The following is a 144179-nucleotide window of genomic DNA, read 5'->3' as shown; positions in this document are numbered from 1 at the left end:
ATAATTAGTACTACTGTATTATATAGTAGCCTACAGAACATATTATATTCTGTACTAAAGGAACAATAAGATATATAGATCTGAACTGCTGGAGGAAGATAAACTCTGTGGATTTATCTTATATGAATCATTTAGTGGATTGAACCCGAGTCAGAGGTTTGTCCGAGGGATGTGAGGGACAGGATGTATGATCCCAACAAGTGTGATACTTTGTACAGTGTCAACCAGAAAAGCCTTGGTAAATATGAGAAATAAAGGATATGAAGTATGTCATTGTTGTTTGTCAGTTAGATCATACACTAAAAAATTATTCTACCAATCTAGCTGGATGTAAAAGTCATAGCATCTAGCCGGTCTCTTTACAATCCACTCCCTCTCCTCCATGTTATGTGTCCATGTAAGAGTGGCAAGAAATGCAATGTAGACTAGAGTGTTTCCTAAAATACATATCAACATTCCAATCCAAGTGCCAATGCCATTCAGCAGACTCCAGGCAATTATATTTGTTTGATCAATTTCAGACACATTAACTTGAAAAGAAAATAAAGCCAACTGCAGTATTAATCAAATGTATTTAATCAAAGCAAGCTAGTATTACTTTTTGTATCAAGTATTTTTCATTTCTCTTCATCAATGGAGACAACAATTTTGGAGGTGATGGAATGTCTGTGGCAGACTGTTTTACAGTATAGTGTGGGCATGTCTGACTGTATTACTGTTAGACTGTTAGTTACATTTGCATTTTTTGGTTTAAATATTAAACACACACTTTAAACACACACAGTAAATATCAGCTGACCAGCTACCACTTGTATTTATCTGTAAGATTACAAGTAGGTAAATAGCTCTTGCATCTAGCAAGCTCGTCTAACATAACATAGCATCACATAAACACATCACCTTGGCTCTAGGCTCTTACCCAGCCAGTTGGGCTGTACCTCCCTAGTAATCATTTTCTTCCATTTACAATGAGTATTTTGAAGCCAGTGAATGTCAGCTTGCTCTAACTTTACCAATTATGATTGATAAAAAAAGGCATCAGTAGAGACTTCTTTGCACATAAAAAAAAGGTTTCCAGACTGTTAGCTACATTAGCATTTTTTGGTTTAAATATTAAACACACACTTTCATGTTTTGTACAGATACCTTCAACATCTTGTCCAGACAACAAACTCAGGATGACGTACATCACAGAACTTGCTGTTTCAATCAATGTCGATCAGGAGCAAGCCCTACGCAATCAAGGTTTCAAGTCAGATTATGTTGATCTGAACCAAGGTGCAGGAGGAAACAAGGTTTACCTCTGGTACAAGAAAGGCACATGTGATCCCATCACCAGATTGCAGGTTGCATTCATGGATGACATGAACAAGGGTTTGAGAAATGCAGGTTATATTCAGGTAGATGGAAACCTCAACGCAGGGAATTGTGGAGTTGGCATCTTTCTGTGGTACTACAAAGGTACAACTGAGTATGACAACCCTATATTGGAACTCAAGGTCACCACAGATGTGGAAGATGAAGCCCCATTTTTCAAAAATGGCTGGGAACGACTGGCGTCTGATCTGAATCGCAACTGTTGTGGGAACCAAATCCATCTCTGGGCGCTGAAAGAGAAGAAAATGTACATCTCTGACATCACTGTCACCACTAGTTTTGGAACGGATGGGGTTCTTTTTAACGATGGCTACACCCGTGTGGATGAAGATGTGAATCGAAAGGGAGAAAAAAATAAAGATAACTCCGGCTTCATCTGGTATCGTTGTTCCGAATCGGCCGAAGAAGGTTTTAGTGACCTGGATGTCTCTACTAACAACAAAGAGGAGGAAAACCTTCAGCAAAGGGGCTATACCAGTCTTAGTGCTAACCTCAATGAAGGAGCAGGAGGCAACCAGATCTACCTCTGGTACAAGAAGGGTTCAGATCATCCCATCTCAACCCTCACTATGATCACGGTTGGAGCAAAGGGTCCTTATGAGAAGGCCGGCATCAGTGTCATTGGAAAAAGTCTGAATACAGGCAACAATGGCACTCCGTTGTACCTGGCATTCCCATGAAAGCATGAGCGGGAGGGGTTTCATTTGATGTATGACAGATGATTAGTATTCCTGTCAAAATAGCTTTGGATTACATAATTAGCCTAGCATTACAGAGCTTAGCATTACATAGCCAAGACATCACAACACCAATACCATGTAACTTCAAAGGCAGTTAAACTCACTTGATGCAGTAATGATTTTAGTCACTAAACATAACCTACAATTGTATCTGAATCAAATTGTAATTGAAATATCTATGTTGTTAATGCTTCTGCTTTTTGTGATATGGGACAACGTGCATTGCCAGCAAATAAACCCTCATCCATATCAGTAATCAGCTTGCTCTTTTCTGACCAGGTCTAATACCAATATTAAGTGAACAGATGGAGACCTCAAGATCATTTTTGAATATTATGCCATTGACATTAGATGTTTATTACTTAACTCTCCCATTTTAATCAGGGACAAACATTCTCAATATATTTATGTTCCAAGTCAAAATAAGAATTATTTTAGGACCAATCAAATGAATAATGTCGGTGTAACTGACACCCAGTTCAGATTGATCCCTGGGAAACAGATAGAATCCACTTCATTTATAGAAGGGATAATCACAGTATACATTCACAGCATTAGGTTCTGGTAGCCCAACACATTAAACAGTAACCCCTTTTTGGATGACTCCAGTGCCACTGGGATTAGGGCGAGCAAGAGAAAAGGCACAGGTAAAAAAAAAAAAAATATTAATAACTGTCACACCGCATAAACCCCAGGCATTTGGCCCTGAACGCAGCACACCACAGGCAAGTAATAGTTTACACAACAAAATGCCCAGTAAACACACTGCATGTTACATCAGCCAAAGCACATGGAAGCTAACTCATGGAATACAATACACAGACCAGACAAACACACATAAGCGTTATACGTCTCTGGTCGCGTTATGGCGTCCAGAGAATAAAAGCTTTCTCTGTCTACTCGCCCAAACTTGTCCCCAAGTAGCTCACCCACTCCGCTACCTCTTAGCTCCCCAGATTGGTCGGGGTCGTCGCTCTGTTGCTGGTGTTGACAGGGGCGTGGCTCTCGGGCGCAGGGTCTTTACTCCTCTTGTATACGGGCGACACCAATGAACACCTGCCTCCAAGGGCTTGCAATTCAATGCTAGCAAGTGCTATTCGCGCCCGGTTTGCAGACAGGAACGGACCATTTCTTGTTAAGGGGGGGGGGGGGGTGCGCAATGCACAATACATAACTCCAGAGAGCCTTTCTTTCCACCAAAAACAAGAAAATAGGATAGGTAGACGGGTTAGTAATTTTATCTTGTAATTAATAATTGAAGGTTTTAATAATTGAAAGATTTGTTTGACCTAATGTTCTAATATTTTTTAGGGATCCTGTCACTGAGTAGTTCCTTTGGCTGAGTTAAAAAGTGATAGTGAATGATTTGAAAGGAAGAACGCCTGCTAAAATGATTTGCCCTATCTCTGGCTTCGTCTTCACCATAGAGTTTTCAAGTAGCTTGCTAGGTAATGGATGAGCCACCACCAGTCAAGAATGGAGTGTTAAGTAGCTAAGGTTCTTGGTAACAATCTCCACACAACAGCTGGCAGTGTTTTTCTTCAGTTTAGATGTTTTGAATCATCTAGATATAGCTCAAGTGTTTATGCTATGTATGATCATAGCAGCAAAGTGATAGACATGAACATACAGGCAAGGAGGGAGAGAAAGAGGTCGCAAGCCAACAGGTAAATCATTGATAAGAGCCATGCCAAGATAGACTGTTGATCTGTCATCATGTAAATCAGAGTCATTGAATAGGATCTCTGAAAAAAGGACAGCAGCTGCATTTAGGATTGTACTGTGTGTTTACTTCATTCAGAAGAGAGAGTCATAACAATAACACTGGTCAGAAAGGTAGGCAGAGTGAGGGAGAAAGAGGCCACAAACCAGCAGGTAAGATAGTGACAAGTATTAATACAAGGCGGTCTATAGGAGCAGATTGGAAAACTTAAAGCAGAACTAACATGCCTGACTGAGATGTCACCAACATCATTATAGTATTAGTCATTCTAAAAGATGCACTCTGGTTACATTATCATCTATCTGAAATGCCTTTCCAACTGAAAAGTCCCACCATGCCAAGAATTCACACACAGTATACTTTACCAATGCTAGTTAGGACTGCATGTTCAGAAATTACTACTTAAAGTCAAACTGGAATTTTCACACTGAACACTTGAGTCCTGTCAACTCCCGTAAGGCATTAGTACAGAAAGACAACATTGTTTGGGGTAACTTTCTATTCTCTACCACCTTTCTAGACATAATGAGCATTGCAAGCCAGCGTTGTGGAAACAATTATCGCCCCTAGTATTTTCAACCAGATTACCTCTGAACGAAACTGTCGGTCACCCTGGTCCTACTCGCACTTCATTGGTCAGTAATGCCAACGCCTTTTTTACCCACAGCATGTCTATATCTAACGTAGTCATGGACAAAGAGAAACAAACTAGAAGTGGAAAAACACATTGTAGACATTTTGGTGAATACATTAATATTCACACTGTAGTGAAATGTGTCCCCACCCCCAATATCAGAGTCACTCCTACGCCCATAGTCACTCGTGCATAAAGAAAACACATACAGTACACCCTTAATTCAGATGCTGTCCTTTTATCAGAGATCCTATTCAATGATTCTCATAGGTATACATGATGACAGATCAGCAGTCTATCTGGGCGTGCACTCAAAAAGTGATCAGGATCCGATCTCACACCACAACATGATGATAACTGAAAGTCGGCAAAATTACAAATGCAGTGTTGCTAGCGTTTTCAGCAAAACGATGTATGAAAAAGTAATTGCGGGGACTTGAACTGGGCTTTCTAAAATAATAGTAAGACGCAATGAAAGCACTTGTGCTGATTATAGACACTTAATAGAGGGTTTACGTTTTTTTAAACTGCGACAACCCCGCTCTTCGCCTCACAATGGTTTGATCCACTGCCCCCCAGCCCTCAGCTGTGGCGCATGGTGCAGGTACAGGTGCGTGAGTGGGAGTCTGACGGTCTGTCGTCGGTGGTTGACTTCAGAATCAGAATCAGCTTTATTCGCCAGCTATGTGTACACATACGAGCAATTTGACTGTGGATTATACAGGCTTTATGTGCTTACTCATAAAAAAAAAGTATACAAAGGACACTCAACATGACTCACCGACTGCAATATACAGTACAAATAAATACACATAATAAACCAAACAATAACATAGTAAGACTGATGAGACAATAGTGCAAAGGGTATAAAGGGAGCTGGAAATAAATATGTTTATGCAGGTATTATTATTTACATAATGACAGTGGATGTAATCTATATGTATCTAGTGTAATGGAGCAGAGTGCAAACAATGCTGGAATGAATAAATAAGTAATTGTTGTGCAGGTGTAATGTACATGAGGTAGGTGGATATGATAAATACAGTATATATACAGGGACTGTGCCTGGCACTAAGTGTCTGAAGTTGACTGTTCATCAAAGTGATGGCCTGTGGGTAGAAACGGTTCCTGTGTCCGTTCATTTTGGCGTACAGTGCTCTGTAGTGCCTACCACGAGGAAGCTTGCAATTAATAGCCTGATATGTGTCTAAAAACAGCAGCTGTGTTCCCCACTGATTGTTGTGCACTCTTTCTTAATTATTATTACTATGTATTCTGCATTCCCACGCCGTTATTGTGGTTGTTTTTTCAAGCATTTTTTTCAACCTTTTATTGCACTATATCCACAATCTGGAAATAACAAGCACAGAGAGGGACTGATCCAATAGCCAACTGATAAGTGATATAGAAATAATGTATGTTCCACAAGTCAATGTGTACATTCCAAAATGTCAGATAGGCTACTGAAATGTAAGCGATAATAAAATTGTATTACTGGCCCTCAGACTTAATAAAAAACTGTAAACCTTCCCTAAGGCTGAAATTAAACAAGTATGACACTCCCCCATTTCCCTCAGTGTCTCATCAAGTTGAATTCTGATCACTCTCATAGTACAAAAGGGAAAATGTTTCCCAGACCATTTGGACCCAGACCAAAGCTCATATTTAACACTTGGCAAATTCGATGTACGATTGTTAAAAACCCTTTCTGGTACCTTTGAGCCGCCCAGCTCAACCCTTTCACCTTTAATAGTCCTTCAGGCATCTTGTGGTTTACAAATTAATCACTGATGCAAATTATTATTTTGTTTAAGGTCTACAGAGGAGGGTCACTTGTTTTTTTTGTCATGTGGTCAGGGAGGGTCAAGTGAAAGTGTATTTGGGTGAAGGGAGGGCCATCCATTTTCATTTCAGAGAGATCCAACTTCCTCCAGGTATCCCTCATTTTAAATAACATACACTCCGTCAGGTGGAAAATCTGTTGCTCTGTCCCTGGGCAAAGTAATTAACACCAATCTCTCCGCTGGCAATAAATGTCAAAATGATGTCCAAGGAACTTGTATGCAAACCTGTCAGCTAAAAGATTTCATAAGAAATCTTAAAAACCAAGGAAAGCCAATGATTGAAGTGTTTCATCACAAAGAGGCCTGCAGCACATTATGACCATTACTCAGTGATTAAGTGCAATTCTAGAGAATTTTAGAAGATTGTTTCCCACAACGTACCTTGGTGCAGAGATGTAATTACACTGCCGTTCAAAAGTTTGGGGTCACTTAGAAATGTCTGTGTTCTCAAAAGAAAAGCATATTTTTTTGTCCATTAAGATAACATGAAATGTATCAGAAATGCAGTGTAGACACTGGTAATGTTGGAAATGCCTATTGTAGTTAGGAACGTCAGATGTATGTGGAATATCTACATAGCTAGGTGTAAAGAGGTCCATTATCAGCAACCATCACTCCTGTGTTCCAATGGCACGTTGTGTTGGCTAATCCATGTTTATCATTTAAAAAGGCTAATTGATCATTAGAAAACCCTTTTGCGATTATGTCAGCACCGTTGAAAACTGTTGTGCTGATTAAAGAAGCAATTAAACTGGCCTTCTGTTGTCTAGTTCAGTATCTTCAGCATCAGAGTTTGTGGGTTTGATTCCATGAGAGAAATTGCCAAGAAACTGAAGATCTCGTACAGCAATGTATAGTACCCCTTCATAGAACAGTGCAAACTGGCTCTAACCGGAATAGAAAGAGGGACGGGAGGCCTGGTGCACAAGTGAGCAAGAGGACAAATACATTAGAGTCTAGTTTCAGAAACCGATGCCTCACTGGGCCTCAACTGGCAGCATCATTACATATTGCCCACAAAACGCCAGTCTCAATGTCAAGAGTGAAGAGGCGACTCCACGATTCTGGTCTTCTAGGCAGAGTCCTTCGTCTGTACACTGTGTGTTCTTTCGCCCATATTAATATTTTCTTTGTATTAGTCTATAATGATTGAGTGAGTCTTCAGTCAGAGATGGTTGAGTGAGTCTTCAGTCACAGATGGTTGAGTGAGTCTTCAGTCAGAAATGCTTGACTGAGTCTTCAGTAGAGTGTCTCAACTCTAATTGTCCAAGTGAAAATCTCCACCTGTGAAATTAATTTGGCAGGATTCCCAAAAGGACTGGATGGCACAACACCATCTCAATGTCTATTACAGATCTTGTTGCCCTCCACCCTCGCCCCCCCACCCGTCCCTTACACTCCCATACATGGCTGTACATTCATTGAGATGAAATTGTCCACATTGCAGTAGAATCACTGCCTTTGATGCAGCAAGGGAATAATAGCAAATCGTTTTCATTTCTAGCAAGTAATTTCACTTGACATTGATTGGGCAATATCTGTCACGTCTAAGTGATTGAAACATGCTCTTATTTGGACAATAGGAACTAAGCCTGATTTTGTCTATGTTTTGTGTGTGTATGTGTTTGTTTGTGTTTGTGCTCAACTGACACACATTTCCATTTCCTGCCACCATATTCACTGCTGGGCTTCAGATGTTGTCCCGGAGACCCAGAGTGAACAACCCTTTGTTTCAGCTATTACAAATACAGATATTTGATGATTAGACATTAGGTTATATAATATGCGTTAGTGATGAAAATTAAGTTTACACATCAGGTCCAAGAAACTGCCAAATTCATCATGAATGCAATGTTGACTCCGCAATGAAAAGTGACATTTCCCACCGACGGCACGGGTGTAAGCCCTTTTCAACCTGGATATTCAGGTTTGTGTTAGATCTCTCTTCGTAAAATGACCAAGCAGGTAAGTTTTCACAATATACCCTGGTGGGTATAATGGTGGACAAGGCCTGGAGGGCCTTATGAAGGACAACTTATGAAGGACAACTTATGAAGGACAACTTATGAAGGACAACTTATGAAGGACAACTTATGTACACATCATCCACTGTGAGAAGTGACTAAACCCATAAAACTACTAAACATCTAAAAAGAACAACTTGAAGACACCAGTTCAAATAAACGGTATTCTGGAAATGGGTGAACTTTCATGAAACAACTGAGCATAAGTGGCCCCCTGTCGCCATCCAACAACCTCATCGAAAGGTCAAATCCATGAATCATTCTCATCAGCTAAATTGGGGGTTTGGTATATGTAAAACTCTCTCCCAAATATTTGATGTTCATCATCCCCTCCACATGTTTCGCCACACTGCTTGCTGCATCATGGTCAATGGAAAAGAAAATCTGTCTTTTTTTAGGGTTCAAGTTCAATCTGTTCATGTGATTTTGGGCCTGAACTCAGTATTCAAATCTTGAATATTCATGCCAAGAAAGACATGCACCCGAGTGTTCAGGTTTTATAATATTGATTGAATCAAAGTATACAATATCTAAAACACTACGTATAAAACTAGTGTAAGAAGGGAATATGTATATTTGTCAGTTTCAATACCATAAACCAGAAATAAAACACTGTTCCAACGTTAGTCATGGTGGTTTTTTTTTCACTGCCCCAGTTAATTGATAAGAAATTAATGAACGGTAAGAGAATGAATTTCCTGAGAAAGATGATTACTAACTGTTGGGACAATGCCAAAACCGCCTGCCACTCCCATGAGAAGAGGACCACATCTCTATACCATTTATGATAGGTTCATGAATATTCATTACGGAGCAATATAAATGCTTCAGAGAGATAGATCAGGGATATTCTGCAGAGAACGCCGAGACAGAAGCTCAACAGCCAACTTGGTAAGACAGACTTTATGATCAGATATTATGATGCTTAAAATTATAGATTTGTTTAAGGAATCCACTCAAAAAAGCCAATTCTTACTTACAGATGAATATATACGCACACACTCTATATATTTCAGTTAGTTTTACTTTACACATTGCATTACTTTACACTTCACTGTTTGAATAAGAAGGCAACATAGGTAAAAACCTAACATGCTCAATCAATTCTGACTGTCTGGAATGTTGCTACACACAATAATACCAAAGGCAATATCAGTCGGTGACTTGGTTTGCTTGTTTGAGGGATTTTATGACAAACTGCACAATCAATGTAGAATCTATCATAGGCTTAATACCTGGGGGGAAATGTTCATAGAAGGAAAATGTGGCCTCTATAAATGCAATAATAACATTTTTGTTAATATGCTGTAAGTCAAACTGTTCGTTTCTGTCTAACTTCTTGTTTCTGACTATCGTGACAGACCTAAATTCATAAAATATGGATAGTAAATATCAGCTGACCAGCTACCACTTGTCTTTATCTGTAAGATTACAAGTAGGTAAATAGCTCTTGCATCTAGCAAGCTCGTCTAACATAACACAGCATCACATAAACACATCACCTTGGCTCTAGGCTCTTACCCAGCCAGTTGGGCTGTACCTCCCTAGTAATCATTTTCTTCCATTTACAATGAGTATTTTGAAGCCAGTGAATGTCAGCTTGCTCTAACTTTACCAATTATGATTGATAAAAAAAGGCATCAGTAGAGACTTCTTTGCACATAAAGGTTTCCAGACTGTTAGTTACATTAGCATTTTTTGGTTTAAATATTAAACACACACTTTCATGTTTTGTACAGATACCTTCAACATCTTGTCCAGACAACAAACTCAGGATGACGTACATCACAGAACTTGCTGTTTCAATCAATGTCGATCAGGAGCAAGCCCTACGCAATCAAGGTTTCAAGTCAGATTATGTTGATCTGAACCAAGGTGCAGGAGGAAACAAGGTTTACCTCTGGTACAAGAAAGGCACATGTGATCCCATCACCAGATTGCAGGTTGCATTCATGGATGACATGAACAAGGGTTTGAGAAATGCAGGTTATATCCCGGTAGATGGAAACCTCAACGCGGGGAATTGTGGAGTTGGCATCTTTCTGTGGTACTACAAAGGTACAACTGAGTATGACAACCCTATATTGGAACTCCATGTCACCACAGATGTGGAAGATGAAGCCTCATTTTTCAAAAATGGCTGGGAACGACTGGCGTCTGATCTGAATCGCAACTGTTGTGGGAACCAAATCCATCTCTGGGCGCTGAAAGAGAAGAAAATGTACATCTCTGACATCACTGCCACCACTAGTTTTGGAACGGATGAGGTTCTTTTTAATGATGGCTACACCCGTGTGGATGAAGATGTGAATCGAAAGGGAGAAAAAAATAAAACTAACTCCGGCTTCATCTGGTATCGTTGTTCCGAATCGGCCGAAGAAGGTTTTAGTGACCTGGATGTCTCTACTAACAACAAAGAGGAGGAAAGCCTTCAGCAAAGGGGCTATACCAGTCTTAGTGCTAACCTCAATGAAGGAGCAGGAGGCAACCAGATCTATCTCTGGTACAAGAAGGGTTCAGATCATCCCATCTCAACCCTCACTATGATCATGGTTGGAGCAAAGGGTCCTTATGAGAAGGCCGGCATCCGTGTCATTGGAAAAAGTCTGAATACAGGCAACAATGGCACTCAGTTGTACCTGGCATTCCCATGAAAGCATGAGAGGGAGGGGTTTCATTTGATGTATGACAGATGATTAGTATTCCTGTCAAAATAGCTTTGGATTACATAGTTAGCCTAGCATTACAGAGCTTAGCATTACATAGCCAAGACATCACAACACCAATACCATGTAACTTCAAAGGCAGTTAAACTCACTTGATGCAGTAATGATTTTAGTCACTAAACATAACCTACAATTGTATCTGAATCAAATTGTAATTGAAATATCTATGTTGTTAATGCTTCTGCTTTTTGTGATATGGGACAACGTGCATTGCCAGCAAATAAACCATCATCCATATCAGTAATCAGCTTGCTCTTTTCTGACCAGGTCTAATACCAATATTAAGTGAACAGATGGAGACCTCAAGATCATTTTTGAATATTATGCCATTGACATTAGATGTTTATTACTTAACTCTCCCATTTTAATCAGGGACAAACATTCTCAATATATTTATGTTCCAAGTCAAAATAAGAACTATTTTAGGACCAATCAAATGAATAATGTCGGTGTAACTGACACCCAGTTCAGATTGATCCCTGGGAAACAGACAGAATCCACTTCCTTTTTAGAAGGGTTAATCACAGTATAAATTCACAGCATTAGGTTCTGGTAGCCCAACACATTAAACAGTAACCCCTTTTTGGATGACTCCAGTGCCACTGGGATTTGGGCGAGCCAGAGAAAAGGCACAGGTAAAAAAAATAATAATAATAATAACTGTCACACCGCATAAACCCCAGGCATTTGGCCCTGAACGCAGCACACCACAGGCAAGTAATAGTTTACACAACAAAATGCCCAGTAAACACACTGCATGTTACATCAGCCAAAGCACATGGAAGCTAACTCATGGAATACAATACACAGACCAGACAAACACACATAAGCGTTATACGTCTCTGGTCGCGTTATGGCGTCCAGAGAATAAAAGCTTTCTCTGTCTACTCGCCCAAACTTGTCCCCAAGTAGCTCACCCACTCCGCTACCTCTTAGCTCCCCAGATTGGTCGGGGTCGTCGCTCTGTTGCTGGTGTTGACAGGGGCGTGGCTCTCGGGCGCAGGGTCTTTACTCCTCTTGTATACGGGCGACACCAATGAACACCTGCCTCCAAGGGCTTGCAATTCAATGCTAGCAAGTGCTATTCGCGCCCGGTTTGCAGACAGGAACGGACCATTTCTTGTGAAGGGGGGGGGGGGGGTGCGCAATGCACAATACATAACTCCAGAGATCCTTTCTTTCCACCAAAAACAAGAAAATAGGATAGGTAGACGGGTTAATAATTTTATCTTGTAATTAATAATTGAAGGTTTTAATAATTGAAAGATTTGTTTGACCTAATGTTCTAATATTTTTTAGGGATCCTGTCACTGAGTAGTTCCTTTGGCTGAGTTAAAAAGTAATAGTGAATGATTTGAAAGGAAGAACGCCTGCTAAAATGATTTGCCCTATCACTGGCTTCGTCTTCACCATAGAGTTTTCAAGTAGCTTACTAAGTAATGGATGAGCCACCACCAGTCAAGAATGGAGTGTTAAGTAGCTAAGGTTCTTGGTAACAATCTCCACACAACAGCTGGCAGTGTTTTTCTTCAGTTTAGATGTTTTGAATCATCTAGATATAGCTCAAGTGTTTATGCTATGTATGATCATAGCAGCAAAGTGATAGACATGAACATACAGGCAAGGAGGGAGAGAAAGAGGTCGCAAACCAACAGGTAAGATTGTGACAAGTATTAATACAAGGCGGTCTATAGGAGCAGATTGGAAAACTTAAAGCAGGACTAACATGCCTGACTGAGATGTCACCAACATCATTGTAGTATTAGTCATTCTAAAAGATGCACTCTGGTTACATTATCATCTATCTGAAATGCCTTTCCAACTGAAAAGTCCCACCATGCCAAGAATTCACACACAGTATACTTTACCAATGCTAGTTAGGACTGCATGTTCAGAAATCACTACTTAAAGTCAAACTGGAATTTTCGCACTGAACACTTGAGTCCTGTCAACTCCCGTAAGGCATTAGTACAGAAAGACAACATTGTTTGGGGTAACTTTCTATTCTCTACAACCTTTCTAGACATAATGAGCATTGCAAGCCATCGTTGTGGAAACAATTATCGCCCCTAGTATTTTCAACCAGACTACCTCCGAGCGAAACTGTCGGTCACCCTGGTCCTATTCGCACTTCATTGGTCAGTAATGCCAACGCCTTTTTTACCCACAGCATGTCTATATCTAACGTAGTCATGGACAAAGAGAAACAAACTAGAAGTAGAAAAACACATTGTAGACATTTTGGTGAATACATTAATATTCACACTGTAGTGAAATGTGTCCCCACCCCCAATATCAGAGTCACTCCTACGCCCATAGCCACTCGTGCATAAAGAAAACACATACAGTACACCCTTAATTCAGATGCTGTCCTTTTATCAGAGATCCTATTCAATGATTCTCATAGATATACATGATGACAGATCAGCAGTCTATCTGGGCGTGCCCTCAAAAAGTGATCAGGATCCGATCTCACACCACAACATGATGATAACTGAAAGTTGGCAAAATTACAAATGCAGTGTTGCCAGCATTTTCAGCAAAACGATGTATGAAAAAGTAATCGCGGGGACTTGAACTGGGCTTTCTAAAACAACGGCATATGCACCCACGGTGCTATAATAGTAAGAAGACGCAATGAAAGCACTTGTGCTGATTATAGACACTTAATAGAGGGTTTACGTTTTTTTAAACTGCGACAACCCCGCTCTTCGCCTCACAATGGTTTGATCCACTGCCCCCCAGCCCTCAGCTGTGGCGCATGGTGCAGGTACAGGTGTGTGAGTGGGAGTCTGACGGTCTGTCGTCGGTGGTTGACTTCAGAATCAGCTTTATTCGCCAGCTATGTGTACACATACAAGCAATTTGACTGTGGATTATACAGGCTTTATGTGCTTACTCATAAAAAAAAAGTATACAAAGGACACTCAACATGACTCACCGACTGCAATATACGGTACAAATAAATACACATAATAAACCAAACAATAACCTAATAAGACTGATGAGACAATAGTGCAAAGGGTATAAAAGGAGCTGGAAATAAATATGTTTATGCAGGTATTATTATTTACATAATGACAGTGGATGTAATCTATATGTATCTAGTGTAATGGAACAGAGTGCAAACAATGCTGGAATGAATAAATAGAAATAATGTATGTTCCACAAGTCAATGTGTACATTCCAAAATATCAGATAGGCTACTGAAATGTAAGCGATAATAAAATTGTATTAATGGCCCTCAGACTTAATAAAAAACTGTAAACCTTCCCCAAGGCTGAAATTAAACAAGTATGACACTCCCCCATTTCCCTCAGTGTCTCATCATGTTGAATTCTGATCACTCTCTTACAAAAGGGAAAATGTTTCCCAGACCATTTGGACCCAGACCAAAGCTCATATTTAACACTTGGCAAATTCGATGTACGATTGTTAAAAACCCTTTCTGGTACCTTTGAGCCGCCCAGCTCAACCATTTCACCTTTAATAGTCCTTCAGGCATCTTGTGGTTTACAAATTAATCACTGATGCAAATTATTATTTTGTTTAAGGTCTACAGAGGAGGGTCACTTGTTTTTTTTATCATGTGGTCAGGGAGGGTCAAGTGAAAGTGTATTTGGGTGAAGGGAGGGCCATCCATTTTCATTTCAGAGAGATCCAACTTCCTCCAGGTATCCCTAATTTTAAATAACGTACACTTTGTTAGGTGGAAAATCTGTTGCTCTGTCCCTGGGCAAGGTAATTAACACAAATTTCTCCGCTGGCAATAAATGTCAAAATGATGTCCAAGGAACTTGTTTATAAACCTGCCAGCAAGAATTCCAAATTAAAAAATAAGGTGAGTCAAGGAGAAACCTCAAGAATATAGTTTCCCACAATGTACCTTCATGCAGAGATTCAGTTATGTTTTTCATCGCAATCACGCAAGCAGTTTCTCACAGTGGAGTCAGCACAGTTTATGTGAAGAAGCTTGACCAGCTAGTGATGGAATGACAGGTCTTTATCCATGGCTTCTTGTTAAATCATGATAAACAGATAGCACTCTCAACAAGGTTCAAGTAAAGATGTGACCTTTTCAATCAATATCTTCTCACATGGTTTGAAGTAGAGTACAATTCAAGAAGCCTTTGCAGGGTTTAAGTTTGAATTGCTACGTGACGAGGAGTGGGCTATGAGATGGTGTGGTATTTTTCCATGTAAGGAAATTAATACATGATGACAGGGAGCTGCCCATTGACTAAACATACAAAACCAGTGAGCTGAAATCTAATGTATTGACAGCTCAAAGTGGAGTCATACTGTGTCTGTAATTTGACTTTCCCATGCCTACTGTATGTAAAAATGAAAAAGATCTCGATAGAACTTCAGACCAATCATTTCTCAACCAATTCTCTAAACCAGTGGTTCTGAACCAGGGGTACTAGGACCCCTGGGGGTACTTGGCCTCTCCACAGGGGGTACTTGAAAACACTCATGACACCATAGACTTACTAGTGAAATTAACATGAGGGGGTACTTCAGGGGTACTGAAAGCAGTGCAAAAACATTTGGGGGTACAGTAACTGAAAAAGGTTGGGAGACACTGCTCTAAACCAATAAGCCTCTGTCAGAACTGTATTCTGTTTATTGATTATAAACCTGCTAAACCGCGATCCAGAATACATCACAGGGTCTGAATATGCTATGGTAAAACACTGGGCGTATGACAGGAACTGTCTTATGAGAGCAAGGGCTCTTCATTTCCTTGGTGCTACAGCAATATTGTCCGACAACATCCTTGCACCTCTCGTTTGGATGCAAACCATCCCTAATCGCTCCATGGGCATTCACTGTTGAAATTACAATGACAACTGACTGAGAATTCACCAGAAATTGTACTTACTAAAAATACCATTCACACCCGGGAATCAATGATTAATATGTTTCATGACAGATGCCTATCTTATGACCATAGCTATGCTCAGTGATTCAGACCAATTCTAGAAAACTCCAGAACATTTTAAAATGTATTACATTATATAAAGGCCATTATTATTGTATCTACCAATCCTGCAGATATCAGTTTCCTAGGAAATATATTGGTGCAGAGGTGCAAGTATGTTTTTCATCATGTATACCCAAGAAGTTTCTCACAATGGAGTCGACAAAGCTTATTCCATGCCAGAATGTGATAGCTCCCAATTCACACAGAGCGGTACAAGAAAGGAAAAAACTTCACAAATACAGAGGTGCAAAGCTTGTAGAGGCATAACCAAGGAAACTAGAAGCTGTGATCGCTGCCAAAGGCCCTTCTTACAAAGAACTAAATGAAGGTTCTGAATACGTATGTACATAAGAAATATCTTTATTTTAAAGTTAATGGCACACATTTCTTAAAACATGTTTTTGCTTTGTTATTATGGAGTATTGTGTGTGCATCGATGGCATGAAAAATAAAATCTAATCATCATAAATTAAAAACATATCGTGCAATGCAGAATTTCCATTGGTAAACAGAAGCTGCGCCATCTCTACGAGATAAAATAATCTCTCATCAAGCCCATCAAGGATGAACCTACAAATGTACCTACTAATGTACCTACAAATGTACCTACAAATGTACCTACAAAGTACAAATGTCATTGTTTATCCAATTAAAGCCAGAAACTTGAAATTTGTGCCCCAGGAGAAATTATGGACAGTTCATGTAATTTGTACCTGTCTGAGTTCCATTACATATTGTCTGAATGAGTAGCCAACATAAAAATTGACTGGGCATGGGAAATGTAAGGCTTTTTGTCAACACCAGACAGTCGACACAGGGCATACAATTAATACAGAGTATTAACAAGACTAATACATCTTATGGAATGAAACAAATTATCTTAGATTTTCCATTTGTCAGCGTATCCGAAAATGTTTATTATTATTCTAAAGGAAACTTAAAGCCTCCCAGCTCACCCCTTTCTCCTTTAATAGTTGTTCAGGCATCTTGTGGTTTACAAATGAATCACTGATACTAATTATTACTTTGTTTAAGGTCTACAGGGGAGGGTCACTTGTTCTTCTTCAAGTGGTCAGGGAGGGTCAAGTGAAAGTGTATATGGGTGAAGGGAGGACCATCCATGTTCATTTCAGAGAGATCCAACTTCCTCCAGGTATCCCTAATTTTAAATAACATACACTCCGTCAGGTGGAAAATCTGTTGCTCTGTCCCTGGGCAAAGTAATTAACACCAATCTCTCCGCTGGCAATAAATGTCAAAATGATGTCCAAGGAACTTGTATGCAAACCTGTCAGCTAAAAGATTTCATAAGAAATCTTAAAAACCAAAGAAAGCCAATGATTGAAGTGTTTCAAGACAAAGAGGCCTGCAGCACATTATGACCATTACTCAGTGATTAAGTGCAATTCTAGAGAATTTTAGAAGATAGTTTCCCACAACGTACCTTGGTGCAGAGATGTAATTACACTGCCGTTCAAAAGTTTGGGGTCACTTAGAAATGTCTGTGTTCTCAAAAGAAAAGCATATTTTTTTGTCCATTAAGATAACATGAAATGTATCAGAAATGCAGTGTAGACACTGGTAATGTTGGAAATGCATATTGTAGCTAGAAACGGCAGATGTGGAATATCTACATAGCTAGGTGTAAAGAGGTCCATTATCAGCAACCATCACTCCTGTGTTCCAATGGCACGTTGTGTTGGCTAATCCATGTTTATCATTTAAAAAGGCTAATTGATCATTAGAAAACCCTTTTGCGATTATGTCAGCACTGTTGAAAACTGTTGTGCTGATTAAAGAAGCAATTCAACTGGCCTTCTGTTGTCTAGTTCAGTATCTTCAGCATCAGAGTTTGTGGGTTTGATTACAGGATCAAAATGGCCAGAAACAAAAAACTATTCTGAGACTCGTCTATTCTTGTTCTGAGAAATGAAATTTATTCCATGAGAGAAATTTCCCCTTCATAGAACAGTGCAAACTGGCTCTAACTAGAATAGAAAGAGGGGCGGGAGGCCTGGTGCACAAGTGAGCAAGAGGACAAATACATTAGAGGGTCTAGATTCAGAAACCGATGCCTCACTGGGCCTCAACTGGGTGAGTCTTCAGTCACAGATGGTTGAGTGAGTCTTCAGTCAGAGATGATTGAGTGAATCTTCAGTCACAGATGGTTAAGTGAGTCTTCAGTCACAGATGGTTGAGTGAGTCTTCAGTCAGAGATGGTTGAGTGAGTCTTCAGTCACAGATGGTTGAGTGAGTCTTCAGTCACAGATGGTTGAGTGAGTCTTCAGTCACAGATGGTTGAGTGAGTCTTCAGTCAGAAATGCTTGACTGAGTCTTCAGTAGAGTGTCTCAACTCTAATTGTCCATGTGAAAATCTCCACCTGTGAAATTAATTTGGCAGGATTCCCAAAAGGACTGGATGGCACAACACCATCTCAATGTCTATTACAGATCTTGTTGCCCTCCACCCTCGCCCCCCCACCCGTCCCTTACACTCCCATACATGGCTGTACATTCATTGAGATGAAATTGTCCACATTGCAGTAGAATCACTGCCTTTGATGCAGCGAGGGAATAATAGCAAATCGTTTTCATTTCTAGCAAGTAATTTCACTTGACATTGATTGGGCAATATCTGTCACGTCTAAGTGATTGAAACTTGCTCTTATTTGGACAATAGCAACTGAGCCTGATTTTGTCTATGTGTTTTGTGTGTATATGTGTTTGTTTGTGTTTGTGCTCAACTGACACACATTTCCATTTCCTGCCACCATATTCACTGCTGGGCTTCAGATGTTGTCCCGGAGACCCAGAGTGAACAAGCCTTTGTTTAAGCAATTACCAATACAAATATTTGATGATTAGACATTAGGTTATATCATATGCGTTAGTGATGAAAATGAAGTTTACACATCAGGTCCAAGAAACTGCCAAATTCATCATGAATGCAATGTTGACTCGGCAATGAACAGTGACATTTCCCACCGACGGCCCATGTGTAAGCCCTTTTCAACCTGGATTTTCAGGTTTGTGTTAGATCTCTCTTCGTAAAATGACCAAGCAGGTACGTTTTCAGAATATACCCCCCCTCACCACACACAAACACACACACACACACACACACACACACACAAGTTTGTACAGCTACCCTCATGGGGACCAGAAAATAGAAATTGCATGCTCAGTTGCCCTAAACTTAACCCTAAACCTATCCCTAACCCTTACCCTAACCCTTACCCTAACCTTAACCACAATAAAGTAACATTTATGCCTAAACTTTACCTAGATGTAATGCCTAACCTTAACCCTAAACCTAACCAACAACACCTGGACCTTAAAGAAACCCCAATTCTAACTATAAAATCAATTGTAAGTCTGACCCTAAACCTAAACCCTGAGCCGGAAATTGACTTTTGCCTCTCGGGGACCGGCAAAAGGTCCTAATGAGGTCAATTTTTTCTGTTTTTACTATACTCATTGGGACATTTATTCCCCATTCGTTCAGTAAGACCTAACCCACGCACACACACACACACACACACACACACAGTGTGTAGAGTGTAGAAGTAAAGGGGGATAGGGGCAACATGTCCCCCCCAAATGTTAGAAGCAGGTAAATTGATACCACCCAATAACAACATCACTGATAACCCCCCCCCCCCCCCCCCCACTCATGCCAAGAAAGACATGCACCCATGCTTTTCAGGTTTTATAATATTGTTTGAATCAAAGTATACAATACCTAAAACACTACGTATAAAACTAGTGTAAGAAGGGAATATGTATATTTGTCAGTATCAATACCATAAACCTGAAATAAAACACTGTTCCAACTTTAGACATGGTGGGGTTTTTTCACTGCCCCAGTTAATTGATAAGAAATTAATGAACGGTAAGAGAATGAATTTCCTGAGAAAGATGATTACTAACTGTTGGGACAATGCCAAAACCGCCTGCCACTCCCATGAGAAGAGGACCACATCTCTATATCATTTATGATAGGTTCATGAATATTCATTACGCAGCAATATAAATGCTTCAGAGAGATAGATCAGGGATATTCTGCAGAGAACGCCGAGACAGAAGCTCAACAGCCAACTTGGTAAGACAGACTTTATGATTAGATATTATGATGCTTAAAATTATAGATTTGTTTAAGGAATCCACTCAAAAAAGCCAATTCTTACTTACAGATGAATATATACGCACACACTCTATATATTTCAGTTAGTTTTACTTTACACATTGCATTACTTTACACTTCACTGTTTGAATAAGAAGGCAACATAGGTAAAAACCTAACATGCTCAATCAATTCTGACTGTCTGGAATGTTGCTACACACAATAATACCAAAGGCAATATCAGTCGGTGACTTGGTTTGCTTGTTTGAGGGATTTTATGACAAACTGCACAATCAATGTAGAATCTATCATAGGCTTAATACCTGGGGGGAAATGTTCATGGAAGGAAAATGTGGCCTCTATAAATGCAATAATAACATTTTTGTTAATATGCTGTAAGTCAAACTGTTCGTTTCTGTCTAACTTCTTGTTTCTGACTATCGTGACAGACCTAAATTCATAAAATATGGATAGTAAATATCAGCTGACCAGCTACCACTTGTCTTTATCTGTAAGATTACAAGTAGGTAAATAGCTCTTGCATCTAGCAAGCTCGTCTAACATAACACAGCATCACATAAACACATCACCTTGGCTCTAGGCTCTTACCCAGCCAGTTGGGCTGTACCTCCCTAGTAATCATTTTCTTGCATTTACAATGAGTATTTTGAAGCCAGTGAATGTCAGCTTGCTCTAACTTTACCATATATGATTGATAAAAAAAGGCATCAGTAGAGACATCTTTGCACAAAATAAAGGTTTCCGGAGTCATTAGGCATAATTAGTACCACTGTATTGTATAGTAGCCTACAGAACATATTATATTCTGTACTAAAGGAACAATAAGATATATAGATCTGAACTGCTGGAGGAAGATAAACTCTGTGGATTTATCTTATATGAATCATTTAGTGGATTGAACCCGAGTCAGAGGTTTGTCCGAGGGATGTGAGGGACAGGATGTATGATCCCAACAAGTGTGATACTTTGTACAGTGTCAACCAGAAAAGCCTTGGTAAATATGAGAAATAAAGGATATGAAGTATGTCATTGTTGTTTGTCAGTTAGATCATACACTAAAAAATTATTCTACCAATCTAGCTGGATGTAAATGTCATAGCATCTAGCCGGTCTCTTTACAATCCACTCCCTCTCCTCCATGTTATGTGCCCATGTAAGAGTGGCAAGAAATGCAATGTGGACTAGAGTGTTTCCTAAAATACATATCAACCTTCCAATCCAAGTGCCAATGCCATTCAGCAGACTCCAGGCAATTATATTTGTTTGATCAATTTCACACACATTAACTTGAAAAGAAAATAAAGCCAACTGCAGTATTAATCAAATGTATTTAATCAAAGCAAGCTAGTATTACTTTTTGTATCAAGTATTTTTCATTTATCTTCATCAATGGAGACAACAATTTTGGAGGTGATGGAATGTCTGTGGCAGACTGTTCTACAGTATAGTGTGGGCGTGTCTGACTGTATTACTGTTAGACTGTTAGTTACATTTGCATTTTTTGGTTTAAATATTAAACACACACTTTGATGTTTTGTACAGATACCTTCAACATCTTGTCCAGACAACAAACTCAGGATGACGTACATCACAGAACTTGCTGTTTCAATTAATGTCGATCAGGAGCAAGCCCTACGCAATCAAGGTTTCAAGTCAGATTATGTTGATCTGAACCAAGGTGCAGGAGGAAACAAGGTTTACCTCTGGTACAAGAAAGGCACATGTGATCCCATCACCAGATTGCAGGTTGCATTCATGGATGACATGAACAAGGGTTTGAGAAATGCAGGTTATATTCAGGTAGATGGAAACCTCAACGCGGGGAATTGTGGAGAAGGCATCTTTCTCTGGTACTACAAAGGTACAACTGAGTATGACAACCCTATATTGGAACTCAAGGTCACCACATATGTGGAAGATGAAACCCCATTTTTCAAAAATGGCTGGGAACGACTGGCGTATGATCTGAATCGCAACTGTTGTGGGAACCAAATCCATCTCTGGGCGCTGAAAGAGAAGAAAATGTACATCTCTGACATCACTGCCACCACTAGTTTTGGAACGGATGATGTTCTTTTTAACGATGGCTACACCCGTGTGGATGAAGATGTGAATCGAAATAGAGAAACAAATAAAGATAACTCCGGCTTCATCTGGTATCGTTGTTCCGAATCGGCCGAAGAAGGTTTTAGTGACCTGGATGTCTCTACTAACAACAAAGAGGAGGAAAGCCTTCAGCAAAGGGGCTATACCAGTCTTAGTGTTAACCTCAACGAAGGAGCAGGAGGCAACCAGATCTACCTCTGGTACAAGAAGGGTTCAGATCATCACATCTCAACCCTCACTATGATCACGGTTGGAGCAAAGGGTCCTTATGAGAAGGCCGGCATCCGTGTCATTGGAAAAAGTCTGAATACAGGCAACAATGGCACTCCGTTGTACCTGGCATTCCCATGAAAGCATGAGAGGGAGGGGTTTCATTTGATGTATGACAGATGATTAATATGCCTGTCAAAATAGCTTTGGATTACATAGTTAGCCTAGCATTACAGAGCTTAGCATTACATAGCCAAGACATCACAACACCAATACCATGTAACTTCAAAGGCAGTTAAACTCACTTGATGCAGTAATGATTTTAGTCACTAAACATAACCTACAATTGTATCTGAATCTTCTAAATCACATTGTAATTGAAATATCTATGTTGTTAATGCTTCTGCTTTTTGTGATATGGGACAACATGCATTACCAGCAAATAAACCATCATCCATATCAGTAATCAGCTTGCTCTTTTCTGACCAGGTCTAATACCAATATTAAGTGAACAGATGGAGACCTCAAGATAATCTCTGAATATTATGCCATTGACATTAGATGGTTATTACTTAATTCTCCCATTTTAATCAGGGACAGACAATATCAGTATATTTATGTTCCAAGTCAAAATGAGAATTATTTTAGGACATAAATCAAATGAGAATTATTGGTGTCACTGACACCCATGCAGATTCATCCCGAGAAAAGTTCATCACAGGATACATTCACAGCATTAGGTTCTGGTAGCCCAACACATTTTACGGTAACCCCTTTTTTGGATAAATGGTGACACCGGGATTTGTAATAGTAATAGTTTAAACGGCAAAATGCCCAACACACAAACTGAAAAAGAAAGATAAACTACTTGGCAACGTAGAGATGTCAATCCTCTGGTCCTTACGTTAAACTGGTATATGTTTTTATTCCACTTCTCGACTCCATTTTTGTGGTAATGCCGCAATTAACATTGGTAATAATTTTGTATAGAGCAAGACATTTTAGCTCAAAACCTTGTTGCCTCAGCCAGGAGATGGAGAATTGGACATGGATAGCCTCTTCATGATGGTGTGTCATGAAGGTTCATAAAAAAAAAGTTAGTTCTGTCAGCAATGACGTTATCAACATCGTACATTCCCATTTTCTGTTTGAGTTCAGAGAAGTGGCATGTCTCTGTGACCAAAATTGTGGAACATAACTTTTTTTTATCAAGGTTTTACACCTAGCATCCATTGTATTGTAGATACAATGGTTTGACATACATAACCTAAAGTAGAAGTTTCTCTAAATCAATTTGTTGGGGATAGTTGTGACAGTTCAATAAAAATGTTACAACCATTCCCTAATGACAGCCATCTACATTTGCCACAACAGAGAGAGTGATTGATGTGACACAGGCACATTCATGAATACAGCCCCCCCCCCCCCCACACACACACACACATCCAAACACACACAGCAATTGTTAATTTTATTGAAAACTGTTTATTCTTTATTCTTCAGTAAAGTTATTGCATTAATTGAATCGTTTGGATCTTATTCCAGGAGTGTGGTCCGTTTTAACGAAGGAACTCTTTGTATCTGACATTAAGTCACATCATCTGTGACTGTGTAGTAGACGTCCAAGAGAGTATTATTTGTAATAGACACCACTATGTATCAATAAGTTGTTTTAAAGGAAGTGAATACTGGGCGACTTTGAGTGATACATCTGTCAAGATGTATACATCTAGATACATCTGTCAAGACCTGCAGGTGTAAAATAGGGCCCAAAATGGGCGATAGAAAAGAGGCAGAGAATGAATCCAAGATATGCGATGCGATGCACCAAAGAAGCGTTTCCTCTTAAAATGGAGAGAAACAATGGAGTGGGTCTTCTGTATGTGTCCCTGTGTCGGGACCATTTTTATGACAGGTTCTGTACCCCCAATCTCTGCCTGAAAGACAACAACAGACCCCCAAATAAAAGTTATTATTGGTTAAGTTGGGGGGGAAATTAAAATTGAATGACACTCATATAGAAGTCTTTCAGGAAATATTCTTGCACACTAGTGATGCTTGGAAGTGTTATAATTTATAAAAAAATCTGCAAAGTTACGGTCAAAGACCTTCGTCAGGCATACTGTTTGGGTGTTTCAGACTTAACCAAGAAACGAAACCGAAGTCAGCCACTGTTGAGAAGACAGATTTATTCATGGTCTTAGAGAATACAGACACACAGCTTGTTCCGTTCTCAATCATTTTTACAAACTCTGAACTCCCCACAGAAATACAGATACACGTTAAATGCACAGAGACACAACATCGTTTGTTTAGAGAAGGGAATGACCTTCACCAAAAGTTATTCTAATCAACTCTCACAGTTTATTATTCCCTGGCCATAGCACATTATGGTTGTGCGGTCTACGTGTAATATTGATATTCCACGATACCAAAAAATGAAAACGCTACGGTATCATATTTGTTCTATTTTCGGTACATACAAGGGTGCTGTTCAGCTACGTTTGGTAAATGTCGACGGCAGTTCAGCCTGTGTGACAATTTGCACTTCACAGGTGGGATAAATGATGAGCGTTCTAAAACGAATTGACAAGCGGAGCGGTAAGAGAAAAATCTGGCACTATTTTGCATATAAGTCGAACGAAAAAGGAGAACAAATAGATCTAAATGTACCTGTCTGAAACAGATGCTTGAAGGCGTGCCGCCTCAGGGAGGAATACGCCCAACCTGGCTACACATCCGTCCCTGACTCATCCTGAGTTATACAGGGAATTTAAAGATCGACAGGTCAGAATATCGCGACCCGATACGGATAAGCGGATGAAGATGAGATGAGGTCAGAATGATAAACTTTTCAAGGAAGGTGTCAAGACTACTGCCTTGTTATATTACAGTTTTTCCCGTTTGCTATACATTGAACAATACAAAAGTTACATTACATTAACAGAACTCTTCACACAGTCAGCAAAACGGAAGTGTATTTGAACCAAACTGTGAATCATTTCTCATTGCCTTCACACAAAATGCATTCAATGAACACATTCTCCCAAATCAATGAACTATTTTCTCATTCATACTCCACCATCTACAAAACAATGTATTCACAGCACATGATTTCTTTAATGCTTACACAATGTTCTCAAAACTGTTAAAACACATTCAAAACAGAATGATGGCAACTGTTGCGCATTTCTGCAGTAACCAGATTGCAATATAAAGAAAATGTTTAATATTTGTTAGGAAATGTTAATAATGTTCGAATATTAAGTCAATCCAAACACAGTTGATTGCAGTTTCAGCTGAAGACCTACCCAAGTGTTGTACACTGAGCCCTCTGAGAGAAAAGGTGAATGTGTGAAATAACTCCAGTATCAATATGTAAGATGTCTGTTCAATAACCAAACAGGGTACACATCTACTCAAGTACTGAAAAAATATAGATTTACTGTTTTTTAGAGAGTAATGGAGATGGAAGCCAATCAAACTGAACATTAATTCATCTTTGTGAATGAAGCTGGATTCAACCTGTCAAAAACGCCGCATAGGAAGAAATGTGATTGGTCAGAGAGGATCTAACATCACAATTGGCCCTCATTTATCATTCTTGCGTAGAAACGGGCGTATATGTTGGCGTAAGATTTTGCTTACACTTCTCTCACCGCCTGATTTATGAAGCTGTGCGTACCTTTAATATCCAGGTGTACGCAATACCTGCCCTTGATAAAAGCCGCGGCCACGCCCCTATATATTCAAGTCTCAGCTTCCCCCACGCCCTCATTTTACGCCATGGACACACGGAAGACGGCAAAGAAGAGAAACTTCTCTGACGTGGAGATTGAGACGATCACCAGGGAGGTAGAAAGAAATAAAATTGTTTCATTTGGCAGTTTAAAAAGCGGAATAAAAGATGATGATGTGATGTGGAGCACCATTCATTCACATTAATAATTGCATGACCATTTGTAATATTCGTCTTATTATTTTATGATATTTATTATTAATGACGTTTATTGTTTTTTAGAAGAAGTATGTCGTTATTATTCTTATTATTTCTATTATTATTATTATTATGATTATTTAAAAGAAGAATGTCATTTTTATTATTTTGTCAGTCTGAATTATATTTTGGTCATTAAAAGCCTTTTATTACTGAACCCAGTCCGTGCACAACTGCCGGGCCTAAACCTGAAACGTCATGTAAAGCGCACAGGCTCGCATCTGAAGGAATACATATAAATCAAATGCTTTGGTAGAGTCACACAAATGAAACATTGAAGCCCATGTTGCACAAAAATAAACAATGAAGTTTGTAATTATTATGTTGTTGTTTTTTTTACAGTGGGTCATAATATATCATATCTTTTAGTTTGTCAGTGCGTTAGGACTTTTTTTCCTGCGCATTTCAGCACGAAATCAAAACGTGCGTACACCTCCTGAGCTGGCGTAGGATTTGAGAGTGCCGTACACACAAAAGTGCGTACACCAAATTTCCAGCGTACACCTGGCGTACACCCAAAACCACGGTGACTTTGAGATTTATCAATATGGACGTTGCCCTTGTTGCCTGTATTCAGATGAGATTGCGTTAGGAGCTGACGATACCAAAGAAAGACAAAGGCTCCTCCTCCACCTCGGCTCACATCTTCATCCACACGGGTGTAGCCCTGGGAAAAATACTCGTGATCAAATGCAAAAGAGGTAGTTGCCTTGATGTCAGAGATGTACATTGGCGTAGTGTATGAATCCCACCACATGCTGGGCCTGTGTGATGGTGACAGAAGGCTGGCTGCAGGTTTTGCTGAAACCAGCTGAGATTAGGTTTCCACAGTAAAATGTGAATGTTAACAGATTTAAATTAATTTAAACATACCATGAACTAATCCTTATGTTTGATTTGGGTTCATGTCCAACCTACTGCTCTCAACAAACTCACCATTTCTAACCGGGAGCACCCCACAATCCTTTCCTGGGATCTACTTCTGCTCTGTGATTTTCTCTTTGTTGTTCTGTCTGCCCCTGATTTACCCTGCCCGTTGACTATTCTAAATAAAAGCTGCAAATGGATTCTGCTGCGTCCTCCACATCACTACACAAGCAAGTTAATTTCTATAGCACAATTCATAAATAGAAGAAATTCAATGTGCTTTACAAGGAAAAAGAGAAATATATATAGAAAAATACAATAGCAGAAAAACAAATACTCAAATGAAAACATCAAATCCACATCATAATAATAAAACCTAGAATAATAAAATAGAAATAGTTAAAACCGGAGAAGACCATAGTACGCTATAAAAGCTGTAAGGCTAAACAATGTGGTTAAGTAGCCATGTGAAAAGAGAAATGTTTTCAACCTGAACTGATGCGTTTGGGGTCTAAGATCTTCTGGTAGTTTTGTTAGAGTCGCTCAGGTCTGTACTCCTGCACATCTCTCCTGCATCCCATATGTTGACTAGAAACAATGACAGTTCTCTTACCATCTAATCTACCCAGACCTTGACATGTGCCCTTGTTAGGAGATGATCAACATTATTCGCTTCACCAGTGAGCGGTCATAATGTTTTGGCTCATCAGTGTAAATTAATTAATTTACTAATCTTAATCTGCATGAAGGCTTAAATTGTCTTGAGGGGTGTTGTGATGTCTTCCACTAAGCTACTGTCAGAAACATAATGACAAAACTAATCTGAATGGTCTACTGCCACTCTGTCATACAAGTTAAACTCCTCCCAGAAATGCCAGTTGCAGGCAATCACTATTGTTGCCTCTATTTAGATTTCAATGCTACCCTTCCTCTTTGTTGCAGGGGTCACCGAGAGTAGGACTACCTGCAATGGTCTCGTTCAAACTTCCACCAGGAGGCCCCCATTAAGATGACACAGCCAACCCCTGAAAGGGGGTTCTGTGATTGGCTATTCCCTTCTCCTCTTTGTACTGTAATAAAGCACTGTCCAATGCCCCAAACACTTCTTCTGTGTCCATTCCCTCCGTCTTAACCCCACTATGCATCATAACATAATAATAATAATAAGCATGATTTGGCTCCAGATTGCAAAATTGCAGCTTTTCATGTGTCTTGAAATCCTAGGGGAAGTTGTGATACATGTGGATGTGGAAACTGATAAATGTTACGCTGCATTGAAAAACAAGATGGACACAGCCCTTCTGAAAGAGGGTTCATCCCAGAGAAGATGTTGAATGGCTACAACCTCCTTTCACCTACCAAACACTATATCAAGCACACAGATGTTATCAGACTGTTCTCTGCTAGGGGCCTGGATCTGAACATAAACCTTAGTTATTGCCCTAATAGTGGTGATAAGTATTTTCTCTGACCGTTTTGAAAGATGACCAACAGGGTTTTGCAGAGGCCATATCTTAAACCCCAACAAAACAGGAAGCCCTGGATGGACACTTAGGAAAACCCATGGGAAGAAAAACCATGGGAAGATACTTCTATTAGATTTGATTTAAACAACAATGACATTGTTTCACAGCGTTTTCTGCTCATCTCTACTTAGCGTGCAAGTCATTCTGGAATTCTGACTGCCTCCTTGCTAGCTTGCCGGTATGGGTGTTTGTAAGTGGTTTGACCACTCTGACTGGACCGTTTTTTTAAGGTCCTGAAGAATGGGGACATACTGCAAGTAATATGAGTTTGTATAGGGTTTGTGTTGACATGTTGAAGGGTGGAAATATAACATTTTTGCATTCTAATGAAAGATAATATGATTGTAATAACAATGGAATTATAGTGATTCACAAACTGCTGTGCCCATCAATTATTTTGGGTTAATACAAAAGTGAACATGACAAAAGTGAATCATAAAATGCAACATTTATTTTGGTCAAACGGAGGACAGGCAAAATACTTTTGTCAATTGGAGAAGCTACACATTCTCTTTCATCTGTATCACTAAGAGACACAATTATCGCTCCTCAAGCCTATAGACAATGGCAGATGGGAGCAAGCAATATCTCAGGGAGTTCCTGGTTTCTAAATTCTTAATAGTCACTTACTATCTGTTAGAATGATAAAACAAGTGTTCACTAGTCTAGTGTAGGAACTCATTTTGCCATCTATATGGCTTTTTATTTATTTATTTCCTAAATGGCCACCCAAAAGTGAAAATGAAAGGTAACAATGTCAGTTTCTTAGAATGGGAGAATTATGTTTGAACACTACAGTAACTGTTTTTGCAGTAATTAATCTAACTTCCACAAGGTGGTGCAACATTAGGGCTGTATAAAGTGAACTGTCCCTGTTTCCATCTGTTGAGTTGTCATTGATCAGGCTAGGAGAAAAAAGACTGACAATGATTATTGATATGGAACTTTTTTTTATTTGTTAGCAAAGTAATTCATGTTGACCCATATCACAAAAGGCATAAGCAGTAACAACAACAACAATATAGATATCTCAAATACAATCTGTTTAGAAGATTAAATGCAAGAAATGCATGAAGACTGTGTTAAACTGACTTGATCCACAGGTTTGCTTTAACATGTTACATGGTATTTGTGTTGTTGTGCTATCTTGTACTAAGCTATGTATTGCTATGCTAATTTGACAGGTATACTGATCACCTGGCATACAGAAATTAAACCCCTGATCTCATGGGTATGCCAGGTACAAGGGGGTGCCATTGTTGTCTGTATTCAGATTTTTTCCAATGACATGGATGCCAGCCTTTTCATAAGGACTCACTTCTTGTTGAATGATTACAGTGATGGTCTGGATGGCATGGTCTGAACCCTTCTTGTACCAGGCATTTATCGGGGGGCCTCCTGTTCCTTCATTGAGATTAACACCAACACAGGTATAACCCTGTATCTGAAGGATTTCCTCTTCCTCATTGTTAGTGGAGACATCCAGGAGATTGATGCTTTGGGACTGTGTTAGAGAATGACGATACCAAAGAAAGATAGAGCGTTCTCCTGCATCTCGATTCACATTTTCATCCACACGGGTGTAGCCCTGGGAAAAATACTCGTTATCAAATGCAAAAGTGGTAGTTGCCTTGATGTCAGAGATGTACATTTTCTTCTCTTTCTTCACCCAAACATGGATCCAGTTGTCGTTAGCATTGCGATTCAGGTCACACGCCAGTCGTTCCCAGCCTTTCTGGTAAATTTGGGCTTCATCTGTTGCATCTGTGGTGACCTTAAGTTCCACTATAGGGTTGTCATACTCAGTTGTACCTTTGTAGTACCAGAGAAAGATGTTATCTCCTCCAGCCCCTGCATTGAGGTCTTTATCCACCTTATGGTAACCTGCGTTCCTCAAACCAATTTGCATTTCATCTGTGAATGTAACCTGCAATCTGGTGATGGGATTGCTGCTTCCCTTCTTGTACCAGAGGTAAATATTATTTCCTTCAGCACCTTTGTTCAGATTAACATTGATTATTTTGAAACTTTGGTTTCTTAGGCCTTGCTCCTGTTCAGGATTAATGGAAACATCAATATCTGTGATGTACGGCATCCTGAGTTTGGTGTCTGAAGAGGACTGTGTAGGTACCTGAACAAAACAGAAAGCCAGTTGTTTGAAATTTAAAAACGAAATAGAAACAAATTAAACTGATGTAAATACATAAGTCAGACACACATAGAGTTAACTAAAAATAGTAGACAACTTATCAAATGTTGAAACTGAGAAATGTTATTGTTTTTGGAAAACTACATGCCGTTGAATTTGATGCCAGCAACATGTTTCAGAAAGGTTGGGGCAGGGGCATGTTTACCACTGTGTTGCATCAACTCTTCTTTTAACAATACTCTGTAAGGGTTTTGGAACAGAGGAGACCAATTGCTGTAGTTTTGAAAGTGAAATGCATTCCAATTCTTACTTGATATAGGATTTCAGCTGCTCAGCAGTTCGGGGTCTCCTTTGGGGTATTTTCTGTTTTGTAATATGCCAAATGTTTACAATGGACAGGTATCGGACTGCAGGCAAGCCAGTTTAGCTCCCAGACTCTTTTACTACGGAGCCATGCTGTTGAAATATGTGCAGAATGTGGTTTGGCATTGTCTTGCTGAAATAAGCAAGGCCTTCCCTGAAAAAGATGTTGTTTGCATGTAACGGCATAGGTTTGTTTATTTTACCTAATATCAAGGTGTGCATAATTATTAAGCAGCTTCATGACATCAGGTAAAATGGGCCAAAAAACTGATTTAACTGACACTGAAAAGTCAAAAATTGCTAAATGCTGTTCAGACGGATGCAGCACTCTTGAAATAGCTAAACGATTGAGGCGTGACCACCAGACAATCAAAGGTTTTGTTGCAAATAGTCAACTGGGGTGCAAAAAACGCATTGAGAAGAAAAGACGCAAATTAACTGCAAACGACTTGATTAAACGTGAAGCTTCCAGGAACCCATTATCCTCCAATGCCATCATATTCCAGAACTGCAACCTGCCTGGAGTGTCCAGAAGTACAAGGTGTCAAATGCTCAGAGACACATTTTTATTTGTCAGAACACAGGACAGTTTTCCACTTCGACTCAGTTCATCTAAAATCAGCTCGGGCGTTTCTGGATGTTTTTGACATAATAATGAACCCAAAATCGAATTATGTTCAAAAAACGTATCATGTTTTGTGCATTACGGGTAATGCATTACATTGTGAGCATATATTGCATTATGCATCCAAAAACTTTTATGATACTAGCAAGTGGAACATTTTAGGCATTTTTTCAGATCCTGTAGAAGCTAATAATGTAATAACCACCAATCATGTAATATCTGCTAATATTGTAACAATTTTAGCATTTTGTGTTACAAGTTACGTTAGTGAAATAACATGCCCATATATATTTGAAAATATATGCTTAGCAATCCCATATGGAAAATACATATATTTTTGCAATGCATAATGTATGTAGAATAAATGATGAATATATGTCGAATATATTAATCTTAATTCAAAATACCTTTCAGGTATCAAAATGTATTTCACCTTTTATTCTGAAATGTATTTAAAAATGTATACATACATTTAACTTTATTCAAAATACATTTTTGCTATCAAAATATATTTCAGCTTTTATTCCAAAATGTATTTAAAAATGTATACATACATTTAACTCTATTCAAATATATTTCACCATCAAAAATGCTCTCATTAAAATATGTATTTCCTATAGAAAATACATTACAAAATGTATTTTGAAGCCCATATTAAAATGAATTTTTCAGATCCTGTGAAAGTAAAAAGATGAAATGTAATTACCAACGTATTGATTATATCACATTTAGGTGTTGAAACACATTTTATAGATATACAATACCAAAATACATTTTCATCTTATGGTCACAAATATATTCGAATGTATTAGAGCAAACCCGGTAGGACCACTACTTGTCCCTCCAAATGAAATAATCCTGTTTGGAGTAGTGTTTAGTGTTAAAAGAAGAGTTGATGCAACTCAGTGGTTAATGTATTCAGGAATATATTTTCCAAATGCATTCAAAAATATTTGTAAAATACATTTATTTGACATTTGGGATTAAATGTACACAAAACTTTTTGAGCGTAATGTAAGAAAATTATTCAAAACTATATTTTCTGTGGATCGAAATGGTGGACTTTGAATAAGCGAATACAAGAGAACACAATCTTGAAAGCCATGTAGATTTTAAATGATGTCTCATAAAATTGTAATCATAATTAATTTGGAATTAAAATTGCCAAAGCTGCAAAGGACTGGACGGCAGGGATCCTGATTTGGTGGTAAGTCTAACCAAGTAATGCAACATTTGTACTGCGTAGTCCAATGTCCTAAGATTCAGGAGTCAGGTTTGGTGTATTCATCTGTACAGCTTTTTCAGAAATAAATCTACAGTGATGGTATTTGTTACAGGAAGTGTAATGGCTAATCAATAAAATATAAATACAGTGATTTGAGTGTATTATTACATTATTAGTACAAGTTATGTTCACCTACAAATTTAGTTTTTTCTTCATCCAGTTAAGCAATAGGTTTAATTACTATTAGTATAAGTTTTTGCAAAATGATGCATTAAACCTAAAAGTGATAAATTCATTATCTGTTTGTTTTAATTGCAACAGCAAGTTTTGTTTTGATAGTAAGTTGGTAGTGTCACGGTACGGTGAGCAGCAGCGCCACTGTTCCGTGCACCCTCAGTTCCAGTCACATACAAACTCATCCCGGACTTGTTTCGTGTCATGTCCTTCATCATTCACACCAGGTCCCATTTATCTCGTTAGTATGTGTTTAAATGTTTCCCCTCTGCTCATCACATTGTGGATCATTGTTGTTGTCCTGTCTTTCGTTTAATGTAAGTAACTTATATCGTTACTTGCATTCGTTTTGCTGCTGAAGTCAGCCTTTTCTTTCGTTGTTTTTGTGCTCAGTGTTACTTTTGTTTAAATTAAAAAAATCAACACCGACTACCTCTGCCTGCGCCTGGTTCTCTGCTCCCGCAACACCGCATTCATTACAGGTAGATATCTAGTTAAATGCATAGCCTCATGCTACACTAGCCAGCTATTTAAGCATCGCCTGCTTTAGGAAACGTTTCCTGGCTAGCCTAACTAGTTAGTACAGTCTAAGTGCCTTCTTTTAGGCAGTAATGCATCAAACTGGTGTGGTGGCACAGAAGAGCTAAATCAAAGTGATGCGCCCAATTTACTGCACGGCTGTCGGATATCCACAGCCCTACACTTACCGCCAAAGTAATAATAAAAAAACGGGCCACTGGTAAGATTTTAACTTCTAAACTTTATATAACTATCGTTTATAAATACATAAATTAACGCATAAAATCTGACTTTTTGCGACTTTACTAACACAATAGCCAAATACATCCAACTGGGGGGAAAAAAATCCCCCAAATCCTGAAAATGTATTACATTTAAAATGGTAAAACACTGTAGTGGAATTACATTTTTATTATTCTTTCACTTATTGGATATTGTGGGTTACTGTGTGTAAATATAGCAGGTAAAAGTCTGATTAAATGTGTTTCCATTTCAGGAAACAAAAGGTGAACATTTTGCAAGGGTTTGCTGAGATTCTATTCCCACTGTATATGTATATACAGCTCTGGAAAAAATTAAGAGACCACTGAGTGAATAACAGAAGTGTTCAATTTGCAGTGGTCTCTTAATTTTAACCCTTCTGTTCCTCACTCAAAACCTTCCTTTACTTTTTTGGAAAGGATAGAAAAAAGTGCAGTCGTCTCTGACATTTTTTCAGAGCTGTGTGTGTGTGTGTGTGTGTATATATATATACACACACACCTATAAACAACGCAATGGAATTACTGAAATAAATCAACTTTTTGATGATATTCTAATTTTAGGACCAGCACCTGTATATCTATTGCAGTATTTACTTATCTTCATGTAAAACATAAAAATTTGCTATTTGATTCTTTAAAGAATAATTCTAAGCATCAAAATCTGATAATAAAGTCTCTGTCTTACCCAGTTGACTGAACAGCTTCTGTCTCAGTAGTGTGTGTTTGCAGAATTTCTCTGATCTATCTTTCAGCAACATTTATACTAACACAAACTGAATATTGATGAACTTGCTGTGGAGGTGGGTTGGTCTTAAGGAATTGCAAGAACATCTTTCTTGGAATACATTTTCTGACTCATTCTATTGAAATTGCTAAAGTCAACCTACAGTAAACAGTTTCAATTGTCACAGTCAAAGAACAATTTATTGACTAACCTATTCATATTAGGATGGTTTTAACGGCTGATTGATGTTGTCTTTTCAAAGACAGGTATGTGTTACGGACTGATTTAATCCAGGTGTACATCTGTTATGACAAATTGACATTAACTGAGACAACATAACCTGTCAGTGTCTTTTTTTATGACAACACGACAGTAACCAAGATGACATAACCTGTCATAAACATGGACCTAATTATCAAACTTGAAGAAACTATTTAGCCAGTATTCTGTCTGCCATAAAAGGAACTTTTGGTGATCCTGAGACTGGTGCTCATACTCAGCATATTGAGCATGCATGGCAGAAATACAAATTGGACATATGGAGTCATAAAGGTAATCACACTCCTGAGTCACTGAAGATTCACCTCAAAATTATAGTGGCACCACTGGTTAGCCATTGACAGGAATGCAAGACAAGAGGAAGTTGAGTAGAAAGGCAAAGTCAGAGAGCGAGACAGACTCTGAGGAGGAAGTGAAACCGTTTAAGTCCAGAGCAGAGAGAGTACGCGGGTATGAGGAGAGGAGCAAGAAAGTGAACAAACAGTGAGGTTAAAAGAACCAGGAAGAAAAGGTCAGACAGTGCTAAAGGCAGGTTAGGTGAGGACACAGGGTCAGGGTCTGATGGGAGTGACACTGCGAGAGACAAAAAAATAAGCAGAAAAAGGGGAAGCTTGTTGCGCTGGGTTTCAGCTGCCTCTCTTTAGAGTGGGAGGCGGCGAACCGCGGTATAAACCACTGGGGCTGGGAGACATACAGGCGCTGGTAGATAAATTACCCCCGATGGGCGAGGGAGGTGAACTATGGTTGGCGCAATTTGACAAACTCACAGCCGGTCAAACGTTGGCATTGGGGGACTGGAGGGCAGTAGCCGCCCGAGCCATGTCCGCCCAGGCTATGAATGAGAGAGAAAAAGGGGCCGCCACTAGGCGGAGCCCTGACAACACCCCTTTCAGTCAGGTGGTCGGACGCATAGCCGCAGCTTTGAGGGAACGATTCCCCTTGCCGGCTAGGGCCCCCGGTACCCAAGTTACCTTGGGAAAAAGACCAACACCCTAGACAGTATCAACGGGGTCCTGTTTCAGAAAAAAGGGGGAGATAGGAACATCCTCATGTACATAAGCGTAGGATTTGACAAAATCGAAAAAAGGCACCCCACCTGTACACAGTACGCCGCGGGGGTAGCGAGACTCATTCAAAAATGTGCACACAGTGATGGGACATCAACTTCAGATACTCACAACACACAGTGTAGTGGCATATGTAAACTCACAGATGTTCACCATGACTTCCCTCAGGCAACAACACCTAAGTAAAATTCTCGGGGCTCCAAATTTGACTATCACACACGAGGGGATAATATATGGCAGACCGGATGGGGACGGGGGCTACCACATGAGTGCGCGCAAGAGGTAGTGAGGGAGGGTAAGACACGAACCGATCAGGAGGCAGAACCGATTAAACACGAGGCGGAGATGAGAGAACTAGCCGAGGCCCTAGACCTGCCCGAAAAGGTAGCCATCATAAAATGCAAAGGACATGATAACTCAAATAGTGCAGTAGCTCAGGGAAATCAAGCAGCAGACACAGCAGCGAAACAGGCAGCAGGGTACACTCCGCGAGTAATGATGGTAAGAACAGAAGAGGAAGTGGGGTGGGGAGAAGGCTCTGAGAGAGATGAGCTAGTGAGACATCAAAAGGGGGCTTCCCCACAAGAGAAAACAATTTGGCGACAGAGAGGAGCAACAGAGACGAGAGGGCTGTGGAGAGGGCCAGACAGTAGAATAATACTTCCACCAGCCATGCGGAGAGATACATTTGCAGAACCCCATGGGTTGGGCCATGTAGGGCCGGCTCAAATGTTAAGAAACTTGTGCCATTGGTGGCACCCGTTTATGGTAGACATGGTACGCAACTACACTAGGACATGCACCATCTGCACTCACCACAATCCTAAATCTGAGATGGGGGCGTTCCCCATGACAACGGGACCTGGACAAGAGATAGTGATAGACTAGACAGACATGGGGGAAACAGTACGGGGGTGCCGTTACATGTTAGTGTGTGTGGATGTGTTCACAGGGTGGCCAGAAGCCTGGCCGGCAAGATGGGAGGACAGTCAGACCGCGATCAAGTGTTTAGTGAACCAGTACATTCCCAGACACGGCTTCCCAGAGAAAATCAAGTCAGACAATGGGACTCACTTTAAGAACATTGATTTACAGAAGGTAGAGAGCTTATTGGGCCTAAAACAGTATACCACCCACAGTCTCAGGGAAGAGTAGAAAGGATGAACTAAAGTTTAAAAAACAAGTTGGCTAAGATATGTGCACAGACTAAATTGAACTGGGAAGATGCTCTTCCACTGGCACTCATGACGATTCGATGCTCGTTAAATTAGACCACTGGGTTCACCCCATACGTGCTGCTGATGGGGAGACAGTTTCCAGGACCAGCCGCGGGGCCTGCGGTCCCGGAAGGGGAAAAGTGGCCCAAAGATCACAGTGTGTATTTTGATGAATTGCGAGCTCTCGTTTCAGAATTCACCAACATTCGGAGAAAGGAAGAACCTGCACCCGTTGGACCAGAACCTGCCCCAGGCGGAGTGGGTGCTCCTGAAGGTCATCAAGCGAAAGTGGTCGGAGCCAAGGTGAACAGGTCCTCATCAGGAGGTGGAGAGAACAAGCCATGCGGTCCGCCTGAGGGACAAAGGAGAGACATGGTACCATTGGAGCCAGTGTACACCAGCACAGGAGCCAGGGAGGTCGCTGACGGACCTCATCCAAACCGGGAAGGAGGAGCTTGCCCCAGTGTGGACGGAAGGAGGACCAAAACCAGTCGGACCGGTGCCAGGAGCGGACCCCAGGATACTGCGGGACTACGAGCGAGAGAAGAAGACAAAGGACGGCGCCAGGGGAATAGCCTTTTAGGGGAAGGAACTGAAGAACACTAACAAAAGGGGTATAGGACACCGAGTGGCTCCTACCACTCGTACCAAGATGACAGGGTTACAGAGAAAGGTCTGGGGAGATGAGAATAGAATGAAGTGGTACATGGACATTGGTGGAATAATGATGTGTGTTGTATGTTGTTACAGGTTTCCCAGGTTGGCATCGGGTCTTCATTCCCCCAATGACTTCGTTGCCAGCCTTCTCATAAGGACTCACTTCATGTTCAAAGATTACAGTGATGGTCTGAAATCTTCTTGTACCAGACACATATCTGGTTGCCTTCTGTTCCATCATTTAGAATTAACACCAACACAGGTATAACTCTGTTCCTCAAGGCTTTGCTCTTCTTTGCAGTTAGTGGAGACATCCAGTTGACTGTGTTAGGGAAGGACAATACCAAAGAAAGACAAAGGCTCCTCCTGCAGCTCGATTCACATCTTCATCCACATGGGTGTAGCCCTGGGAAAAATACAAAAATTCAAAAGAGGTAGTTGCCTTGATGTCAGAAATGTACATCTCTTTCTTCACCCAAACACGGATCCAGTTGCCTTTAGCTTTGCGATTCAGGTCACACGCCAGTCGTTCCCAGCCATTCTGGTAATATTGGGCTTCATCTTCTGCATCAGCAGAAGATCCACTATAGGGTTGTCATACTCAGTTGTACCTTTGTAGCACCAGAGATGGATGTAATCTCCTCCAGCCCCAGCGTTGAGGTCTCTATCCACTTTATGGTAACCTGTGTTTTGTGGGAAAAGTGTCTGATGCAACAATCCTTCTGATCACATGTCACTTTTCAGATGCCGAGTTTTCTCTTCAGCCAGTCACAGAAGAGGTGGTGGTCCCATCCACCAATGGGGTGTCAGATGAGAAGGAAGTGTTGGAACACAATGGGACAGGTATGTTACTCCATCAGCCATTTGTCAACATTACATTATTTGTCATGTCATGTCATTTTCTTCCGCTTATCCGGGGCCGGTTCGCGGGGGCAGCAGTCTAAGCAGGGATGCCCAGACTTCCCTCTCCCCAGACACTTCCTCTAGCTCTTCCGGGGGGATGCCGAGGCGTTCCCAGGCCAGCCGGGAGACATAGTCCCTCCAGCGAGTCCTAGGTCTTCCCCGGGGTCTCCTCCCGGTGGGACGGGACCGGAACACCTTCCCAGGAAGGCGTTCCGGAGGCATCCGAAAAAGATGCCCAAGCCACCTCAGCTGACCCCTCTCGATGTGGAGGAGCAGCGGCTCTACTCTGAGCTCCTCCCGGGTGACCGAGCTTCTCACCCTATCTCTAAGGGATCGCCCGGCCACCCTGCGGAGAAAGCTCAATTTGGCCGCCTGTATCCGGGATCTTGTCCTTTCGGTCATGACCCAAAGCTCATGACCATAGGTGAGAGTAGGAACGTAGATTGACTGGTAAATCGAGAGCTTCGCCTTGCGGCTCAGCTCTTTCTTCACCACGACAGACCGATACATCGACTGCATTACTGCAGAAGCTGCACCGATCCGTCTGTCAATCTCCCGTTCCATCCTTCCCTCACTCGTGAACAAGACCCCTAGATACTTAAACTCCTCCACTTGAGGCAGGCACTCTCCACCAACCTGAAGCGGGCAAGCCACCCTTTTCCGACTGACATACATTATTTGCTCTAATAAAATATACATACCAAGAGGTTACGTTCCCCATGCTATTCCAGGAATTCTCTTCATCCTGGACTTTAAATTCCATCAAGCAGATTGGAATGCACCCGCTTGCTTAGCGTAGATGAAACCCAAGCACTCTCGTGGTTTATTGTTTCCAGAACGATCCGTGAGTCCACCGGGAAGAGACGAAGAAGGTTTTCCAGAATTGGCTGTTTGTCATTTGGAAGAAGAGGAGGAAGAGGAGGACATGTTGAAGAGAATGAAGAACAGGAGATAATAGAGAATGGAAAAGAAGTACGGCAAGCCTACTCATCAGACTCATGTTGGCTCACAGAAGATGTGTAGATGGAACAAAGCCTCAAAAAATTTGACATTTCACACAGACAGGGGTCCTTTGTGATCATCTGTCAATGTTTTTTCAGATTTCCCTGGATAGAGAGATGTATTAGAGCTCTCTGACTACCAAGCAGATCCGTTTCTAACATCCTCAACCCCCCACACACCCCAATTAGCTGCATCTCAGTAACTGTAATTCTGCTCTGGACTAGAGCCCATGATTGAAGTTAATCAAGTTGATCATCTCCTAACAAGGTCTGGGTAGATTAGATGGTAAGTGAACAATCAGGACAAGAGTAACTATAATTGAAAATGTTCGAACCTGACCATTAGCTTTTCTTGCAGAGGACGAATCAGAGATCTCCTTTCAACCAGGTGACATCATACATGCCGTGGAGACGGTGGACAAGGCCTGTTCCCAATCAATCAATCAATCAAATTTATTTATAAAGCCCTTTTTACAACAGCAGTTGTCACAAAGTGCTTTACAGAGACACCCGGCCTTAAACCCCAAGGAGCAAACAACAGTAGTGTTGAATTTCAGTGGCTAGGAAAAACTCCCTAGCCAACTATGTGGAGACAATCTAGACAGAAATGTTAGATTCTGTCCAAGTTTGGTCCATGATCAAAATAAATGCAACCAGAAGCCAAGGGAGAGCCATCTTTATTCAGCATGAGTCTATGATGTTGACCTTCCAGTTCTCATTTCTATATCTTCCATAATTACAGAGGCAACACAGTCTTTTATGCCAGGATACATAGGAGGTTGACAGTGGTCATAACCAATCATTACACATTCCAATACCCTCTAATAAGAAAGGTTTATCCTACAACAGACCCTTGTATGGTATGTTCCAACCTATGGTCAATGGACCTATCCATATAGCCTATGTCAGTCACATGGACCACTCCTAGCAGGAGGTATGGACAGAAGGTGTGGGGCCCATCTGTAACAGGCAACACGTCCTATCTATTGTCCTTTGTTCAGAGTTAGTCAGCACATCTGTGTTGTGTTTCTCATGCCCATTTCCTATCAAAAACACACTCAGGGACTGGACACTTGTTCCCTTACAGTAAAACCATCGTAGTCCACATATTACACACACAGAGCCCTTACACGTCAGTAGACTCACAATGGACAAACTACCATTGGATTCCATGATTCATTACTCCCCTTCTGCCTTGGCTGTGTTGTGGTGGAACCCAGTGTCTCCTGTTCTAACCAGTTACAGACTCCTAGCTGGCGGAAACACAGTTGAAGACCACCGACACGCCACTTCCTTCCCCTCACAAGAGACAGGAGAGCGAAAGAGAGGGACCAGCGGACGGCAGGCTCAATGTGCTCCTCTTCCAACAGCCTGCTCTTCTGATGACTGTTGTTACTATACTACGACTGGCTGTCATTTCTTTGGTACATTGAACTGTGTTTTCCATGTTAATGAAAGAGACAGTCTTTGTTCTTGTACTGGTGTTAATGTGGGTGTTCTCTGTGTTTCACCAGAATATTTTTTTTCCCCAAGCACCTTGGTATTGCTATTTCTGATGCTAATTATTAGCATTATGTTAATTTAACTGATGGTGAATCAAACTGTCTTTTTAAAGTGAGTTCTTTTTGAAGTCACTTTATTACACTACTCTTGTACCTAAGAATGTATAGTTATATGCATTTAGGGTTCTTTTTGTTTCCATTCTATAAGTGGGTATGGTTTGTATTTCCGGCATTTACTACACATTTACACACAATAGTACGTCTTTTAGAAACGTTGTATTTTTAAACTAGCTCATATACATTACAAATCTTGTTTGTATTTGCTATTACATTAAAAGACAAATAACATTTTAACATCATATTTCCCTAACCCTGAAAATAGCAGAAAACACAAAGCAGAAAATAACTTAAAGATATAATATAATAAAAACTACCCACTGAAAAAATATTTTTTAATTACCAGTTCACAGATTACTTTGTCATCCCAATCAGTGCTCTTGAACTGCTTTTCGGAAACAATAGGAATAATCCAATTGAATAATCCATAAATGTATTTTTTTCCCAAATTAATATGCAATTTTTAAAAGAAAAAAAACTATATTATTAATATTTTCCTAATACATTACATTCATTTGTTTCATGTTTTTTTTTCTTGGGTGGGAGGGGGTATGACAGTGGGTGCAGCGACCGGGTTGGCCGGTCATGAGGGGTGCCCAGAGTGCCGGATGCTATGGGGTGCCACCTCCATCGCAGGACCCCCACGGAGGCTGACCCGGGAGTACAAACATGGCATCCGGCCCAGCAGGTGCCGGAGAGGAGAGTGCCCCGGAAGTCCCTGCCCTGTTCCCACTGTCCAGTCTACGGCGCCGGTGCTAAGCCTCAGCCAGCCACTTCTGGTCCATGTTGGTTTGTTGGGGCTCGGCTGTTCTGGTTGCTGACGGTGCTTCAGTGGACCACCGGGTTTGGTGGCTGCCGCCATTGGTTTCTCCCGTACCCCGTCCCCAGCCCCTTCAAGTGTCCTGTATTCTTTGTCTTGCGGCTGGAGCCATGCCTTCGGGGGGTACTGTCACGTTCTGGCTTGGCGCCCTGCCGGGCCAGTGAATCCAATGCCTTCTCTCCCTCAATTCATCAAGAAAACCTGTTTTCCCACGGACCCTATTTAAGTTCCAGCTTGCCCAATGTTCCCTGTCAGTCTTTTTTTATTTTTTTGGGTGTTTCCATTTGTAATGTTGTTCTGTCCTGTGTAGTCTTTAGTTTTGTTCCTGTTAATTCAAGTAAAATGTTCCTGCGGTCTCACAGCAAATGTGTCCTGCCTTGATTTCTACATCACACCCCCACACTTACACATCACACATGAGACATCAGATGTGTAATTGTGAGGGTGTAATGTTGAAATCACATTTAGTTGTTTGTTGAATAGACAAAAACCCATTGTTTTAATTTCAAAACCCACTTGCACAGTGCTAAAAGCATTGTAAGGTTTTTATTTTTATTTATTTTTATTTTTCAGGTTTAATTAAGGTCCTGAACAATGGGGACATACTGCAAGTAATATGAGTTTGTATAGGGTTTGTGTTGACATGTTGAAGGGTGGAAATATAACATGTTTGCATTGTTATAAAAGATAATATGATTGTAATAACAATGGAATTATAGTGATTCACAAACTGCTGTGCCCATTAATTATTTTGGGTTCATACAAAGTGAATCATAAAATGCTGCATTTATTTTGGTCAAACGGAGGCCAGGCAAGATTCTTTTGTCAATTGGAGAAGCTGCACATTCTCTTTCATCTGTATCACAAAGAGACACAATTATTGTTCCTCAAGCCTATAGACAATGGCAGATGGGAGCAAGCAATATCTCAGGGAGTCACTTACTATCTGTTAGAATGATAAAACAAGTGTTCACTAGTCTAGTGTAGGAACTCATTTTGCCATCTATATGGCTTTTTTTTTTTTTTAATAACCCTGTTCCTGAAGGCTTTCCTCTTCATTGTGGTTAGTGGACATCCAGTTGATTGAACCATTGGGACTGTGTTAGGGAAGGACGATACCAAAGAAAGACAAAGGCTCCTCCTGCACCTCGATTCACATCTTCATCCACACGGGTGTAGCCCTGGGAAAAATACTTGTGATCAAATTCAAAAAAAGGCAGTTGCCTTGATGTCAGAAATGTACATCTTCTCTTTCTTCACCCAAACATGGATCCAGTCACCTTTAGCTTTTGCATTCAGGTCACACGCCAGTCGTTCCCAGTCATTCTTGTAAAATGGGGCTTCATCTTCTGCATCTTTGGTAACCTTAAGATCCACTATAGGGTTGTCATACTCAGTTGTACCTTTGTAGTACCAGAGAAAGATGTTATCTCCTCCAGCCCCTGCTTTGAGGTCTCTATCCACCTTATGGTAACCTGCATTTCTCAAACCAATTTGCATGTCATCTCTGAATGTAACCTGCAATCTGGTGATGGGATTGCTGCTGCCGTTCTTGTACCAGAGGTAAATATGGTTTCCGCTAGTGCCTTTGTTTAAATCAACATTGATTCCTTGGAAACCTTGGTTCCTTAGGCCTTGCTCCTCTTCAGGATAAATGGAAACATCAATATCTGTGATGTACGGCATCCTGAGTTTGGTGTCTGAAGAGGACTGTGTAGGTACCTGAACAAAACAGAAAGCAAGTTGTTTGAAATTTAAAAATTAAATAGAAACAAATTTAACTGATGTGAATACATAACAGTCAGACACACATAGAGTTAACTAAAAATAGTAGACAACATATCAAATGTTGAAACTGAGAAATGTTATTGTTTTTGGAAAACTACATGCCCTTGAATTTGATGCCAGCAACATGTTTCAGAAAGGTTGGGGCAGGGGCATGTTTACCACTGTGTTGCATCAACTCTTCTTTTAACAATACTCTGTAAGGGTTTTGGAACAGAGGAGACCAATTGCTGTAGTTTTGAAAGTGAAATGCATTCCAATTCTTACTTGATATAGGATTTCAGCTGCTCAGCAGTTCGGGGTCTCCTTTAGGGTATTTTCTGTTTTGTAATATGCCAAATGTTCTCAATGGACAGGTATCGACTGCAGGCAAGCCAGTTTAGCTCCCAGACTCTTTTACTACGGAGCCATGCTGTTGAAATATGTGCAGAATGTGGTTTGGCATTGTCTTGCTGAAATAAGCAAGGCCTTCCCTGAAAAAGATGTTGTTTGCATGTAACGGCATAGGTTTGTTTATTTTACCTAATATCAAGGTGTGCATAATTATTAAGCAGCTTCATGACCTCAGGTAAAATGGGCCAAAAAACTGATTTAACTGACACTGAAAAGTCAAAAATTGCAAAATGCTTTTCAGACGGAAGCAACACTCTTGAAATAGCTAAACGATTGAGGCGTGACCACCAGACAATCAAAGGTTTTGTTGCAAATAGTCAACTGGGGTGCAAAAAACGCATTGAGAAGAAAAGACGCAAATTAACTGCAAAAGACTTGATTAAACGTGAAGCTTCCAGGAACCCATTATCCTCCAATGCCATCATATTCCAGAACTGCAACCTGCCTGGAGTGTCCAGAAGTACAAGGTGTCAAATGCTCAGAGACACATTTTTATTTGTCAGAACACAGGACAGTTTTCCACTTCGACTCAGTAAATCTAAAATCAGCTCAGGCGTTTCTGGATGTTTTTGACATAATAATGAACCCAAAATTGAATTATGTTCAAAAAACGTATTATGTTTTGTGCTCAAAAAATGTATTACATTACGGGTAATGTATTACATTGTGAGCATATATTGCATTATGCATGCAAAAACTATTATGATACTAGCAAGTTTAACATTTTAGGCATTTTATCAGATCCTGTAGAAGCTAATAATGTAATAACCACCAATTATGTAATATCTGCTAATATTGTAACAACTTTAGCATTTTTGTAACAAGTAACGTTAGTAAAAGAACATGCCCGTAAATGTAGGAAAATATATGCTTAGCAATCCCAAATGGAAAATACATATATTTTTGCAATGCAAAATGTAGAGTAAATGATGAATATATGTCAAAATATATTAATCTTAATTCAAAATACCTTTCAGGTATCAAAATGTATTTCACCTTTTATTCTGAAATGTATTTAAAAATGTATACATACATTTAACTTTATTCAAATATATTTCACCATCAAAAATGCTCTCATTACAATATGTATGTCCTATAGAAAATAAATATTAAAATGCATTTTTCAGATCATGTGAAAGTAAAAACTTTAAATGTAATTACCAACGTATTGATTATATCACATTTTCTAGATATAAATTACCAAAATACATTTTTCATCTTATGGTCACAAATATATTCTAACGTATTAGAGCAAACCCGGTAAGACCACTACTTGTCCCTCCAAATGAAATAATATTGTTTGGAGTAGTGGTTAGTGTTAAAAGAAGAGTTGATACAACACAGTTGTAAATGTATTCAGGAATATATTTTCCAAATGCATTCAAAAATATTTGTAAAATACATTCATTTTCCATATGGGATTAAATGTACCAATTTTTTTGTGCATTATTCAAAACTATATATTCTGTGGATAGAAATGGTGGACTTTGAATAAGCGAATACAAGAGGACAATCTTTAAAGACATGTAGATTTTAAATTATGTCTCATAAAATTTTTATCATACTTAATTTGGAATTAAAATTGCCAAAACTGCAAAGGACTGGACGGCAGGGATCCTGATTTGGTGGTAAGTCTAACCAAGTAATGCAACATTTGTACTGCGTAGTCCAATGTCCTAAGATTCAGGAGTCCGGTTTGGAGTATTCATCTGAACAGCTTTTTCAGAAATAAATCTACTGTGATGGTATTTGTTACAGGAAGTGTCTAATCAATAAAATATAAATACAGTGATTTGAGTGTATTATTACATTATTAGTACAAGTTATGTTCACCAACATATTTAGTTTTTTCTTCATCCAGTTAAGCAATGGGTTTAATTACTATTAGTATAAGGGGAAGGTCTCAGCAAGGACGAACTCCCTGACCAACTAGATGTACACCTGAGGGTATTGCATGGCGTTGCAAAATGTTGTGGGAACCGTTTTGGATCAGGGCGCCTCACTGTGTGCCAGTCGCTAACAATTGATTTTGATTTATCGGTCCATAAGACATTCCTGTCTTTGAAGCCCTATTGTGTTTCTGCAGTTGAAGGAATAAGGATATTCAGTCACATAAGCTTAGTTTAATTACAATGAAACATTAAGATGATCTAAAAATATTTCTAAATAATATGTTTATTTACAGGTAGGGTTAGGCGTCCCTCCCTCATTACCACTCTCCAAAGCAATTGATGGCATGTAGACAATTCTTAAATATTTAAATCAAAGTATGCTAACGATTTTTGAAATCTTTTCAAAAATCTTTAAACCATTAAACCTAAAAGTGATAAATTAATTATCTGTTTGTTCTAATTGTAACAGCAAGTTTTTCCTTTCCTTTCCAAAAAAGTTGAAAAGGAAAGAGTAAGGAACAGAAGTATTCAATTTGCAGTGGTCTTAATTTTTACCCTTCTGCTCCTCACTCAAAACCTTCCTTTTCAACTTTTTTGGAAAGGAAAAAAAAAGGAGCTGTATGTAAACACACACACACACACGCCTTTAAATAACATCACACATTACTTATGTCTATATATACAGTATATATCTATAGCAGTATTTATTCATCTTCATGTAAAACATAGGAATTTGCCATTTGATTTGATTCTTTAAAGATAATAATTCTAAGCATCAAAATCTGATCATAAAGTCTCTGTCTTACCCAGTTGACTGAAAAGCTTCTGTCTCAGTAGTGCGAGTTTGCAGAATTTCTCTGATCTATCTTTCAGCAACATTTATACTAACACAAATTGAATATCCATGAACTTACTGTGGAGGTGGGTTGGTCTTATGGCATTGCAGAGAAAGATTTTAACAATCTTGTTTGTAAATAAGGAACAAAATGAATGAAAAAGCCGCACACTCTAAACTCAAATGGGTATAAAAATTGTTTTTTAACAAGACCAACGTTTCAATAGTCAGCTGTCTTCATCTGGGTACAATGAAAAACACTGCTAATCACATGCTTTTATAGGGTTTTGTGGGACACACACAGGTGCTTGTAATATGTCAATCAGAGAGATTATCTAATTGGACAATAAAGTGCCACCGCACCCGACGGGGCAAGAAGAAAAGACCATTCACACGGTCTCAGGACCCACAAGACTGAATGGCTTTAATTTATCAAACAAGGTATTGAGCCCTGCGCATGTCTCTCTACTTAATAAAGGTCTCTCATTTGTGCCTTCAACACAGTGTAATGAGTTTGATGTCAATGTTGACCTGTTTAAGTTTTTTAGACATTTACGTTTGAGGGAATATTTTCACTGCCAGTCTTCTGAAAGGTTGCATGAACAGATAGATGCCACATCTGATTCACAACACACCAGGTCTCACTCAAAAAATCAACTTGGGCATGTGTTTGATTAGCAAATTAATATCTTGCTTAAATTACATGAATCAATGGTGTTTAGCTTCATTAAATGATTAATTCTTGTCTGTAAAACGTCCATCCATCCATCATCTTCCGCTTATCCGGGGCCGGGTCGCGGGGGCAGCAGTCTAAGCAGGGATGCCCAGACTTCCCTCTCCCCAGACACTTCCTCTAGCTCTTCCGGGGGGACACCGAGGCGTTCCCAGGCCAGCCGGGAGACATAGTCCCTCCAGCGTGTCCTAGGTCTTCCCCGGGGTCTCCTCCCAGTGGGACGGGACCGGAAACACCCTCCCAGGAAGGCGTTCCGGAGGCATCCAAAACAGATGCCCAAGCCACCTCAGCTGACCCCTCTCGATGTGGAGGAGCAGCGGCTCTACTCTGAGCTCCTCCCGGGTGACCGAGCTTCTCACCCTATCTCTAAGGGATCGCCCGGCCACCCTGTGGAGAAAGCTCATTTCGGCCGCCTGTATCCGGGATCTTGTCCTTTCGGTCATGACCCAAAGCTCATGACCATAGGTGAGAGTAGGAATGTAGATTGAACGTTAAATCGAGAGCTTCGCCTTGCGGCTCAGCTCTTTCTTCACCATGACAGACCGATACATCGACCGCATTACTGCAGAAGCTGCACCGATCCGTCTGTCAATCTCCCGTTCCATCCTTCCCTCACTCGTGAACAAGACCCCTAGATACTTAAACTCCTCCACTTGAGGCAGGCACTCTCCACCAACCTGAAGTGGGCAATCCACCCTTTTCCGACTGAGGACCATCATAATATCTGATCATAAAATCTGTCTTACCAAGTTGGCTGTTGAGCTTCTGTGTCTCTGCGTTCTCTGCAGAATATCCCTGATCTATCTCTCTGAAGCATTTATATTGCTGCGTAATGAATATTCATGAACCTACAATAAATGATATAGAGATGTAGTCCTCTTCTCATGGGAGTGGCAGGCGGTTTTGGCATTGTCCCAACAGTTAGTAATCATCTTTCTCAGGAAATTCATTCTCTTACCGTTCATTAATTTCTTATCAATTAACTGGGGCAGTGAAAAAACCCCACCATGACTAATGTTGGAACAGTGTTTTATTTCAGGTTTATGGTATTGAAACTGACAAATATACATATTCCCTTCTTACACTAGTTTTATACGTAGTGTTTTAGATATTGTATACTTTGATTCAAACAATATTATAGCACCTGAAAAGCATGGGTGCATGTCTTTCTTGGCATGAGTATTCAAGATTTGAATACTGAGCTCAGGCCCAAAATCACATGAACAGATTGAACTTGAACCCTTAAAAAAGACAGATTTTCTTTTCCATTGACCATGATGCTTTTTTTGACAACTGCAAAGACTGCAGCGAGCAGTGTGGCGAAACGTGTGGAGGGGAAGATGAACATCAAATATTTGGGAGAGAGTATTAAATATACAAAACCCCCAATATAGCTGATGAGAATGATTCATGGATTTGACCTTTCGATGAGGTTGTTGGATGGCGACAGGGGGCCACTTATGGTCAGTTGTTTTATGACGGTTCACCCATTTCCAGAATGCCTTTTATTTGAACTGGTGTCTTCAAGTTGTTCTTTTTAGATGTTTAGTAGTTTTATGGGTTTAGTCGCTTCTCACAGTGGAAGATGTGTACATATGTTGTCCTTCATAAGGCCCTCCAGGCCTTGTCCACCATTTCCACTACTCAAATGATGTCACCTGGTTTATAGAAGAATGTCATCAAGAGGAAGGTGACTAAAAAGGAAGGTGAGGTTTAACATAATTATTTGGGGGGGGGGGGGGGGGGTTATCAGTGATGTTGTTATTGAGTGGTATCAATTTACCTGTTTCTAACATTTGGGGGGGACATGTTGCCCCTAACCCCCTTTACTTCTACACTCTGTGTGTGTGTGTGTGTGTGTGTGTGTGTGTGTGTGTGTGTGTGTGTGTGTGTATATATTCTGAAAACTGACCTGCTTGGTCGTTTAACGTAGAGAGATCTAACACAAACCTGAAAATCCTGGTTGAAAAGGGCTTACACATGGGCCGTCGGTGGGAAATGTCACTGTTCATTGCAGAGTCAACATTGCATTCATGATGAATTTGGCAGTTTCGAATCAACTGGATGTCTCCACTAACCACGAGGAAGAGGAAAGCCTTCAGGAACAGGGTTATACCCGTGTTGGTATTAATCTCAATGAAGGAACAGGAGGCCCCCCGATAAATGCCTGGTACAAGAAGGGTTCAGATGATCCCATCCAGACCTTCACTGTAATCTTTCAACATGAAGGGAGTCCTAATGAAAAGGCTGGCATCCATGTCATTGAAAAAAATCTGAATACAGACAACAATGGCACCCCCTTGTACCTGGCATACCCATGAGATCAGGGGTTTCATTTTCTGTATGCCAGGTGATCAGTATACCTGTCAAATTAGCATAGCATCACATAGCTTAGTACAAGATAGCACAACAACACAAATACCATGTAACATGTTAAAGAAAACCTGTGGATCAAGTCAGTTTAACACAGTCTTCACGCATTTTTTGCGTTTAATCTTCTAAACAGATTGTATTTGAGTTATCTGTATTGTTGTTGTTACTGCTTATGCCTTTTGTGATATGGGTCAACATGAATTACTTTGCTTACAAATAAAAAAAAAGTTCCATATCAATAATCATTGTCAGTCTTTTTTCTCCTAGCCTGATCAATGACAACTCAACAGATGGAAACAGGGACAGTTCACTTTATACAGCCCTAATGTTGCACCACCTTGTGGAAGTAAGATTAATTACTGCAAAAACAGTTTTTTTCTTAGTCTCCCATTCTAAGAAACTGACATTGTTACGTGTCATTTTCACTTTTGGGTGGCCATTTTGGAAATAAAAATAATAATAAAAAGCCATATAGATGGCAAAATGAGTTCCTACACTAGACTAGTGAACACTTGTTTTATCATTCTAACAGATAGTAAGTGACTCCCTGAGATATTGCTTGCTCCCATCTGCCATTGTCTATAGGCTTGAGGAACAATAATTGTGTCTCTTTGTGATACAGATGAAAGAGAATGTGCAGCTTCTCCAATTGACAAAAGAATCTTGCCTGGCCTCCGTTTGACCAAAATAAATGCAGCATTTTATGATTCACTTTGTATGAACCCAAAATAATTAATGGGCACAGCAGTTTGTGAATCACTATAATTCCATTGTTATTACAATCATATTATCTTTTATAACAATGCAAAAATGTTATATTTCCACCCTTCAACATGTCAACACAAACCCTATACAAACTCATATTACTTGCAGTATGTCCCCATTGTTCAGGACCTTAAGTAAACCTGAAAAATAAAAATAAATAAAAATAAAAACCTTACAATGCTTTTAGCACTGTGCAAGTGGGTTTTGAAATTAAAACAATGGGTTTTTGTCTATTCAACAAACAACTAAATGTGATTTCAACATTACACCCTCACAATTACACGTCTGATGTCTCAAGTGTGATGTGTAAGTGTGGGGGTGTGATGTAGAAATCAAGGCAGGACACATTTGCTGTGAGACCGCAGGAACATTTTACTTGAATTAACAGGAACAAAACTAAAGACTACACAGGACAGAACAACATTACAAATGGAAACACCCAAAAAAATAAAAAAAGACTGACAGGGAACATTGGGCAAGCTGGAACTTAAATAGGGTCCGTGGGAAAACAGGTTTTCTTGATGAATTGAGGGAGAGAAGGCATTGGATTCACTGGCCCGGCAGGGCGCCAAGCCAGAACGTGACAGTACCCCCCGAAGGCACGGCTCCAGCCGCAAGACAAAGAATACAGGACACTTGAAGGGGCTGGGGACGGGGTACGGGAGAAACCAATGGCGGCAGCCACCAAACCCGGTGGTCCACTGAAGCACCGTCAGCAACCAGAACAGCCGAGCCCCAACAAACCAACATGGACCAGAAGTGGCTGGCTGAGGCTTAGCACCGGCGCCGTAGACTGGACAGTGGGAACAGGGCAGGGACTTCCGGGGCACTCTCCTCTCCGGCACCTGCTGGGCCGGATGCCATGTTTGTACTCCCGGGTCAGCCTCCGTGGGGGTCCTGCGATGGAGGTGGCACCCCATAGCATCCGGCACTCTGGGCACCCCTCATGACCGGCCAACCCGGTCGCTGCACCCACTGTCATACCCCCTCCCACCCAAGAATTAAAAACATGAAACAAATGAATGTAATGTATTAGGAAAATATTAATAATATAGTTTTTTTTCTTTTAAAAATTGCATATTAATTTGGGAAAAAAATACATTTATGGATTATTCAATTGGATTATTCCTATTGTTTCCGAAAAGCAGTTCAAGAGCACTGATTGTGATGACAAAGTAATCTGTGAACTGGTAATAAAGAAAAATAAATTCAGTGGGTTGTTTTTATGATATTATATCTTCAAGTTATTTTCTGCTTTGTGTTTTCTGCTATTTTCAGGGTTAGGGAAATATGATGTTAAAATGTTATTTGTCTTTTAATGTAATAGCAAATACAAACAAGATTTGTAATGTATATGAGCTGGTTTAAAAATACAACGTTTCTAAAAGACATACTATTGTGTGTAAATGTGTAGTAAATGCCGGAAATACAAACCATACCCACTTATAGAATGGAAACAAAAAGAACCCTAAATGCATATAACTATACATTCTTATGTACAAGAGTAGTGTATTAAAGTGACTTCAAAAAGAACTCACTTTAAAAAGACAGTTTGATTCACCATCAGTTAAATTAACATAATGCTAATAATTAGCATCAGAAATAGAAATACCAAGCTGCTTGGGGAAAAAAAATATTCTGGTGAAACACAGAGAACACCCACATTAACACCAGTACAAGAACAAAGACTGTCTCTTTCATTAACATGGAAAACACAGTTCAATGTACCAAAGAAATGACAGCCAGTCGTAGTATAGTAACAACAGTCATCAGAAGAGCAGGCTGTTGGAAGAGGAGCACATTGAGCCTGCCGTCCGCTGGTCCCTCTCTTTCTCTCTCCTGTCTCTTGTGAGGGGAAGGAAGTGGCGTGTCGGTGGTCTTCAACTGTGTTTCCGCCAGCTAGGAGTCTGTAACTGGTTAGAACAGGAGACACTGGGTTCCACCACAACACAGCCAAGGCAGAAGGGGAGTAATGAATCATGGAATCCAATGGTAGTTTGTCCATTGTGAGTCTACTGACGTGTAAGGGCTCTGTGTGTGTAATATGTGGACTATGATGGTTTTACTGTAAGGGAACAAGTGTCCAGTCCCTGAGTGTGTTTTTGATAGGAAATGGGCATGAGAAACACAACACAGATGTGCTGACTAACTCTGAACAAAGGACAATAGATAGGACGTGTTGCCTGTTACAGATGGGCCCCACACATTCTGTCCATACCTCCTGCTAGGAGTGGTCCATGTGACTGACATAGGCTATATGGATAGGTCCATTGACCATAGGTTGGAACATACCATACAAGGGTCTGTTGTAGGATAAACCTTTCTTATTGGAGGGTATTGGAATGTGTAATGGTTGGTTATGACCACTGGCAACCTCCTATGTATCCTGTCATAAAAGACTGTGTTGACTCTGTAATTATGGAAGATATAGAAATGAGAACTGGAAGGTCAACATCATAGACTCATGCTGAATAAAGATGGCTCCCCCTTGGCTTCTGGTTGCATTTATTTTGATCATGGACCAAACTTGGACAGAATCTAACATTTCTGTCTAGATTGTCTCCACATAGTTGGCTAGGGAGTTTTTCCTAGCCACTGAAATTCAACACTACTGTTGTTTGCTCCTTGGGGTTTAAGGCCGGGTGTCTCTGTAAAGCACTTTGTGACAACTGCTGTTGTAAAAATGGGCTTTATAAATAAATTTGATTGATTGATTGATTGATTGGGAACAGGCCTTGTCCACCGTCTCCACGGCATGTATGATGTCACCTGGTTGAAAGGAGATCTCTGATTCGTCCTCTGCAAGAAAAGCTAATGGTCAGGTTCGAACATTTTCAATTATAGTTACTCTTGTCCTGATTGTTCACTTACCATCTAATCTACCCAGACCTTGTTAGGAGATGATCAACTTGATTAACTTCAATCATGGGCTCTAGTCCAGAGCAGAATTACAGTTACTGAGATGCAGCTAATTGGGGTGTGTGGGGGGTTGAGGATGTTAGAAACGGATCTGCTTGGTAGTCAGAGAGCTCTAACACATCTCTCTATCCAGGGAAATCTGAAAAAACATTGACAGATGATCACAAAGAACCCCTGTCTGTGTGAAATGTCACATTTTTTGAGGCTTTGTTCCATCTACACATCTTCTGTGAGCCAACATGAGTCTGTTGAGTAGGCTTGCCGTACTTCTTTTCCATTCTCTATTATCTCCTGTTCTTCATTCTCTTCAACATGTCCTCCTCTTCCTCCTCTTCTTCCAAATGACAAACAGCCAATTCTGGAAAACCTTCTTCGTCTCTTCCCGGTGGACTCACGGATCGTTCTGGAAACAATAAACCACGAGAGTGCTTGGGTTTCATCTACGCTAAGCAAGCGGGTGCATTCCAATCTGCTTGATGGAATTTAAAGTCCAGGATGAAGAGAATTCCTGGAATAGCAAGGGGAATGTAACCTCTTGGTATGTATATTTTATTAGAGCAAATAATGTAATGTTGACAAATGGCTGATGGAGTAACATACCTGTCCCATTGTGTTCCAACACTTCCTTCTCATCTGACACCCCATTGGTGGATGGGACCACCACCTCTTCTGTGACTGGCTGAAGAGCAACCTCTGAAAAGTGACATGTGGTCAGAAGGATTGTTGCATCAGACACTTTTCCCACAAAACACAGGTTACCATAAGGTGGATAGAGACCTCAAGACAGGGGCTGGAGGAGATTACATCCATCTCTGGTGCTACAAAGGTACAACTGAGTATGACAACCCTATAGTGGATCTTCTGCTGATGCAGAAGATGAAGCCCAATATTACCAGAATGGCTGGGAACGACTGGCGTGTGACCTGAATCGCAAAGCTAAAGGCAACTGGATCCATGTTTGGGTGAAGAAAGAGATGTACATTTCAAGGCAACTACCTCTTTTGAATTTTAGTATTTTTCCCAGGGCTACACCCATGTGGATGAAGATGTGAATCGAGCTGCAGGAGGAGCCTTTGTCTTTCTTTGGTATTGTCCTTCCCTAACACAGTCAACTGGATGTCTCCACTAACTGCAAAGAAGAGCAAAGCCTTGAGGAACAGAGTTATACCTGTGTTGGTGTTAATTCTAAATGATGGAACAGAAGGCAACCAGATATGTGTCTGGTACAAGAAGATTTCAGACCATCACTGTAATCTTTGAACATGAAGTGAGTCCTTATGAGAAGGCTGGCAACGAAGTCATTGGGGGAATGAAGACCCGATGCCAACCTGGGAAACCTGTAACAACATACAACACACATCATTATTCCACCAATGTCCATGTACCACTTCATTCTATTCTCATCTCCCCAGACCTTTCTCTGTAACCCTGTCATCTTGGTACGAGTGGTAGGAGCCACTCGGTGTCCTATACCCCTTTTGTTAGTGTTCTTCAGTTCCTTCCCCTAAAAGGCTATTCCCCTGGCGCCGTCCTTTGTCTTCTTCTCTCGCTCGTAGTCCCGCAGTATCCTGGGGTCCGCTCCTGGCACCGGCCCGACTGGTTTTGGTCCTCCTTCCGTCCACACTGGGGCAAGCTCCTCCTTCCCGGTTTGGATGAGGTCCGTCAGTGACCTCCCTGGCTCCTGTGCTGGTGTACACTGGCTCCAATGGTACCACGTCTCTCCTTTGTCCCTCAGGCGGACCGCATGGCTTGTTCTCTCCACCACCTGATGAGGACCTGTTCACCTTGGCTCCGACCACTTTCGCTTGATGACCTTCAGGAGCACCCACACCGCCTGGGGCAGGTTCTGGTCCAACGGGTGCAGGTTCTTCATTTCTCCGAATGTTGGTGAATTCTGAAACGAGAGCTCGCAATTCATCAAAATACACACTGTGATCTTTGGGCCACTTTTCCCCTTCCGGGACCGCAGGCCCCGCGGCTGGTCCTGGAAACTGTCTCCCCATCAGCAGCACGTATGGGGTGAACCCAGTGGTCTAATTTAACGAGCATCGAATCGTCATGAGTGCCAGTGGAAGAGCATCTTCCCAGTTCAATTTAGTCTGTGCACATATCTTAGCCAACTTGTTTTTTAAACTTTAGTTCATCCTTTCTACTCTTCCCTGAGACTGTGGGTGGTATACTGTTTTAGGCCCAATAAGCTCTCTACCTTCTGTAAATCACTGTTCTTAAAGTGAGTCCCATTGTCTGACTTGATTTTCTCTGGGAAGCCGTGTCTGGGAATGTACTGGTTCACTAAACACTTGATCGCGGTCTGACTGTCCTCCCATCTTGCCGGCCAGGCTTCTGGCCACCCTGTGAACACATCCACACACACTAACATGTAACGACACCCCCGTACTGTTTCCCCCATGTCTGTGTAGTCTATCACTATCTCTTGTCCAGGTCTCGTTGTCATGGGGAACGCCCCCATCTCCGGTTTTGGATTGTGGTGAGTGCAGATGGTGCATGTCCTAGTGTAGTTGCGTACCATGTCTACCATAAACGGGTGCCACCAATGGCACAAGTTTCTTAACATTTGAGCCGGCCCTACATGGCCCAACCCATGGGGTTCTGCAAATGTATCTCCCCGCATGGCTGGTGGAAGTATTACTCTACCGTCTGGCCCTCTCCACAGCCCTCTCGTCTCTGTTGCTCCTCTCTGTCGCCAAATTGTTTTCTCTTGTGGGGAAGCCCCCTTTTGATGTCTCACTAGCTCATCTCTCTCAGAGCCTTCTCCCCACCCCACTTCCTCTTCTGTTCTTACCATCATTACTCGCGGAGTGTACCCTGCTGCCTGTTTCGCTGCTGTGTCTGCTGCTTGATTTCCCTGAGCTACTGCACTATTTGAGTTATCATGTCCTTTGCATTTTATGATGGCTACCTTTTCGGGCAGGTCTAGGGCCTCGGCTAGTTCTCTCATCTCCGCCTCGTGTTTAATCGGTTCTGCCTCCTGATCGGTTCGTGTCTTACCCTCCCTCACTACCTCTTGCGCGCACTCATGTGGTAGCCCCGTCCCCATCCGGTCTGCCATATATTATCCCCTCGTGTGTGATAGTCAAATTTGGAGCCCCGAGAATTTTACTTAGGTGTTGTTGCCTGAGGGAAGTCATGGTGAACATCTGTGAGTTTACATATGCCACTACACTGTGTGTTGTGAGTATCTGAAGTTGATGTCCCATCACTGTGTGCACATTTTTGAATGAGTCTCGCTACCCCCGCGGCGTACTGTGTACAGGTGGGGTGCCTTTTTTCGATTTTGTCAAATCCTACGCTTATGTACATGAGGATGTTCCTATCTCCCCCTTTTTTCTGAAACAGGACCCCGTTGATACTGTCTAGGGTGTTGGTCTTTTTCCCAAGGTAACTTGGGTACCGGGGGCCCTAGCCGGCAAGGGGAATCGTTCCCTCAAAGCTGCGGCTATGCGTCCGACCACCTGACTGAAAGGGGTGTTGTCAGGGCTCCACCTAGTGGCGGCCCCTTTTTCTCTCTCATTCATAGCCTGGGCGGACATGGCTCGGGCGGCTACTGCCCTCCAGTCCCCCAATGCCAACGTTTGACTGGCTGTGAGTTTGTCAAATTGCGCCAACCATAGTTCACCTCCCTCGCCCATCGGGGGTAATTTATCTACCAGCGCCTGTATGTCTCCCAGCCCCAGTGGTTTATACCGCGGTTCGCCGCCTCCCACTCTAAAGAGAGGCAGCTGAAACCCAGCGCAACAAGCTTCCCCTTTTTCTGCTTATTTTTTTGTCTCTCGCAGTGTCACTCCCATCAGACCCTGACCCTGTGTCCTCACCTAACCTGCCTTTAGCACTGTCTGACCTTTTCTTCCTGGTTCTTTTAACCTCACTGTTTGTTCACTTTCTTGCTCCTCTCCTCATACCCCCGTACTCTCTCTGCTCTGGACTTAAACGGTTTCACTTCCTCCTCAGAGTCTGTCTCGCTCTCTGACTTTGCCTTTCTACTCAACTTCCTCTTGTCTTGCATTCCTGTCAATGGCTAACCAGTGGTGCCACTATAATTTTGAGGTGAATCTTCAGTGACTCAGGAGTGTGATTACCTTTATGACTCCATATGTCCAATTTGTATTTCTGCCATGCATGCTCAATATGCTGAGTATGAGCACCAGTCTCAGGATCACCAAAAGTTCCTTTTATGGCAGACAGAATACTGGCTAAATAGTTTCTTCAAGTTTGATAATTAGGTCCATGTTTATGACAGGTTATGTCATCTTGGTTACTGTCGTGTTGTCATAAAAAAAGACACTGACAGGTTATGTTGTCTCAGTTAATGTCAATTTGTCATAACAGATGTACACCTGGATTTAATCAGTCCGTAACACATACCTGTCTTTGAAAAGACAACATCAATCAGCCGTTAAAACCATCCTAATATGAATAGGTTAGTCAATAAATTGTTCTTTGACTGTGACAATTGAAACTGTTTACTGTAGGTTGACTTTAGCAATTTCAATAGAATGAGTCAGAAAATGTATTCCAAGAAAGATGTTCTTGCAATTCCTTAAGACCAACCCACCTCCACAGCAAGTTCATCAATATTCAGTTTGTGTTAGTATAAATGTTGCTGAAAGATAGATCAGAGAAATTCTGCAAACACACACTACTGAGACAGAAGCTGTTCAGTCAACTGGGTAAGACAGAGACTTTATTATCAGATTTTGATGCTTAGAATTATTCTTTAAAGAATCAAATAGCAAATTTTTATGTTTTACATGAAGATAAGTAAATACTGCAATAGATATATACTGTATACAGGTGCTGGTCCTAAAATTAGAATATCATCAAAAAGTTGATTTATTTCAGTAATTCCATTGCGTTGTTTATAGGTGTGTGTGTATATATATATACACACACACACACACACACACACACACACACACACACACAGCTCTGAAAAAATGTCAGAGACGACTGCACTTTTTTCTATCCTTTCCAAAAAAGTAAAGGAAGGTTTTGAGTGAGGAACAGAAGGGTTAAAATTAAGAGACCACTGCAAATTGAACACTTCTGTTATTTACTCAGTGGTCTCTTAATTTTTTCCAGAGCTGTATATACATATACAGTGGGAATAGAATCTCAGCAAACCCTTGCAAAATGTTCACCTTTTGTTTCCTGAAATGGAAACACATTTAATCAGACTTTTACCTGCTATATTTACACACAGTAACCCACAATATCCAATAAGTGAAAGAATAATAAAAATGTAATTCCACTACAGTGTTTTACCATTTTAAATGTAATACATTTTCAGGATTTGGGGGATTTTTTTCCCCCAGTTGGATGTATTTGGCTATTGTGTTAGTAAAGTCGCAAAAAGTCAGATTTTATGCGTTAATTTATGTATTTATAAACGATAGTTATATAAAGTTTAGAAGTTAAAATCTTACCAGTGGCCTGTTTTTTTATTATTACTTTGGCGGTAAGTGTAGGGCTGTGGATATCCGACAGCCGTGCAGTAAATTGGGCGCATCACTTTGATTTAGCTCTTCTGTGCCAACACACCAGTTTGATGCATTACTGCCTAAAAGAAGGCACTTAGACTGTACTAACTAGTTAGGCTAGCCAGGAAACGTTTCCTAAAGCAGGCGATGCTTAATTAGCTGGCTAGTGTAGCATGAGGCTATGCATTTAACTAGATATCTACCTGTAATGAATGCGGTGTTGCGGGAGCAGAGAACCAGGCGCAGGCAGAGGTAGTCGGTGTTGATTTTTTTAATTTAAACAAAAGTAACACTGAGCACAAAAACAACGAAAGAAAAGGCTGACTTCAGCAGCAAAACGAATGCAAGTAACGATATAAGTTACTTACATTAAACGAAAGACAGGACAACAACAATGATCCACAATGTGATGAGCAGAGGGGAAACATTTAAACACATACTAACGAGATAAATGGGACCTGGTGTGAATGATGAAGGACATGACACGAACACTTCTGTTATTCACTCAGTGGTCTCTTAATTTTTTCCAGATGAGTTTGTATGTGACTGGAACTGAGGGTGCACGGAACAGTGGCGCTGCTGCTCACCGTACCGTGACACTACCAACTTACTATCAAAACAAAACTTGCTGTTGCAATTAAAACAAACAGATAATGAATTTATCACTTTTAGGTTTAATGCATCATTTTGCAAAAACTTATACTAATTGCTTAACTGGATGAAGAAAAAACTAAATTTGTAGGTGAACATAACTTGTACTAATAATGTAATAATACACTCAAATCACTGTATTTATATTTTATTGATTAGCCATCACACTTCCTGTAACAAATACCATCACTGTAGATTTATTTCTGAAAAAGCTGTTCAGATGAATACACCAAACCTGACTCCTGAATCTTAGGACATTGGACTACGCAGTACAAATGTTGCATTACTTGGTTAGACTTACCACCAAATCAGGATCCCTGCCGTCCAGTCCTTTGCAGCTTTGGCAATTTTAATTCCAAATTAATTATGATTACAATTTTATGAGACATCATTTAAAATCTACATGGCTTTCAAGATTGTGTTCTCTTGTATTCGCTTATTCAAAGTCCACCATTTCGATCCACAGAAAATATAGTTTTGAATAATTTTCTTACATTACGCTCAAAAAGTTGTACATTTAATCCCAAATGTCAAATAAATGTATTTTACAAATATTTTTGAATGCATTTGGAAAATATATTCCTGAATACATTAACCACTGTGTTGCATCAACTCTTCTTTTAACACTAAACACTACTCCAAACAGGATTATTTCATTTGGAGGGACAAGTAGTGGTCCTACCGGGTTTGCTCTAATACATTCGAATATATTTGTGACCATAAGATGAAAATGTATTTTGGTATTGTATATCTATAAAATGTGTTTCAACACCTAAATGTGATATAATCAATACGTTGGTAATTACATTTCATCTTTTTACTTTCACAGGATCTGAAAAATTCATTTTAATATGGGCTTCAAAATACATTTTGTAATGTATTTTCTATAGGAAATACATATTGTAATGAGAGCATTTTTGATGGTGAAATATATTTGAATAGAGTTAAATGTATGTATACATTTTTAAATAAATTTTGGAATAAAAGCTGAAATATATTTTGATAGCAAAAATGTATTTTGAATAAAGTTAAATGTATGTATACATTTTTAAATACATTTCAGAATAAAAGGTGAAATACATTTTGATACCTGAAAGGTATTTTGAATTAAGATTAATATATTCGACATATATTCATCATTTATTCTACATACATTATGCATTGCAAAAATATATGTATTTTCCATATGGGATTGCTAAGCATATATTTTCAAATATATATGGGCATGTTATTTCACTAACGTTACTTGTAACATAAAATGCTAAAATTGTTACAATATTAGCAGTTATTACATGATTGGTGGTTATTACATTATTAGCTTTTACAGGATCTGATAAAATGCCTAAAATGTTACACTTGCTAGTATCATAATAGTTTTTGCATGCATAATGCAATATATGCTCACAATGTAATGCATTACCCGTAATGCACAAAACATGATACGTTTTTTGAACATAATTCGATTTTGGGTTCATTATTATGTCAAAAACATCCAGAAACGCCCGAGCTGATTTTAGATGAACTGAGTCGAAGTGGAAAACTGTCCTGTGTTCTGACAAATAAAAATGTGTCTCTGAGCATTTGACACCTTGTACTTCTGGACACTCCAGGCAGGTTGCAGTTCTGGAATATGATTGCATTGGAGGATAATTGGTTCCTGGAAGCTTCACGTTTAATCAAGTCGTTTGCAGTTAATTTGCGTCTTTTCTTCTCAAAGCTTTTTTTGCACCCCAGTAGACTATTTGCAACAAAACCTTTAATTGTCTAGTGGTCACGCCTCAATCGTTTAGCTATTTCAAGAGTGTTGCTTCCGTCTGAAAAGCATTTTGCAATTTTTGACTTTTCAGTGTCAGTTAAATCAGTTTTTTGGCCCATTTTACCTGAGGTCATGAAGCTGCTTAATAATTATGCACACCTTGATATTAGGTAAAATAAACAAACCTATGCCGTTACATGCAAACGACATCTTTTTCAGGGAAGGCCTTGCTTATTTCAGCAAGACAATGCCAAACCACATTTTGCACATATTTCAACAGCATGGCTCCGTAGTAAAAGAGTCTGGGAGCTAAACTGGCTTGCCTGCAGTCGATACCTGTCGTCCATTGTAAACATTTGGCATATTACAAAACAGAAAATACCCCAAAGGAGACCCCGAACTGCTGAGCAGCTGAAATCCTATATCAAGTAAGAATGGGAATGCATTTCACTTTCAAAACTACAGCAATTGGTCTCCTCTGTTCCAAAACCCTTACAGAGTATTGTTAAAAGAAGAGTTGATGCAACACAGTGGTAAACATGCCCCTGCCCCAACCTTTCTGAAACATGTTGCTGGCATCAAATTCAAGGGCATGTAGTTTTCCAAAAACAATAACATTTCTCAGTTTCAACATTTGATAAGTTGTCTACTATTTTTAGTTAACTCTATGTGTATCTGACTTATGTATTTACATCAGTTTAATTTGTTTCTATTTAGTTTTTAAATTTCAAACAACTTGCTTTCTGTTTTGTTCAGGTACCTACACAGTCCTCTTCAGACACCAAACTCAGGATGCCGTACATCACAGATATTGATGTTTCCATTAATCCTGAACAGGAGCAAGGCCTAAGAAACCAAAGTTTCAAAATAATCAATGTTAATCTGAACAAAGGTGCTGGAGGAAATAATATTTACCTCTGGTACAAGAAGGGAAGCAGCAATCCCATCACCAGATTGCAGGTTACATTCACAGATGAAATGCAAATTGGTTTGAGGAACGCAGGTTACCATAAGGTGGATAAAGACCTCAATGCAGGGGCTGGAGGAGATAACATCTTTCTCTGGTGCTACAAAGGTACAACTAAGTATGACAACCCTATAGTGGAACTTAAGGTCACCACAGATGCAACAGATGAAGCCCAAAATTACCAGAATGGCTGGGAACGACTGGCGTGTGACCTGAATCGCAATGCTAATGACAACTGGATCCATGTTTGGGTGAAGAAAGAGAAGAAAATGTACATCTCTGACATCAAGGCAACTACCTCTTTTACATTTGATAACGAGTATTTTTCCCAGGGCTACACCCGTGTGGATGAAAATGTGAATCGAGATGCAGGAGAACGCTCTATCTTTCTTTGGTATCGTCATTCTCTAACACAGTCCCAAAGCATCAATCTCCTTGATGTCTCCACTAACAATGAGGAAGAGGAAATCCTTCAGATACAGGGTTATACCTGTGTTGGTGTTAATCTCAATGAAGGAACAGGAGGCCCCCCGATAAATGCCTGGTACAAGAAGGGTTCAGACCATGCCATTCAGACCATCACTGTAATCATTCAACAAGAAGTGAGTCCTTATGAAAAGGCTGGCATCCATGTCATTGGAAAAAATCTGAATACAGGCAACAATGGCACCCCCTTGTACCTGGCATACCCATGAGATCAGGGGTTTAATTTTCTGTATGCCAGGTGATCAGTATACCTGTCAAATTAGCGTAGCAATACATAGCTTAGTACAAGATAGCACAACAACACAAATACCATGTAACATGTTAAAGCAAACCTGTGGATCAAGTCAGTTTAACACAGTCTTCATGCATTTCTTGCATTTAATCTTCTAAACAGATTGTATTTGAGATATCTATATTGTTGTTGTTGTTACTGCTTATGCCTTTTGTGATATGGGTCAACATGAATTACTTTGCTAACAAATAAAAAAAAAGTTCCATATCAATAATCATTGTCAGTCTTTTTTCTCCTTGCCTGATCAATGACAACTCAACAGATGGAAACAGGGACAGTTCACTTTATACAGCCCTAATGTTGCACCACCTTGTGGAAGTTAGATTAATTACTGCAAAAACAGTTAATGTAGTGTTCAAACATAATTCTCCCATTCTAAGAAACTGACATTGTTACGTGTCATTTTCACTTTTGGGTGGCCATTTTGGAAATAAATAAATAAAAAGCCATATAGATGGCAAAATGAGTTCCTACACTAGACTAGTGAACACTTGTTTTATCATTCTAACAGATAGTAAGTGACTTGTGTAGAATTTAGAAACCAGGAACTCCCTGAGATATTGCTTGCTCCCATCTGCCATTGTCTATAGGCTTGAGGAGCGATAATTGTGTCTCTTAGTGATACAGATGAAAGAGAATGTGCAGCTTCTCCAATTGACAAAAGAATCTTGCCTGGCCTCCGTTCGACCAAAATAAATGCTGCATTTTATGATTCACTTTTGTCATGTTCACTTTTGTATGAACCCAAAATAATTGATGGGCACAGCAGTTTGTGAATCACTATAATTCCATTGTTATTACAATCATATTATCTTTCATTAGAATGCAAAAATGTTATATTTCCATCCTTCAACATGTCAACACAAACCCTATACAAACTCATATTACTTGCAGTATGTCCCCATTCTTCAGGACCTTAAAAAAACGGTCCAGTCAGAGTGGTCAAACCACTTACAAACACCCATACCGGCAAGCTAGCAAGGAGGCAGTCAGAATTCCAGAATGACTTGCACGCTAAGTAGAGATGAGCAGAAAACGCTGTGAAACAATGTCATTGTTGTTTAAATCAAATCTAATAGAAGTATCTTCCCATGGTTATTCTTCCCATGGGTTTTCCTAAGTGTCCATCCAGGGCTTCCTGTTTTGTTGGGGTTTAAGATATGGCCTCTGCAAAACCCTGTTGGTCATCTATCAAAACGGGATAGGTCAGAGAAAATACTTATCACCACTATTAGGGCAATAACTAAGGTTTATTTTCAGATCCAGACTCCTAGCAGAGAACAGTCTAACATCTGTGTGCTTGATATAGTGTTTGGTAGGTGAAAGGAGGTTGTAGCCATTCAACATCTTCTCTGGGATGAACCCTCTTTCAGAAGGGCTGTCTCCATCTTGTTGTTCAATGCAGCATAACATTTATCAGTTTCCACATGTATCACGTCCTCCCCTAGGATTTCAAGACACATGGAAAGCTGCAATTTTGCAATCTGGAGCCAAATCATGCTTATTATTATTATTATGTTATGATGCATAGTGGGGTTAAGACGGAGGGAATGGACACAGAAGAAGTGTTTGGGGCATTGGACAGTGCTTTATTACAGTACAAAGAGGAGAAGGGAATAGCCAATCACAGAACCCCCTTTCAGGGGTTGGCTGTGTCATCTTCATGGGGGCCTCCTGGTGGAAGTTTGAACGAGACCATTGCAGGTAGTCCTAGTCTCGGTGACCCCTGCAACAAAGAGGAAGGGTAGCATTGAAATCTAAATAGAGGCAACAATAGTGATTGCCTGCAACTGGCATTTCTGGGAGGAGTTTAACTTGTATGACAGAGTAGCAGTAGACCAATCAGATTAGTTTTGTCATTCTGTTTCTGACAGTAGCTTAGTGGAAGACATCACAACGCCCCTCAAGACAATTTAAGCCTTTATGCAGATTAAGATTAGTAAATTAATGAATTTACACTGATGAGCCAAAACATTATGACTGCTCACAGGTGAAGCGAATAATGTTGATCATCTCCTAACAAGGGCACATGTCAAGGTCTGGGTAGATTAGATGGTAAGAGAACTGTCATTGTTTCTAGTCAACATATGGGATGCAGGAGAGATGTGCAGGAGTACAGATCTGAGCGACTAACAAAAGTACCAGAAGATCTTAGACCCCAAACGCATCAGTTCAGGTTGAAAACATTTCTCTTTTCACATGCCTACTTAACCGCATTGTTTAGCCTTACAGCTTTTATAGCGTACTATGGTCTTCTCCGGTTTTAACTATTTCTATTTTATTATTCTAGGTTTTATTATTATGATGTGGATTTGATGTTTTCATTTGAGTACTTGTTTTTATGCTATTGTATTTTTCTATATATATTTCTCTTTTTCCTTGTAAAGCACATTGAATTTCTTCTATGTATGAATTGTGTTATAGTAATAAACGTGCTTGCTTGCTAACAAGGGCCCAATTGTTATGGCCAGACGACTGGGTCAGAGCAACTCTGAAATGGCAAGGATTGTGGGGTGCTCCCGGTTAGAAATGGTGAGTTTGTTGAGAGCAGTAGGTTGGACATGAACCCAAATCAAACATAAGGATTAGTTCATGGTATGTTTAAATGAATTTAAAACTGTTAACATTCACATTTGACTGTGGAAACCTAATCTCAGCTGGTTTCAGCAGAACCTGCAGCCAGCCTTCTGTCACCATCACACAGGCCCAGCATGTGGTGGGATTCATACAGTACGCCAATGGAAAGCCTAGTTGGTAGTGAAGGGGTTCATTGAGCTGGGTGCAAGTGAAGCAAAAATACCTCCCAAACTAATAAGCTACATTTTCAAAACACATCAGTAAAATTCAACAGAAGTAGAATTTCTACTTCAGTGGTTAGCCAACAAAATGTCATAGTGAAACATTTCCATAATATCATAGAACCAGAGATATGCAGGGAACCTTCAGATTACGTACCTACTGTTGCAGATTTACCTAGTGATGTAGTGGACCTATAAGTGGGCCTCAATTCTGTCACCTATGATACGTTTTTGAATATCCAGAAGGAAAGGGAGGAGAAACAGAGATACAATTGTCAGTCAGACCATCCCATCCTGACTCACTGATCTGTCAACATGGAACCTCATAAGAAGAACGACATCCATGTGGTAAAACATCTGAATACTGGCAACAACGGTAGTTTTTCTGCTGCTGGGGTTCCCATGGGAATGAGGTATGACAGATTAACGGTTTTACTGAGGCTTTGTTCTATCTACACATCTTCTGTAAGCCAACATCAGTCTGTTGAGTAGGCTTGCCATACCTCTTTTCCATTCTCTATTATCTCCTCTTCTTCATTCTCTTCAACAATGTGTTCTTCCTCCTCCTCTTCTTCCAAATGACAAAAAGCCAATTCTGGAGAACCTTTGTCTCTTCCCGGTGGACTCACGGATCGTTCTGGAAACAATAAACCACAAGAATGCTCGGTTTTCTTCTACGCTAAGCAAGCGGGTGCATTCCAATCTGCTTGATGGAATTTACATTCCTGGGAGAGAATGGGGAACGTAACCTCTTGGTATGTATATTTTATGTCATCTAATTCATAGGAGATTTAGAGCAAATAATGTAATGTTGGCTGAGGGAGTAACATACCTGTACCATTGTGTTCCAACACTTCCTTCTCATCTGACACCCCATTGGTGGATGGGACCACCACCTCTTCTGTGACTGTCTGAAGAGTAACCTCGGCATCTGAAAAGTGACATGTGATCAGAAGGATTGTTGCATCAGACATTTTTCTCACAAAACGCAGGTTACCATAAGGTGGATAGAGACCTCAACGCTGGGGCTGGAGGAGATTACATCTTTCTCTGGTACTACAACGGTACAACTGAGTATGACAACCCCTATAGTGGATCTTAAGGTCACCACAGATGCAACAGATGAAGCCCAAAATTACCAGAATGGCTGGGAACGACTGGCGTGTGACCTGAATCGCAAAGCTAAAAGCAACTGGATCCATGTTTGGGTGAAGAAAGAGAAGAAAATGTACATCTCTGAGAATAAAGGCAACTACCTCTTTTGCATTTGATAACAAGTATTTTTCCCATGGCTACACCCGTGTGGATGAAACTGTGAATCGAGATGCAGGAGGACGCTTTGTCTTTCTTTGGTATCGTCATTCTCTAACACAGTCCCAAAGCATCAATCTCCTGGATGTCTCCACTAACCACGAGGAAGAGGAAAGTCTTGAGGAACAGAGTTATACCTGTGTTGTTGTTAATCTTAATGATGGAACAGAAGGCAACCAGATATATGCCTGGTACAAGAAGGGTTCAGACCATGCCATCCAGTCTATCACTGTAATCATTTTTAACATTTGATATTTTGTCTTTGTACTATTTTCTATAGAATATAGGGTTTAAATGGTTTGCAAATGTTTGCATTCTGTTTTTATTTCCATATTACACAGCGTCCCAACTTTTTTGAAACTGGGTGCAATCTTCCAAGACGTCCAAGACATCAAATAAGTAACATGTTAAAGAAAACCTGTGGATCAAAGGCAGTTAAACAGTCTTATGATTTAATGATTGTAATCAGTTAACATAATCCGAAATTGAATCTTCTAAACAGATTGTATTTGAAAAGTCAACTTATTGTTGATACTGCTTCTGCTTTCTGTGATACAGGACAATGGAAATCATGCATTTCTTTGCTGGCAAATAAAAAAACATCCATATAAATAATGATTGAATGTCATTTTTCACCATGCTTTATATCAATATTAAGCCCGACAGATGGAGGCGGGGTACAGCTTACTCACAGACATCCCTAATGTAAGTCGAGTACGACCAAAAACCAGTGTTGCAAGATTTCGCAAGAGAAACAATCAACCGGGACTATCAAAAGAAGCCCAAAACAAGCATATTGGAGCTGCAGACGAAGCCCAAAAATGCAACACAGTTTTACGCACACACTTCAATAGGTGTACTATTTAAGGATGGAGAGCCGGTTGCTCTAATGGGGACAAATACCTGACCTTTGAAGTTATGTTAAGAAATCGTACAAAAACCCATACAGAAAATGAATGTATTTTAAATATTTCAAAACACAACATTTTTAAATTTCCAAACACATTTGTAAATATATGTCAAAGTGTTTTGGCTGCTTAAATATATTTGTAAAAAATGTATTTAATGCATGTCTAAATATATCGGACAATCGGCAAGTATTACCAAGTTTACCTTATGTTCGACCTTATGTTACACAGTCAGGCGCGCTAACCACTACTCCAAAAATGGATCAGTATGATAGCAGAGGCAAGTATTACCAAGTTTACCTTAGTACGTTAGACTGTATTTGCGACTAAGATTAAATGTATTTTGGCAATGTACACATCTATAAAATGGCTTTCAACACCTAAATGTGATATAATCAATACGTCGGTAATTACATTTCATCTTTTTACTTTCACAGGACCTGAAAAGTGCATTTTAATATGGGTTTCAAAATAAATTTTGTAATGTATTTTCTATAATACATTACAATTGTAATGAGAGCATTTTTGATGGTGAAATACATTAGGACAAAACTGAAATGTATTTATACATTTTCAAATACATTTCGGAATAAAAGGTGAAATACATTTTGATGACTGAAATGTATTTTGAATAAAGATACATGTATGTATACGTTTTTAAATACATTTCAGAATAAAAGGTGAAATACATTTTGATACCTGAAATGTATTTTGAATTAAGTTAAATGTATTGGACATATTCAGCATACATTCTACATACATTTTGCATTGCAAAAATATATTTATTTTCCATATGGGAACGTACAAAAACTCTTCTCTTACAGGTGGGGTTACATTTAAAGCCAACATTTTTGCAAAGCTAACTTATGTGTTTGCCGTTGTTTGCAAACAAAAGTGAATTGTTTGAACTAGCCACTGAGCTAATTCGGGAAGAGGAAACAATCAGCGCTATAGTAGTAGGCGTAGTAGCCCAGATGTGCTGTCCGGCTAGACAGTAGATGGGGAAGTTACAGTTTTATTGGAATTTGCGACTTTCTGAAAAAAAAGAGAGCCAAAGTCACATATAAAAGCGGACATGGCAACCCTGTCAAAAAAGAGAAAAGTATTGGACCACTTTACCTTAAAGTATTCAACGAAAACTGATGGTTGCAAAAGTTACAGGGCAGAACTCTCATGACACTGGAGCCTGACTGCAAAGCTTGTGCATTTAAAGAGAAAACACGTTGTAGCCTAAATGACAGAAGATGAAGAGTGCCCTGCATGGTATATTTATATTATGCAAATTCGTCATTTATTTTAGTTTGTATTCATGGAGTTACGTTTTTAATTGAACAATAGTTACTCTTGAATGCATGGATGAGTTAACGTCAAGTCTACTTGATCACGTTGAGTTTGGGTTTTGTCAAGCAGCTCGGGCTAGCTATGCATTCGCCACATTACTGATAAATTAACACATTACTGTCATATTTGGTGAGTTTGGTATTTCTCCACAATAGAAACGTTGAGGTATTTAAATGCATTACAATTTGTATTACAGTTTAAAAAAAAAGATTACATTTAAAAAAAAAAGATTTTTCACATGAATCAGTATTTGCTCATTGAATAAGAAAAACACCTCACTTTACTGACTACTAATGTATACGGATTAAGAATGAATCAGAAATGCAGCAATTTGAAGGAATGTTCTTTATTTTATCTACATCTTTGCATATAGTAAATGATACTTTTGAAAAATAATATGTTCAAACAATAAACAAATTTCCCCAAACTCCAGGGCTGCAATCACAAATGACATCAACAAGTATGGTATAATAAGTAGCCTATGTGTAACAGCAAACTATCATTGGACAGAGCTGCACACATTGTGATGTTAGATCCTCTCTGACCAATCACATTTCTTCCCATGCGGCGTTTCTGCCAGGTTGAATCCAGCTTCATTCACAAAGATTAATTAATGTTCAGTTTGATTGGCTTCCATCTCCATTACTCTCTAAAAAACAGTAAATCTATATTTTTTCAGTACTTGAGTAGATGTGTACCCTGTTTGGTTATTGAACAGACATCTTACCTGGATATATTGATACTGGAGTTATTTCACACATTCACCTTTTCTCTCAGAGGGCACAGTATACATCACTTGGGTAGGTCTTCAGCTGAAACTGCAATCAACTGTGTTTGGATTGATTTAATATTCGAACATTATTAACATTTCCTAACAAATATTCAACATTTTCTTTATATTGCAATCTGGTTACTGCAGAAATGCACAACAGTTGCCATCATTCTGTTTTGAATGTGTTTTTAACAGTTTTGAGAACATTGTGTAAGCATTTAAGAAATCATGTGCTGTGAATATATTGTTTTGTAGATGGTGGAGTATGAATGAGAAAAAAAATCATTGATTTGGGAGAATGTGTTCAATGAATGCATTTTGTGTGAAGGCAATGAGAAATGATTCACAGCTTGGTTCAAATACACTTCCGTTTTGCTGACTGTGTCAAGAGTTTTGTTATTGTAATGTAACTTTTGTATTGTTCAATGTATAGCAATCGGAAGTCCCTGCCCTGTTCCCACTGTCCAGTCTATGGCGCCGGTGCTAAGCCTCAACCAGCCACTTCTGGTCCTTGTTGGTGTGTTGGGGCTCGGCTCGGCTGACAGTGCTTCAGTTGACCACCTGGTTTGGTGGCTGCCGCCATTGGTTTCTCCTGTACCTCGTCACCCTCCCCTTCCAGTGTCCTGTTTTGCTTGTCTTGCGGCTGGAGCCGTGTCTTCGGAGTGTACTGTCACGTTCTGGTTCGGCGGCCCAGTGGTTTAATTTCAAAAGCACAATACTAAAAGCAAGGTTATGTGAAGAGTAACCAGTCCATATTCAAATAACGGAACCTTGATTAAGAAACGGTGTTCTCATAAGACTAGTAAGAAAGTCTTTAATGTGAAGTGGCACATTTTCCCCAATTCCTGTTCTGCATGCGGCTTCATCTGTGGGTGGCTACATGTTGGCATGAGACACATTTACTGTTGACAGTTCATGACTATATTCACACAGACCCCATCACCGGCCATCTCTCACGTGGTCTTCTGTTGCAGCGTTTGATTCAATCCATTCTCCAGCTATCATTGTCATACCTCATTCCCATGGGAACCCCTGCTGCAGAAAAACTACCGTTGTTGCCAGTATTTAGATGTTTTACGACATGGATGTCGTTCTTTATCAGGATCCATGTTGAAAGATCAGTGATTCATGAAGGGATGTTCTGACTAACAATTGTATCTCTGTTTCTCCCCCTTTTCTCTCAGAGTATTCAAAAACATCATAGGTGACAGAAGTGAGGCCCAGTTATAGGTTGTTATGGAAATTCCATAGATTAGAACTCTAAATGGAAGTAAGTACAGAATACAATTCACTTGGCCCAATTACATTTTTTTATTTACTTGTATTTAAAAGGAGAGAGGAGTCAAAGATTACAGAATAAACCATGAGGCGTCTCTAGAGTAACACAGAGTAATCATCAGTATGTATACAGTACAATTACCCAAATTGCCCCTACTTCCCCAAAAGTGCTAGGGGAACATTGTAATAGACAGACTCTCAGACAGCTGGCCACATTCCTGAAGAACAAAGGACAGATACCCTTTTTGGTTTAGGCAGATTAATAAATGGTCAGCGAACCCAATGATCTACTGATATCCATCAGACGTGTCACAAACAAAGAGTTGCATACCAGGGACTAGAAAAGCAGACATTTTGAAAATGTACATTAGTTCAAGAAATTCCATAACAATGTCCATTACATCAATGCAGAAAAAAATATTTTAGGTACGTAATCTGAAGGTTCTCTGCATATCCCTGGTTCTATGGAAATGTTTCACATTTTGTGGGCTAAAGTAGAAACTCTTCTGTTTAAATTCACTGATGTGTTTTAAAAATCCAGCTCATTAGTTTGGATGTACCCATCCCAGTTCAATGAACCCCTTCACTACCAACTACGCTTTCCATCGGCGTATAGTACGAATCACACCACATACTGGGCCTGTGTGATGGTGACAGAAGGCTGGCAGTATGTTCTGCTGAAACCAGCTTAGCTTAGTTTTCCACAGTAAAATGTGAATATTAACTGATTTAATCATTATGTTTGCTCTGGGTTCGAGTCCAACCTACTGCTCTCAATAAGAACTCTGCACACTTAAAAGACATTAAAGCATTTTATGCTTTACAGGACAAGAAAGTGTTTGGAGATAGTGAAGTGTTGGGTATAAGACCAGGTCAGAGAACAAAAAAGTAATTATTGATAACATGTGGTTTTAATTTTTAACTTGCCACCAAAATCTTAACAACTGAGGTAGTATCAACAATATACATCTCCCACTGTTTAAAATTTGACATAAATTCACGAGACAAAACATTATGAGCACCTGCCTAATGCTGTTGGTCTTCCACGTGCCGCCAAAACAGCGACGACCTGCTGAAGCATGGACTCTATAAGCATGGCATGGCATGACTGGTCAATTCAGCAGATTGAGGGGCGTAGGAACAGACTGGCGTAGCAGCTGGCATGACCGGTCAATCCAGCAGATTGAGGGGCGTAGGAACAGACTGGCATAGCAGGTGGCATGACCGGTCAATCCATCAGATTGAGGGGCATAGGAACAGACTGGCGTAGCAGGTGGCAGGACTGGTCAATACGTTCCTCTTGTTGGGTTAGTCAGTGCTGGAGCTCCGCTGGTTTCCAAAAAAGGTGGGACATAAATCCAGCTGATCCAGATCTCCGTAAAGTCCAGCTCCGTAAAATGTTAAGAAATATAATGATGAAGCCACAACACGCACAACCTTGAGGCGGATGGGCTACAACAGCAGAAGACCCCACCGGGTACCACTCATCTCCACTACAAATAGGAAAAAGAGGCTACAATTTGCACAAGCTCACCAAAATTGGACAGTTGAAGACTGGAAGAATGTTGCCTGGTCTGATGAGTCTCGATTTCTGTTGAGACATTCAGATGGTAGAATCAGAATTTGGCGTAAACAGAATGAGAACATGGATCCATCATGCCTTGTTACCACTGTGCAGGCTGGTGGTGGTGGTGTAATGGTGTGGGGGATGTTTTCTTGGCACACTTTAGGCCCCTTAGTGCCAATTGGGCATGGTCTAAATGCCACGGCCTACCTGAGCATTGTTTCTGATCATGTCCATCCCTTTATGACCACCATGTACCCATCCTCTGATGGCTACTTCCAGCAGGATAATGCACCATGTCACAAAGTTTGAATCATTTCAAATTGGTTTCTAGAACATGACAATGATTTCACTGTACTGAAATAGCCCCCACAGTCACCAGATCTCAACCCAATAGAGCATCTTTGGGATGTGGTGGAACGGGAGCTTCATGCCCTGGATGTGCATCCCACAAATCTCCATCAACTGCAAGATACTATCCTATCAATATGGGCCAACATTTCTAAAGAATGCTTTCAGCACCTTGTTGAATCAATGCCACGTAGAATTAAGGCAGTTCTGAAAGCGAAAGGGGGTCAAACACAGTATTAGTATGGTGTTCCTAATAATCCTTTAGGTGAGTGTATATATTTAATACTCTCTCCCATATATTTGATGTTCATCTTCCCCTCCACACCTTTGCAAGGCAAGGTTCCCTCACACTCGCCACACTGCTCGCTGCAGTCTTGGCAGTTGTCTAAAAAAGCATCATGGTCAATGGAAAAGAAAATCTGTCTTTTTTAGGGTTCAAGTTCAATCTGTTCATGTGATTTGGGGCCTGAGCTCAGTATTCAAATCTTGAATACTCATGCCAATAAAGACATTCACCCATGCTTTTCAGGTTTTATAATATTGTTTGAATCAAAGTGTACAATACCTAAAACACTAAGTATAAAACTAGTGTAAGAAGGAAATATGTATATTTGTCAGTTTCAATACCATAAACCTGAAAAAAAACACTGTTCCAACGTTAGTCATGACACTGTTCCAACGTTATTTTTCACTGCCCCAGTTAATTGATAAGAAATTCATGAAAGGTTAACAGAATGGATTTCCTGAGAAAGATTATTAATAACTCTTGGGACATTGCCAAAACCGCCTGCCACTCCCATGAGAAGAGGACCACATCTATGTATCATTTATGATAGGTTCATGAATATTCATTACGCAGCAATTCTGCAGAGAACGCCGAGACAGAAGCTCAACAGCCATCTTGGTAAGACAGACTTTATGATCAAATATTATGATGCTTAAAATTATAGATTTGTTTAAGGAATCTACTCAAACTAGCAAATTCTTACTTATAGATGAATATACACTCACACACACTCTAAACTATATTTCAGTTAGTATTACTTTACACTTCATTGTATTACTTTACACTTCACTGTTTTAATAAGAAGGCAACATGGGTAAAAACCTAACATGCTCAATCAATTCTGACTGTCTGGAATGTTGCTACACACAATAATACCAATATCAGTAAGTGACTTGGTTTGCTTGTTTGAGGGATTTTTTGACAAACTGCACAATCAATGTAGAAGCAATAATCAACCATAGACTAAATTCCTGGGGGGAAATGTTCATAGAAGGAAAATTTGGCCTCTATAAATACAACTAATAACTTTTTTGTTAATATGCTGTAAATCAAACTGTTCGTTTCTGTCCCACTTCTGCATTTCCAAGACTTGTAAGCAGTGCAGATCCTAAGTTCATTCCACATGCGTTCTATGGAAAAACATCTGACCCTAAATCCATTTCATGGTATATCCTTTACCTAGTAGCCGGTCCAAGGAAATTGTTTCTGACTAACGTGACAGACCTAAATTCATAAAATATGGATAGTAAATATCAGCTGACCAGCTAGCCACTTACCACAAGTAGGTAAGTAGCTCTTGCATCTAGACAAGACAAGGGTATCCCTGATGCAGATTGCCTCACCCCTCCCCCCGGACGACGTCAGCCCAATATGCACTGCCCTACCAAACACCCCCAGGACACAACCGGCAATGGCATGGGCAGTGAGGGCACTCGGGAGGCTGGCATAGTACTATTTTAATGTCATCTGTCCATAGCATCTAGCTGGTCTCTTTACAATCCACTCCCTCTCCTCCATGTTATGTGCCCATGTAAGAGTGGCAAGAAATGCAATGTAGACTAGAGTGTTTCCTAAAATACATATCAACCTTCCAATCCAAGTGCCAATGCCATTCAGCAGACTCCAGGCAATTATATTTGTTTGATCAATTTCACACACATTAACTTGAAAAGAAAATAAAGCCAACTGCAGTATTACTTTTTGTAACAAGTATTTTCCGTTTATCTTCATCAATGGAGACAACAATTTTGGAGGTGATGGAATGTCTGTGGCAGACTGTTCTACAGTATAGTGTGGGTGTGTCTGACTGTATTACTGTTAGACTGTTAGTTACATTTGCCTTTTTTGGTTTAAATATTAAACACACACTTTCATGTTTTGTACAGATACCTTCAACATCTTGTCCAGACAACAAACTCAGGATGATGTACATCACAGAACTTGCTGTTTCAATCAATGTCGATCAGGAGCAAGCCCTACGCAATCAAGGTTTCAAGTCAGATTATGATGATCTGAACCAAGGTGCAGGAGGAAACAAGGTTTACCTCTGGTACAAGAAAGGCACATGTGATCCCATCACCAGATTGCAGGTTGCATTCATGGATGACATGAACAAGGGTTTGAGAAATGCAGGTTATATTCCGGTAGATGGAAACCTCAACGCGGGGAATTGTGGAGATGGCATCTTTCTCTGGTACTACAAAGGTACAACTGAATATGACAACCCTATAGTGGAACTCAAGGTAACCACATATGTGGAAGATGAAGCCCCATTTTTCAATAATGGCTGCAAACGACTGGCGTCTGATCTGAATCGCAACTGTTGTGGGAACCAAATCCATCTCTGGGCGCTGAAAGAGAAGAAAATGTACATCTCTGACATCACTGCCACCACGAGTTTTGGAACTGATGATGATCTTTTTAACGATGGCTACACCCGTGTGGATGAAGATGTGAATCGAAATATAAGAATAACCTCCGGCTTCATCTGGTATCGTTGTTCTGAATCGGCCCAAGAAGGTTTTAGTGACCCGAATGTCTTTAATAACAACAAAGAGGAGGAAAACCTTCAGCAAAGGGGCTATACCAGTGTTAGTGCTAACCTCAATGAAGGAGCAGGAGGCAACCAGATCTATCTCTGGTACAAGAAGGGTTCAGATCATCCCATCTCAACCCTCACTATGATCATGGTTGGAGCAAAGGGTCCTTATGAGAAGGCCGGCATCAGTGTCATTGGAAAAAGTCTGAATACAGGCAACAATGGCACTCCGTTGTACCTGGCATTCCCATGAAAGCGGGAGGGGTTTCATTTGATGTATGACAGATGATTAGTATTCCTGTCAAAATAGCTTTGGATTACATAGTTAGCCAAGCATTACAGAGCTTAGCATTACATAGCCAAGATATCACAACACCAATACCACGTAACTTCAAAGGCAGTTAAACTCACTTGATGCAGTAATGATTTTAGTCACTAAACATAACCTACAATTGTATCTGAATCTTCTAAATCACATTGTAATTGAAATATCTATGTTGTTAATGCTTCTGCTTTTTGTGATATGGGACAACGTGCATTGCCAGCAAATAAACCATCATCCATATCAGTAATCAGCTTGCTCTTTTCTTACCAGGTCTAATAACAATATTAAGTTAACAGATGGAGACCTCAAGATAATCTCTAAATATTATGCCATTGACATTAGATGGTTATTACTTAATTCTCCCATTTTAATCAGGGACAGACAATATCAGTATATTTATGTTCCAAGTCAAAATGAGAATTATTTTAGGACATAAATCAAATGAGAATTATTGGTGTCACTGACACCCATGCAGATTCATCCCGAGAAAAGTTCATCACAGGATACATTCACAGCATTAGGTTCTGGTAGGCCAACACATTTTACGGTAACCCCTTTTTTGGATAACTGGTGACACCGGGATTTGTAATAGTAATAGTTCACACAGCAAAATGCCCAACACACAAACTGAAAAAGAAAGATAAACTACTTGGCAACGTGTAGATGTCAATCCTCTGGTCCTTACGTTAAAATGGTATATGTTTTTATTCCACTTCTCGACTCCATTTTTGTGGTAATGCCGCAATTAACATTGGTAATAATTTTGTCTAGACCAGACGTTTCCATATATTTTTGTTACCAAGACATTTTAGCTCAAAACCTTGTTGCCTCTGTCAGGAGATGGAGAATTGGACATGGATAGCCTCTTCATGATGGTGTGTCATGAAGGCTCATAAAAAAAAACGAACCTTTAAAAAGTGGAGATTTTAGTTTTGAATAAACTTTCAGTTCCTGACTGGTTGGATGTTCAAGGCACAGTCTTGTATGGAGATGTAGGGGAGACTGGGCAGTGTTGTAACACTGGCTTAGTTCTGATAGTTTGACCAATCAGAAAAGAGCAGCAATGACATTATCAACATCGTACATTCCCATTTTCTGTTTGAGCTCAGAGGAGAAGTGGCATGTCTCTGTGACCAACATTGTGGAATTTATGACCAAAAAACACATTTTCTCTAAATCAATTTGTGGGGGATAGTTGTAACAGTTCATTTAAAATGTTACAACCATCCCCTTATGACTGCCATCTACATTTACAACAACAGAGAGAGTGATTGATGTGACACAGGCACCTTCAGGAATACAGCCCCACCCCGCCACACACACACAAACACACACAGCAATTGTTTTTATGTTAAAGTTTAAACTTTCAGTTTAAATTGTTAATTTTATTGAAAACTGTTTATTCTTTATTCTTCAGTAAAGTTATTGCATAAATTGAATAGTTTGGATCTTATTCCAGGAGTGTGGTCCGTTTTAACAAAGGAACTCTTTGTATCTGACATTAAGTCACATCATCTGTGATTGTGTAGTAGACTGTGACGACTGCGCCCTCCGCTGCCTCTCCTCCACCTGCAGCAGACAGGCTCCAGCGTTCGACGTCACCGGCCTTCTGACAACACCGTCCATCTCATTATGCATTTCACCTGTGTCTTGTTTAGCGCACCTGGTTCTCATCCACATCATTCCCCCCAGTATATATGTTCCCTCTGCTTCCCCTGTCTTTGTGTGTTATTGTCTCTCTTTATGCAAGAGTACTGTTAAGCTTCGCCGCTGTCTCTTTAATTAAACACTGCAAATACACATCGCCTCGTTCTCCTGCTTCTCCTTCCCTCGAGGCCATTACATAGATGTCTAAGGGAGTATTATTTGTAACAGACAGTTTGAGAGATCTAGCACGAACCACCACTATGTATCAATAGGTGCTTTTAAAGGAAGTGAAAACTGGGCGACTTTGAGTGATACATCTGTCAAGACCTGCATGTATAAAATAGGGCCCAAAATGGGCGATAGAAAAGAGGCAGAGTATAAATCCAAGATATGCGATGCGATGCACCAAAGAAGCGTTTCCTCTATTAAAAATGGAGAGAAACAATGGAGTGGGTCTTCTGTATGTGTCCCTGTGTCTGGACCATTTTTATGAAAGGTTCTGTACCCACAATCTCTGCCTGAAAGACAACAACAGACCCCCAAATAAAAGTTATGATTGGTTAAGTTGGGGAAAAAATTGTTAAGTTAAAGACACTCATATAGAAGTATTTCAGGAAATCTGGTGAGTATAGTAACAAATATTCTTGCACACTAGTGATGCTTGCAAGTGTTATAATTTATAAACAAATCTGCAAAGTTACGGTCAAAGACCTTCGTCAGGCATACTGTTTGGGTGTTTCAGACTTAACCAAGAAACGAAACCGAAGTCAGACACTGTTGAGAAGACAGATTTATTCATGGTCTTAGAGAACACAGACACACAGCTTGTTCCGTCCTCAATCGTTTTTACAAACTCTGAACTCCCCACAGAAATACAGATAAACGTTATATGCACAGAGACACAACATCGTTTAGAGAAGGGAATTAACTTCACCAAAAGTTATTCTAATCAACTCTCACAGTTTATTATGCCCTGTCCATAGCACATTAGGGTTGTGCGGTCTACCTGTAATATTGATATTGCAAGATGCCAAAACATTTAAATGCTACAGTATCATATTTCTTCTATTTTTTTGGTACACATGAGGGTGCTGTTCAGCTACGTTTGGTAAATGTCGACGGCAGTTCAGCCTGTGAGACAATTTGCACCTCACAGGTGGGATAAATGATGAGCGTTGTAAAACTTATTGACAAGCGGAGCGGTAAGAGAGAAATCTGGCACTATTTTGCATATAAGTCGAACGAAAAAGGAGAACAAATAGATCTAAATGTACCTGTCTGAAACAGATGCTTGAAGGCGTGGCGCCTCAGGGAGGAATACGCCCAACCTGGCTACACATCTGTCCCTGACTCATCCTGAGTTATACAGGGAATTGAAAGATCGACAGGTCAGAATATCGCGACACGTTACGGATAAGCGGATGAAGATGAGATGAGGTCAGAATGATAAACTTTTCAAGGAAAGTGTCAAGACTACTGCCTTGTTATATTACAGTTTTTCCCGATTGCTATACATTGAACAATACAAAAGTTACATTACATTAGCAAAACTCTTAACAGTCAGCAAAACGTATTCGAACCAAACTGAGTCATTTCTCATTGCCTTCACACAAAATGCATTCAATGAACACATTCTCCCAAATCAATTAACTCTTTTCTCATTCATACTCCACCATCTACAAAACAATATATTCACAGCACATGATTTCTTAAATGCTTACACAATGTTCTCAAAACTGTTAAAAACACATTCAAAACAGAATGATGGCAACTGTTGTGCATTTCTGCAGTAACCAGATTGCAATATAAAGAAAATGTTGAATATTTGTTAGGAAATGTTAATAATGTTCGAATATTAAGTCAATCCAAACACAGTTGATTGCAGTTTCAGCTGAAGACCTACCCAAGTGATGTACACTGTGCCCTCTGAGAGAAAAGGTGAATGTGTGAAATAACTCCAGTATCAATATATCCAGGTAAGATGTCTGTTCAATAACCAAACAGGGTACACATCTACTCAAGTACTGAAAAAATATAGATTTACTGTTTTTTAGAGAGTAATGGAGATGGAAGCCAATCAAACTGAACATTAATTAATCTTTGTGAATGAAGCTGGATTCAACCTGGCAGAAACGCCGCATGGGAAGAAATGTGATTGGTCAGAGAGGATCTAACATCACAATGTGTGCAGCTCTGTCCAATGATATTTTGCTGTTACACATAGGCTACTTATTATACCATACTTGTTGATGTCATTTGTGATTGCAGCCCTGGAGTTTGGGGAAATTTGTTTATTGTTTGAACATATTATTTTTCAAAAGTATCATTTACTATATGCAAAGATGTAGATAAAATAAAGAACATTCCTTCAAATTGCTGCATTTCTGATTCATTCTTAATCCGTATACATTAGTAGTCAGTAAAGTGAGGTGTTTTTCTTATTCAATGAGCAAATACTGATTCATGTGAAAAATCTTTTTTTTTTAAATGTAATCTTTTTTTTTAAACTGTAATACAAATTGTAATGCATTTAAATACCTCAACGTTTCTATTGTGGAGAAATACCAAACTCACCAAATATGACAGTAATGTGTTAATTTATCAGTAATGTGGCGAATGCATAGCTAGCCCGAGCTGCTTGACAAAACCCAAACTCAACGTGATCAAGTAGACTTGACGTTAACTCATCCATGCATTCAAGAGTAACTATTGTTCAATTAAAAACGTAACTCCATGAATACAAACTAAAATAAATGACGAATTTGCATAATATAAATATACCATGCAGGGCACTCTTCATCTTCTGTCATTTAGGCTACAACGTGTTTTCTCTTTAAATGCACAAGCTTTGCAGTCAGGCTCCAGTGTCATGAGAGTTCTGCCCTGTAACTTTTGCAACCATCAGTTTTCGTTGAATACTTTAAGGTAAAGTGGTCCAATACTTTTCTCTTTTTTGACAGGGTTGCCATGTCCGCTTTTATATGTGACTTTGGCTCTCTTTTTTTTCAGAAAGTCGCAAATTCCAATAAAACTGTAACTTCCCCATCTACTGTCTAGCCGGACAGCACATCTGGGCTACTACGCCTACTACTATAGCGCTGATTGTTTCCTCTTCCCGAATTAGCTCAGTGGCTAGTTCAAACAATTCACTTTTGTTTGCAAACAACGGCAAACACATAAGTTAGCTTTGCAAAAATGTTGGCTTTAAATGTAACCCCACCTGTAAGAGAAGAGTTTTTGTACGTTCCCATATGGAAAATAAATATATTTTTGCAATGCAAAATGTATGTAGAATGTATGCTGAATATGTCCAATACATTTAACTTAATTCAAAATACATTTCAGGTATCAAAATGTATTTCACCTTTTATTCTGAAATGTATTTAAAAACGTATACATACATGTATCTTTATTCAAAATACATTTCAGTCATCAAAATGTATTTCACCTTTTATTCCGAAATGTATTTGAAAATGTATAAATACATTTCAGTTTTGTCCTAATGTATTTCACCATCAAAAATGCTCTCATTACAATTGTAATGTATTATAGAAAATACATTACAAAATTTATTTTGAAACCCATATTAAAATGCACTTTTCAGGTCCTGTGAAAGTAAAAAGATGAAATGTAATTACCGACGTATTGATTATATCACATTTAGGTGTTGAAAGCCATTTTATAGATGTGTACATTGCCAAAATACATTTAATCTTAGTCGCAAATATAGTCTAACGTACTAAGGTAAACTTGGTAATACTTGCCTCTGCTATCATACTGATCCATTTTTGGAGTAGTGGTTAGCGCGCCTGACTGTGTAACATAAGGTCGAACATAAGGTAAACTTGGTAATACTTGCCGATTGTCCGATATATTTAGACATGCATTAAATACATTTTTTACAAATATATTTAAGCAGCCAAAACACTTTGACATATATTTACAAATGTGTTTGGAAATTTAAAAATGTTGTGTTTTGAAATATTTAAAATACATTCATTTTCTGTATGGGTTTTTGTACGATTTCTTAACATAACTTCAAAGGTCAGGTATTTGTCCCCATTAGAGCAACCGGCTCTCCATCCTTAAATAGTACACCTATTGAAGTGTGTGCGTAAAACTGTGTTGCATTTTTGGGCTTCGTCTGCAGCTCCAATATGCTTGTTTTGGGCTTCTTTTGATAGTCCCGGTTGATTGTTTCTCTTGCGAAATCTTGCAACACTGGTTTTTGGTCGTACGCGACTTACATTAGGGATGTCTGTGAGTAAGCTGTACCCCGCCTCCATCTGTCGGGCTTAATATTGATATAAAGCATGGTGAAAAATGACATTCAATCATTATTTATATGGATGTTTTTTTATTTGCCAGCAAAGAAATGCATGATTTCCATTGTCCTGTATCACAGAAAGCAGAAGCAGTATCAACAATAAGTTGACTTTTCAAATACAATCTGTTTAGAAGATTCAATTTCGGATTATGTTAACTGATTACAATCATTAAATCATAAGACTGTTTAACTGCCTTTGATCCACAGGTTTTCTTTAACATGTTACTTATTTGATGTCTTGGACGTCTTGGAAGATTGCACCCAGTTTCAAAAAAGTTGGGACGCTGTGTAATATGGAAATAAAAACAGAATGCAAACATTTGCAAACCATTTAAACCCTATATTCTATAGAAAATAGTACAAAGACAAAATATCAAATGTTAAAAATGATTACAGTGATAGACTGGATGGCATGGTCTGAACCCTTCTTGTACCAGGCATATATCTGGTTGCCTTCTGTTCCATCATTAAGATTAACAACAACACAGGTATAACTCTGTTCCTCAAGACTTTCCTCTTCCTCGTGGTTAGTGGAGACATCCAGGAGATTGATGCTTTGGGACTGTGTTAGAGAATGACGATACCAAAGAAAGACAAAGCGTCCTCCTGCATCTCGATTCACAGTTTCATCCACACGGGTGTAGCCATGGGAAAAATACTTGTTATCAAATGCAAAAGAGGTAGTTGCCTTTATTCTCAGAGATGTACATTTTCTTCTCTTTCTTCACCCAAACATGGATCCAGTTGCTTTTAGCTTTGCGATTCAGGTCACACGCCAGTCGTTCCCAGCCATTCTGGTAATTTTGGGCTTCATCTGTTGCATCTGTGGTGACCTTAAGATCCACTATAGGGGTTGTCATACTCAGTTGTACCGTTGTAGTACCAGAGAAAGATGTAATCTCCTCCAGCCCCAGCGTTGAGGTCTCTATCCACCTTATGGTAACCTGCGTTTTGTGAGAAAAATGTCTGATGCAACAATCCTTCTGATCACATGTCACTTTTCAGATGCCGAGGTTACTCTTCAGACAGTCACAGAAGAGGTGGTGGTCCCATCCACCAATGGGGTGTCAGATGAGAAGGAAGTGTTGGAACACAATGGTACAGGTATGTTACTCCCTCAGCCAACATTACATTATTTGCTCTAAATCTCCTATGAATTAGATGACATAAAATATACATACCAAGAGGTTACGTTCCCCATTCTCTCCCAGGAATGTAAATTCCATCAAGCAGATTGGAATGCACCCGCTTGCTTAGCGTAGAAGAAAACCGAGCATTCTTGTGGTTTATTGTTTCCAGAACGATCCGTGAGTCCACCGGGAAGAGACAAAGGTTCTCCAGAATTGGCTTTTTGTCATTTGGAAGAAGAGGAGGAGGAAGAACACATTGTTGAAGAGAATGAAGAAGAGGAGATAATAGAGAATGGAAAAGAGGTATGGCAAGCCTACTCAACAGACTGATGTTGGCTTACAGAAGATGTGTAGATAGAACAAAGCCTCAGTAAAACCGTTAATCTGTCATACCTCATTCCCATGGGAACCCCAGCAGCAGAAAAACTACCGTTGTTGCCAGTATTCAGATGTTTTACCACATGGATGTCGTTCTTCTTATGAGGTTCCATGTTGACAGATCAGTGAGTCAGGATGGGATGGTCTGACTGACAATTGTATCTCTGTTTCTCCTCCCTTTCCTTCTGGATATTCAAAAACGTATCATAGGTGACAGAATTGAGGCCCACTTATAGGTCCACTACATCACTAGGTAAATCTGCAACAGTAGGTACGTAATCTGAAGGTTCCCTGCATATCTCTGGTTCTATGATATTATGGAAATGTTTCACTATGACATTTTGTTGGCTAACCACTAAAGTAGAAATTCTACTTCTGTTGAATTTTACTGATGTGTTTTGAAAATGTAGCTTATTAGTTTGGGAGGTATTTTTGCTTCACTTGCACCCAGCTCAATGAACCCCTTCACTACCAACTAGGCTTTCCATTGGCGTACTGTATGAATCCCACCACATGCTGGGCCTGTGTGATGGTGACAGAAGGCTGGCTGCAGGTTCTGCTGAAACCAGCTGAGATTAGGTTTCCACAGTAAAATGTGAATGTTAACAGTTTTAAATGTATTTAAACATACCATGAACTAATCCTTATGTTTGATTTGGGTTCATGTCCAACCTACTGCTCTCAACAAACTCACCATTTCTAACCGGGAGCACCCCACAATCCTTGCCATTTCAGAGTTGCTCTGACCCAGTCGTCTGGCCATAACAATTGGGCCCTTGTTAGCAAGCAAGCAAGTTTATTACTATAACACAATTCATACATAGAAGAAATGCAATGTGCTTTACAAGGAAAAAGAGAAATATATATAGAAAAATACAATAGCATAAAAACAAATACTCAAATGAAAACATCAAATCCACATCATAATAATAAAACCTAGAATAAGAAAATAGCAATAGTTAAAACCGGAGAAGACCATAGTACGCTATAAAAGCTGTAAGGCTAAACAATGCGGTTAAGTAGGCATGTGAAAAGAGAAATGTTTTCAACCTGAACTGATGCGTTTGGGGTCTAAGATCTTCTGGTACTTTTGTTAGTCGCTCAGGTCTGTACTCCTGCACATCTCTCCTGCATCCCATAAGTTGACTAGAAACAATGACAGTTCTCTTACCATCTAATCTACCCAGACCTTGACATGTGCCCTTGTTAGGAGATGATCAACATTATTCGCTTCACCTGTGAGCAGTCATAATGTTTTGGCTCATCAGTGTAAATTCATTAATTTACTAATCTTAATCTGCATAAAGGCTTAAATTGTCTTGAGGGGCGTTGTGATGTCTTCCACTAAGCTACTGTCAGAAACAGAATGACAAAACTAATCTGATTGGTCTACTGCTACTCTGTCATACAAGTTAAACTCCTCCCAGAAATGCCAGTTGCAGGCAATCACTATTGTTGCCTCTATTTAGATTTCAATGCTACCCTTCCTCTTTGTTGCAGGGGTCACCGAGACTAGGACTACCTGCAATGGTCTCGTTCAAACTTCCACCAGGAGGCCCCCATTAAGATGACACAGCCAACCCCTGAAAGGGGGTTCTGTGATTGGCTATTCCCTTCTCCTCTTTGTACTGTAATAAAGCACTGTCCAATGCCCCAAACACTTCTTCTGTGTCCATTCCCTCCGTCTTAACCCCACTATGCATCATAACATAATAATAATAATAAGCATGATTTGGCTCCAGATTGCAAAATTGCAGCTTTTCATGTGTCTTGAAATCCTAGGGGAGGACGTGATACATGTGGAAACTGATAAATGTTATGCTGCATTGAACAACAAGATGGAGACAGCCCTTCTGAAAGAGGGTTCATCCCAGAGAAGATGTTGAATGGCGACAACCTCCTTTCACCTACCAAACACTATATCAAGCACACAGATGTTATGATGACTGTTCTCTGCTAGGAGTCTGGATCTGAAAATAAACCTTAGTTATTGCCCTAATAGTGGTGATAAGTATTTTCTCTGACCTATCCCGTTTTGATAGATGACCAACAGGGTTTTGCAGAGGCCATATCTTAAACCCCAACAAAACAGGAAGCCCTGGATGGACACTTAGGAAAACCCATGGGAAGAATAACCATGGGAAGATACTTCTATTAGATTTGATTTAAACAACAATGACATTGTTTCACAGCGTTTTCTGCTCATCTCTACTTAGCGTGCAAGTCATTCTGGAATTCTGACTGCCTCCATGCTAGCTTGCCGGTATGGGTGTTTGTAAGTGGTTTGACCACTCTGACTGGACCGTTTTTTTAAGGTCCTGAAGAATGGGGACATACTGCAAGTAATATGAGTTTGTATAGGGTTTGTGTTGACATGTTGAAGGATGGAAATATAACATTTTTGCATTCTAATGAAAGATAATATGATTGTAATAACAATGGAATTATAGTGATTCACAAACTGCTGTGCCCATCAATTATTTTGGGTTCATACAAAAGTGAACATGACAAAAGTGAATCATAAAATGCAGCATTTATTTTGGTCGAACGGAGGCCAGGCAAGATTCTTTTGTCAATTGGAGAAGCTGCACATTCTCTTTCATCTGTATCACTAAGAGACACAATTATCGCTCCTCAAGCCTATAGACAATGGCAGATGGGAGCAAGCAATATCTCAGGGAGTTCCTGGTTTCTAAATTCTACACAAGTCACTTACTATCTGTTAGAATGATAAAACAAGTGTTCACTAGTCTAGTGTAGGAACTCATTTTGCCATCTATATGGCTTTTTATTTATTTATTTATTTCCAAAATGGCCACCCAAAAGTGAAAATGAAAGGTAACAGTGTCATTTTCTTAGAATGGGAGAATTAGGTTTGAACACTACAGTAACTGTTTTTGCAGTAATTAATCTAACTTCCACAAGGTGGTGCAACATTAGAGCTGTATAAAGTGAACTGTCCCTGTTTCCATCTGTTGAGTTGTCATTGATCAGGCAAGGAGAAAAAAGACTGACAATGATTATTGATATGGAACTTTTTTTTATTTGTTAGCAAAGTAATTCATGTTGACCCATATCACAAAAGGCATAAGCAGTAACAACAACAACAATATAGATATCTCAAATACAATCTGTTTAGAAGATTAAATGCAAGAAATGCATGAAGACTGTGTTAAACTGACTTGATCCACAGGTTTGCTTTAACATGTTACATGGTATTTGTGTTGTTGTGCTATCTTGTACTAAGCTATGTATTGCTACGCTAATTTGACAGGTATACTGATCACCTGGCATACAGAAAATGAAACCCCTGATCTCATTGGTATGCCAGGTACAAGGGGGTGCCATTGTTGTCTGTATTCAGATTTTTTCCAATGACATGGATGCCAGCCTTTTCATAAGGACTCACTTCTTGTTGAATGATTACAGTGATGGTCTGGATGGCATGGTCTGAACCCTTCTTGTACCAGGCATTTATCGGGGGGCCTCCTGTTCCTTCATTGAGATTAACACCAACACAGGTATAACCCTGTATCTGAAGGCTTTCCTCTTCCTCATTGTTAGTGGAGACATCCAGGAGATTGATGCTTTGGGACTGTGTTAGAGAATGACGATACCAAAGAAAGATAGAGCGTTCTCCTGCATCTCGATTCACATTTTCATCCACACGGGTGTAGCCCTGGGAAAAATACTCGTTATCAAATGCAAAAGAGGTAGTTGCCTTGATGTCAGAGATGTACATTTTCTTCTCTTTCTTCACCCAAACATGGATCCAGTTGTCGTTAGCATTGCGATTCAGGTCACACGCCAGTCGTTCCCAGCCTTTCTGGTAAATTTGGGCTTCATCTGTTGCATCTGTGGTGACCTTAAGTTCCACTATAGGGTTGTCATACTCAGTTGTACCTTTGTAGCACCAGAGAAAGATGTTATCTCCTCCAGCCCCTGCATTGAGGTCTTTATCCACCTTATGGTAACCTGCGTTCCTCAAACCAATTTGCATTTCATCTGTGAATGTAACCTGCAATCTGGTGATGGGATTGCTGCTTCCCTTCTTGTACCAGAGGTAAATATTATTTCCTCCAGCACCTTTGTTCAGATTAACATTGATTATTTTGAAACTTTGGTTTCTTAGGCCTTGCTCCTGTTCAGGATTAATGGAAACATCAATATCTGTGATGTACGGCATCCTGAGTTTGGTGTCTGAAGAGGACTGTGTAGGTACCTGAACAAAACAGAAAGCAAGTTGTTTGAAATTTAAAAACGAAATAGAAACAAATTAAACTGATGTAAATACATAAGTCAGATACACATAGAGTTAACTAAAAATAGTAGACAACTTATCAAATGTTGAAACTGAGAAATGTTATTGTTTTTGGAAAACTACATGCCCTTGAATTTGATGCCAGCAACATGTTTCAGAAAGGTTGGGGCAGGGGCATGTTTACCACTGTGTTGCATCAACTCTTCTTTTAACAATACTCTGTAAGCGTTTTGGAACAGAGGAGACCAATTGCTGTAGTTTTGAAAGTGAAATGCATTCCCATTCTTACTTGATATAGGATTTCAGCTGCTCAGCAGTTCGGGGTCTCCTTTGGGGTATTTTCTGTTTTGTAATATGCCAAATGTTTACAATGGACGACAGGTATCGACTGCAGGCAAGCCAGTTTAGCTCCCAGACTCTTTTACTACGGAGCCATGCTGTTGAAATATGTGCAAAATGTGGTTTGGCATTGTCTTGCTGAAATAAGCAAGGCCTTCCCTGAAAAAGATGTCGTTTGCATGTAACGGCATAGGTTTGTTTATTTTACCTAATATCAAGGTGTGCATAATTATTAAGCAGCTTCATGACCTCAGGTAAAATGGGCCAAAAAACTGATTTAACTGACACTGAAAAGTCAAAAATTGCAAAATGCTTTTCAGACGGAAGCAGCACTCTTGAAATAGCTAAACGATTGAGGCGTGACCACTAGACAATTAAAGGTTTTGTTGCAAATAGTCTACTGGGGTGCAAAAAAAGCTTTGAGAAGAAAAGACGCAAATTAACTGCAAACGACTTGATTAAACGTGAAGCTTCCAGGAACCAATTATCCTCCAATGCAATCATATTCCAGAACTGCAACCTGCCTGGAGTGTCCAGAAGTACAAGGTGTCAAATGCTCAGAGACACATTTTTATTTGTCAGAACACAGGACAGTTTTCCACTTCGACTCAGTTCATCTAAAATCAGCTCGTGCGTTTCTGGATGTTTTTGACATAATAATGAACCCAAAATCGAATTATGTTCAAAAAACGTATCATGTTTTGTGCATTACGGGTAATGCATTACATTGTGAGCATATATTGCATTATGCATGCAAAAACTATTATGATACTAGCAAGTTTAACATTTTAGGCATTTTATCAGATCCTGTAGAAGCTAATAATGTAATAACCACCAATCATGTAATAACTGCTAATATTGTAACAATTTTAGCATTTTATGTTACAAGTAACGTTAGTGAAATAACATGCCCATATATATTTGAAAATATATGCTTAGCAATCCCATATGGAAAATACATATATTTTTGCAATGCATAATGTATGTAGAATAAATGATGAATATATGTCGAATATATTAATCTTAATTCAAAATACCTTTCAGATATCAAAATGTATTTCACCTTTTATTCTGAAATGTATTTAAAAATGTATACATACATTTAACTTTATTCAAAATACATTTTTGCTATCAAAATATATTTCAGCTTTTATTCCAAAATGTATTTAAAAATGTATACATACATTTAACTCTATTCAAATATATTTCACCATCAAAAATGCTCTCATTACAATATGTATTTCCTATAGAAAATACATTACAAAATGTATTTTGAAGCCCATATTAAAATGAATTTTTCAGATCCTGTGAAAGTAAAAAGATGAAATGTAATTACCAACGTATTGATTATATCACATTTAGGTGTTGAAACACATTTTATAGATATACAATACCAAAATAAATTTTCATCTTATGGTCACAAATATATTCGAATGTATTAGAGCAAACCCGGTAGGACCACTACTTGTCCCTCCAAATGAAATAATCCTGTTTGGAGTAGTGTTTAGTGTTAAAAGAAGAGTTGATGCAACACAGTGGTTAATGTATTCAGGAATATATTTTCCAAATGCATTCAAAAATATTTGTAAAATACATTTATTTGACATTTGGGATTAAATGTACACAAAACTTTTTGAGCGTAATGTAAGAAAATTATTCAAAACTATATTTTCTGTGGATCGAAATGGTGGACTTTGAATAAGCGAATACAAGAGAACACAATCTTGAAAGCCATGTAGATTTTAAATGATGTCTCATAAAATTGTAATCATAATTAATTTGGAATTAAAATTGCCAAAGCTGCAAAGGACTGGACGGCAGGGATCCTGATTTGGTGGTAAGTCTAACCAAGTAATGCAACATTTGTACTGCGTAGTCCAATGTCCTAAGATTCAGGAGTCAGGTTTGGTGTATTCATCTGAACAGCTTTTTCAGAAATAAATCTACAGTGATGGTATTTGTTACAGGAAGTGTAATGGCTAATCAATAAAATATAAATTCAGTGATTTGAGTGTATTATTACATTATTAGTACAAGTTATGTTCACCTACAAATTTAGTTTTTTCTTCATCCAGTTAAGCAATGGGTTTAATTACTATTAGTATAAGTTTTTGCAAAATGATGCATTAAACCTAAAAGTGATAAATTATCTGTTTGTTTTAATTGCAACAGCAAGTTTTGTTTTGATAGTAAGTTGGTAGTGTCACGGAACGGTGAGCAGCAGCGCCACCGTTCCGTGCACCCTCAGTTCCAGTCACATACAAACTCATCCCGGACTTGTTTCGTGTCATGTCCTTCATCATTCACACCAGGTCCCATTTATCTCGTTAGTATGTGTTTAAATGTTTCCCTTCTGCTCATCACATTGTGGATCATTGTTGTTGTCCTGTCTTTCGTTTAATGTAAGTAACTTATATCGTTACTTGCATTCGTTTTGCTGCTGAAGTCAGCCTTTTCTTTCGTTGTTTTTGTGCTCAGTGTTACTTTTGTTTAAATTAAAAAAATCAACACCGACTACCTCTGCCTGCGCCTGGTTCTCTGCTCCCGCAACACCGCATTCATTACAGGTAGATATCTAGTTAAATGCATAGCCTCATGCTACACTAGCCAGCTATTTAAGCATCGCCTGCTTTAGGAAACGTTTCCTGGCTAGCCTAACTAGTTAGTACAGTCTAAGTGCCTTCTTTTAGGCAGTAATGCATCAAACTGGTGTGTTGGCACAGAAGAGCTAAATCAAAGTGATGCGCCCAATTTACTGCACGGCTGTCGGATATCCACAGCCCTACACTTACCGCCAAAGTAATAATAAAAAAACGGGCCACTGGTAAGATTTTAACTTCTAAACTTTATATAACTATCGTTTATAAATACATAAATTAACGCATAAAATCTGACTTTTTGCGACTTTACTAACACAATAGCCAAATACATCCAACTGGGGGGAAAAAATCCCCCAAATCCTGAAGATGTATTACATTTAAAATGGTAAAACACCGTAGTGGAATTACATTTTTTATTATTCTTTCACTTATTGGATATTGTGGGTTACTGTGTGTAAATAAAGCAGGTAAAGGTCTGATTAAATGTGTTTCCATTTCAGGAAACAAAAGGTGAACATTTTGCAAGGGTTTGCTGAGATTCTATTCCCACTGTATATGTATATACAGCTCTGGAAAAAATTAAGAGACCACTGAATGAAGAACAGAAGTGTTCAATTTGCAGTGGTCTCTTAATTTTAACCCTTCTGTTCCTCACTCAAAACCTTCCTTTACTTTTTTGGAAAGGATAGAAAAAAGTGCAGTCGTCTCTGACATTTTTTCAGAGCTGTGTGTGTGTGTGTGTGTGTGTGTGTGTGTGTATATATATACACACACACACCTATAAACAACGCAATGGAATTACTGAAATAAATCAACTTTTTGATGATATTCTAATTTTAGGACCAGCACCTGTATACAGTATATATCTATTGCAGTATTTATTTATCTTCATGTAAAACATAAAAATTTGCTATTTGATTCTTTAAAGAATAATTCTAAGCATCAAAATCTGATAATAAAGTCTCTGTCTTACCCAGTTGACTGAACAGCTTCTGTCTCAGTAGTGTGTGTTTGCAGAATTTCTCTGATCTATCTTTCAGCAACATTTATACTAACACAAACTGAATATTGATGAACTTGCTGTGGAGGTGGGTTGGTCTTAAGGAATTGCAAGAACATCTTTCTTGGAATACATTTTCTGACTCATTCTATTGAAATTGCTAAAGTCAACCTACAGTAAACAGTTTCAATTGTCACAGTCAAAGAACAATTTATTGACTAACCTATTCATATTAGGATGGTTTTAACGGCTGATTGATGTTGTCTTTTCAAAGACAGGTATGTGTTACGGACTGATTAAATCCAGGTGTACATCTGTTATGACAAATTGACATTAACTGAGACAACATAACCTGTCAGTGTCTTTTTTTATGACAACACGACAGTAACCAAGATGACATAACCTGTCATAAACATGGACCTAATTATCAAACTTGAAGAAACTATTTAGCCAGTATTCTGTCTGCCATAAAAGGAACTTTTGGTGATCCTGAGACTGGTGCTCATACTCAGCATATTGAGCATGCATGGCAGAAATACAAATTGGACATATGGAGTCATAAAGGTAATCACACTCCTGAGTCACTGAAGATTCACCTCAAAATTATAGTGGCACCACTGGTTAGCCATTGACAGGAATGCAAGACAAGAGGAAGTTGAGTAGAAAGGCAAAGTCAGAGAGCGAGACAGACTCTGAGGAGGAAGTGAAACCGTTTAAGTCCAGAGCAGAGAGAGTACGGGGGTATGAGGAGAGGAGCAAGAAAGTGAACAAACAGTGAGGTTAAAAGAACCAGGAAGAAAAGGTCAGACAGTGCTAAAGGCAGGTTAGGTGAGGACACAGGGTCAGGGTCTGATGGGAGTGACACTGCGAGAGACAAAAAAATAAGCAGAAAAAGGGGAAGCTTGTTGCGCTGGGTTTCAGCTGCCTCTCTTTAGAGTGGGAGGCGGCGAACCGCGGTATAAACCACTGGGGCTGGGAGACATACAGGCGCTGGTAGATAAATTACCCCCGATGGGCGAGGGAGGTGAACTATGGTTGGCGCAATTTGACAAACTCACAGCCGGTCAAACGTTGGCATTGGGGGACTGGAGGGCAGTAGCCGCCCGAGCCATGTCCGCCCAGGCTATGAATGAGAGAGAAAAAGGGGCCGCCACTAGGTGGAGCCCTGACAACACCCCTTTCAGTCAGGTGGTCGGACGCATAGCCGCAGCTTTGAGGGAACGATTCCCCTTGCCGGCTAGGGCCCCCGGTACCCAAGTTACCTTGGGAAAAAGACCAACACCCTAGACAGTATCAACGGGGTCCTGTTTCAGAAAAAAGGGGGAGATAGGAACATCCTCATGTACATAAGCGTAGGATTTGACAAAATCGAAAAAAGGCACCCCACCTGTACACAGTACGCCGCGGGGGTAGCGAGACTCATTCAAAAATGTGCACACAGTGATGGGACATCAACTTCAGATACTCACAACACACAGTGTAGTGGCATATGTAAACTCACAGATGTTCACCATGACTTCCCTCAGGCAACAACACCTAAGTAAAATTCTCGGGGCTCCAAATTTGACTTTCACACACGAGGGGATAATATATGGCAGACCGGATGGGGACGGGGGCTACCACATGAGTGCGCGCAAGAGGTAGTGAGGGAGGGTAAGACACGAACCGATCAGGAGGCAGAACCGATTAAACACGAGGTGGAGATGAGAGAACTAGCCGAGGCCCTAGACCTGCCCGAAAAGGTAGCCATCATAAAATGCAAAGGACATGATAACTCAAATAGTGCAGTAGCTCAGGGAAATCAAGCAGCAGACACAGCAGCGAAACAGGCAGCAGGGTACACTCCGCGAGTAATGATGGTAAGAACAGAAGAGGAAGTGGGGTGGGGAGAAGGCTCTGAGAGAGATGAGCTAGTGAGACATCAAAAGGGGGCTTCCCCACAAGAGAAAACAATTTGGCGACAGAGAGGAGCAACAGAGACGAGAGGGCTGTGGAGAGGGCCAGACGGTAGAGTAATACTTCCACCAGCCATGCGGGGAGATACATTTGCAGAACCCCATGGGTTGGGCCATGTAGGGCCGGCTCAAATGTTAAGAAACTTGTGCCATTGGTGGCACCCGTTTATGGTAGACATGGTACGCAACTACACTAGGACATGCACCATCTGCACTCACCACAATCCAAAACCGGAGATGGGGGCGTTCCCCATGACAACGAGACCTGGACAAGAGATAGTGATAGACTACACAGACATGGGGGAAACAGTACGGGGGTGCCGTTACATGTTAGTGTGTGTGGATGTGTTCACAGGGTGGCCAGAAGCCTGGCCGGCAAGAAGGGAGGACAGTCAGACAGTGATCAAGTGTTTAGTGAACCAGTACATTCCCAGACACGGCTTCCCAGAGAAAATCAAGTCAGACAATGGGACTCACTTTAAGAACATTGATTTACAGAAGGTAGAGAGCTTATTGGGCCTAAAACAGTATACCACCCACAGTCTCAGGGAAGAGTAGAAAGGATGAACTAAAGTTTAAAAAACAAGTTGGCTAAGATATGTGCACAGACTAAATTGAACTGGAAAGATGCTCTTCCACTGGCATTCATGACGATTCGATGCTCGTTAAATTAGACCACTGGGTTCACCCCATACGTGCTGCTGATGGGGAGACAGTTTCCAGGACCAGCCGCGGGGCCTGCGGTCCCGGAAGGGGAAAAGTGGCCCAAAGATCACAGTGTGTATTTTGATGAATTGCGAGCTCTCGTTTCAGAATTCACCAACATTCGGAGAAAGGAAGAACCTGCACCCGTTGGACCAGAACCTGCCCCAGGCGGAGTGGGTGCTCCTGAAGGTCATCAAGCGAAAGTGGTCGGAGCCAAGGTGAACAGGTCCTCATCAGGTGGTGGAGAGAACAAGCCATGCGGTCCGCCTGAGGGACAAAGGAGAGACGTGGTACCATTGGAGCCAGTGTACACCAGCGCAGGAGCCAGGGAGGTCACTGACGGACCTCATCCAAACCGGGAAGGAGGAGCTTGCCCCAGTGTGGACGGAAGGAGGACCAAAACCAGTCGGACCGGTGCCAGGAGCGGACCCCAGGATACTGCGGGACTACGAGCGAGAGAAGAAGACAAAGGACGGCGCCAGGGGAATAGCCTTTTAGGGGAAGGAACTGAAGAACACTAACAAAAGGGGTATAGGACACCGAGTGGCTCCTACCACTCGTACCAAGATGACAGGGTTACAGAGAAAGGTCTGGGGAGATGAGAATAGAATGAAGTGGTACATGGACATTGGTGGAATAATGATGTGTGTTGTATGTTGTTACAGGTTTCCCAGGTTGGCATCGGGTCTTCATTCCCCCAATGACTTCGTTGCCAGCCTTCTCATAAGGACTCACTTCATGTTCAAAGATTACAGTGATGGTCTGAAATCTTCTTGTACCAGACACATATCTGGTTGCCTTCTGTTCCATCATTTAGAATTAACACCAACACAGGTATAACTCTGTTCCTCAAGGCTTTGCTCTTCTTTGCAGTTAGTGGAGACATCCAGTTGACTGTGTTAGGGAAGGACAATACCAAAGAAATACAAAGGCTCCTCCTGCAGCTCGATTCACATCTTCATCCACATGGGTGTAGCCCTGGGAAAAATACAAAAATTCAAAAGAGGTAGTTGCCTTGATGTCAGAAATGTACATCTCTTTCTTCACCCAAACACGGATCCAGTTGCCTTTAGCTTTGCGATTCAGGTCACACGCCAGTCGTTCCCAGCCATTCTGGTAATATTGGGCTTCATCTTCTGCATCAGCAGAAGATCCACTATAGGGTTGTCATACTCAGTTGTACCTTTGTAGCACCAGAGATGGATGTAATCTCCTCCAGCCCCTGTCTTGAGGTCTCTATCCACCTTATGGTAACCTGTGTTTTGTGGGAAAAGTGTCTGATGCAACAATCCTTCTGACCACATGTCACTTTTCAGAGGTTGCTCTTCAGCCAGTCACAGAAGAGGTGGTGGTCCCATCCACCAATGGGGTGTCAGATGAGAAGGAAGTGTTGGAACACAATGGGACAGGTATGTTACTCCATCAGCCATTTGTCAACATTACATTATTTGCTCTAATAAAATATACATACCAAGAGGTTACATTCCCCTTGCTATTCCAGGAATTCTCTTCATCCTGGACTTTAAATTCCATCAAGCAGATTGGAATGCACCCGATTGCTTAGCGTAGATGAAACCCAAGCACTCTCGTGGTTTATTGTTTCCAGAACGATCCGTGAGTCCACCGGGAAGAGACGAAGAAGGTTTTCCAGAATTGGCTGTTTGTCATTTGGAAGAAGAGGAGGAAGAGGAGGACATGTTGAAGAGAATGAAGAACAGGAGATAATAGAGAATGGAAAAGAAGTACGGCAAGCCTACTCAACAGACTCATGTTGGCTCACAGAAGATGTGTAGATGGAACAAAGCCTCAAAAAATGTGACATTTCACACAGACAGGGGTTCTTTGTGATCATCTGTCAATGTTTTTTCAGATTTCCCTGGATAGAGAGATGTGTTAGAGCTCTCTGACTACCAAGCAGATCCGTTTCTAACATCCTCAACCCCCCACACACCCCAATTAGCTGCATCTCAGTAACTGTAATTCTGCTCTGGACTAGAGCCCATGATTGAAGTTAATCAAGTTGATCATCTCCTAACAAGGTCTGGGTAGATTAGATGGTAAGTGAACAATCAGGACAAGAGTAACTATAATTGAAAATGTTCGAACCTGACCATTAGCTTTTCTTGCAGAGGACGAATCAGAGATCTCCTTTCAACCAGGTGACATCATACATGCCGTGGAGACGGTGGACAAGGCCTGTTCCCAATCAATCAATCAATCAATCAAATTTATTTATAAAGCCCTTTTTACAACAGCAGTTGTCACAAAGTGCTTTACAGAGACACCCGGCCTTAAACCCCAAGGAGCAAACAACAGTAGTGTTGAATTTCAGTGGCTAGGAAAAACTCCCTAGCCAACTATGTGGAGACAATCTAGACAGAAATGTTAGATTCTGTCCAAGTTTGGTCCATGATCAAAATAAATGCAACCAGAAGCCAAGGGGGAGCCATCTTTATTCAGCATGAGTCTATGATGTTGACCTTCCAGTTCTCATTTCTATATCTTCCATAATTACAGAGTCAACACAGTCTTTTATGACAGGATACATAGGAGGTTGCCAGTGGTCATAACCAACCATTACACATTCCAATACCCTCCAATAAGAAAGGTTTATCCTACAACAGACCCTTGTATGGTATGTTCCAACCTATGGTCAATGGACCTATCCATATAGCCTATGTCAGTCACATGGACCACTCCTAGCAGGAGGTATGGACAGAATGTGTGGGGCCCATCTGTAACAGGCAACACGTCCTATCTATTGTCCTTTGTTCAGAGTTAGTCAGCACATCTGTGTTGTGTTTCTCATGCCCATTTCCTATCAAAAACACACTCAGGGACTGGACACTTGTTCCCTTACAGTAAAACCATCATAGTCCACATATTACACACACAGAGCCCTTACACGTCAGTAGACTCACAATGGACAAACTACCATTGGATTCCATGATTCATTACTCCCCTTCTGCCTTGGCTGTGTTGTGGTGGAACCCAGTGTCTCCTGTTCTAACCAGTTACAGACTCCTAGCTGGCGGAAACACAGTTGAAGACCACCGACACGCCACTTCCTTCCCCTCACAAGAGACAGGAGAGCGAAAGAGAGGGACCAGCGGACGGCAGGCTCAATGTGCTCCTCTTCCAACAGCCTGCTCTTCTGATGACTGTTGTTACTATAGTACGACTAGCTGTCATTTCTTTGGTACATTGAACTGTGTTTTCCATGTTAATGAAAGAGACAGTCTTTGTTCTTGTACTGGTGTTAATGTGGGTGTTCTCTGTGTTTCACCAGAATATTTTTTTTCCCCAAGCAGCTTGGTATTTCTATTTCTGATGCTAATTATTAGCATTATGTTAATTTAACTGATGGTGAATCAAACTGTCTTTTTAAAGTGAGTTCTTTTTGAAGTCACTTTAATACACTACTCTTGTACATAAGAATGTATAGTTATATGCATTTAGGGTTCTTTTTGTTTCCATTCTATAAGTGGGTATGGTTTGTATTTCCGGCATTTACTACACATTTACACACAATAGTATGTCTTTTAGAAACGTTGTATTTTTAAACCAGCTCATATACATTACAAATCTTGTTTGTATTTGCTATTACATTAAAAGACAAATAACATTTTAACATCATATTTCCCTAACCCTGAAAATAGCAGAAAACACAAAGCAGAAAATAACTTGAAGATATAATATCATAAAAACAACCCACTGAATTTATTTTTCTTTATTACCAGTTCACAGATTACTTTGTCATCCCAATCAGTGCTCTTGAACTGCTTTTCGGAAACAATAGGAATAATCCAATTGAATAATCCATAAATGTATTTTTTTCCCAAATTAATATGCAATTTTTAAAAGAAAAAAAACTATATTATTAATATTTTCCTAATACATTACATTCATTTGTTTCATGTTTTTTTTTCTTGGGTGGGAGGGGGTATGACAGTGGGTGCAGCGACCGGGTTGGCCGGTCATGAGGGGTGCCCAGAGTGCCGGATGCTATGGGGTGCCACCTCCATCGCAGGACCCCCACGGAGGCTGACCCGGGAGTACAAACATGGCATCCGGCCCAGCAGGTGCCGGAGAGGAGAGTGCCCCGGAAGTCCCTGCCCTGTTCCCACTGTCCAGTCTACGGCGCCGGTGCTAAGCCTCAGCCAGCCACTTCTGGTCCATGTTGGTTTGTTGGGGCTCGGCTGTTCTGGTTGCTGACGGTGCTTCAGTGGACCACCGGGTTTGGTGGCTGCCGCCATTGGTTTCTCCCGTACCCCGTCCCCAGCCCCTTCAAGTGTCCTGTATTCTTTGTCTTGCGGCTGGAGCCATGCCTTCGGGGGGTACTGTCACGTTCTGGCTTGGCGCCCTGCCGGGCCAGTGAATCCAATGCCTTCTCTCCCTCAATTCATCAAGAAAACCTGTTTTCCCACGGACCCTATTTAAGTTCCAGCTTGCCCAATGTTCCCTGTCAGTCTTTTTTTATTTTTTTGGGTGTTTCCATTTGTAATGTTGTTCTGTCCTGTGTAGTCTTTAGTTTTGTTCCTGTTAATTCAAGTAAAATGTTCCTGCGGTCTCACAGCAAATGTGTCCTGCCTTGATTTCTACATCACACCCCCAGACTTACACATCACACATGAGACATCAGACGTGTAATTGTGAGGGTGTAATGTTGAAATCACATTTAGTTGTTTGTTGAATAGACAAAAACCCATTGTTTTAATTTCAAAACCCACTTGCACAGTGCTAAAAGCATTGTAAGGTTTTTATTTTTATTTATTTTTATTTTTCAGGTTTAATTAAGGTCCTGAACAATGGGGACATACTGCAAGTAATATGAGTTTGTATAGGGTTTGTGTTGACATGTTGAAGGGTGGAAATATAACATTTTTGCATTGTTATAAAAGATAATATGATTGTAATAACAATGGAATTATAGTGATTCACAAACTGCTGTGCCCATTAATTATTTTGGGTTCATACAAAGTGAATCATAAAATGCTGCATTTATTTTGGTCAAACGGAGGCCAGGCAAGATTCTTTTGTCAATTGGAGAAGCTGCACATTCTCTTTCATCTGTATCACAAAGAGACACAATTATTGTTCCTCAAGCCTATAGACAATGGCAGATGGGAGCAAGCAATATCTCAGGGAGTCACTTACTATCTGTTAGAATGATAAAACAAGTGTTCACTAGTCTAGTGTAGGAACTCATTTTGCCATCTATATGGCTTTTTTTTTTTTTTAATAACCCTGTTCCTGAAGGCTTTCCTCTTCATTGTGGTTAGTGGAGACATCCAGTTGATTGAACCATTGGGACTGTGTTAGGGAAGGACAATACCAAAGAAAGACAAAGGCTCCTCCTGCACCTCGATTCACATCTTCATCCACACGGGTGTAGCCCTGGGAAAAATACTTGTGATCAAATTCAAAAAAAGGCAGTTGCCTTGATGTCAGAAATGTACATCTTCTCTTTCTTCACCCAAACATGGATCCAGTCACCTTTAGCTTTGCCATTCAGGTCACACGCCAGTCGTTCCCAGTCATTCTTGTAAAATGGGGCTTCATCTTCTGCATCTTTGGTAACCTTAAGATCCACTATAGGGTTGTCATACTCAGTTGTACCTTTGTAGTACCAGAGAAAGATGTTATCTCCTCCAGCCCCTGCTTTGAGGTCTCTATCCACCTTATGGTAACCTGCATTTCTCAAACCAATTTGCATGTCATCTCTGAATGTAACCTGCAATCTGGTGATGGGATTGCTGCTGCCGTTCTTGTACCAGAGGTAAATATGGTTTCCGCTAGTGCCTTTGTTTAAATCAACATTGATTCCTTGGAAACCTTGGTTCCTTAGGCCTTGCTCCTCTTCAGGATAAATGGAAACATCAATATCTGTGATGTACGGCATCCTGAGTTTGGTGTCTGAAGAGGACTGTGTAGGTACCTGAACAAAACAGAAAGCAAGTTGTTTGAAATTTAAAAACTAAATAGAAACAAATTTAACTGATGTGAATACATAACAGTCAGACACACAGAGTTAACTAAAAATAGTAGACAACATATCAAATGTTGAAACTGAGAAATGTTATTGTTTTTGGAAAACTACATGCCCTTGAATTTGATGCCAGCAACATGTTTCAGAAAGGTTGGGGCAGGGGCATGTTTACCACTGTGTTGCATCAACTCTTCTTTTAACAATACTCTGTAAGCGTTTTGGAACAGAGGAGACCAATTGCTGTAGTTTTGAAAGTGAAATGCATTCCAATTCTTACTTGATATAGGATTTCAGCTGCTCAGCAGTTCGGGGTCTCCTTTAGGGTATTTTCTGTTTTGTAATATGCCAAATGTTCTCAATGGACAGGTATCGACTGCAGGCAAGCCAGTTTAGCTCCCAGACTCTTTTACTACGGAGCCATGCTGTTGAAATATGTGCAGAATGTGGTTTGGCATTGTCTTGCTGAAATAAGCAAGGCCTTCCCTGAAAAAGATGTTGTTTGCATGTAACATAGGTTTGTTTATTTTACCTAATATCAAGGTGTGCATAATTATTAAGCAGCTTCATGACCTCAGGTAAAATGGGCCAAAAAACTGATTTAACTGACACTGAAAAGTCAAAAATTGCTAAATGCTTTTCAGACGGATGCAGCACTCTTGAAATAGCTAAACGATTGAGGCGTGACCACCAGACAATTAAAGGTTTTGTTGCAAATAGTCAACTGGGGTGCAAAAAACGCATGGTAAGGAAAAGACGCAAATTAACTGCAAAAGACTTGATTAAACGTGAAGCTTCCAGGAACCCATTATCCTCCAATGCCATCATATTCCAGAACTGCAACCTGCCTGGAGTGTCCAGAAGTACAAGGTGTCAAATGCTCAGAGACACATTTTTATTTGTCAGAACACAGGACAGTTTTCCACTTCGACTCAGTAAATCTAAAATCAGCTCAGGCGTTTCTGGATGTTTTTGACATAATAATGAACCCAAAATTGAATTATGTTCAAAAAACGTATTATGTTTTGTGCTCAAAAAATGTATTACATTACGGGTAATGTATTACATTGTGAGCATATATTGCATTATGCATGCAAAAACTATTATGATACTAGCAAGTTTAACATTTTAGGCATTTTATCAGATCCTGTAGAAGCTAATAATGTAATAACCACCAATTATGTAATATCTGCTAATATTGTAACAACTTTAGCATTTTTGTAACAAGTAACGTTAGTAAAAGAACATGCCCGTAAATGTAGGAAAATATATGCTTAGCAATCCCAAATGGAAAATACATATATTTTTGCAATGCAAAATGTAGAGTAAATGATGAATATATGTCAAAATATATTAATCTTAATTCAAAATACCTTTCAGGTATCAAAATGTATTTCACCTTTTATTCTGAAATGTATTTAAAAATGTATACATACATTTAACTTTATTCAAATATATTTCACCATCAAAAATGCTCTCATTATGGTCCTATAGAAAATAAATATTAAAATGCATTTTTCAGATCATGTGAAAGTAAAAACTTTAAATGTAATTACCAACGTATTGATTATATCACATTTTCTAGATATAAATTACCAAAATACATTTTTCATCTTATGGTCACAAATATATTCTAACGTATTAGAGCAAACCCGGTAAGACCACTACTTGTCCCTCCAAATGAAATAATATTGTTTGGAGTAGTGGTTAGTGTTAAAAGAAGAGTTGATACAACACAGTTGTAAATGTATTCAGGAATATATTTTCCAAATGCATTCAAAAATATTTGTAAAATACATTCATTTTCCATATGGGATTAAATGTACCAATTTTTTTGTGCATTATTCAAAACTATATATTCTGTGGATAGAAATGGTGGACTTTGAATAAGCGAATACAAGAGGACAATCTTTAAAGACATGTAGATTTTAAATTATGTCTCATAAAATTTTTATCATACTTAATTTGGAATTAAAATTGCCAAAACTGCAAAGGACTGGACGGCAGGGATCCTGATTTGGTGGTAAGTCTAACCAAGTAATGCAACATTTGTACTGCGTAGTCCAATGTCCTAAGATTCAGGAGTCCGGTTTGGAGTATTCATCTGAACAGCTTTTTCAGAAATAAATCTACTGTGATGGTATTTGTTACAGGAAGTGTCTAATCAATAAAATATAAATACAGTGATTTGAGTGTATTATTACATTATTAGTACAAGTTATGTTCACCAACATATTTAGTTTTTTCTTCATCCAGTTAAGCAATGGGTTTAATTACTATTAGTATAAGGGGAAGGTCTCAGCAAGGACGAACTCCCTGACCAACTAGATGTACACCTGAGGGTATTGCATGGCGTTGCAAAATGTTGTGGGAACCGTTTTGGATCAGGGCGCCTCACTGTGTGCCAGTCGCTAACAATTGATTTTGATTTATCGGTCCATAAGACATTCCTGTCTTTGAAGCCCTATTGTGTTTCTGCAGTTGAAGGAATAAGGATATTCAGTCACATAAGCTTAGTTTAATTACAATGAAACATTAAGATGATCTAAAAATATTTCTAAATAATATGTTTATTTACAGGTAGGGTTAGGCGTCCCTCCCTCATTACCACTCTCCAAAGCAATTGATGGCATGTAGACAATTCTTAAATATTTAAATCAAAGTATGCTAACGATTTTTGAAATCTTTTCAAAAATCTTTAAACCATTAAACCTAAAAGTGATAAATTAATTATCTGTTTGTTCTAATTGTAACAGCAAGTTTTTCCTTTCCTTTCCAAAAAAGTTGAAAAGGAAAGAGTAAGGAACAGAAGTATTCAATTTGCAGTGGTCTTAATTTTTACCCTTCTGCTCCTCACTCAAAACCTTCCTTTTCAACTTTTTTGGAAAGGAAAAAAAAAGGAGCTGTATGTAAACACACACACACACACGCCTTTAAATAACATCACACATTACTTATGTCTATATATACAGTATATATCTATAGCAGTATTTATTCATCTTCATGTAAAACATAGGAATTTGCCATTTGATTTGATTCTTTAAAGATAATAATTCTAAGCATCAAAATCTGATCATAAAGTCTCTGTCTTACCCAGTTGACTGAAAAGCTTCTGTCTCAGTAGTGCGAGTTTGCAGAATTTCTCTGATCTATCTTTCAGCAACATTTATACTAACACAAATTGAATATCCATGAACTTACTGTGGAGGTGGGTTGGTCTTATGGCATTGCAGAGAAAGATTTTAACAATCTTGTTTGTAAATAAGGAACAAAATGAATGAAAAAGCCGCACACTCTAAACTCAAATGGGTATAAAAATTGTTTTTTAACAAGACCAACGTTTCAATAGTCAGCTGTCTTCATCTGGGTACAATGAAAAACACTGCTAATCACATGCTTTTATAGGGTTTTGTGGGACACACACAGGTGCTTGTAATATGTCAATCAGAGAGATTATCTAATTGGACAATAAAGTGCCACCGCACCCGACGGGGCAAGAAGAAAAGACCATTCACACGGTCTCAGGACCCACAAGACTGAATGGCTTTAATTTATCAAACAAGGTATTGAGCCCTGCGCATGTCTCTCTACTTAATAAAGGTCTCTCATTTGTGCCTTCAACACAGTGTAATGAGTTTGATGTCAATGTTGACCTGTTTAAGTTTTTTAGACATTTACGTTTGAGGGAATATTTTCACTGCCAGTCTTCTGAAAGGTTGCATGAACAGATAGATGCCACATCTGATTCACAACACACCAGGTCTCACTCAAAAAATCAACTTGGGCATGTGTTTGATTAGCAAATTAATATCTTGCTTAAATTACATGAATCAATGGTGTTTAGCTTCATTAAATGATTAATTCTTGTCTGTAAAACGTCCATCCATCCATCATCTTCCGCTTATCCGGGGCCGGGTCGCGGGGGCAGCAGTCTAAGCAGGGATGCCCAGACTTCCCTCTCCCCAGACACTTCCTCTAGCTCTTCCGGGGGGACACCGAGGCGTTCCCAGGCCAGCCGGGAGACATAGTCCCTCCAGCGTGTCCTAGGTCTTCCCCGGGGTCTCCTCCCAGTGGGACGGGACCGGAAACACCCTCCCAGGAAGGCGTTCCGGAGGCATCCAAAACAGATGCCCAAGCCACCTCAGCTGACCCCTCTCGATGTGGAGGAGCAGCGGCTCTACTCTGAGCTCCTCCCGGGTGACCGAGCTTCTCACCCTATCTCTAAGGGATCGCCCGGCCACCCTGTGGAGAAAGCTTCTCATTTCGGCCGCCTGTATCCGGGATCTTGTCCTTTCGGTCATGACCCAAAGCTCATGACCATAGGTGAGAGTAGGAATGTAGATTGAACGTTAAATCGAGAGCTTCGCCTTGCGGCTCAGCTCTTTCTTCACCATGACAGACCGATACATCGACCGCATTACTGCAGAAGCTGCACCGATCCGTCTGTCAATCTCCCGTTCCATCCTTCCCTCACTCGTGAACAAGACCCCTAGATACTTAAACTCCTCCACTTGAGGCAGGCACTCTCCACCAACCTGAAGTGGGCAATCCACCCTTTTCCGACTGAGGACCATCATAATATCTGATCATAAAATCTGTCTTACCAAGTTGGCTGTTGAGCTTCTGTGTCTCTGCGTTCTCTGCAGAATATCCCTGATCTATCTCTCTGAAGCATTTATATTGCTGCGTAATGAATATTCATGAACCTACAATAAATGATATAGAGATGTAGTCCTCTTCTCATGGGAGTGGCAGGCGGTTTTGGCATTGTCCCAACAGTTAGTAATCATCTTTCTCAGGAAATTCATTCTCTTACCGTTCATTAATTTCTTATCAATTAACTGGGGCAGTGAAAAAGCCCCACCATGACTAATGTTGGAACAGTGTTTTATTTCAGGTTTATGGTATTGAAACTGACAAATATACATATTCCCTTCTTACACTAGTTTTATACGTAGTGTTTTAGATATTGTATACTTTGATTCAAACAATATTATAGCACCTGAAAAGCATGGGTGCATGTCTTTCTTGGCATGAGTATTCAAGATTTGAATACTGAGCTCAGGCCCAAAATCACATGAACAGATTGAACTTGTGTAACCGGTGTAGGTGCGTGAAACAAGGAGCCAACGCAGGGAGGTAGTTCAGATAGCAATAGATATATTAACAAAAGCACGCGTAACTCTCAGGCGCACAGGCGCAAAACAAGCGTGCAGACAGCTCAGATACAAACGTACACCGCACATAGAACAATACCACACAAAGACAGCCAGAAACACAGGAACTTATATATGCGATCTAATGAGGGAATGGACACCAGGTGTGTGCAATAACAAGACAGGACAGTGCCGTGGGAGGAGGAGCGGCGTGGCTAGAAGGCCGGCGATGACGCGCGCCGAACACCATGTCGGGAGGGGTGGCGCGCGTCCTCCATGCGCGTCCTCGTTACAACTTGAACCCTTAAAAAAGACAGATTTTCTTTTCCATTGACCATGATGCTTTTTTTGACAACTGCAAAGACTGCAGCGAGCAGTGTGGCGAAACGTGTGGAGGGGAAGATGAACATCAAATATTTGGGAGAGAGTATTAAATATACAAAACCCCCAATATAGCTGATGAGAATGATTCATGGATTTGACCTTTCGATGAGGTTGTTGGATGGCGACAGGGGGCCACTTATGGTCAGTTGTTTTATGACGGTTCACCCATTTCCAGAATGCCTTTTATTTGAACTGGTGTCTTCAAGTTGTTCTTTTTAGATGTTTAGTAGTTTTATGGGTTTAGTCGCTTCTCACAGTGGAAGATGTGTACATATGTTGTCCTTCATAAGGCCCTCCAGGCCTTGTCCACCATTTCCACTACTCAAATGATGTCACCTGGTTTATAGAAGAATGTCATCAAGAGGAAGGTGACTAAAAAGGAAGGTGAGGTTTAACATAATTATTTGGGGGGGGGGGGGGGGTTATCAGTGATGTTGTTATTGAGTGGTATCAATTTACCTGTTTCTAACATTTGGGGGGGACATGTTGCCCCTAACCCCCTTTACTTCTACACTCTGTGTGTGTGTGTGTGTGTGTGTGTATATTCTGAAAACTGACCTGCTTGGTCGTTTAACGTAGAGAGATCTAACACAAACCTGAAAATCCTGGTTGAAAAGGGCTTACACATGGGCCGTCGGTGGGAAATGTCACTGTTCATTGCAGAGTCAACATTGCATTCATGATGAATTTGGCAGTTTCGAATCAACTGGATGTCTCCACTAACCACGAGGAAGAGGAAAGCCTTCAGGAACAGGGTTATACCCGTGTTGGTATTAATCTCAATGAAGGAACAGGAGGCCCCCCGATAAATGCCTGGTACAAGAAGGGTTCAGATGATCCCATCCAGACCTTCACTGTAATCTTTCAACATGAAGGGAGTCCTAATGAAAAGGCTGGCATCCATGTCATTGAAAAAAATCTGAATACAGGCAACAATGGCACCCCCTTGTACCTGGCATACCCATGAGATCAGGGGTTTCATTTTCTGTATGCCAGGTGATCAGTATACCTGTCAAATTAGCATAGCATCACATAGCTTAGTACAAGATAGCACAACAACACAAATACCATGTAACATGTTAAAGAAAACCTGTGGATCAAGTCAGTTTAACACAGTCTTCACACATTTTTTGCGTTTAATCTTCTAAACAGATTGTATTTGAGTTATCTGTATTGTTGTTGTTACTGCTTATGCCTTTTGTGATATGGGTCAACATGAATTACTTTGCTTACAAATAAAAAAAAAGTTCCATATCAATAATCATTGTCAGTCTTTTTTCTCCTTGCCTGATCAATGACAACTCAACAGATGGAAACATGGACAGTTCACTTTATACAGCCCTAATGTTGCACCACCTTGTGGAAGTAAGATTAATTACTGCAAAAACAGTTTTTTTCTTAGTCTCCCATTCTAAGAAACTGACATTGTTACGTGTCATTTTCACTTTTGGGTGGCCATTTTGGAAATAAAAATAATAATAAAAAGCCATATAGATGGCAAAATGAGTTCCTACACTAGACTAGTGAACACTTGTTTTATCATTCTAACAGATAGTAAGTGACTCCCTGAGATATTGCTTGCTCCCATCTGCCATTGTCTATAGGCTTGAGGAACAATAATTGTGTCTCTTTGTGATACAGATGAAAGAGAATGTGCAGCTTCTCCAATTGACAAAAGAATCTTGCCTGGCCTCCGTTTGACCAAAGTAAATGCAGCATTTTATGATTCACTTTGTATGAACCCAAAATAATTAATGGGCACAGCAGTTTGTGAATCACTATAATTCCATTGTTATTACAATCATATTATCTTTTATAACAATGCAAAAATGTTATATTTCCACCCTTCAACATGTCAACACAAATCCTATACAAACTCATATTACTTGCAGTATGTCCCCATTGTTCAGGACCTTAAGTAAACCTGAAAAATAAAAATAAATAAAAATAAAAACCTTACAATGCTTTTAGCACTGTGCAAGTGGGTTTTGAAATTAAAACAATGGGTTTTTGTCTATTCAACAAACAACTAAATGTGATTTCAACATTACACCCTCACAATTACACGTCTGATGTCTCATGTGTGATGTGTAAGTGTGGGGGTGTGATGTAGAAATCAAGGCAGGACACATTTGCTGTGAGACCGCAGGAACATTTTACTTGAATTAACAGGAACAAAACTAAAGACTACACAGGACAGAACAACATTACAAATGGAAACACCCAAAAAAATAAAAAAAGACTGACAGGGAACATTGGGCAAGCTGGAACTTAAATAGGGTCCGTGGGAAAACAGGTTTTCTTGATGAATTGAGGGAGAGAAGGCATTGGATTCACTGGCCCGGCAGGGCGCCAAGCCAGAACGTGACAGTACCCCCCGAAGGCACGGCTCCAGCCGCAAGACAAAGAATACAGGACACTTGAAGGGGCTGGGGACGGGGTACGGGAGAAACCAATGGCGGCAGCCACCAAACCCGGTGGTCCACTGAAGCACCGTCAGCAACCAGAACAGCCGAGCCCCAACAAACCAACATGGACCAGAAGTGGCTGGCTGAGGCTTAGCACCGGCGCCGTAGACTGGACAGTGGGAACAGGGCAGGGACTTCCGGGGCACTCTCCTCTCCGGCACCTGCTGGGCCGGATGCCATGTTTGTACTCCCGGGTCAGCCTCCGTGGGGGTCCTGCGATGGAGGTGGCACCCCATAGCATCCGGCACTCTGGGCACCCCTCATGACCGGCCAACCCGGTCGCTGCACCCACTGTCATACCCCCTCCCACCCAAGAAAAAAAAACATGAAACAAATGAATGTAATGTATTAGGAAAATATTAATAATATAGTTTTTTTTCTTTTAAAAATTGCATATTAATTTGGGAAAAAAATACATTTATGGATTATTCAATTGGATTATTCCTATTGTTTCCGAAAAGCAGTTCAAGAGCACTGATTGGGATGACAAAGTAATCTGTGAACTGGTAATAAAGAAAAATAAATTCAGTGGGTTGTTTTTATGATATTATATCTTCAAGTTATTTTCTGCTTTGTGTTTTCTGCTATTTTCAGGGTTAGGGAAATATGATGTTAAAATGTTATTTGTCTTTTAATGTAATAGCAAATACAAACAAGATTTGTAATGTATATGAGCTGGTTTAAAAATACAACGTTTCTAAAAGACATACTATTGTGTGTAAATGTGTAGTAAATGCCGGAAATACAAACCATACCCACTTATAGAATGGAAACAAAAAGAACCCTAAATGCATATAACTATACATTCTTATGTACAAGAGTAGTGTATTAAAGTGACTTCAAAAAGAACTCACTTTAAAAAGACAGTTTGATTCACCATCAGTTAAATTAACATAATGCTAATAATTAGCATCAGATATAGAAATACCAAGCTGCTTGGGGAAAAAAAATATTCTGGTGAAACACAGAGAACACCCACATTAACACCAGTACAAGAACAAAGACTGTCTCTTTCATTAACATGGAAAACACAGTTCAATGTACCAAAGAAATGACAGCTAGTCGTAGTATAGTAACAACAGTCATCAGAAGAGCAGGCTGTTGGAAGAGGAGCACATTGAGCCTGCCGTCCGCTGGTCCCTCTCTTTCGCTCTCCTGTCTCTTGTGAGGGGAAGGAAGTGGCGTGTCGGTGGTCTTCAACTGTGTTTCCGCCAGCTAGGAGTCTGTAACTGGTTAGAACAGGAGACACTGGGTTCCACCACAACACAGCCAAGGCAGAAGGGGAGTAATGAATCATGGAATCCAATGGTAGTTTGTCCATTGTGAGTCTACTGACGTGTAAGGGCTCTGTGTGTGTAATATGTGGACTATGATGGTTTTACTGTAAGGGAACAAGTGTCCAGTCCCTGAGTGTGTTTTTGATAGGAAATGGGCATGAGAAACACAACACAGATGTGCTGACTAACTCTGAACAAAGGACAATAGATAGGACGTGTTGCCTGTTACAGATGGGCCCCACACATTCTGTCCATACCTCCTGCTAGGAGTGGTCCATGTGACTGACATAGGCTATATGGATAGGTCCATTGACCACAGGTTGGAACATACCATACAAGGGTCTGTTGTAGGATAAACCTTTCTTATTGGAGGGTATTGGAATGTGTAATGATTGGTTATGACCACTGTCAACCTCCTATGTATCCTGGCATAAAAGACTGTGTTGCCTCTGTAATTATGGAAGATATAGAAATGAGAACTGGAAGGTCAACATCATAGACTCATGCTGAATAAAGATGGCTCTCCCTTGGCTTCTGGTTGCATTTATTTTGATCATGGACCAAACTTGGACAGAATCTAACATTTGTGTCTAGATTGTCTCCACATAGTTGGCTAGGGAGTTTTTCCTAGCCACTGAAATTCAACACTACTGTTGTTTGCTCCTTGGGGTTTAAGGCCGGGTGTCTCTGTAAAGCACTTTGTGACAACTGCTGTTGTAAAAAGGGCTTTATAAATAAATTTGATTGATTGATTGATTGATTGGGAACAGGCCTTGTCCACCGTCTCCACGGCATGTATGATGTCACCTGGTTGAAAGGAGATCTCTGATTCGTCCTCTGCAAGAAAAGCTAATGGTCAGGTTCGAACATTTTCAATTATAGTTACTCTTGTCCTGATTGTTCACTTACCATCTAATCTACCCAGACCTTGTTAGGAGATGATCAACTTGATTAACTTCAATCATGGGCTCTAGTCCAGAGCAGAATTACAGTTACTGAGATGCAGCTAATTGGGGTGTGTGGGGGGTTGAGGATGTTAGAAACGGATCTGCTTGGTAGTCAGAGAGCTCTAATACATCTCTCTATCCAGGGAAATCTGAAAAAACATTGACAGATGATCACAAAGGACCCCTGTCTGTGTGAAATGTCAAATTTTTTGAGGCTTTGTTCCATCTACACATCTTCTGTGAGCCAACATGAGTCTGTTGAGTAGGCTTGCCGTACTTCTTTTCCATTCTCTATTATCTCCTGTTCTTCATTCTCTTCAACATGTCCTCCTCTTCCTCCTCTTCTTCCAAATGACAAACAGCCAATTCTGGAAAACCTTCTTCGTCTCTTCCCGGTGGACTCACGGATCGTTCTGGAAACAATAAACCACGAGAGTGCTTGGGTTTCATCTACGCTAAGCAAGCGGGTGCATTCCAATCTGCTTGATGGAATTTAAAGTCCAGGATGAAGAGAATTCCTGGAATAGCATGGGGAATGTAACCTCTTGGTATGTATATTTTATTAGAGCAAATAATGTAATGTTGACAAATGGCTGATGGAGTAACATACCTGTCCCATTGTGTTCCAACACTTCCTTCTCATCTGTCACCCAATTGGTGGATGGGACCACCACCTCTTCTGTGACTGGCTGAAGAGCAACCTCTGAAAAGTGACATGTGGTCAGAAGGATTGTTGCATCAGACACTTTTCCCACAAAACACAGGTTACCATAAGGTGGATAGACACCTCAAGACAGGGGCTGGAGGAGATTACATCCATCTCTGCTGCTACAAAGGTACAACTGAGTATGACAACCCTATAGTGGATCTTCTGCTGATGCAGAAGATGAAGCCCAATATTACCAGAATGGCTGGGAACGACTGGCGTGTGACCTGAATCGCAAAGCTAAAGGCAACTGGATCCGTGTTTGGGTGAAGAAAGAGATGTACATTTCTGACATCAAGGCAACTACTTCTTTTGAATTTTTGTATTTTTCCCAGGGCTACACCCATGTGGATGAAGATGTGAATCGAGCTGCAGGAGGAGCCTTTGTCTTTCTTTGGTATTGTCCTTCCCTAACACAGTCAACTGGATGTCTCCACTAACTGCAAAGAAGAGGAAAGCCTTGAGGAACAGAGTTATACCTGTGTTGGTGTTAATTCTAAATGATGGAACAGAAGGCAACCAGATATGTGTCTGGTACAAGAAGATTTCAGACCATCACTGTAATCTTTGAACATGAAGTGAGTCCTTATGAGAAGGCTGGCAACGAAGTCATTGGGGGAATGAAGACCCGATGCCAACCTGGGAAACCTGTAACAACATACAACACACATCATTATTCCACCAATGTCCATGTACCACTTCATTCTATTCTCATCTCCCCAGACCTTTCTCTGTAACCCTGTCATCTTGGTACGAGTGGTAGGAGCCACTCGGTGTCCTATACCCCTTTTGTTAGTGTTCTTCAGTTCCTTCCCCTAAAAGGCTATTCCCCTGGCGCCGTCCTTTGTCTTCTTCTCTCGCTCGTAGTCCCGCAGTATCCTGGGGTCCGCTCCTGGCACCGGTCCGGCTGGTTTTGGTCCTCCTTCCGTCCACACTGGGGAAAGCTCCTCCTTCCCGGTTTGGATGAGGTCCGTCAGTGACCTCCCTGGCTCCTGCGCTGGTGTACTCTGGCTCCAATGGTACCACGTCTCTCCTTTGTCCCTCAGGTGGACCGCATGGCTTGTTCTCTCCACCTCCTGATGAGGACCCGTCCACCTTGGCTCCGACCACTTTCGCTTGATGACCTTCAGGATCACCCACTCCACCCGGGGCAGGTTCTGGTCCAACGGGTACAGGTTCTTCCTTTCTCCGACTGTTGGTGAATTCTGAAACGAGAGCTCGCAATTCATCAAAATATACACTGATCTTTGGGCCACTTTTCCCCTTCCGGGACCGCAGGCCCCGCGGCTGGTCCTGGAAACTGTCTCCCCATCAGCAGCTCGTATGGGGGGAACCCAGTGGTCTAATTTAACGAGCATCGAATCGTCATGAGTGCCAGTGGAAGAGCATCTTCCCAGTTCAATTTAGTCTGTGCACATATCTTAGCCAACTTGTTTTTTAAATTTAGTTCATCCTTTCTACTCTTCCCTGAGACTGTGGGTGGTATACTGGGCCCAATAAGCTCTCTACCTTCTGTAAATCACTGTTCTTAAAGTGAGTCCCATTGTCTGACTTGATTTTCTCTGGGAAGCTGTGTCTGGGAATGTACTGGTTCACTAAACACTTGATCGCGGTCTGACTGTCCTCCCATCTTGCCGGCCAGGCTTCTGGCCACCCTGTGAACACATCCACACACACTAACATGTAACGACACCCCCGTACTGTTTCCCCCATGTCTGTGTAGTCTATCACTATCTCTTGTCCAGGTCCCGTTGTCATGGGGAACGCCCCCATCTCAGATTTAGGATTGTGGTGAGTGCAGATGGTGCATGTCCTAGTGTAGTTGCGTACCATGTCTACCATAAACGGGTGCCACCAATGGCACAAGTTTCTTAACATTTGAGCCAGCCCTACATGGCCCAACCCATGGGGTTCTGCAAATTTATCTCTCCGCATGGCTGGTGGAAGTATTACTCTACCGTCTGGCCCTCTCCACAGCCCTCTCGTCTCTGTTGCTCCTCTCTGTCGCCAAATTGTTTTCTCTTGTGGGGAAGCCCCCTTTTGATGTCTCACTAGCTCGTCTCTCTCAGAGCCTTCTCCCCACCCCACTTCCTCTTCTGTTCTTACCATCATTACTCGCGGAGTGTACTCTGCTGCCTGTTTCGCTGCTGTGTCTGCTGCTTGATTTCCCTGAGCTACTGCACTATTTGAGTTATCATGTCCTTTGCATTTTATGATGGCTACCTTTTCGGGCAGGTCTAGGGCCTCGGCTAGTTCTCTCATCGCCGCCTCGTGTTTAATCGGTTCTGCCTCCTGATCGGTTCGTGTCTTACCCTCCCTTGCGCGCACTCATGTGGTAGCCCCGTCCCCATCCGGTCTGCCATATATTATCCCCTCGTGTGTGAAAGTCAAATTTGGAGCCCCGAGAATTTTACTTAGGTGTTGTTGCCTGAGGGAAGTCATAGTGAACATCTGTGAGTTTACATATGCCACTACACTGTGTGTTGTGAGTATCTGAAGTTGATGTCCCATCACTGTGTGCACATTTTTGAATGAGTCTCGCTACCCCTGCAGCGTACTGTGTACAGGTGGGGTGCCTTTTTTCGATTTTGTCAAATCCTACGCTTATGTACATGAGGATGTTCCTATCTCCCCCTTTTTTCTGAAACAGGACCCCGTTGACTTGTCCTGTTTCAGAAACATCTAGAAAAAAGGGTTTTGTGTAGTGGAGAATGGCCAGATCTGCTGCCGTGGCTAGTTGTTGTTTCAGCAAAATGAAGGCCTGGCCGGCCGGGCAAGTCCAATTGAGTGTGGCTTTAAGTTTACGCATTCCCTGCTCTTTAACTACTGCTCTAAGTGGCTCTGTGAGCCCTGAGTAGTTTGGGATGTAATTGCGGCTGTACCCCGTGAGCCCCAGGAATGATAGCATTTCCTGAGCAGTAGTGGGTTTGGGATGGTGGAGAATGGTTGTGCGGTGTGATGGTGAAAGCCCTGCTCCCTTCTGCGAGATTACTCTGCCCAGAAAGGAGACCTGTGTTCTTGCCAACTGTAGTTTTTCTTTCGACACCTTGAACCCTTTCTCAGCCAGTCTGGTGAGGACCGTCATTGTAGCTTGGATGCAGGCAGCCACCGTCGGGGCCACCAGCAGCAGGTCGTCTACGTACTGGACCAAAGTTACCCCTGTCGGCAGGCAGCATCCCTGCAGCTCTTCTCTCAGTACCTGGTTGAATATGCCAGGGGAAAGCGCAAACCCCTGTGGTAGTCTCGTGTATCGCCATTGTCGACCCCTATGTGTGAAAGAAAAGAAGTTCCTATGCTAGTGGGAGACAGAAAAAAGCATTAGCCAGGTCAATGCAGGTGAAAAGTTTTTGATCAGGGGTCAAATTAGTGAGTGCTACATACGGGTTAGGTACCGGTATGGTGGGTGTGAGTAAAATGTCGTTAATAGTTCTGAGATCATGGGACATACGGAATTTCCCTGTCCCTTTCTTTTCGACCAGGAGGATAGACGTGTTCCACGCGGAACATGACTCCTCCAACACCCCTGTGGGCCACAAACCATTCAGTGTTACTTCCCTTCGCTCTAAATATACCCAATCAGTCCCTGGTGCCTCCAACCGATACGTCTTACAACTGGGTGAGTACCATACGTTTGACGCCTGAGTGGTTGTCCAATCATTGCATTTGACCGCCCTTTTAACCATGGGCCCCAGGTCTTTTGCTTGGTGTTTAGGATGCAGGGCCAGTGACACATGCGGGACGGACTCCTCCGCCATCATGTACCACTGTTCCTGCTCGTCAGTCAACTGTACATCTGCCGCTACCCCTTCAGGGACTACATAAAATAATTTAGACCCGATCTGCCACGTGTCCCCACACACTGCATCCCCAAACCCCTCTCAATACACCTCGTCGCCCTGTCGATCATAAAATAGCGTTACATGAGGGGGGTCTGGCGCAGGAAAGTACGGCTCGAGGAGGGAGATCCACGGCCTCCACTTGAAGTACTGTGACAAAATGCCCGGTTTGTCCGGCTTTTCCGGTATCAATAGTCCCCAGTATATCTCCGCTATTTCACCCTTCACCGGTTGTACCAGGTACTGCCCTTTGCGTGTGGTTTCAGGTCCGCAGACCGCCGACGTCCCGTCTGGTAACGTGACAGTTAGTCTATCTGGAGAACATAAGATATTAGCCCCCAGTTTTATCAACAAGTCTCTCCCCAACAGATTCACTGGTGTGTTTGCCGACACCACATACGGATGGCTGAGGGCCTGTTTACCCAGTATCGTTTTAAGAGGAAACGTCACTGGCAAAGTCTGTTCCACCCCTTCAAACCCCACAACCTCCACTGTCTTGGAGGATAGTAGTCCTGTGGCAGGAGGGGCGGTGATGGTGGAAAAAGTGGCACCTGTGTCGACCAGAAAGGGTAAGTCCCTCCCATCGACATTCAGGGACAGCATAGGGTCCCCCGCTGTCCCCTCCCCTCCCTGTGGACCGTCATTTCTTGTCCCACCCTCCCTCATAAGAGAGTGGGTACTGGCCAGGCGCACTAGGTGGTGGGACGGCGTGTTGGTTGGGGACTGGCGCTGCCCCTTGGTTTGGGTATCCTCTGCCTCTTCCGGCATTCTGTGGGCACTCCCTGGACCAGTGGTTCGGGTCCCCACATGTAAAACATGCTCCGTATGGGACTTGGGCTCCTGAAGCCCCTCTGCCTCTACCCCGCCCCCTCCCCCTACCGTGACCTCCCCTCGGAGTCCCTGGTCGATAGGGCGCGGTGAATGCCCTCCGGCCACCGTGAGGTTGGGGTGCCCATGTGGGAACAGGGTATAAATCGGGTGTGTCAGGTTCTCTCGAGCCTAGGGCTGCAATCTGTCTGTGTCTCTTCCTCCCTTCATTCACTCTTGCTTTTGCCTCGCCCAGCAGTAAGCGCAACAGTTGCTCTTTCAGTTCCTCTATCTGCTTCTCTTTTTCTGACTCCTTGTCTGCAAATGATGTACTACATGCCTTTCCCACACATGTGACTCGCTCCCTGGCAAATCTGGGTTAGCCATCAATGCCTCTTTTATTTTCTCTGGAAGTCCCTCTAAGACCGCCCTTCTAAACCACTCCTGCTGCAGACCTCCCTTCCCCGGGTGTGCCCTGTGTGTTTGGCCCATGTTTCTTTACATGTTTCTAGATACTGTCTAGGGTGTTGGTCTTTTTCCCAAGGTAACTTGGGTACCGGGGGCCCTAGCCGGCAAGGGGAATCGTTCCCTCAAAGCTGCGGCTATGCGTCCGACCACCTGACTGAAAGGGGTGTTGTCAGGGCTCCGCCTAGTGGCGGCCCCTTTTTCTCTCTCATTCATAGCCTGGGCGGACATGGCTCGGGCGGCTACTGCCCTCCAGTCCCCCAATGCCAACGTTTGACCGGCTGTGAGTTTGTCAAATTGCGCCAACCATAGTTCACCTCCCTCGCCCATCGGGGGTAATTTATCTACCAGCGCCTGTATGTCTCCCAGCCCCAGTGGTTTATACCGCGGTTCGCCGCCTCCCACTCTAAAGAGAGGCAGCTGAAACCCAGCGCAACAAGCTTCCCCTTTTTCTGCTTATTTTTTTGTCTCTCGCAGTGTCACTCCCATCAGACCCTGACCCTGTGTCCTCACCTAACCTGCCTTTAGCACTGTCTGACCTTTTCTTCCTGGTTCTTTTAACCTCACTGTTTGTTCACTTTCTTGCTCCTCTCCTCATAACTCCCGTACTCTCTCTGCTCTGGACTTAAACGGTTTCACTTCCTCCTCAGAGTCTGTCTCGCTCTCTGACTTTGCCTTTCTACTCAACTTCCTCTTGTCTTGCATTCCTGTCAATGGCTAACCAGTGGTGCCACTATAATTTTGAGGTGAATCTTCAGTGACTCAGGAGTGTGATTACCTTTATGACTCCATATGTCCAATTTGTATTTCTGCCATGCATGCTCAATATGCTGAGTATGAGCACCAGTCTCAGGATCACCAAAAGTTCCTTTTATGGCAGACAGAATACTGGCTAAATAGTTTCTTCAAGTTTGATAATTAGGTCTATGACAGGTTATGTCATCTTGGTTACTGTCGTGTTGTCATAAAAAAAGACACTGACAGGTTATGTTGTCTCAGTTAATGTCAAGTTGTCATAACAGATGTACACCTGGATTTAATCAGTCCATAACACATACCTGTCTTTGAAAAGACAACATCAATCAGCCGTTAAAACCATCCTAATATGAATAGGTTAGTCAATAAATTGTTCTTTGACTGTGACAATTGAAACTGTTTACTGTAGGTTGACTTTAGCAATTTCAATAGAATGAGTCAGAAAATGTATTCCAAGAAAGATGTTCTTGCAATTCCTTAAGACCAACCCACCTCCACAGCAAGTTCATCAATATTCAGTTTGTGTTAGTATAAATGTTGCTGAAAGATAGATCAGAGAAATTCTGCAAACACACACTACTGAGACAGAAGCTGTTCAGTCAACTGGGTAAGACAGAGACTTTATTATCAGATTTTGATGCTTAGAATTATTCTTTAAAGAATCAAATAGCAAATTTTTATGTTTTACATGAAGATAAATAAATACTGCAATAGATATATACTGTATACAGGTGCTGGTCCTAAAATTAGAATATCATCAAAAAGTTGATTTATTTCAGTAATTCCATTGCGTTGTTTTTAGGGGTGTGTGTGTGTGTATATATATATATATACACACACACACACACACACACACACACACACACACAGCTCTGAAAAAATGTCAGAGACGACTGCACTTTTTTCTATCCTTTCCAAAAAATTAAAGGAAGGTTTTGAGTGAGGAACAGAAGGGTTAAAATTAAGAGACCACTGCAAATTGAACACTTCTGTTCTTCATTCAGTGGTCTCTTAATTTTTTCCAGAGCTGTATATACATATACAGTGGGAATAGAATCTCAGCAAACCCTTGCAAAATGTTCACCTTTTGTTTCCTGAAATGGAAACACATTTAATCAGACATTTACCTGCTATATTTACACACTGTAACCCACAATATCCAATAAGTGAAAGAATAATAAAAAATGTAATTCCACTATGGTGTTTTACCATTTTAAATGTAATACATTTTCAGGATTTGGGGGATTTTTTTCCCCCAGTTGGATGTATTTGGCTATTGTGTTAGTAAAGTCGCAAAAAGTCAGATTTTATGCGTTAATTTATGTATTTATAAACGATAGTTATATAAAGTTTAGAAGTTAAAATCTTACCAGTGGCCCGTTTTTTTATTATTACTTTGGCGGTAAGTGTAGGGCTGTGGATATCCGACAGCCGTGCAGTAAATTGGGCGCATCACTTTGATTTAGCTCTTCTGTGCCACCACACCAGTTTGATGCATTACTGCCTAAAAGAAGGCACTTAGACTGTACTAACTAGTTAGGCTAGCCAGGAAACGTTTCCTAAAGCAGGCGATGCTTATATAGCTGGCTAGTGTAGCATGAGGCTATGCATTTAACTAGATATCTACCTGTAATGAATGCGGTGTTGCGGGAGCAGAGAACCAGGCGCAGGCAGAGGTAGTCGGTGTTGATTTTTTTAATTTAAACAAAAGTAACACTGAGCACAAAAACAACGAAAGAAAAGGCTGACTTCAGCAGCAAAACGAATGCAAGTAACGATATAAGTTACTTACATTAAACGAAAGACAGGACGACAACAACGATCCACAATGTGATGAGCAGAGGGGAAACATTTAAACACATACTAACGGGATAAATGGGACCTGGTGTGAATGATGAAGGACATGACACGAAACAAGTCCGGGATGAGTTTGTATGTGACTGGAACTGAGGGTGCACGGAACAGTGGCGCTGCTGCTCACCGTACCGTGACACTACCAACTTACTATCAAAACAAAACTTGCTGTTGCAATTAAAACAAACAGATAATGAATTTATCACTTTTAGGTTTAATGCATCATTTTGCAAAAACTTATACTAATAGTAATTAAACCCATTGCTTAACTGGATGAAGAAAAAACTAAATTTGTAGGTGAACATAACTTGTACTAATAATGTAATAATACACTCAAATCACTGTATTTATATTTTATTGATTAGGCATTACACTTCCTGTAACAAATACCATCACTGTAGATTTATTTCTGAAAAAGCTGTTCAGATGAATACTCCAAACCGGACTCCTGAATCTTAGGACATTGGACTACGCAGTACAAATGTTGCATTACTTGGTTAGACTTACCACCAAATCAGGATCCCTGCCGTCCAGTCCTTTGCAGCTTTGGCAATTTTAATTCCAAATTAATTATGATTACAATTTTATGAGACATCATTTAAAATCTACATGGCTTTCAAGATTGTGTTCTCTTGTATTCGCTTATTCAAAGTCCACCATTTCGATCCACAGAAAATATAGTTTTGAATAATTTTCTTACATTACGCACAAAAAGTTTTCTGTACATTTAATCCCAAATGTCAAATAAATGTATTTTACAAATATTTTTGAATGCATTTGGAAAATATATTCCTGAATACATTAACCACTGTGTTGCATCAACTCTTCTTTTAACACTAAACACTACTCCAAACAGGATTATTTCATTTGGAGGGACAAGTAGTGGTCCTACCGGGTTTGCTCTAATACATTCGAATATATTTGTGACCATAAGATGAAAATGTATTTTGGTATTGTATATCTATAAAATGTGTTTCAACACCTAAATGTGATATAATCAATACGTTGGTAATTACATTTCATCTTTTTACTTTCACAGGATCTGAAAAATTCATTTTAATATGGGCTTCAAAATACATTTTGTAATGTATTTTCTATAGGAAATACATATTGTAATGAGAGCATTTTTGATGGTAAAATATATTTGAATAGAGTTAAATGTATGTATACATTTTTAAATAAATTTTGGAATAAAAGCTGAAATATATTTTGATAGCAAAAATGTATTTTGAATAAAGTTAAATGTATGTATACATTTTTAAATACATTTCAGAATAAAAGGTGAAATACATTTTGATATCTGAAAGGTATTTTGAATTAAGATTAATATATTCGACATATATTCATCATTTATTCTACATACATTATGCATTGCAAAAATATATGTATTTTCCATATGGGATTGCTAAGCATATATTTTCAAATATATATGGGCATGTTATTTCACTAACGTTACTTGTAACATAAAATGCTAAAATTGTTACAATATTAGCAGTTATTACATGATTGGTGGTTATTACATTATTAGCTTCTACAGGATCTGATAAAATGCCTAAAATGTTACACTTGCTAGTATCATAATAGTTTTTGCATGCATAATGCAATATATGCTCACAATGTAATGCATTACCCGTAATGCACAAAACATGATACGTTTTTTGAACATAATTCGATTTTGGGTTCATTATTATGTCAAAAACATCCAGAAACGCCCGAGCTGATTTTAGATGAACTGAGTCGAAGTGGAAAACTGTCCTGTGTTCTGACAAATAAAAATGTGTCTCTGAGCATTTGACACCTTGTACTTCTGGACACTCCAGGCAGGTTGCAGTTCTGGAATATGATTGCATTGGAGGATAATGGGTTCCTGGAAGCTTCACGTTTAATCAAGTCGTTTGCAGTTAATTTGCGTCTTTTCTTCTCAAAGCTTTTTTTGCACCCCAGTAGACTATTTGCAACAAAACCATTAATTGTCTAGTGGTCACGCCTCAATCGTTTAGCTATTTCAAGAGTGCTGCATCCGTCTGAAAAGCATTTTGCAATTTTTGACTTTTCAGTGTCAGTTAAATCAGTTTTTTGGCCCATTTTACCTGAGGTCATGAAGCTGCTTAATAATTATGCACACCTTGATATTAGGTAAAATAAACAAACCTATGCCGTTACATGCAAACGACATCTTTTTCAGGGAAGGCCTTGCTTATTTCAGCAAGACAATGCCAAACCACATTCTGCACATATTTCAACAGCATGGCTCCGTAGTAAAAGAGTCTGGGAGCTAAACTGGCTTGCCTGCAGTCGATACCTGTCGTCCATTGTAAACATTTGGCATATTACAAAACAGAAAATACCCCAAAGGAGACCCCGAACTGCTGAGCAGCTGAAATCCTATATCAAGTAAGAATGGGAATGCATTTCACTTTCAAAACTACAGCAATTGGTCTCCTCTGTTCCAAAACGCTTACAGAGTATTGTTAAAAGAAGAGTTGATGCAACACAGTGGTAAACATGCCCCTGCCCCAACCTTTCTGAAACATGTTGCTGGCATCAAATTCAAGGGCATGTAGTTTTCCAAAAACAATAACATTTCTCAGTTTCAACATTTGATAAGTTGTCTACTATTTTTAGTTAACTCTATGTGTATGTGACTTATGTATTTACATCAGTTTAATTTGTTTCTATTTCGTTTTTAAATTTCAAACAACTTGCTTTCTGTTTTGTTCAGGTACCTACACAGTCCTCTTCAGACACCAAACTCAGGATGCCGTACATCACAGATATTGATGTTTCCATTAATCCTGAACAGGAGCAATGCCTAAGAAACCAAAGTTTCAAAATAATCAATGTTAATCTGAACAAAGGTGCTGGAGGAAATAATATTTACCTCTGGTACAAGAAGGGAAGCAGCAATCCCATCACCAGATTGCAGGTTACATTCACAGATGAAATGCAAATTGGTTTGAGGAACGCAGGTTACCATAAGGTGGATAAAGACCTCAATGCAGGGGCTGGAGGAGATAACATCTTTCTCTGGTGCTACAAAGGTACAACTGAGTATGACAACCCTATAGTGGAACTTAAGGTCACCACAGATGCAACAGATGAAGCCCAAATTTACCAGAAAGGCTGGGAACGACTGGCGTGTGACCTGAATCGCAATGCTAACGACAACTGGATCCATGTTTGGGTGAAGAAAGAGAAGAAAATGTACATCTCTGACATCAAGGCAACTACCTCTTTTGCATTTGATAACGAGTATTTTTCCCAGGGCTACACCCGTGTGGATGAAAATGTGAATCGAGATGCAGGAGAACGCTCTATCTTTCTTTGGTATCGTCATTCTCTAACACAGTCCCAAACCATCAATCTCCTGGATGTCTCCACTAACAATGAGGAAGAGGAAAGCCTTCAGATACAGGGTTATACCTGTGTTGGTGTTAATCTCAATGAAGGAACAGGAGGCCCCCCGATAAATGCCTGGTACAAGAAGGGTTCAGACCATGCCATCCAGACCATCACTGTAATCATTCAACAAGAAGTGAGTCCTTATGAAAAGGCTGGCATCCATGTCATTGGAAAAAATCTGAATACAGACAACAATGGCACCCCCTTGTACCTGGCATACCAATGAGATCAGGGGTTTCATTTTCTGTATGCCAGGTGATCAGTATACCTGTCAAATTAGCGTAGCAATACATAGCTTAGTACAAGATAGCACAACAACACAAATACCATGTAACATGTTAAAGCAAACCTGTGGATCAAGTCAGTTTAACACAGTCTTCATGCATTTCTTGCATTTAATCTTCTAAACAGATTGTATTTGAGATATCTATATTGTTGTTGTTGTTACTGCTTATGCCTTTTGTGATATGGGTCAACATGAATTACTTTGCTAACAAATAAAAAAAAGTTCCATATCAATAATCATTGTCAGTCTTTTTTCTCCTTGCCTGATCAATGACAACTCAACAGATGGAAACAGGGACAGTTCACTTTATACAGCTCTAATGTTGCACCACCTTGTGGAAGTTAGATTAATTACTGCAAAAACAGTTACTGTAGTGTTCAAACCTAATTCTCCCATTCTAAGAAAATGACACTGTTACCTTTCATTTTCACTTTTGGGTGGCCATTTTGGAAATAAATAAATAAATAAAAAGCCATATAGATGGCAAAATGAGTTCCTACACTAGACTAGTGAACACTTGTTTTATCATTCTAACAGATAGTAAGTGACTTGTGTAGAATTTAGAAACCAGGAACTCCCTGAGATATTGCTTGCTCCCATCTGCCATTGTCTATAGGCTTGAGGAGCGATAATTGTGTCTCTTAGTGATACAGATGAAAGAGAATGTGCAGCTTCTCCAATTGACAAAAGAATCTTGCCTGGCCTCCGTTCGACCAAAATAAATGCTGCATTTTATGATTCACTTTTGTCATGTTCACTTTTGTATGAACCCAAAATAATTGATGGGCACAGCAGTTTGTGAATCACTATAATTCCATTGTTATTACAATCATATTATCTTTCATTAGAATGCAAAAATGTTATATTTCCATCCTTCAACATGTCAACACAAACCCTATACAAACTCATATTACTTGCAGTATGTCCCCATTCTTCAGGACCTTAAAAAAACGGTCCAGTCAGAGTGGTCAAACCACTTACAAACACCCATACCGGCAAGCTAGCATGGAGGCAGTCAGAATTCCAGAATGACTTGCACGCTAAGTAGAGATGAGCAGAAAACGCTGTGAAACAATGTCATTGTTGTTTAAATCAAATCTAATAGAAGTATCTTCCCATGGTTATTCTTCCCATGGGTTTTCCTAAGTGTCCATCCAGGGCTTCCTGTTTTGTTGGGGTTTAAGATATGGCCTCTGCAAAACCCTGTTGGTCATCTATCAAAACGGGATAGGTCAGAGAAAATACTTATCACCACTATTAGGGCAATAACTAAGGTTTATTTTCAGATCCAGACTCCTAGCAGAGAACAGTCATCATAACATCTGTGTGCTTGATATAGTGTTTGGTAGGTGAAAGGAGGTTGTCGCCATTCAACATCTTCTCTGGGATGAACCCTCTTTCAGAAGGGCTGTCTCCATCTTGTTGTTCAATGCAGCATAACATTTATCAGTTTCCACATGTATCACGTCCTCCCCTAGGATTTCAAGACACATGAAAAGCTGCAATTTTGCAATCTGGAGCCAAATCATGCTTATTATTATTATTATGTTATGATGCATAGTGGGGTTAAGACGGAGGGAATGGACACAGAAGAAGTGTTTGGGGCATTGGACAGTGCTTTATTACAGTACAAAGAGGAGAAGGGAATAGCCAATCACAGAACCCCCTTTCAGGGGTTGGCTGTGTCATCTTAATGGGGGCCTCCTGGTGGAAGTTTGAACGAGACCATTGCAGGTAGTCCTACTCTCGGTGACCCCTGCAACAAAGAGGAAGGGTAGCATTGAAATCTAAATAGAGGCAACAATAGTGATTGCCTGCAACTGGCATTTCTGGGAGGAGTTTAACTTGTATGACAGAGTAGCAGTAGACCAATCAGATTAGTTTTGTCATTCTGTTTCTGACAGTAGCTTAGTGGAAGACATCACAACGCCCCTCAAGACAATTTAAGCCTTTATGCAGATTAAGATTAGTAAATTAATGAATTTACACTGATGAGCCAAAACATTATGACTGCTCACAGGTGAAGCGAATAATGTTGATCATCTCCTAACAAGGGCACATGTCAAGGTCTGGGTAGATTAGATGGTAAGAGAACTGTCATTGTTTCTAGTCAACTTATGGGATGCAGGAGAGATGTGCAGGAGTACAGACCTGAGCGACTAACAAAAGTACCAGAAGATCTTAGACCCCAAACGCATCAGTTCAGGTTGAAAACATTTCTCTTTTCACATGCCTACTTAACCGCATTGTTTAGCCTTACAGCTTTTATAGCGTACTATGGTCTTCTCCGGTTTTAACTATTGCTATTTTCTTATTCTAGGTTTTATTATTATGATGTGGATTTGATGTTTTCATTTGAGTATTTGTTTTTATGCTATTGTATTTTTCTATATATATTTCTCTTTTTCCTTGTAAAGCACATTGCATTTCTTCTATGTATGAATTGTGTTATAGTAATAAACTTGCTTGCTTGCTAACAAGGGCCCAATTGTTATGGCCAGACGACTGGGTCAGAGCAACTCTGAAATGGCAAGGATTGTGGGGTGCTCCCGGTTAGAAATGGTGAGTTTGTTGAGAGCAGTAGGTTGGACATGAACCCAAATCAAACATAAGGATTAGTTCATGGTATGTTTAAATACATTTAAAACTGTTAACATTCACATTTGACTGTGGAAACCTAATCTCAGCTGGTTTCAGCAGAACCTGCAGCCAGCCTTCTGTCACCATCACACAGGCCCAGCATGTGGTGGGATTCATACAGTACGCCAATGGAAAGCCTAGTTGGTAGTGAAGGGGTTCATTGAGCTGGGTGCAAGTGAAGCAAAAATACCTCCCAAACTAATAAGCTACATTTTCAAAACACATCAGTAAAATTCAACAGAAGTAGAATTTCTACTTTAGTGGTTAGCCAACAAAATGTCATAGTGAAACATTTCCATAATATCATAGAACCAGAGATATGCAGGGAACCTTCAGATTACGTACCTACTGTTGCAGATTTACCTAGTGATGTAGTGGACCTATAAGTGGGCCTCAATTCTGTCACCTATGATACGTTTTTGAATATCCAGAAGGAAAGGGAGGAGAAACAGAGATACAATTGTCAGTCAGACCATCCCATCCTGACTCACTGATCTGTCAACATGGAACCTCATAAGAAGAACGACATCCATGTGGTAAAACATCTGAATACTGGCAACAACGGTAGTTTTTCTGCTGCTGGGGTTCCCATGGGAATGAGGTATGACAGATTAACGGTTTTACTGAGGCTTTGTTCTATCTACACATCTTCTGTAAGCCAACATCAGTCTGTTGAGTAGGCTTGCCATACCTCTTTTCCATTCTCTATTATCTCCTCTTCTTCATTCTCTTCAACAATGTGTTCTTCCTCCTCCTCTTCTTCCAAATGACAAAAAGCCAATTCTGGAGAACCTTTGTCTCTTCCCGGTGGACTCACGGATCGTTCTGGAAACAATAAACCACAAGAATGCTCGGTTTTCTTCTACGCTAAGCAAGCGGGTGCATTCCAATCTGCTTGATGGAATTTACATTCCTGGGAGAGAATGGGGAACGTAACCTCTTGGTATGTATATTTTATGTCATCTAATTCATAGGAGATTTAGAGCAAATAATGTAATGTTGGCTGAGGGAGTAACATACCTGTACCATTGTGTTCCAACACTTCCTTCTCATCTGACACCCCATTGGTGGATGGGACCACCACCTCTTCTGTGACTGTCTGAAGAGTAACCTCGGCATCTGAAAAGTGACATGTGATCAGAAGGATTGTTGCATCAGACATTTTTCTCACAAAACGCAGGTTAACATAAGGTGGATAGAGACCTCAACGCTGGGGCTGGAGGAGATTACATCTTTCTCTGGTACTACAACGGTACAACTGAGTATGACAACCCCTATAGTGGATCTTAAGGTCACCACAGATGCAACAGATGAAGCCCAAAATTACCAGAATGGCTGGGAACGACTGGCGTGTGACCTGAATCGCAAAGCTAAAAGCAACTGGATCCATGTTTGGGTGAAGAAAGAGAAGAAAATGTACATCTCTGAGAATAAAGGCAACTACCTCTTTTGCATTTGATAACAAGTATTTTTCCCATGGCTACACCCGTGTGGATGAAACTGTGAATCGAGATGCAGGAGGACGCTTTGTCTTTCTTTGGTATCGTCATTCTCTAACACAGTCCCAAAGCATCAATCTCCTGGATGTCTCCAGTAACCACGAGGAAGAGGAAAGTCTTGAGGAACAGAGTTATACCTGTGTTATTGTTAATCTTAATGATGGAACAGAAGGCAACCAGATATATGCCTGGTACAAGAAGGGTTCAGACCATGCCATCCAGACTATCACTGTAATCATTTTTAACATTTGATATTTTGTCTTTGTACTATTTTCTATAGAATATAGGGTTTAAATGGTTTGCAAATGTTTGCATTCTGTTTTTATTTCCATATTACACAGCGTCCCAACTTTTTTGAAACTGGGTGCAATCTTCCAAGACGTCCAAGACATCAAATAAGTAACATGTTAAAGAAAACCTGTGGATCAAAGGCAGTTAAACAGTCTTATGATTTAATGATTGTAATCAGTTAACATAATCCGAAATTGTCATCATGTCATCTTCTTCCGCTTCATCCGGGGCCGGGTCGCGGGGGCAGCAGTCTAAGCAGGGATGCCCAGACTTCCCTCTCCCCAGACACTTCCTCCAGCTCTTCCGGGGGGACACCGAGGCGTTCCCAGGCCAGCCGGGAGACATAGTCCCTCCAGCGTGTCCTAGGTCTTCCCCGGGGTCTCCTCCCGGTGGGACGGGACCGGAACACCTTCCCAGGAAGGCGTTCCGGAGGCATCCGAAACAGATGCCCAAGCCACCTCAGCTGACCCCTCTCGATGTGGAGGAGCAGCGGCTCTACTCTGAGCTCCTCCCGGGTGACCGAGCTTCTCACCCTATCTCTAAGGGAACGCCCAGCCACCCTGCGGAGAAAGCTCATTTCAGCCGCCTGTATCCGGGATCTTGTCCTTTCGGTCATGACCCAAAGCTCATGACCATAGGTGAGAGTAGGAACGTAGATTGACCGGTAAATCGAGAGCTTCGCCTTGCGGCTCAGCTCTTTCTTCACCACGACAGACCGATACATCGACCGCATTACTGCAGAAGCTGCACCGATCCGTCTGTCAATCTCCCGTTCCATCCTTCCCTCACTCGTGAACAAGACCCCTAGATACTTAAACTCCTCCACTTGAGGCAGGCACTCTCCACCAACCTGAAGTGAGCAGGCCACCCTTTTCCGACTGAGGACCATGGCCTCGGATTTGGAGGTACTGATTCTCATCCCCACCGCTTCACACTCGGCTGCAAACCGTCCCAGCGCATGCTGAAGGTCCTGGTTTGAAGAAGCCAACACGACAACATCATCCGCAAAGAGCAGAGACGAAATCGTGTGGTCCCCGAACCTGACACCCTCCGGCCCCTGGCTGCGCCTAGAAATTCTGTCCATAAAAATTATGAACAGAACCGGTGACAAAGGGCAGCCCTGCCGGAGTCCAACATGCACTGGGAACAAGTCTGACTTACTGCCGGCAATGCGGACCAAGCTCCTGCTTCGGTCGTACAGGGACCTGACAGCCCTTAGCAAAGGACCCAGGACCCCATATTCCCGAAGCACTCTCCACAGGATGCCGCGAGGGACACAGTCGAATGCCTTCTCCAAATCCACAAAACACATGTGGATTGGTTGGGCAAACTCCCATGAACCCTCCAACACCCCGTAGAGGGTATAGAGCTGGTCCAGTGTTCCACGGCCCGGACGAAAACCAGACTGTTCCTCCTGAATCCGAGGTTCTACTATCGGCCGTATTCTCCTCTCCAGAACCCTGGCATAGACTTTCAGACTAAGAGCGGTTCAAAACACCCCTTAATGATGAAAAATTATTTGAGTTCCGTGACGTCGCCCGGTATGGCGCAGCCGGGGCCCCACCCTGGAGCCAGGCCCGGGGTTGGGGCTCGCACGCGAGCGCCTGGTGGCCGGGCCTTTCCCCATGGGGCCCGGCCGGGCATAGCCCGAAGGAGCGACGTGGGGCCGCCTTCCCGTGGGCTCACCACCCACAGGAGGGACCATAAGGGGTCGGTGCGTAGAGGATCGGGCGACAGTCGAAGGCAGGGGCCTAGGCAACCCGATCCCTGGACACGGAAACTAGCTCTAGGGACGTGGAACGTCACCTCGCTGGCGGGGAAGGAGCCTGAGATAGTGCGTGAGGTCGAGAGGTTCCGACTGGAGGTAGTCGGAATCACCTCTACGCACGGCTTGGGCTCTGGAACCACACTCCTTGAGAGAGGATGGACTCTTCACCACTCTGGAGTTGCCCATGGTGAGAGGCGGCGGGCTGGTGTGGGTTTGCTTATAGCTCCCCAGCTCTGCCGCCATGTGTTGGAGTTTACCCCGGTGAACGAGAGGGTCGTTTCCCTGCGCCTTCGGGTCGGGGATAGGGCTCTCACTGTTGTTTGTGCCTATGGGCCAAACGGCAGTGCAGAGTACCCGACCTTCTTGGAGTCTCTGGGAGGGGTGCTGGAAAGTGCTCCAACTGGGGACTCTATCGTTCTACTGGGGGACTTCAACGCCCACGTGGGCAACGACAGTGACACCTGGAGGGGTGTGATTGGGAGGAACGGCCCCCCTGATCTGAACCCGAGTGGTGTTCAGTTATTGGACTTCTGTGCTAGTCACAGTTTGTCCATAACGAACACCATGTTCAAGCATAAGGGTGTCCATCAGTGCACATGGCACCAGGACACCCTAGGCCGCAGGTCGATGATCGACTTTGTTGTCGTTTCTTCTGACCTGCGGCCGTATGTCTTGGACACTCGGGTGAAGAGAGGGGCGGAGCTGTCAACTGATCACCACCTGGTGGTGAGTTGGATCCGATGGCGGGGGAGGAAGCTGGACAGACTCGGCAGGCCCAAGCGTACTGTAAGGGTCTGCTGGGAACGTCTGGCCGAGTCTCCTGTCAGAGAGATCTTTAACTCCCACCTCCGACAGAGCTTCGACTGGATCCCGAGGGAGGCTGGAGATATTGAGTCCGAGTGGACCATGTTCTCCACCGCCATTGTCGAAGCGGCCGTTCGGAGCTGTGGACGTAAGGTCTCCGGTGCCTGTCGAGGCGGCAATCCCCGAACCCGGTGGTGGACACCGGAAGTAAGGGATGCCGTCAAGCTGAAGAAGGAGTCCTATCAGGCCTGGTTGGCTTGTGGGACTCCTGAGGCAGCTGACGGGTACCGACTGGCCAAGCGGACTGCAGCCCGGGTGGTTGTGGAGGCAAAAACTCGGGCCTGGGAGGAGTTCGGTGAGGCCATGGAGAAGGACTATCGGCTGGCCTCGAAGAGATTCTGGCAAACCGTCCGGCGCCTCAGGAGAGGGAAACAGTGCCCTACCAACGCTGTTTACAGTAGAGGTGGGCAGCTGTTGACCTCAACTGGGGATGTCGTCGGGCGGTGGAAGGAGTACTTCGAGGATCTCCTCAATCCCGCCGTCACATCTTCCATTGAGGAAGCAGAGGATGAGGGCTCAGAGGTGGACTCGTCCATCACCCGGGCTGAAGTCACTGAGGTGGTCAAGAAACTCCTCGGTGGCAAGGCACCGGGGGTGGATGAGATCCGCCCTGAGTACCTCAAGTCTCTGGATGTTGTGGGGCTGTCTTGGTTGACACGCCTGTGCAACATCGCGTGGCGGTCGGGGACAGTGCCTCTGGGATGGCAGACCGGGGTGGTGGTCCCTCTTTTTAAGAAGGGGGACCGGAGGGTGTGTTCCAACTACAGGGGGATCACACTTCTCAGCCTCCCCGGGATAATCCGAAATTGAATCTTCTAAACAGATTGTATTTGAAAAGTCAACTTATTGTTGATACTGCTTCTGCTTTCTGTGATACAGGACAATGGAAATCATGCATTTCTTTGCTGGCAAATAAAAAAACATCCATATAAATAATGATTGAATGTCATTTTTCACCATGCTTTATATCAATATTAAGCCCGACAGATGGAGGCGGGGTACAGCTTACTCACAGACATCCCTAATGTAAGTCGCGTACGACCAAAAACCAGTGTTGCAAGATTTCGCAAGAGAAACAATCAACCGGGACTATCAAAAGAAGCCCAAAACAAGCATATTGGAGCTGCAGACGAAGCCCAAAAATGCAACACAGTTTTACGCACACACTTCAATAGGTGTACTATTTAAGGATGGAGAGCCGGTTGCTCTAATGGGGACAAATACCTGACCTTTGAAGTTATGTTAAGAAATCGTACAAAAACCCATACAGAAAATGAATGTATTTTAAATATTTCAAAACACAACATTTTTACATTTCCAAACACATTTGTAAATATATGTCAAAGTGTTTTGGCTGCTTAAATATATTTGTAAAAAATGTATTTAATGCATGTCTAAATATATCGGACAATCGGCAAGTATTACCAAGTTTACCTTATGTTCGACCTTATGTTACACAGTCAGGCGCGCTAAACACTACTCCAAAAATGGATCAGTATGATAGCAGAGGCAAGTATTACCAAGTTTACCTTAGTACGTTAGACTATATTTGCGACTAAGATTAAATGTATTTTGGCAATGTACACATCTATAAAATGGCTTTCAACACCTAAATGTGATATAATCAATACGTCGGTAATTACATTTCATCTTTTTACTTTCACAGGACCTGAAAAGTGCATTTTAATATGGGTTTCAAAATAAATTTTGTAATGTATTTTCTATAATACATTACAATTGTAATGAGAGCATTTTTGATGGTGAAATACATTAGGACAAAACTGAAATGTATTTATACATTTTCAAATACATTTCGGAATAAAAGGTGAAATACATTTTGATGACTGAAATGTATTTTGAATAAAGATACATGTATGTATACGTTTTTAAATACATTTCAGAATAAAAGGTGAAATACATTTTGATACCTGAAATGTATTTTGAATTAAGTTAAATGTATTGGACATATTCAGCATACATTCTACATACATTTTGCATTGCAAAAATATATTTATTTTCCATATGGGAACGTACAAAAACTCTTCTCTTACAGGTGAGGTTACATTTAAAGCCAACATTTTTGCAAAGCTAACTTATGTGTTTGCCGTTGTTTGCAAACAAAAGTGAATTGTTTGAACTAGCCACTGAGCTAATTCGGGAAGAGGAAACAATCAGCGCTATAGTAGTAGGCGTAGTAGCCCAGATGTGCTGTCCGGCTAGACAGTAGATGGGGAAGTTACAGTTTTATTGGAATTTGCGACTTTCTGAAAAAAAAGAGAGCCAAAGTCACATATAAAAGCGGACATGGCAACCCTGTCAAAAAAGAGAAAAGTATTGGACCACTTTACCTTAAAGTATTCAACGAAAACTGATGGTTGCAAAAGTTACAGGGCAGAACTCTCATGACACTGGAGCCTGACTGCAAAGCTTGTGCATTTAAAGAGAAAACACGTTGTAGCCTAAATGACAGAAGATGAAGAGTGCCCTGCATGGTATGTTTATATAATGCAAATTCGTCATTTATTTTAGTTTGTATTCATGGAGTTACGTTTTTAATTGAACAATAGTTACTCTTGAATGCATGGATGAGTTAACGTCAAGTCTACTTGATCACGTTGAGTTTGGGTTTTGTCAAGCAGCTCGGGCTAGCTATGCATTCGCCACATTACTGATAAATTAACACATTACTGTCATATTTGGTGAGTTTGGTATTTCTCCACAATAGAAACGTTGAGGTATTTAAATGCATTACAATTTGTATTACAGTTTTTCTCGATTGCTAACAATTTTCGGTCAATACTGAAACCACAATCACAAAACTCTTCACACATTCTCATAACAAGCTTGTTCCACAAAACCACTGGCAACAATTCTCACTCAGAGCACATTGTCACTAATAACACACTGACCTAAAAACACTATCAACAGGGAGCATTACATAAATGACGAAGTTTTTTCTTGTAGTTTAAAAAAAAAGATTTTTCACATAAATCAGTATTTGCTCATTGAATAAGAAAAACACCTCACTTTACTGACTACTAATGTATACGGAACAAGAATGAATCAGAAATGCAGCAATTTGAAGGAATGTTCTTTATTTTATCTACATCTTTGCATATAGTAAATGATACTTTTGAAAAATAATATGTTCAAACAATAAACAAATTTCCCCAAACTCCAGGGCTGCAATCACAAATGACATCAACAAGTATGGTATAATAAGTAGCCTATGTGTAACAGCAAACTATCATTGGACAGAGCTGCACACATTGTGATGTTAGATCCTCTCTGACCAATCACATTTCTTCCCATGCGGTGTTTCTGCCAGGTTGAATCCAGCTTCATTCACAAAGATGAATTAATGTTCAGTTTGATTGGCTTCCATCTCCATTACTCTCTAAAAAACAGTAAATCTATATTTTTTCAGTACTTGAGTAGATGTGTACCCTGTTTGGTTATTGATGTTACGTGTCCCAGTAGCTTCTTTTGTTTCATAATATTATTTTTCGTGTTGAACGTGTGGCGGCTGTAGGTGTTTCTTTTTTTTCTTACTCCGCCTGTTGACTTATGTTCCGCGGGGTAATCAACCGTGATCTGCCGCAGCTGTTGCGCCGAGTCGTTGACCGTGTCATGCGGGACTTACGGAGGATTTAAGGAGTGGTTGAGATGGTGGAGAGGAGGAGAGAAAATGGGAGAGAGCGAAATTGTTTTTGTATGGTATGAAGAACCGAGTTATAATTGTAGTTTAAGTGTTTGGTTTATTTTGGAATTTGTGTTAACCACCTGTCCCTCCGTAGGGGAGGAGGGGAAGGTGTATAGTCAGAGCTGCCCGCGGGTATACTTGTCCGTAGGTAACTGTATGTCTAAACACACTAGGAAGTACCGAACGAACCAACCACTGTATGTTTTGTAAAGGGCGCCTTATTAGAGTGCCAGTTAGGGAACCTTTTGTTAGTCAGGAAGATTACATCTTTTGCTTAGTTCTTTGTTTTGGTTACGGTCGGACCCCTTTTCCCCTTTTTTTTCCCATGCGGGTCGGTTGGAGACAGGTTGGTGGTTTTTTGTTTATAGGCTATGTTTCTGTTATCATTTATTATTTGCTCATTGTCATCGGGAACGAATAAAATCCCCTGACACGTACTCGTGAACTGTGTTGGTTCGGTATCTTCTGCACTTACGACCTCACAGCTTCACCAAAAGTGCTTCGGCACCTGGGGCGCCACCTCTAGGTATCACAAGCCGTAACATGGGGGCTCGTCCGGGATCTGGCGCCCCTAGTGGCCTGTGAGGTTACGTAAGTAGATTGTGTGTATCTTGCCAGTATTACTGTACTCCTGACCTATGTATTTTGTTGTGTTCGTTTTTGCGCATGGTAGCTTGTTAAGATGGCAGAGTCAGCTATTGAGCAGTTTCATAAGGATCCGTCTCTATGTTTATTGATGAAACTACGTAAGCCTGATTTGATTACTGTAGCGGGTGATTATAACGTGTTGATTAGTAAACAAGCACGTAAAGCAGACATTTTTAGAGCGGTAAAGGAACATTTATTGTTGCTCTCAGCTGCTGGTGTCTACACTTTAAAAAATGACAGTGATGAGGAGGACGAAGTCGTAGCGGGTGCTCCCGTTTCTGCTCGGTCGCCCACGTTGGTAGGCGAAGTGAGGAGTCCTCTTCCTCAGACGCTTCCCAAATATACTCCGCTGTCGCCGGCGTCTGCCGAGCCGGAGGGGATATATAGGATGAGGATGAAAGTTTCACGATTAGAGGCTGACCTGAGAGATAAAGAAATAGAGCGCAAATATGAGTTTGAGTTGAAATCAAAACAAATAGAAGCGGACACACAGGTCCGGATCCGAAAACTGGAGTTAGAAGCCGGATTTCAAAGACCTACCTCACCCAGCAGTACCGCGAGTCATTTCGACGTCAGTAAACACGTCGCTATGGTACCCCCGTTCCGTGAAGCTGAGATTGACAGTTACTTCCTCGCCTTTGAAAGAGTGGCAGCTGCACTGAAGTGGCCAGAGGATGTGTGGCCTTTGTTAGTACAGTGCCGGTTATCTGGGAAAGCACAAGAGGTAGTGGCTGCCTTGTCATTAGAAGACAGTTTGAATTACGAAACAATGAAGCAAACCGTACTACGTGCTTACGAACTAGTACCCGAAGCATACCGACAACGTTTCAGGCAACACATTAAGGGCATGAACAAAACGTTTGTCGAGTTTGCGAGAGTTAAGGAGTACCTTTTTGATAAGTGGTGTACTGCCAGTAAGGCCAAAACCTTAGCAGAAGTAAGAGAACTACTCTTGTTGGAGGAGTTTAGAAACCACTTACCTGATCAGATTGTGGTTCATTTAAATGAACAGAGAGTGTCATCAGTTGCCCAAGCGGCCGTTTTAGCAGATGAATATGCCCTCACCCACAAGACAGTTTTCTCTGTTCGACGTCAGGAGGAGAGGCAAGACTTTAAGAGAAACCAAACAGTTCCATCAGAGGACCCTGCACAGCTTCATAGAAATAGAGAATGTTATTTTTGTCACCGACTTGGACACATAGCTGCGGATTGTCCTAAACTAAAGAACAGACCGAATAAACAATACTCCCCGCCTAGAAATCCTACAGGGGTAGGGTTAGTGGATCCAGTAAGGAAGAAGGACCAAGTGAATGAATCTCCTGACCCCTGCTACGCTCCTTTTGTGTCTGTTGGTTGGGTGTCGTTGCCTAACGACCCCGGCATGAAATGTACAGTTGACATCTTACGTGACACGGGGGCTGCACAGTCGCTGATTTTAGCCAGTGTTTTACCGTGGTCGGAGGAAACTTCCGAAGGATCCCAAGTGCTGTTACGTGGAATCGAAATGGGAATCATGTCAGTTCCGTTACACAGAGTGTATGTAAACTCCGAATTTGCGAACGGATATTTCCGAGTGGGAGTTGTAAATAGTTTACCGATAGATGGGGTGTCTCTCATCTTAGGGAATGACATTGCAGGAGGTGCAGTCAGGCCTGTACTGGAGGTCATAGACAGTCCCGTGTTCCCACAAAGCACCGAAAAGGAAATTGCCGAAGATGTCGTTGTGTTCCCAGCCTGTGTGGTAACCCGTGCAGAAAGAAAGAGGTTGGGTGACGTGATTAACCTGGCTGACTCAATAATTGAAAAACGCAGTGAGCCGACAATGAAGAAAGTACCTGTTGTAAATGATAAGGAAAAAAGGAAGACATCGGACTTGAGCGAAGTACTGTCTGAGATGACGACTAAGAAGGTGCGAAAAGCACAGGAAGTGGATGATAGTCTTGCTAGGAGTTTTGAAGAGGTAGTGTCGAGTAAAGAAGCTGCAGGTAAGAAGAAATGTTTTTTCATGGAAAAAGGTATATTAATGCGTAAATGGTCCGCGTATGCTCCGGATGCAGCCTGGGCGGTTGTGACACAGATTGTGTTACCTGTTAAGTTTCGTCCTAAAGTGTTGTCGATCGCCCACGATCATGAATGGGCTGGACATTTGGGCGTGAATAAAACCTACCATAGGGTGTTGCAGTACTTCTTTTGGCCTGGGTTGAAAAAGGATGTAGTGGACTACTGTAATACCTGTCATGTATGTCAGGTTGTTGGGAAACCGAATCAGACAATACCCCGTGCTCCTCTTCAGCCGATTCCGGTGATGGGGGAACCTTTTGAACGAGTGGTTATAGATTGTGTGGGTCCTCTACCCCGAACGCGTACTGGTAACCAATACCTTTTAACAATTATGTGCTGTGCGTCTCGGTATCCCGAGGGCGTGCCTCTACGGAACATCACTGCCAGAACCGTTACGAAATCCTTAATAAAGTTTTTTACGACATTCGGGCTTCCAAAGGAGATACAGACGGACCAGGGCAGTAATTTTATGTCCAAGCTCCTAGCACAGGTTTTACAGTCTTTTTCTATTCGACACCGGGTATCTAGTCCATACCACCCGGAGAGTCAAGGTGCGTTAGAACGATGGCATCAAACGCTTAAGTCAATGCTCAAAAAGTATTGTTTTAGTGAGGAGAATGACTGGGATGAAGGTGTACCTTACGTGTTATTTGCTATTAGAGAGGTAGTGCAGGAGTCACTGGGCTATAGTCCGGCCGAGTTGGTGTTCGGTCGCACACCTCGAGGTCCATTAGCACTTGTACAGGAAAATGTTCTGTGCGCGGAATTCCCTAAAACGTTACCCCGTACGGTTAGTGTTTATGTTGGACAAATGCGTACTCGTATGCAGGAAGCGTGGAGGTTATCCCAGAAAAGTCTGTCCAGAGCACAGAAAAGGATGAAGCAACAGTATGATACAAAGTCTGAAAGCCGTCAGTTCCAGAAGGGAGATCTCGTTCTTGTTCTGTTGCCCGTGCAGGGTTCATCATTGTCTGCCCGTTATTCTGGTCCATACGTAATCAAGGAAAAGGTCAGTAATACAGATTACATTGTGAAAACACCCGAGCGTAGACGTTCGTCTCGTCTGTGTCATGTTAACATGCTGAAAAAGTACCACGAGCGAACCAATGTTTCTATGAAGTCCGATCTAACTGAAGATACATCGACAACAGTACTACCAGTCTCCATGGTTGTCTCTGTAGGAAACGATGATCATCACCCTGACACAGATGATGGGTTGGCGTTTCGGGTTAACCACCTAAACGGAGAAAGGTTATGCAATTCAGTATTGTTAACAAGATTACAGACACTGATGCCACACCTTAATGATAAAAAACAGGAGGATGTCACCACCCTAATTAGGACGTTTCCTACTGTTTTTCAGGACGTACCGGGGCGAACAACCGTTTTGGAGCATGACATTGATATTGGTAGCAGTAATCCTATCCGCCAGCATCCTTATCGCGTGAACGCCACGAAACGGGAACTCCTACGAAAGGAAACGGAGTATTTAACTGAGCACGGTATGGCAAAACCTAGTTGTAGCCCGTGGAGTTCCCCGTGCAAATTGGTACCAAAACCAGATGGCACCGTTCGGTTGTGCACAGACTACCGAAAGATTAATACGGTTACGGTCCCTGACGCTTATCCTATGCCACGTATGGATGATTGTGTTGACACTATTGGTGCTGCAAAATACGTGAGCAAGTTAGACATGCTGAAAGGTTACTGGCAAGTACCCTTGACAGATCGTGCTGCTACCGTTTCGGCGTTTGTTACACCAGATGAATTCTTGGAGTATACTGTTATGGCTTTTGGAATGCGAAATGCGCCGGCTACATTTCAGAGACTTAATAATAAGGTGCTGGTTGGTGTCAGAAATTGCACGGCATATTTAGACGATTTGGTCGTTTATTCACCTACTTGGGTTGAACATATGGCCACTTTAAAGGTGGTGTTCGAGAGGTTGCAGGCCGCGTCTCTCACATTGAACTTGGCCAAATGTGAATTTGGTAAAGCGACCGTTACTTACTTGGGTAAAGAAGTTGGACGAGGACAGGTGCGTCCCATACAGAAGAAGGTAGAGGCTATCACTGAGTACCCTGTGCCTCTTACTCGTCGTCAGTTACGGCGGTTTTTGGGGATGGTAGGATATTATAGATCCTTTTGTCGAAATCTTTCGGCAGTGTTGGCACCCCTCACCGCGTTGGTGAGCCCCAAGGTGACTTTCACATGGAGTCCTGAGTGCCAACAAGCGTTCGAGTCCGCGAAGCTTTTGTTATGTTCTGCTCCGGTGCTTGCGGCTCCCGATTTTAGTAAACCTTTTAAAATGGAAACAGACGCAAGTCTTATGGGTGCCGGTGCGGTCCTTTTACAAGAGGATAAGGCGGGAATTGACCGCCCAGTGTGTTATTTTTCTCGGAAGTTCACCGCGTGCCAGGCACGGTACTCCACCATAGAGCAGGAGACTCTTGCTTTGTTATTGGCACTTCAGTTCTTTGAGGTCTATGTCGGTTCCAGTACGCTGCCAGTTTCTGTATATACGGACCACAACCCGTTAGTTTTTCTTCACAGGATGTACAACAAAAATCGCCGACTCATGAGGTGGGCATTGTTGGTGCAGAGCTACAACATCCAGATCTGTCGCGTCAAAGGAAGTGACAATGTGGTAGCTGATGCCCTATCCCGATCATGGGAGGAGCTTTGAGAATCTGAGGTCCATGTTATACTTTGTTTCATTTATGAAAAACAGACACTTGTTGTGTTGTTTTCTTTTGGGGGGGGGGCGTGTTACGTGTCCCAGTAGCTTCTTTTGTTTCATAATATTATTTTTCGTGTTGAACGTGTGGCGGCTGTAGGTGTTTCTTTTTTTTCTTACTCCGCCTGTTGACTTATGTTCCGCGGGGTAATCAACCGTGATCTGCCGCAGCTGTTGCGCCGAGTCGTTGACCGTGTCATGCGGGACTTAAGGAGGATTTAAGGAGTGGTTGAGATGGTGGAGAGGAGGAGAGAAAATGGGAGAGAGCGAAATTGTTTTTGTATGGTATGAAGAACCGAGTTATAATTGTAGTTTAAGTGTTTGGTTTATTTTGGAATTTGTGTTAACCACCTGTCTCTCCGTAGGGGAGGAGGGGAAGGTGTATAGTCAGAGCTGCCCGCGGGTATACTTGTCCGTAGGTAACTGTATGTCTAAACACACTAGGAAGTACCGAACGAACCAACCACTGTATGTTTTGTAAAGGGCGCCTTATTAGAGTGCCAGTTAGGGAACCTTTTGTTAGTCAGGAAGATTACATCTTTTGCTTAGTTCTTTGTTTTGGTTACGGTCGGACCCCTTTTCCCCTTTTTTTTCCCATGCGGGTCGGTTGGAGACAGGTTGGTGGTTTTTTGTTTATAGGCTATGTTTCTGTTATCATTTATTATTTGCTCATTGTCATCGGGAACGAATAAAATCCCCTGACACGTACTCGTGAACTGTGTTGGTTCGGTATCTTCTGCACTTACGACCTCACAGCTTCACCAAAAGTGCTTCGGCACCTGGGGCGCCACCTCTAGGTATCACAAGCCGTAACAATTGAACAGACATCTTACCTGGATATATTGATACTAGAGTTATTTCACACATTCACCGTTTCTCTCAGAGGGCACAGTGTACAACACTTGGGTAGGTCTTCAGCTGAAACTGCAATCAACTGTGTTTGGTTTGACTTAATATTCGAACATTATTAACATTTCCTAACAAATATTAAACATGTTCTTTATATTGCAATCTGGTTACTGCAGAAATGCGCAACAGTTGCCATCATTCTGTTTTGAATGTGTTTTTAACAGTTTTGAGAACATTGTGTAAGCATTTAAGAAATCATGTGCTGTGAATATATTGTTTTGTAGATGGTGGAGTATGAATGAGAAAAAAAATCATTGATTTGGGAGAATGTGTTCAATGAATGCATTTTGTGTGAAGGCAATGAGAAATGATTCACAGTTTGGTTCAAATACACTTCCGTTTTGCTGACTGTGTCAAGAGTTTTGTTATTGTAATGTAACTTTTGTATTGTTCAATGTATAGCAATCGGAAGTCCCTGCCCTGTTCCCACTGTCCAGTCTATGGCGCCGGTGCTAAGCCTCAACCAGCCACTTCTGGTCCTTGTTGGTGTGTTGGGGCTCGGCTCGGCTGACAGTGCTTCAGTTGACCACCTGGTTTGGTGGCTGCCGCCATTGGTTTCTCCTGTACCTCGTCACCCTCCCCTTCCAGTGTCCTGTTTTGCTTGTCTTGCGGCTGGAGCCGTGTCTTCGGAGGGTACTGTCACGTTCTGGTTTGGCGGCCCAGTGGTTTAATTTCAAAAACACAATACTAAAAGCAAGGTTATGTGAAGAGTAACCAGTCCATATTCAAATAACGGAACCTTGATTAAGAAACGGTGTTCTCATAAGACTAGTAAGAAAGTCTTTAATGTGAATTGGCACATTTTCCCCAATTCCTGTTCTGCATGCGGCTTCATCTGTGGGTGGCTACATGTTGGCATGAGACACATTTACTGTTGACATTTCATGACTATATACACACAGGCACCATCACCGGCCATCTCTCACGTGGTCTTCTGTTGCAGCGTTTGATTCAATCCATTCTCCAGCTATCATTGTCATACCTCATTCCCATGGGAACCCCTGCTGCAGAAAAACTACCGTTGTTGCCAGTATTTAGATGTTTTACGACATGGATGTCGTTCTTTATCAGGATCCATGTTGAAAGATCAGTGATTCCCCCTTTTCTCTCAGAGTATTCAAAAACATCATAGGTGAGGCCCAGTTATAGGTTGTTATGGAAATTCCATAGATTAGAACTCTAAATGGAAGTACAGATTATACAATTCACTTGGCCCAATTACATTTTTTTATTTACTTGTATTTAAAAGGAGAGAGGAGTCAAAGATTACAGAATAAACCATGAGGCGTCTCTAGAGTAACACAGAGTAATCATCAGTATGTATACAGTACAATTACCCAAATTGCCCCTACTTCCCCAAAAGTGCTAGGGGAACATTGTAATAGACAGACTCTCAGACAGCTGGCCACATTCCTGAAGAACAAAGGACAGATACCCTTTTTGGTTTAGGCAGATTAATAAATGGTCAGTGAACCCAATGATCTACTGATATCCATCAGACGTGTCACAAACAAAGAGTTGCATACCAGGGACTAGAAAAGCAGACATTTTGAAAATGTACATTAGTTCAAGAAATTCCATAACAATGTCCATTACATCAATGCGGAAAAAAATATTTTAGGTACGTAATCTGAAGGTTCTCTGCATATCCCTGGTTCTATGGAAATGTTTCACATTTTGTGGGCTAACCGCTAAAGTAGAAACTCTTCTGTTTAAATTCACTGATGTGTTTTAAAAATCCAGCTCATTAGTTTGGATGTACCCATCCCAGTTCAATGAACCCCTTCACTACCAACTACGCTTTCCATCGGCGTATAGTACGAATCACACCACATACTGGGCCTGTGTGATGGTGACAGAAGGCTGGCAGTATGTTCTGCTGAAACCAGCTTAGCTTAGTTTTCCACAGTAAAATGTGAATATTAACTGATTTAATCATTATGTTTGCTCTGGGTTCGAGTCCAACCTACTGCTCTCAATAAGAACTCTGCACACTTAAAAGACATTAAAGCATTTTATGCTTTACAGGACGAGAAAGTGTTTGGAGATAGTGAAGTGTTGGGTATAAGACCAGGTCAGAGAACAAAAAAGTAATTATTGATAACATGTTTTAATTTTTAACTTGCCACCAAAATCTTAACAACTGAGGTAGTATCAACAATATACATCTCCCACTGTTTAAAATTTGACATGAATTCATGAGACAAAACATTATGAGCACCTGCCTAATGCTGTTGGTCTTCCACGTGCCGCCAAAACAGCGACGACCTGCTGAAGCATGGACTCTATAAGCATGGCATGGCATGACTGGTCAATTCAGCAGATTGAGGGGCGTAGGAACAGACTGGCGTAGCAGCTGGCATGACCGGTCAATCCAGCAGATTGAGGGGCGTAGGAACAGACTGGCGTAGCAGGTGGCATGACCGGTCAATCCAGCAGATTGAGGGGCGTAGGAACAGACTGGCGTAGCAGGTGGCATGACCGGTCAATCCAGCAGATTGAGGGGCGTAGGAACAGACTGGCATAGCAGGTGGCATGACCGGTCAATCCATCAGATTGAGGGGCATAGGAACAGACTGGCGTAGCAGGTGGCAGGACTGGTCAATACGTTCCTCTTGTTGGGTTAGTCAGTGCTGGAGCTCCGCTGGTTTCCAAAAAAGGTGGGACATAAATCCAGCTGATCCAGATCTCCGTAAAGTCCAGCTCCGTAAAATGTTAAGAAATATAATGATGAAGCCACAACACGCACAACCTTGAGGCGGATGGGCTACAACAGCAGAAGACCCCACCGGGTACCACTCATCTCCACTACAAATAGGAAAAAGAGGCTACAATTTGCACAAGCTCACCAAAATTGGACAGTTGAAGACTGGAAGAATGTTGCCTGGTCTGATGAGTCTCGATTTCTGTTGAGACATTCAGATGGTAGAATCAGAATTTGGCGTAAAACTGAATGAGAACATGGATCCATCATGCCTTGTTACCACTGTGCAGGCTGG

At 41.0% G+C, this 144179-nt stretch overlaps 7 protein-coding genes and 4 long non-coding RNA genes across 11 annotated transcripts in view; 6 read left to right on the top strand and 5 right to left on the bottom strand.

Annotated features, from left to right (window-relative positions):
- Positions 1–2350, top strand: part of LOC105009953 — a 3168-nt gene extending 818 nt beyond the window's left edge. Inside the window, exon 2 of the mRNA XM_029124712.2 lies at positions 1143–2350. Within this exon, the coding sequence (XP_028980545.2) occupies positions 1179–2057 (879 nt within the window). The 5' untranslated portion in view covers positions 1143–1178 and the 3' untranslated portion in view covers positions 2058–2350. The remainder of the gene's footprint in view (positions 1–1142) is intronic.
- A 6831-nt stretch (positions 2351–9181) lies between these two features.
- LOC114840707 lies at positions 9182–11312 on the top strand. Its single transcript, XM_029124815.2, has 2 exons — positions 9182–9233; positions 10082–11312. Exon 2 carries the CDS (start codon positions 10118–10120, stop codon positions 10994–10996), a length of 879 nt encoding a protein of 292 aa, XP_028980648.2. The 5' UTR covers positions 9182–9233; positions 10082–10117; the 3' UTR covers positions 10997–11312.
- An 8793-nt stretch (positions 11313–20105) lies between these two features.
- LOC114840708 lies at positions 20106–22981 on the top strand. Its single transcript, XM_029124816.2, has 2 exons — positions 20106–20157; positions 21742–22981. The coding sequence occupies exon 2, from the start codon at positions 21778–21780 to the stop codon at positions 22654–22656; it is 879 nt and encodes a 292-aa protein (XP_028980649.2). The 5' UTR covers positions 20106–20157; positions 21742–21777; the 3' UTR covers positions 22657–22981.
- A 6854-nt stretch (positions 22982–29835) lies between these two features.
- Positions 29836–35063, bottom strand: LOC114840709. Its single transcript, XM_029124817.1, has 2 exons — positions 34969–35063; positions 29836–31036 (listed from the first exon to the last, which is right to left on the bottom strand). Exon 2 carries the CDS (start codon positions 30998–31000, stop codon positions 30131–30133), a length of 870 nt encoding a protein of 289 aa, XP_028980650.1. The 5' UTR covers positions 31001–31036; positions 34969–35063; the 3' UTR covers positions 29836–30130.
- Positions 35064–42124: 7061 nt separating this feature from the next.
- Positions 42125–47711, bottom strand: LOC114834174. Its single transcript, XR_003778769.2, has 3 exons — positions 47555–47711; positions 43851–44292; positions 42125–43751 (listed from the first exon to the last, which is right to left on the bottom strand). It is a non-coding gene; the product is annotated as an uncharacterized LOC114834174 (long non-coding RNA).
- Positions 47712–54465: 6754 nt separating this feature from the next.
- On the bottom strand, positions 54466–68284 carry LOC114834175. The gene is made up of 3 exons (XR_004576666.1): positions 67637–68284; positions 54866–54956; positions 54466–54668 (listed from the first exon to the last, which is right to left on the bottom strand). It is a non-coding gene; the product is annotated as an uncharacterized LOC114834175 (long non-coding RNA).
- LOC117595412 lies at positions 58858–64115 on the top strand. The gene is made up of 2 exons (XM_034296284.1): positions 58858–58953; positions 62927–64115. Exon 2 carries the CDS (start codon positions 62963–62965, stop codon positions 63830–63832), a length of 870 nt encoding a protein of 289 aa, XP_034152175.1. The 5' UTR covers positions 58858–58953; positions 62927–62962; the 3' UTR covers positions 63833–64115.
- A 15443-nt stretch (positions 68285–83727) lies between the features above and the next one.
- LOC114840663 lies at positions 83728–97582 on the top strand. Its single transcript, XR_003782777.2, has 3 exons — positions 83728–84375; positions 97049–97139; positions 97337–97582. It is a non-coding gene; the product is annotated as an uncharacterized LOC114840663 (long non-coding RNA).
- LOC114840710 lies at positions 87891–93137 on the bottom strand. Its single transcript, XM_029124818.1, has 2 exons — positions 93044–93137; positions 87891–89092 (listed from the first exon to the last, which is right to left on the bottom strand). Exon 2 carries the CDS (start codon positions 89054–89056, stop codon positions 88187–88189), a length of 870 nt encoding a protein of 289 aa, XP_028980651.1. The 5' UTR covers positions 89057–89092; positions 93044–93137; the 3' UTR covers positions 87891–88186.
- Positions 97583–111774: 14192 nt separating the features above from the next.
- LOC114840722 lies at positions 111775–113292 on the bottom strand. Its single transcript, XR_003782819.2, has 3 exons — positions 113134–113292; positions 112559–112651; positions 111775–112361 (listed from the first exon to the last, which is right to left on the bottom strand). It is a non-coding gene; the product is annotated as an uncharacterized LOC114840722 (long non-coding RNA).
- A 5738-nt stretch (positions 113293–119030) lies between these two features.
- LOC114840655 lies at positions 119031–124296 on the top strand. The gene is made up of 2 exons (XM_029124394.2): positions 119031–119125; positions 123095–124296. The coding sequence occupies exon 2, from the start codon at positions 123131–123133 to the stop codon at positions 123998–124000; it is 870 nt and encodes a 289-aa protein (XP_028980227.2). The 5' UTR covers positions 119031–119125; positions 123095–123130; the 3' UTR covers positions 124001–124296.
- The last annotated feature ends 19883 nt before the right edge of the window (positions 124297–144179 follow it).

This window comes from Esox lucius, chromosome 13 (genome assembly GCF_011004845.1).
Source record: "Esox lucius isolate fEsoLuc1 chromosome 13, fEsoLuc1.pri, whole genome shotgun sequence".
NCBI lineage: Eukaryota > Metazoa > Chordata > Actinopteri > Esociformes > Esocidae > Esox > Esox lucius.
This window is presented reverse-complemented; position numbering and strand designations above follow the sequence as displayed.

Coding starts and splice junctions, on each gene's coding strand:
- LOC114840707 (XM_029124815.2), top strand. CDS start 10,118: ATGACGTACATCACAGAACTTGCTGTTTCAATCAATGTCGATCAGGAG.
- LOC114840708 (XM_029124816.2), top strand. CDS start 21,778: ATGACGTACATCACAGAACTTGCTGTTTCAATTAATGTCGATCAGGAG.
- LOC114840709 (XM_029124817.1), bottom strand. CDS start 31,000: ATGCCGTACATCACAGATATTGATGTTTCCATTAATCCTGAACAGGAG.
- LOC117595412 (XM_034296284.1), top strand. CDS start 62,963: ATGCCGTACATCACAGATATTGATGTTTCCATTAATCCTGAACAGGAG.
- LOC114840710 (XM_029124818.1), bottom strand. CDS start 89,056: ATGCCGTACATCACAGATATTGATGTTTCCATTAATCCTGAACAGGAG.
- LOC114840655 (XM_029124394.2), top strand. CDS start 123,131: ATGCCGTACATCACAGATATTGATGTTTCCATTAATCCTGAACAGGAG.